Below are 144,179 nucleotides of genomic sequence, written 5' to 3'. Positions count from 1 at the left end.
ACCTGGCAATGTTGTTAGCTGGATTTGCCCCGGCGTCCATGACCCAGTGCGGAGTTGATGAAGTTTTACGCTTTCCTATAACGCGGGGGAAACGCATGAAGGAATGGCAAGTCGGGTCGCTCCGGTATTGACTTACACTCTGCGGGGTTGGCCTAGGAAGACATTCCTACGCGAGTAGGATGAGCGTCATCGTGTGCAAGAAATCAGACACCCTGCACACACGCTCTCGTTCTTGCTCTCTTTCTCTCTCCTTCTGTCTGTCTCTTTCTTCCATTGGGCTGGGTGTGTCGGCGTTGAGGTCAGAGGACACACCACGATAAGTCTGTCGTCAATCGGGCGGAAGAAGATGTGTCGTTCGATATGCGGAAGCCGATGCTTCTTGGTGCTTACACTGCATGAGAGAAAAAGGGACCGAGAGTAAGTGAGAGGGAGTGCAAACTAGGTCAACTAAGTAGGATGCACGATAAGGATATAGTGATGGTTGCATAGTGATGGTAAACCAGTCCCCAATCCATTGTTTTCTTTTGCATTATTGCCTGGATGAGTTGCATTTTGTAGCGCTAAAAAGAAAAAAAAATAAAGTGAAATCCTAGAGGGAACAAACGCAGAGATAAATTTGTAACGCAATCGGTGGAAATTTCAAAATGGTCGGGAAATAAAAACGAGTATCATCCAAAACCAATCCGCTGATCCGTTTAATGGTTCAGGTGATTCGGGAAGGTTCCAATAAAGCAGTTATATATTTCCAAATTGCAACATTCCCCAGCCGAAGTGAATTGAGACGAAAACAAGCATAATCGGTCAGTCGCCACTGCCGTACTGTGGAAAGCAACCTAGTGAAACGTCCTTTCACAGAATGACTTGCCCTATGGAAGCAGTGGTGCGTAAAACGATCAGAAACGCGTTTATGCTATTTGAGCCGTTCTCCAACTCATGATCAGATCATTGAACGTTGGGTTTTTTTTTTTTGACAAGCAAACATCAAGCAGTAAGCAAGCAAGTAAAGATAATAAAAGAAGCAAAGAAACACAAACAGGACAAACAACAAAAAAGCAATCGCCTGAACATTTCTCGGAACCGGTGAGGACAGTGTGCGTGGATTGAATGACCCGTGTGGGTGTTGCGCCCCGTTGATCGAAGTTTTTTGAATATTAGAGCCATTTTTTGAGTAATGAATTTTCGTCTACAACGTATCAGAGACGCTTCGGTTCAAGAAGCGTGGCAAGTGAGGTCTGTGAGGCGAAGACGTTGTGTTTTTGCTTTCTTTTCGTCTCTGCATCTGGCACAGCTTCTCAACATAAAGGATAATGCAGGAAAAAGAGCTCCAAATGCTATTTCGAGTAAGTTTTGGTTTAAGTTGGCATTGAATCAAATGAACATTCGCGTTGTTTCCAACAGTCTTTTGTTTGATTGCCCCACGTGAAGAGGCTGTTAAACTTTGGCTCATGTTTAGCCTCCATAATGAAACGCACTGTTTATATCGCAGACAAAAAAAAAAGGATATTTTCAATGGACAAAACGCATACTTCACTGAATAAAAAGTTTTGAGTTGTTGTTTGCTGCTTTAGTGCGCGATAAGTACTTTCGAGAGCCTCAATATTTTCTCGGAACGTTCGAGTTAATAAAGCATTATGATATTGAAATTGAAAATATCTTTTGCCATCCGAATACTTCAACTGATCTTACTGAAGAAGGCTTTTACGCGAGTTTTTGCAAGCAGTTAGGACGTTCCATTTGAACTATATCGCTATGACAAATTGAGCAGCAGCCACAGAGGCGTACCAGTTTCTGTACCTGCGTACGAGCTCAAATCCTATCGCAATGTCAACAAACAAACGCCAGATACACATTTTCAAAATTTATGATGATTTACTTTTGCTCAAACCCATTCGAAGGTCTCTCACACAGTCACACGGAGACGATTCCTGGGCTGCCGAAAAACTCCGTTGGCCCGCTCATCGTCAACAACCGGCTGTCATTGCGAATTATCGCAATACTCTGTCAGCGTACATGACGTTTTGCTGAAAAAGCTTTGTTGCAGCTTTTCTGTGCTTCCCAAGTGACCCTTCGTCCCCACATCATTTCCAATGATGGGTTGTGGGATTTCGATTTAACGGATCAAAACCAAATCCCCGTTTGATATGCTGTTCCCCACATCAAACATCAAAGCAATCCTTTTCCGAAGGGGAAATATAAAATGAGTTTTCCTAAACGTCTTGTGCGCAATGGTATCCCTGTGCGGGTGTGTTTTTGCATATTTTTTGTTTGGCAGCTCTGTCCTCTACCCCAAAACAATCCAATACTACAGCGCACTTATCTGGCTTTCTCGTTCCTCTCCCACGTCCATCTCCTGAAACAATTTACGGTCTTTCTTGGGGCAATGAAACGCAGAGCTTTCGGTAGGGTTTTCCGGTCGTTTTCCTGTTTTTAATTTGCCCACGAACAAATCATCGACGATGTCTCAAAGGGTCTAATGCGCCACAACAACGACGTTCGCGATGTCGAATGTAAATGCAAGCACACGGCAGCGTGTAATGGTAAATAGATGACCGAGGTTAATGTGTGGTTGATGTTTTTTTTTATGTTGTCCCTTAAGTAACAAGGCGTGTGAGGGATAAGTTGAGGAGGTGGGTAGAGAGCTTTTTGAAGACGACGGTTGCAGTCTTTAGCGGCGCTCCCACGATGAGAAAGCAAAGATAATGGTGGTACCGTTCTGAGGAAATCGTCAATCTTTTCCCAGATTGTTTTTTTTTGTGCGTGTTGTTTTTCCCGTTCAAATGTAGCGGGTACCGTGCGCTTAAGAAAAGATTGCACAACAAACAACAATCAACAATCTGGAACGCTTTCACACGAAAGGCATATGGATGTTTATCGTAATCGGAACAATGAGATTAAGGCGTAGTGCTTCATTGTGCTTGAGTTACGGAAACACTAGAAGCGAAGGTCTAGGAAATGTTAATGTCCTTCAATGAAGAGAAGTTTACTACGAAAATGGAACATCCATCATATTTGAAGCATGAATTTTAGCATTTTAATAGTGAGCACTCATTAGCTTAATGAATGGTGGTTCAAATCCATTGAGTCAAAAATTCATAGGTAAGTCATTAGAATGGAAAATAAGCAGAAGAATCTTGTGGCCTATTTATGTTAATGGATTTCGTATTTCTTTAAAATGTTGTTTCTGCATCACTTGCAGTTTTACCTTGACAACCATACTAGAAAACGAAACCTTCTGAAAATACCTTTTATGTGAGAGAAATTCATAGTATTTCAGCGAGTTAGCTAAAGATATTAACGCAAATAATCTTCAGCTTTTTTTACTTGTAACTCGTATATTTTGTCGAGAAGATTGCTCTTTCTTTGCTCTCCGAACGATATATCGCAATAAATAAGAACGGCCTTTTCAATATTGAATTGTGCAGAAATTGCCCTGAGAGGCTAGCTCATATTTTATTACACGGCACGCTGCCAAGGCTCACACCACTTCCAGTTGTTTAAAAAAAACCCAATTAGAGGCAATAAACCGCTCAAAACGGTATGTTGGCAAATGTGCAGTACATATTGTGGGCTTTCTGATTTATGGTTCGCTGGCTGGACAAGTGAAAATGTAAATACCGAATATATTGAAACCGTGTCCCAGTTAGCGGAGGAAAGCTTATAACTGTCACAGCCAAAAGAAATCATACAAAGACACACATACAGACGAAAAAAAAACTTGCCTCGACGTGAAAACGTTTAACGAACGTTCCTAAAGAGCAAGATGGGGACAAATCACTGTGACTTCCACCAAAACTCAACTATCTGGACCATGCTGATTCGATTGCCAAGTAAATGGTGCGTCGATCGGAGGGTGCCACTTGACGTGTGAATGTGAATGTTGCACGGACACGGGACATGAATATGTTTGGACCGTATGTTACGCCGTAAGGTTGCAATCTGTTAAGTCGTCACCAGTTTTCGGACGCTCACACACACAACATTCCACCCAGTCGATACCAAAGAATCACAAAAAAGGTAAGGTAATCGTTCGGTGGTTGAAAACTTGACACACTCGAGACGGCCATTTTGGGGACCTTTCTTTTCCTTTTTTATTGTTGCTTCTCCTTCGCTTGAGTGTGATACGTGCGTACGAAAGTGGCCCCAGATTCGAAGAAGCTGGCCCTCCTCTACTCTCCCTAGAATCGTAGAGCCTTTGGGGTATATTTCAGCATTCCTTTGAACTGGGTGATATGCATGATTCCATCTAACCGTAACAGGTCTGACGGATAAACGGGGCCAATCTTTCCTCCGTCCGTAGGTACGCATATCGCTTGGTCAAATTGCTATAACGCGCCTCTGGTGTGCTGAATGAAACAAAAAATAACGGCCGCTGAAATCCCAGCCCACCGACAGACCAGCCAACCACCTCGAGAGCCTTTGGTGTGTCGGTTTTGTATCATATTTTTCGACTCGGTTTGTAACTTTGTTGGCCGTTCTCGACCCGTTTGGTAAAAATAACTTTTTTCGATACCTGTTTTCGACCGAGCTGCTGTTTGCCCGGATAATGCTTTTGCCTCTTTTTAGTGACATTTTGTTGTAAGCGAACCCTTCCACGTACTTCAGGTGAAATGTTATTTGCATTCCGCTCTTTTTCAATCCTTAGCAGGCATTCGTTTCTTTGTTATGGCCATGGGTTTCTCGCTACGGGTTGCGATTGAAAGATTGGTTGAAATTCCTTGTTACCTTTAATGATGAATGGCGCTTGCTCTGGCGAGGCCTAAAGGTTATACAACAAACTTGAATTTGTTTTTTAATCCCCAAAGTACTTCTTTTTTTTTGATTGAAACGAAGCATTGTAGCAGATTTACTGCTAACAGTTCAACCAACCTATAGAGCCACCTTAGCAGTTATACAATCGTTACTAATCTAAACCGAACAACATAACATTAAGAGTTGAACCAACTCAAAAAGCCACCTCAACATAATCGTTGCTAACCAAAACCATCCAACTAAAAACATATCCAAATTAGCCAACAATCGAATCAGGTGACAGACAGAAAACCTACCATGCAATAACTGCTTAGCACACACAAACCGTAGGACAGGAAGCGCGAACCGACAACTTATAAAAACATAACGCGACGGTAATATGAAACGCGCCTCGCAACTCAGAACGGCTGCAAAACGATTGCGCAACAATAACACCAAGTGACAAACAAACAACCGGACATTGAATTTATATTTTGATGAACAAACCTCAAACCAGGAAGGTCAGCAACCACATAATTCAAGTATGTCAATATTAGTCGTAAACATAAAATAAGTGTAAAAAGACATTGTGTCATCACTGTTTAAGAATGCATTACAAATAAAGCTTATTCGAAACAGTGAGACAGTTCACTAGTTTCATACACGTAGTTCACTCGTGTTTAGTGTTTCTCCCCATTAGCAGATGCCGCCGAAGGCTCTGCTCAATTGGTAACCACGTTTGGTTATCAGCTGTTCAGTCGGTTGACCGATCAGCAATACCCCTTCTACGGAAGAAGCGCAAGTTTGTACCTTAATCGGTTAATACTCCCGCAGCGTTTTAACGCCGCCTGGGATCCGATCCATCGCGCAAGTAAAGTTCCGTAGTTCCACTCGTCCGTTGCATAAGTGTAACTTGACCATCTCTTCCTAACGAAGTGAACGAATGATACAATTCATTCGCAATTAAACCAACTACGGTACATTCTCGCCTCGATACCCCGCCTCGTTCTGCACTCTTCCTCCATATTCCGCGCATCGACTTACCGCACACGGTTCTGGTAAGCAAAGTGCGCGCCAAACCTACCACAGCATCTTACGCGTTCTTTTCGTTTGCATCTCTACTGCCATCCATTCTGGCACAAAATCCGTTTGCGGTGAATTCTGGCACAAAATCCGTTTGTGAAAACAGAAATTTCGACGACCTCGGTACGGGGACGGGGAGACTGGTTGGCGTTGGCTTCTTATTGCACGCTCAAGCACATTTCAATCGCAATTGATCCCACCACTTAAGAATACGCCCCAGGAAAGCGTGAGCAGGAAAGCATCGAGCAGGGGACGATTTACCGCGATGAATTGTGTGCTGCGTTGTTTTACGTGCTCTACTGCCTTCGCGCCCAGACTCATATCGTTGGAAAAAGCAAGAGCGTCTCCCAGTTCAATTCGCCCTGTCCTTCCTTCCTTCCTTCCTTCGCCCTGTCACTTGGTGGAAAATCGGCAGCGTCGTTAGAACAGGACTCCAGAACAATTGCCAGCGCTCCGGTGGACAGCTAAACGTGACTTTGATTGCGTTGCAAAGATGACGATGCAAGAATGTAAAATCTTGCGTACACCTTCCGATTTATGGTCGAGTGAAAGTGCTGTGATACAGTGTGCTGGGTGTGCTAGCGTGACAGTTACATTTGACAGCGTAAATAACGAGTTAAGGTAGACCGGGAGCGAATGGAAGCGAACGAGTGCGATCGTAAATTCATCATCGTTGGGTTTGGTTGGCATTTTATGCTGATTTATCATTAAGCGACTGCCATTTGTTGTTACGGGTGTTGCTTTAAATTGTATTGTACAAATTGCATGGGAAGGCAAGGTGGAACGGTATAAAGGTGGTTTGTGAATTGGGAAACAATAAAAATAATGCATCTACGCTTTAGACATTCATGGCTGATTTAATCTGCATTTTCTGCTTTAAGTTAACACTATGAAAAATTATAATATGGCTAAAAGTAAACTCCAATAAGAGTATAATAAATTTTAATTTAACACTTTAAGCACCGTGTCATATAAATTCGCATGATGGTTTTGCTCACCGTTCAGCTTTGTATCTGACGCTCTGTGATTCTCTTGATAACGAATGAGGTAGGAAAGAGAGAACGAGAACGACATGTGCTACACCGCTTATCGCAATGAAACAAAAGAGTGATAACAATGCCACGAGAAACTGTCGCTCTCATCGCTCTCTTGCCATGCGCTACCTGCTCACTCAAAAACTGTGACGTCATGCCGGCGGTCAAAGTGTTAATCTTCATTTGGTCAACCTTTGCAAATTAGAAAGTATGATGGTGCATTATGGAGCCGCATGGTACTTTGTTACTGTTGGTGGAGACGCATGGTGCTTTAATATTGTGTTGGTCACGCATGGTGCTTTGTGAGTTTTGTTGAATCAACTTGACAGTGTAGTAAGATCGTTTGCTGAAATAGACAAAACTGATGTGGATACTGTATCGAAGCGGACTTTTGACACTCGACCGTCCAGGGGATGGTAATGCAATTCATAAGCAAATCACAAAATCAAGCTTGAATGTTATGAATAACAAACTAGTAGTGGTTTGCTTATCCTAAGCGTAAAAAATAGTGTAAAATGCTGATTGAACATGTTTGTTCGCAATCTGTATTGGAGTTGTGCACTGCTAAGTGTGTTAACCATTAAACAACAATCACACCATTCAAATTTCCAGCCAGACACTCGTGCCATTCAACGACCACGCATGTCCACATAATTATGGTCCACAACGCCTTGCAACTGCACTGCAAAAACCTTCACGATACATGGTTGCAGTACTGCAGTACGCTTATACTATGAAGTACAAAGTAAATGGAAGCAGTACAAAAAAAAAACAATTTCAAGCGTGACAACATTCTTAACCAGGTTGCTGGTTGTACAGGGAACTGTTGCTACCAGAAATATTCAATTATACACAATCTATTCCTCCCGGTCATGGACCGTTCTTCTTCCTTCATCACATGCAGTGAGAAGACATAAACGTTCCATAATACAGGCTTTAAGCATGTGCTTCCATGATCACATAACGCCGATGCGCCTCTCCTCCCGTAACTTTATCACAAGGCAGCGTTCAGTGTTTACTATGGCTGAGACAGCACGCATCACATGAAACTTGGTTGGAATAGTTTACTTTGCAAGTGGAAAAATATCGTGCAGAAAATGGTTCCCAACCCCGATGCCCAATGTCGGACGATAAAGGGCTCAGCCTGCACGAAGCTGAACAAACTTGGTGTGCCTATACCGGACAGACGTGTATTGCGCAGGAACGATCCCTAGCAATCAGCAGCATACGGTGGTAGGTGATGTAGAGCCAAAACAAACATCCGTAACAAAGAGGTTGTTCAGTGCTTTGGATTAAATTTGCAAATATTCGCTCTCCACCCAGCACCATCAACGATCGAGTTCAACTGTAGGTAAGGGAGAGCTTTCTTTACACCACCAGCACACGCCTGAAGATCCAACACTTTACTAAGTTCATACAGTAAAGCCACAAGAAAATGATTTGTTCGTTCGCAGTGTGTAATCTTTGCCCTCTCCGCGGAATAAACGCTTTTGTGTTGTACTGGCGTGAAATGGTATCACTTGAAATGTGGAAAACTGAATTCAGGGCTTTTTTTTCTACATCCTCTTCTGCCAGCATGGGAAAGCTATACAAAAAGCTTGAGTTGTGTAGTTGGGAACGCTCCACAGGAACAGGATAAGCAATTAAAATACTAATGAATATTACATGCAACTGTGCCAGCCCGGTTGAATGTATTATTCAGCCAGTCAATGAAGCTACAATGATGATAAGGTATTTTGCGTTGTTACAGTGACGGGTCCGAGTTATGCACCCAAGTTATCTAAGGATTTTATGCATCAAAATACCTTGCGTGCTTGTGAACAGCTCTGATCCATTTCGGTATTCCCTTGTGCATAACGTTCTATTTCTAATGATAAAGAATTGAATTAATAGATATCAGTTCGGCCATCACACCTGCTTCACAGCATTCGATGGAACTCGCACTCGATTGTTACTGTATCACCGCTACCGTCAACCATTTCCTACCATCCGACTACGCACGCCGAAACAAAAGGTGCAGGTAGTTCATTGCAGCGCTGCAGCTGGCAGGGTGGAAACAGTTAATTCGAAAGACAACAACAGCACCAGCATGCGGTATACATTCTGCACAGGTGGTATACATTCTGTTGCATAATTGCAGTGTGGTGCAGTACAGAACAAGCGTTGAGACGACGCTGTTTGGCGTACCTCATATCTGCTGACCGGAATGAAAGAGGGTATCCCGAAAGAACTGTGTACGTTCGCTTTGTTCGCTAGGATTGTTCGCTTGTTTCTATCAGTGCAGCAGGAGGTTTGTGTTTTTCCTGACTCGTGAACAAGCCCACCAGTTCCGATCCGGCTGGTGGCGTTTAATTAATGTATTAGCAAATTGTTATTGTTCATGAGTTGAGTCATTAAACTATTTAACCGTTTCAAAAGTATTCAAGAGATCGAAATTTAAACATCGCTTGGGGTTTAAAGCTGTTATTTCAAGCCACCAAAAGTATTTCGTACAGCGGTCGACACCTTCGCTTCGGTGTCGCACATAAACAGCTCATAATCCTATTGCGCTTTCAGTATTCCAACGCCGTAACATTAATAATTCCCCGTGGGCTCGGCCGTACAACCTTCGACCAGAGTTTTTAACAAGCAAAAACGATTTTCATCCACCGGCAGGGTTACACGGCACAATCTTAATCCAACAGGTTTGCCCAGTTTGCCACACGAGCCCTGTTCTGTTTTCTGCTGAACGTGGCTTACGTGTCTTGAATGCTGTATCGGTCTATCGATGGTTGGCCAGCGGGATCACTCGTCGGCTAGAAAGGGACGGCCGCATTAGGAAGCCAATAAATGCGTCTAATGAAAATCGCATCTTTATGATCACTGGCTGGTAGAATCGTTTGGATCGTTTTCGCACCACATTGCTGATTCATATCCGATACACGTTGATGACTCCCCAAGGGACACTTTGCACGAGGTTGAAGCCTGTTGGTGTTTACCGAGTGTGATCCCCATTATCAGGTGTTTCGACATCCATCTCATCATCGCCAAGACAAACAAGGGACAAACTGAGGCAAAAAGAAAGTAAACTTCTCAATAGCAAAAAAAACCTCAAAGCAACACACTGAAGCCTTCTATTTCTTTACGCTTTTGTCCTTCTGCCCAGATTATAGAAGGACGATGGATTCTTCGGCCGACTGTACGGTGGAGGGTAGGATCATCCAGCAAACATCTTACTTCCTGGCCGTCTGCCGGTGGCATTAGGATTAAGAATCACTTCGAAGGTTTCGGCTTACTCCCGGGGCAATAAAATTATAAATTACGGCACTTTGTGTCGCCGGGTCTCGTAGTGTTTGTACGGGCAAAGTACGGACGGAAGCCATTCTGCGCCCGAACTCTTTGTACCGTTTAGCATGGGAACTTTTTTTTGTTGATTTTTGGCCCGCTCTCTTTTCGTTTGCTTGCCTGCTTTTTTGTAAAATCGGACGAAAATGTTTTACTTCGCGTTTTAAGCAAATGGCACATTCAAGCCACCGCATCCTTTCGCGTAATATTCTTTGCTTATGTTTTAGCGTTTGATATTTTTTACTTCTTCTGCTTTTGTTTTCCGCTGCCTGCTGAAGGTGCAAAAAATCTCTCTTATCAGCATAAAATTGGTCTCCGTTTCCGTGGGCTTCCGTTTTAAGATTTGTTTTTCTTTTGGCTGCACGAAACAGTCCGCGCAGTCTGTTGGTGGTTATAGCGAGAGCTTCTTTTTTGTGCCTTGTCTTTCGCTTGAATCAGGTTGAATCAGGGTTTATCCTCAACACTTGCCGGAGCAGCTAAAGCGGAAAACGAAAAGTGCCATTTGAATGTCAGTCACGTGTTTGGCTTATGACGGTTTTACGCCGGAAAAAGGACAACATGATTAAGGCACGGTCGTTTCATGGTGTCAGGCAAGCGTTGCTAAGCATATTTTGCTAACAGAATCGCTGTTATCAGGTCATTGCGCTATTCGTGTTGGTAGTGAGTTTATAGAATTAGTTTACTTTTACCCCTCACGGCAAAGACTTGCGTGGAAAATTATATGTACCTTCTTTAACATTATTCGTAATAACATTTTCCGCACAAATATAATTAAATGATTGCTCCTTCCCCCATAACACCAAAACAGTTTAAATTCGTTCGAGTATTTTCCCGTTCCCAGTAAATGAAAGAGCGTTTCCACCAATAATTGCATAATGTTTCACCCGTACACTGACGCAAACACCGGCCAAAGGTAGCAGCAACCAGCTCACAGCCTTCGAGACCAGTACAGAAAAGCTATGCAAATGAGTTCATTATAGTGGGCATAAGTAATCCTGCGCTCTGGAGTTTCGCGCTAAAAGTTTCCGTAACTTTCACTCCAGGCGATCGACTCGCTCTGGCTCCGTCATTCATAATTCGTTTAACCCATTTCCAAGGCTGATTTATTCGTGAGTGCGCGTTTCGTCCAATCGTGACCGAGGATGTTCGGTGTGGGTGGGTGTGGTGTTTCCCACTTGTTTTCCACTTATCCGTCGTCACGCTAGTGCGACGATAATCGATAATATATTAATGATTTATGATCGCAAATGTTTGTTACGCAAAGTAGCGACGTCACACATCGGGGGACGGAAGGACCGGAAGGGGCCTTGCTGTGTTTTGAGTGTCACCGCACGGTTTGTCACGGGCAAATGAAATTATATTTAAATGAGCATTTATTGATTTTCCTTGCTTGGTTGAGGAGTTTGAAATTCTTCGGAATTCAATGAAGATTGCGCCACTCATTGGTGGTTGGCAGGAGTGGTTCATTAATTTTCAATGATCTGTGCCCTCGGAAACTGGAAGAATAAACAGTAAATACATCAAACAGCAGATTAAAAAAATGATCTGACCTCGTGGCTGTACTTCTGCTTCGAAATTGGCTTCCACTTCGCGTCTATTGTGCTGATGAAGTAGTAGTGGCATCCCGCTTGACACATACCACGCAAGCGATCCAAGATGAAGTGGTGCTCGCTGGCGTGACCGAGTGCTACGTTGACGACTTTCCTCTCATCAAGTGTGGCTGCCAGCGACAGCGAACCGAGACGCATTTAATTAGTTTATCAAAAGCTGTGTACGGATTTCTACCAAGGCAAGTGCACCACCGTGCAACCATTCATGCCCGTTGTCGATTGAAACGTTAGTGTTACTGGCGTTTTGTTTGCTGCTCAATTTGAAGGGATGCGAATCTTAATTGAAAATGTTCTCCTGTACCTGCCTCACGTTGAACCTACCGGCCTTTGTATTATCAGTGCCGTAGATGAATCTGATGCTGATTAAATTAAACCCCGTTCCGGAAAAGGAAGGAGATTGAACGAGGCATGCGCTGCCGACGCGTACTGACGGTTCATGATCATTGGTTTGCACCGTGAATCTGCACACCAAGGATGCGTTTGAGCTGCTAGCAATCGCGGGAGTAAAGCATCTGACTATTTTAAATGATCAAAGTTGTAGCGACCGCAAGTTAATCCAGAAATGCTTGCGACAACGAGTAATTTGTGCTCAACTTGCCCGGGATTAGGAATGACAGCTCAAAATAAATGAATCATTGAGATTGAAAGTTATATTTTTTAATTCATTTTCAAGGAAAACTCCAGGAAGACTTTACCATTAATTCCAATGCTTCGATTTGGTGAAAGCTCTGGAACGAAAATGATGCATAATTTACAACATGAAACGCAATTTAACTCGATTCGAGCTGCCTCCCAATTGATGATTTACGCTTCAATGGAAATCGGTCTGGGATGGTTCAATGATTACTGTAAGTATTTTCATTCGAAATGGACCCGAAAAAATTCAGCACACAGATATGGCTCTGGAGGGCCACGTGCAGCAGCTCTAGGATCAATTGTGCTTGTAAAGAAAATGTTTTTTTTTTGTTTGCTAAATGAAGCGCATTTATTTTCATCTACTATCCATTTGCGAGTAAAAAACGACGTGCAGCACCGTTTCTTTCTTTCAACATATTGTTCTGGTTGGGTGCATTCACACCCAAAAACAGCTCGTCCCGTGGAAACTTCTTCTAACGAGGGGTTCGCCGAATAAAACAGGGACAAGATAAATTAGGCACAATGTAATCAAATTCGAAGGTTTCGCTCCTTTCGATGCTTCTTTTTTGTGCCCGTTACAGACACATCACTGCCAGGCTACAATGGGTCCAAAAGGAGTGGCATAGTGTAAAGAAGGTTAAGTAGTAGACGCTGCACGGATCCCCTAGGTAACGGCAACACACGAGCAAACAAAAAGAGAGAAACAAAATGATAAAGGTGGCATTCAAACTCGTGAAAGTAAACAGAGGTGGGGCTGCGTTACGGGACGACAAAAAGCGAACTAGATCCCATGGACGTAGTGGCAAACGGTGGCAAAAGGAAGGGTCGGAAGGTTGTTTTTTTTCTTATGTTTTTGTGGAACGGGTCGAATCGGAAGGGAGGCCAGCAGGCTGCGAAGGTGCGTTCGAAAGAGACTACAGAAAATTGGTCGAGCAGGTTATTAGTTAAAAGGCCTTCGGGTTGAGAAATGGATGCATTACACATCCATTTTGGGAGGAGCCGGATGCGGTTCGGGAAAACAGATTAGTGAAAAACACAAAGATGACGAGCAATATCGTAAGCAAGTAAAGCGTGAAGTATGACTACTGCGAGGCATCAGCTGCGGAGGGTTCATTTAAGCTTGCTGGTGAGACGGAGCTAAGCGTATAGTGCTTACAATAGGTGTTTGCTGATTGGAAAAAGCTTTCGACAGTGTGGCCGGCTACTGTCAATGGCGGTGGCAAAACTTACCGTAATGGATGGCTCTCAGCCCTGGTAGGGTTGATAAGACGCTAAGCTGTTACTGAGGGCCGACAACGGCTAGCTATGGGGAGTAGGATGATTAGCTCACTATTGTTTATCTGCCAACAGTCTAAGCGAGGATGCATTAGAGATTCTCTTGCTTCATAGCGCACCGGCTAATACAGCGTTTGTTTTCACCAGTCTCTGAGATGTAGAATTTCTGCATCATTACGCCGTAAATTGGAAGGGAGAGGCCCTCTAGGGCTGAGACGAACTTGATGTTCTCGGGACTGATTTTCACTTTTAACTCGACGCTAACACGGACTAACGAACACAACGAACGCAACGACGGAAAGGCACAGATTTAATGGCCACTGGGGAAAATCTGCGTAGAAGCTTCCCAGCCGGAAATTAGGCAGTGGTTGTTTTCTCAGTTCTCGTGATTTACTGGCCTACACAATGCCTCAAGCAGTTTGGGATGTCAAACCGACTGGGAAATGTCAAGACCGGCTGCAAAAACCACAGATTTGCAACTAAGTAAAAGGTCGTAGCAAGTAAAATGTCAAGAGGGAAATGGAACAATCTTTTGTCTCCCGAGGTGGGTGAGAGGATGGACGAGTATTTCCCACGATCACATTGTGCGTTGTTGCCGAGTGGTTGCTTAAGCCGTGGCAAGACAGCACTGTTATTGCACTGGTAATTAAATTAGGGACTTCACACGAAACGATTAATGTCATCCTGGGAAGGTGGGCGACAGAAAAGGTAATTGATTTTCCATAGAGCATCTATTCCATTCTATTCCATTCATTCAGCCCTTGTGTTAATTAGCATCGATTGCCGTTCGCTTCGTGCGTCCTGTTGGCGTATGCGATAAGTCGAAACGCGTCTGATGGCGAACCTCAACAGTTTGTGATTAGTGCCAGCTTGAGGTATGTAATCTAAACCACCACCTCACCAGTGCTCGACAAGAACGAGCGACACACAAGCACCAATGTGTTGCGCCTAATCCATTATTAATTATATGTGTTGGCACGATCACACGATTTAGCTGGCCGAGTTTAGGGCAAACTAGCTACGTTCAGCTCAAGCCGATAAGTAGGGTCAAATAGGGTCAAGCATATCAGCTGATCGAGGACCGGGGCGCTATCGAAAGCAGAAAGGACAGACTAATTTTTAAGCTGTGCCATAAATCCTGCAAAAGCCAGTTCTTAAAAAAGCCTATCAAAGCTACTCAATCATTTATTGTTACAACCGTAACAACAATACGCTTTCGAGCGAAAATGTGCACACTAATGTGATATTCATTTAATCGATACAAATGGTGACGTAGAAAGGGATTTTAGTTTGGGGGCAGCTAGATTTAATTTCAATCGACTTGCTAACTCCCCACAGGGCTAGTTAAACATGTAGGAGAATTTGCTGCTTTCTAAAAAAGGCAAATTAAGTTTTGCCTTCTCGATTTCACCCATTTTGTTTTTTTTTTGACCGGTTTAAATCGATTAGCTGCTCGAACCGCGCTGACTGCCTCATCGTGCTGCTGGGTTACCACTGACACGGGTTATCAATGACATTATGTCGTTGGGTGTGATGATCTGATCCCTACGAAGGCTCTTTTTCGTGAGATTGCCTTAATGCTCTTCCTGCTTTCATTGCTTCCCCATTCGAACGCCCATTTTGATGTCATCGAATCTACTAAAGGATGCGTTTTCTCCCGTACGCCTCAAGCACGTCTGCTGCCTGTCGTCGTGATGGTGCAGGTGAATATTATTCATGAGAAAGCTCTTGACAAGTAAATTGTGCTGAATTCTATTAAAGCTTCCAAGCTACCGAGCTGTCGTATGTCACTCCTTCTGTCGTTCAGCCATGCGGTCTCCTAAGTACACTAGCTAAAGGGCAAGTTGGGCTGGAAATTTCACTTATCGCTGCGTTTATACTTCGAGCACAAATGGAGTGAAGCTAATTTGCATTGCAAATATCCGTCCCTGTTCACCTTCCTATGGTGCTCACTTTCATAGTTGTGTCGTGTTGAATGAGCCGAACGAACAGCAGTAGCCGGCACATGCTCTTAGTGTGCCCTATACCGGCCAGTTGGTGTCTTTCCAAAAACAAAGCCAGGCGAGTGCCAAGCGATAATGAATGAGTTACCCACACTTTAGGAGGGTTTAAATTCTGGCACATTAGCTGAAGCTGGTTACCCCGCTACTTTTGGCATCGGTTTTCTAAAATGGCTCTTTAGTCTTGCGAAGACGTTCGGTGCAACCTTAGTTAGCGCCTGCTGGAGAGGAAGCCATTGCGACCAATGGTTTGAGAGCATAAGTTTAGTGGTAAGCTTGTTTGCTGTTCGCATACATTATGAACCTTGCAGAAAAAGTGTAGGATATCAATGAAGCCATCGCAAAGAGAGCTTTCAATAGTTTGGGAAGAATTTGTACGGATAACGCGTGTGACCAGCTTAGGAAAGATATAACTTTTATTGAATAAAAACAAATATTGTGAAATATATTCACGAAAAGGGGCTGGCTGTGATATTTGGAGGAAATTTGAATAGGAAAGTGTACACCTTTATCGCTGGTCGGTTTGCAACTGTATATTCGTTTGTCCTTTTTTGTATATAATAATTCATGCAGTTCATAGTTCAAGCAGATCGAGCAGTTTCTAACGTCGAGTAGTTTATAACCTAATCTTAGTTTCCTAACGCTTTGTTTTATGCAATTCAAATTTATGTTCGAAAATAATTATTCTAATTCCAACATTCCCGGCCACCAAAGAAGAACTTCTTTAAATTTCATGCAATATATAAATTCAAAACTGAGTTCAAAAAAAGAATTCAAAAAAAGTTCGACTCTTGAACCTGACGCTTATCTCCCCGCTGCGCAAATTCGAGCAGTTTCCAGCGCAGAAAATGCACCAAAATCTGCGCTGGCCAGCGCAGATTTTGGCTCGTCTGACGCGCTGTTCTTCAGCGATTCCAGCGCTGGGTCGCGCAGTTCGGGCAGTTCGGGCGGCAAGTTCGGGCGGCGGCGGAGCAAAAAAAAAAACGGTCAAAAATTTAAAAAAAAAATGGCGCCCATTTTTTCGTCCGCTTCCTCTCCCTCCCTCACCCTGCCTTGCCTTACTTGCGCTTCAGCCCGTGCCTTCCGCCGCCAGCTGATTGGGTGTTGTGGTGTATGCGTTGATACTTATATGTGCATTGCGGTTATGTATTGTTATTGGTGGGTGTTAGCATTTATTAATTTGTGTGTGACCTTGAGACGCTGTGGGAGAAGCTGGATTGGGATTTAAAGTGTTATCGGTGTATTGATGGATTATTTTATTTCGTGCCGCTGCTGATGAGACCATTCGATGCCCCTGCCAATTGAGGGTGAAGAAGCCTATTTAAAACAAGCGTAGGAGAACGTCTAACACTAATCTAATATTTTTTTATTTGAGCATGTTTGATGCTTCAACGACCTTCTATGCATCATGTAGCACAGTGTATAGTGGTAATAATTTTTTTTTATTTGCCGAAATCTGTCTCCAGTTTTTGGGTCTCGACACACACACACACGCACACAGCGCGGGGAAAGTGACCGTTCACTCTATCATGCCGCGATCCCCCACCCCGCCCGGCGCTTTGGATGAGGATGCGATACAAGAAAGCTGAACCAGCCGTTCTACCGATAGGGTAGCCGTAATCGATCATGCGGGGAGGGGGGGGGGGTGGTCTGGTGGGGGGAAGGGGGGGAGTGCGTGCTTGCGTTCGCGCTTTCGTGGGTGCGTGCTTGCGTTTGCGCTTTCGCGGGTGCCTGCCCGCGTACACGCGTACGTGCATGTGTGCGTGCATGCGTGTGTGTGTTTGCGCGCGCGTGTGTGTGTGTGTGTGTGTGTGTGTGTGCGAGCGTGTGGAAACCCCAAAAATATTTGATTCTGATGCGTAAATTTTCATCCACTGCGGCAACAAAGTCCGTGCATTTTCGATCTCGCTACCTGAGAGACAACACAACCATTGGATTGGCACCACCATCTTTGCGATCGGCTCTGCTGTTGGGGGTATTAAAAAGACACACGATCGAAGCAAACGTGCATGTGATATGTAGCACATTTCTTTCCAATTCTGCTATCGGATGCAAGTTGAAGCAACTTTTTGAATTGAATCCATACAAAAAAGGATCCTGGATTTGTTTATTACGGTGCGCGTATGGTGCTGCACCTGTCCGTCCAGAATCTGGTGGCTTGTTGGCTGGGCAAGCCGGTATCATGACGCCGAGCGACCGGCACTGCCTTGGAATGAGTTCGGCTCGGTAGGCTCATGTCCTTTGGTCGAGGGCATTCCGTGCATTTGTCGCGTCAGAGTGGTAGCGCGGCAGCAACAAAGACAAGCTAATCTCTTCTCCGGGTGTGGACTGTTATGCTAAGTTCTTCTTCTTATTATTGTTATTGTTGGCGTAATAGCCTACGCGATCATGCCGGCCATTTCAGGACTTGAGTACCACGTAGCCGGATAGTCAGCGCTTGCTACGGCGGACGGTTCATACGCGGTTAGAACCCATGACGGGCATGCTGTTAAGATGTGCGGAATGATGGTGGTGCCGCGGGACGGCTCCTATCCAGCGGGCAACTTGCATACTGCCACACTGTCTTCTGCCCGATGCATACGCTGCAGGCAGGGGGAAGGATGCTCCTCCACAAAAAAAACACCGCCATGAACCAGCGGCGGATCTAACGGTAGGCGGACTAGGCGGTCGCTGAAGATCTCTAGTCTATAGTATGCCGTATGTCTACAAGTGGACAGAGGCCTCGTAAATAAAACAACAACAACAACAAGTGGACAGAGTATTAGCGACAAGGGCCCCTGGAAAGATGGTCGTTGGGGCCCCGTGGCTGGAAAACCATTTGCACCGCTCTCCCCCTCCCCATGCCGGCAACAATTTTAGGGCTTGTGACCGATGATCGTAGGGGTCCCTTGGCGACCCCCCCCTCCGCGCCGTCGATTTAAGTATAATGTTCAATCTCCCAACAGGTGTGTGCCAGTACCCCCTCCTCCCGGTCATCAGTTACCATTTACATGGACCTCAACTCGTCCTTCCGCCACAGTCATAAACACCTTCCTTTCTTTGACCGATGGATCATAACATTCCGGAAGAAAGCACATTTGGCTAAAGTGCATACACACGCACGTACACACCCATGCGCTGACGGCTCAGCATATCTGTGTAATCTAAACCATACGAAAGCAAAAGCTTAGTGTAAGAAAGTTATGCTTAATGCTTAGCACATTCAGTTCGATGGCAGGCCCCAGGAACTGCCAGTGAACTTTCCAGTATACCGGTTTCACAATCAGCTTGCGTTCTAGATGCCGGCGGAACGGTAAGCTCATGAAAATCAGCGCCGGGATGAACGTGTTAATGCGAATTAGGATTCTGCACGTTGCACAGCAAACCCTCCAACGTGAGCTAGCGATTCCTTGGTCATTTTTACGTGGCAGCGATTGAACTCATTGCGCTTTTTCGGTTTGATTTGTAAAAATGCAACTTTACCGGCGCAATGTTTATTAACGGCTTTTTAAGCGCCACAGCAACTCATGAGCATTGTCCACACGCGAGAAAGAGATAGCGCTATGGAGAGAAAAGGCACGGACGACGGCTGATAGCGATTGGCCGTCTGACGCACCAACACATCGATACCTGTAAGAGCGCTCTCAGGCGAGGGGTATGAGGCGGAGCCAGGGACGGGTAGCTCGACGAGCTGCTCGACAAATTTGCCGTTGGAGAGAAAAGGAAGGCATGATAAAATTCTCAGAACGCCATAACGCCTTCCGTCGCTTTGCGCAGCGGGTCCTATCATACTGCTCGTGTGTGTAGATGTGTGAATGTGTGTTGCGTGTATCTTGTTCTGCCATGAGTGCGAAATGTAAACAATGTCGCGTGGCTTGCAGCTGCGCGTTACTCAGTGCCAGTGGTTTCCTTCTGCTCTAAGTTGCTAATTACGTCCGGATTAGGCAAAACTGCCAGACGATTAGCTGCGCGGACGATTTGCTTCCCTGAAGCAGTGCGCAGTGTAACGACGCGAACAACATCGTCCTTTCCAGGGTGTACTGCAACGATGCGCCCCATCGGCCACGAGGTAGGATGTACATTGTCTTCCTTAATAATCACCAGTGTATTTTCTTTCAGAACCGCTGATTTCCCGTTGCAATATTTGGCTCGAGCTTGTAACTGCTGCAGGTACTCCGGATACCATCGAGCCCAAATGGTTTGCAGATGTTTTTGTACCAACTGGTATTCCCTCAAATAGTTGCTCGGTGTCTCGGTGTAATCGATGATTGGTACCGCTTGCAGATTGCCACCGACGAGGAAGTGTCCCGGTGTCAATGGTTCCAAGTCCGACGGCTCATCGGATAGAGGTGTAATTGGTCGCGAATTCAAACATTGCTCTACCTGGACAAGTAGGGTAAGCATGCTCTCCTGTGTGATGCTTGTTGTTCCTATTGTTCTGACTATATGCTTTTTAGCTGCCTTCACCGCCGCCTCCCATAAACCTCCAAAATGTGGTGCTCTTGGTGGGATAAACTTCCACTTCATATGATTCATCGCGCACCAATCAAATATAGCAGCTCGATCGTGTTCGTCGCTCTTTAGCATCTTGTAGACGCGATTCAGCTCATGTGCCGCTCCCTTAAAGGTGGTTGCATTGTCGGAATGCAGTTCACTGATTTGACCACGACGTGCAATCAAACGACGAAGTGCATTGATAAATGCTGTTGATGTTAAATCGCCAACCAGTTCGATATGTACCGCTCTTGTTGAAAAACATACAAATATGGCGATGTATGCTTTAATCGGACTTCTGTTGCGTATGGTTTGTTTTATATAGATTGGTCCGCAATAGTCTACTCCGCATACTGAGAATGGTCTTGTTGGTGTGACTCGTGATGTTGGCAAATCGGCGATACTTTGCTTAAGAAGTGTGGGTTTGGCCTTAAAACATGCGTGGCAACTGTGGTACACAGACTTGCATAAATTGCGACCGCCAATTATCCAAAAGCTTTGGCGTAGTGTTGTTAAAAGCAGTTGTGGTGCAGCATGCAGCTTACTCAAGTGTATCGAAACAGCTAGTAGTGCGGACAGTGGATGTTTCGATGATAATATTACCGGGTGTTTTTCTGATTCCGACAGATGTGCGTTACTGAGCCGGCCACCAATGCGCAGAATACCTTGCGTATCTATGAAAGGGGAAATCCATTTCAGTTTGGAGTTCTTCGGAATCTCTTTGCCCTTCTGCAGGTGTTGTATCTCCTCGGAAAAGGTGTCTTGTTGCGAAAGATAACACAACTTGAGTTCTGCCGCCTTGAGTTCGTCTACAGTGAGCGGTGGGATATCCTTAGCATGGACCTTGTTTCCTACGCGGCGCTTTGCGTTTTGTATAAAGCGCAAACAATGTGCAACAACTCTTTGCAGTTTGTGGTAGATCGAAAATCGTGAGAACAAACTGTTTCGAAATTCGCAGATTAATGCTGTGCTTGCAACCCGTGACGATAGTTTTTCTTCTTCTGCGCTCTCATCTTCGCTTGGTGATGGTGTGTTCTGTGGCCATTCTTCCGAGTTGCGTGCTAACCAATGTGGCCCGTGCCACCAGCGCTCACACACTAGCAACTTTTCCGGCGTTAAACCTCGCGAAATGTCGTCTGCTGGATTGTCCGAGCCTGGAACATGCTTCCAGCATTGTATTCCAGCCGTGTGCTGAATTTTTGCAACCCTGTTTGCAACGAAGGGCTTCCATCGATTTGGTGCTGAATTCAGCCAGTGAAGGACAGTCATGGAATCGGTCCAACAGATGGTGGTAGCAGAAATTTTCAGTGATTGCTGGACTTTCTCGTAAAGAAGTGTGGCTAGTCGTGCTGCACATAATTCCAATCGAGCTATGGAATGTGAATTGGATAACGCAACGACCTTTGACTTGGCTGTTAGCAGCTGCACGGTGACTCCTTCCATGCTTTCAGCCCGAATGTAGCAACAAGCACCATATGCTAGTTGTGATGCGTCAGCAAAGATATGAATTTGCAGACTTGTTGCCGTGCATTGCGATATGTACCGTGGGACTGTCAAATTGCGTAGTGAAGATAATGTAGAGTGAAATTTCGACCATTCATGCTGTAAGTGCGATGGTAGCTCGCTGTCCCAGTCATATGCCTTTCCATGAATCTTGAGAGCCCATAGTTGCTGCATGAACATCTTTGCGATGATGATCGTTGGGCCCAGTAGCCCGAGGGGATCAAATATCTTGGCGATATATGACAAAATTAACCTTTTCGTCATGCTGGGTGTTGTAGGTGGTATCTCAATACGAAACCGTAGTGTATCAGTTGCCGGTTCCCAAACGATGCCTAGTGTGGATACTTGTTTCGAGCTCTTCCACTCGTGCGAGAGTTGTACCGCCACATCTTCTGAAGGAACGTTCTTCAATGCTTCGGAGCGGTTCGATGCCCATTTCTTCAGCGTGAAACCAGCTGAATTTAGCATGTCTGAGATTTGCCTTTGTATAACGATTGCTTCGGACAAATCATCGGTACCCGTTAGCAAATCATCTACGTAAAAATCGTTCATGACCGCGTTCATTGCCAAAGGATACTCTTCCTTGTGGTCAAGAGCAATCTGTTTGAGGGTCCTGGTTGCCAAAAATGGAGCAGAGGCTGTGCCGTACGTAACCGTCTGTAGCTCAAAGGTCGATATAGGATCTGCAGGATGTTCTCTGTACCGGATGCGTAGATAGTTACGGTCATGAGGGCTATGTAAAATTTGCCGATACATCTTCTCTACGTCTGCAGTGAGAGCAATGGCACGAGAACGAAACCGAAGGATAATCGATAAAAGATCTTCTTGAACGACTGGTCCCACTAAGAGTTTATCGTTCAATGAGTAACCACTCGAAGTCTTACAGGATGCATCGAACACGACACGCACCTTCGTGGTTGTGCTTGACTCTTTAACGACAGCGTGATGTGGGAGGTAGTAATGCTCTACCGAATCGTTTGCAGGACTGGTAAGCCGCTTCATATGCCCCAAATGCTCATATTCTTTCATAAATTTCACATACTCTTCTTTCATTTTAGCATTGGTGTTCAACCGCCGTTCGATAGAACGCAGTCTGCGATCGGCTATTTCCTTCGACTCTCCTAAAACGATATTAGGGTTGGAGTTAAATGGCAAACTAACGACATACCTTCCACTTGAGTTGCGAACAGTTGTTGCTGCGAAATGCTTCTCGCAAGCATTCTCCTCAACCGATAGCACAGGATCCTCGGCTATGGTTTCACTCTCCCAGAACCGCTGCATGGTCTCCTCCAGTGGGGTGTCGTATGCAGATAGATGGCACAGCCGCGAACCGACTGACGAATGATGAGTGTTGCCGGTGACAACCCAACCAAAGTGGGTTTCGACCAGCCACGGTTTGCCTCTACCGATAGAGCACTTGCGACCGGTGTGGAGCTCCCAGAACGTATCGCCTCCGATGACGATGTCGATTTGCCCCGGACTGTTAAAGGTGCTGTCCGCCAATGCCACGTCCGGCATTTTCCATGAAGAGACGTCCGTTGGTGATGTAGGGATGTTTGCGGATGGCGTGTCCAGAACCAAGAAAGTCATCTCCGTTGCGAAGGGTTGTGTCTTGGACTGAACGGTAGCGACGATGGAACCCTTGATCTGCTGTACTGCATTGCCGATGCCCGATACAGCGACGTTGACCCTTTTGCGACTCGTCAGCAGTTTCCGTGCGAACTCCTCAGCGATGAAATTCGACATGGATCCCGAATCCAACAACGCCCTTGCTTCATGGGTGTTCCCGTAGTCATCCTTGATCTGGATGTTTGCCGTCGCCAGAAACACATTGTCTTCATTCGACTGAGCTGACAATGTTACCGTTGCGGGTGGAGCATAGGGTGGTGAATGATGTAGAAGTGTGTGATGACGCTCACGACACGTGCGACACGAATAATCCGACTTGCACGCTCTAACCTGATGATTGCTGCTCAAACAGTTCCAGCACAGCCGCTTCGATGCGACGACGTCCCGTCGCTGTTGGACCTCCTTGGCGATGAACACTGGACAGTTGCGCAGTGTGTGGTCTTCGGAACACTCCAATGGACACTTTGGCTGTTGGGTGTGCGCAGTCGATGCAGCAGGAGCCGAGCGAGATGTAGCTGCATTCGCGATGAATCTCCGTTGCCCTGGTTGACGAATGAGACCGGCCACCTTGATACCACTAGCTGCTTGATCCTTCACGAAGTTGTTGGTCGATTTCAAGATTTGGATACGATCTTGCACGAAGTCGATCACATCCTTATATTTGTCCGTCGTGAAGTGCACGGAATGTTTCTCCCAAGCCAACAATGTCTCTCGATCCAACTTCATCAGCAGCATGTTTGAGAGGGGTGTGTCCCACGAGTCAACCGGTTCGTTCAGCTTTTTCAACCCGTTGACGAAGCGGGTGAATTCATCCACCAGGTGCGTGAGCTTGTCAACGCACACCAATTGCACTCCCGGAAGGTAGTGCAATTTGCGATAGTATTCGCGAATCAAAAGACGAGAATTGTCGTACCGTTTAAGAAGCGCCGCCCAGGTAACCGAATAGTTGTCCGCCGTTAAAGGTGTATGCTCGAAGGGTACCGCCGCGTCCCCCTTCAACGATGACAGTAAGTATTGTAGCTTCGCGATAGATGGAAGCTCGGCTGAAGCGTCGATCATTGCGATGAAGCGATCTCGGAAAGAAAGCCATTTTGTGTGATCTCCGTCAAATGTTGGAAGTTCGATTTTGGGCAAACGTAAATTTGGCGCGTGGGGTCGACCGAATGCAAGCGTTGAGGAAGCCAAGCCCGTTGTATCGTTGAGCGAACCTTCTTCCTTTGGCTGTCTTTCCCGTAGAAATGATTTTAGCTTGCGACAGCGTTCTTCAATGTCGATCCGTTCCATTATGCTGGTTTCGACCGCTTCGTCTTTATCTTCAAGCTCTTCCAGTTTCGAAACTGCGGTGAAAAACTCTTCCTTATGTTTCGCCAGATCTTCTAACACCTCCGGAATCTGCTTGGCATCATCACTCGAATATTTCGCCTGGAACCGTTCCAGCGATTTTATGTTCTCCAGGGCGATCCTCTTTTTCAGTTGCACTGCCTTAATTTTCTTATCCATTGCACAAAGAAAATACTGCGATATCACACGAAAATAACGAACAAAGCGATGGCGCGAAATTCAAAATGATGGCGTGTAACCGACCGTTGCCCTTGATGCGGGGCGATATGCGATGGCGGGAATTGTCACGGAATGACTTGCACACTTGACGACGAATACCGAATTCCACTCTTGATGCAGAATGAAACTTATTTCTTCTCCGTATATCACGATCCGGTTCGAAGGACCAAAAATGTGAAATATATTCACGAAAAGGGGCTGGCTGTGATATTTGGAGGAAATTTGAATAGGAAAGTGTACACCTTTATCGCTGGTCGGTTTGCAACTGTATATTCGTTTGTCCTTTTTTGTATATAATAATTCATGCAGTTCATAGTTCAAGCAGATCGAGCAGTTTCTAACGTCGAGTAGTTTATAACCTAATCTTAGTTTCCTAACGCTTTGTTTTATGCAATTCAAATTTATGTTCGAAAATAATTATTCTAATTCCAACAAATATAAAGAGAGCTTATTTCTTTGAAATGGTTTCTCGCATTCTCTTTCGAACAAACAATAGCTTGGACATGAGCTCCGAACATTTCCAGTTGGCTAAAATTTCCATCAAAACTCAGAGTTAACTTAATAATGGCAAACAATTAATTTATTTAATCGATTAATTTACGACTTACCATGGGGTTCCATTTCGATTGAACGAGCGAGATGCGCGGTCTGAGGAACGGACGAGAAGGGCGGGCTGAGGAAGGAGCGAGAGGTGCGGTGTGAGAAGCAAACAGAAGGCTGTCCGAGTGGCATCTGTTTTGGGGACAATTGTCTGGAACGGCGGCACCCGCAATTGTTGTTCGATCTCATCGACACCGGCCAGAATTCCGCGAAACCCACCGTAGAATCCAAGCGGGCGGCTTGTGTGGTCGGACGGACCAGAGAAGCGAGGCAAGCGAGTTGCTGCTGTTCGCCGGACCACGTTAAGGGGGAAAAGATAGGGAATGAAGAGAAGGAGAGAGTGAGAAAGGGAATTAATAATTTATTTTGTGACCGAGTGAAGTGGTCAGTCTGATGAAAAACGCGAAGGAGTTAAGTAGCAAAAAAAAAAGGTTGTACGTACAGGAATTTACCGTGTTCAGTTCATTGTGTTAGGAATATCCGCTGAGATATCAAACATGGAATGATTTTATTGTTCTCTAGAATGGAGAAAGTTTTGCCTTTAGATTGCCTATACAAATGTGTGATTAAAATGTCTCGAGAGATGCCGGGGCATTTATTCGTTAAAAATCTCGCATTTATCAAATCTAGAAAACCAAAATTGAATAATTGCTTAAATTATACGAAACAATGTTAACACATCCCACTGCCAGCAATGCCGGCTGGTTGGCAACTAGCGGACGCATCCAGCAAGATTCGCCCATAAATCCGCTCTGTTATGTTTGATTCGAAGCCGTAAAGTATCAATTAATATCACCAGCACTGTAACAGGTCTGCAAAGCATTCTTCGAAGGTAAATACGCTTCCACCGTTGAGTAGTAGCACAAATATTTCGTAGACATTCAAAACGCGTAACAATCTTCCATCATTCGGAATGTACAGCGCACACAGGTAGCCAGTTGGCTGCTGCTACTTCAATTAGTTTATCCAATACACCCAATGGTAATGACGTACGTAAACGGCAATCATCTTGAGGGCTTGCATGTGTGGCAAATGGTGTGTACATAGTAAATAAACATCCGCCCGTGTTGCCGTGTACAGCTCATACCAGGGATCCGGCTCAGCTGGTCACCAATACTAATTAACTAGTGGCGTGTATTAGGTTCTCTGTTCTCGGTGCATGGAAAGGGAATAATTACTGCCCTGCTAATGATATCCGTTAGTCTACCGCTGCTCTATGGCCTTTTCGAATTCAGAAGAAAATAGTTTATAGAGGGAGGTATGACAAGCAGGAATAAAAACTCGTGTGAAACCATTTACAGTAATGCGGTAAGTCTTTTAATAGTTTGTTGGGTACGATTTAAATGGAAAATCATCATCAACCGTCTGTAACGCCAACACATGGTGATAGAGAGCATCATGCAAAACCTATAAATTTAAGCTTCTGTAACGCCCCCAGTGTCTGTGTTACAATGCTCCAGTTCCATGTATCTGTCAGGAGTGTGTTGGACGTTGTACAATAAATGACAGGCTGAATGATGCTGAAAGGCCCCATTCTAGCCACATCTTGTAAGAGTAAAATGATTGTTTTTGTTTTACTGTTTAGTAATCACTGTTCATCTCCATCTTCTATGGCACAAAATGATGGAAACAAACAAACCACACATAGAATGCACAAGATTGCATTCTGCGGTTCGGAAATTGAAATATATTTTACTCGATGTATCTTTGCGCTACGCAACCAAGCCACGATCCTCCCATTTTCTCCTCATTCACTTTAAGCGCCGCTGCTGGAAACGACTGTCCTGATGGTTGCGACGTCTCGAGGGGTGGGATTTACGCCAGCCCTTGGTTGGTAACGTTCGATGATAGTGCTCGTTTTCGAACATATATGTATTTTTCCCGGTCTCTTCCACATACCACATGCTGCGCTTCATAAGTCTAAAACGCTCCTGGAGCCGTTACATGCAGGAGCAGCCCGGGAAGGTGTGCATTCGTAAGCTGGGCGATTTATTTCGTAAGAGATTCGTTGTATCATAGTGCAAAGAAGTATTTGTGTGAAATCGAACCCTGATGTCGGTTACCATAGGCAAAAGTGCAAGGTGGATGCTGTTGTGCATGGCACTGCACTCATCGTGTTTGCACTGAACTATTCCCCACTTATCGGTGTTAGCATTCGAATTCGATCGAATCATTCAAGGGCATTGTATGAGGAAAGATGGGTTGTTGCCATTGCATCACACACAACTGGAAGTTGGTGGTTTATGTTGTTCCTTTCATTTCACGCAAGCTTCGAACAAAGGACTACAAGCTGCAAGCTCTTTGCCGCATGCAAGACTATGACCAGAAGAACAGTTTCAGGTATGCTGATGTTTTCCAATGCTCCCTTTGTATGCTTCACTCCTATGTCATCCTTTCTTGTTGTTTTTGGATCGGTCTGTATGGGTTTGGGAAAAATATTTTGTATGGGGTTATGGAAATAATGGCGCATCCTTCCTTCATTGGTCCCAGTGAACCGTTTCCATTTTACGCTAAATTGAAAATCAATCCTTTTAGAACGTTTTATTTTGATGGCTATGTGTCGGTATGAGTGTATAGTCGCGTGTGTGTAGGTTTCTAAAGAGTTTTCAATGCCTAAATACCAAGTTGGACCGAAACCAAAGATTCCATTTTCCACGAGCTCGGAGCGAACAATAGATTACGAGTGTTTTTCAATTGGATGAGTCGTCATTCAGCGGTGTGGGAGCAGCAGGAATCTTGGCACCCGGTACCTCCATGAAGTTACTTTCTTACCTGTCGATTTGATGAAGCTTCAGCATTCCAATACGTATTCGGTGCTGAATCAATGGAACGTATTGACAAGAGGAGCACAACAAAAGAATCTCGCTTTCAATTCCGTGATTCGCACTAGTGCGGGTGGTATCAAACCGGTTTCAAACTTACGTTACGATACGGAGCGTGGCAGAAGCGAGCAATGTTTGTGGAATCCGGTCCTCTTCTTCTTGCAATGTTTTTGCTTCAGGTTTGGTGAACGACTGGTTTGTTTGTTAGAAAGAAGAAGGCAGGATTGCTAGAGTACGATATTGATTGTAGTTTGCTTAGGCCATAGTTGTTGACAGATTGAATCATATCGACACAATCCTGGGAACGTGTAATGAGAGTCACGATTTTGCAGTAGATAATCGCTTTTTTGTAAGGGGTACGAGTTTGAGGAAACATTTTTTAGATAATTCAAAACATTAAGAATCCTAACAACCAAAATAATTTTATGGAAAAATTGAACAGACATGAAATAAAGAGTTGTACATTGGTCTTAAATTTATAACCAAATTCGTTAAAGCTTGAATATAAAGAATATTAAACTGCCAAACAGACCATCATACTTGTTGTAAAATAATTCGGAATATTTTGAAGTGTTTGAAATAATATTTCCTGAATGTCTGCCTGCCCACTGACAGTATTTTATTTCCAATATTAGTTTACTTCCTACACATTTTTCCAAATTGCCTTTCAACCAATAAAAGGTTTGTAGTGTAGGTGGGATTTCTTCCTTAAACAAAATCAAATCCGCCAGAAAGTAAAACCTTTTTTTTATCTCATATAAATCGATGAAGCCTCCTCATGCAAATGCGTGGTGAGGCCAGTTAAAGTGTTGATTTATCATTCCGTTGAATAAATCATCAAACGTTTCTACAGCGAGACAAATTATTGTACATCCACCCATTCCACTCCGTTTGGTACCCAATTCTTGGAAAGCTTAAATCTTCAATAAAATTATGAGCAATTGTTTGAAGGCAATTACGCAAATATTTATCAATCGTACTTCTTGATGTTCATATATTTACTCATTACGACCGAAAAATTAAGTCTCTTTGTTGTATCAATTAAAAATATTTTTACAGATTTTTTGATAAATATCCATCGATTAGATTTTGATAACGGATGTCAAACAAAAGAACAATCATGTGATTGATAGCCGTTTGAGGATGATGTAAATGTTTTTGACATTTTTCAACGTCATCACATTGCGAGCCATTCCAACGAGTGGCAAGCGTTTTAAAAAGAGCAAATTTTGATGGTTGTACCACAACTTTGTGCGAGGCTATGGCGCTAAATCGAATTGAATTTCAAAAACGCTTGCTAGTATTTTCTCTTGTTCACGGAAAACATTATCAGTCTGTAGAAGAAGGCACCAGTAACTTGAATCTTGTGGTAAAAAAAAGTAAAAAAGTGATGAAAATTATACAATCAATTTCAATTTAGTCACTGACGCAGACCATCTATCTCAGAAAATTCTTTTAATTTACGTATTTGGAGGGCTGTATTTGGAGCTTAGCAATGGTAATGATAATATTGAATTTGCGTATCCTAATAATCATTCCAGCAAAAGAGATACATCTATTCAAAACATTGGTTTGAGTTTCTGCTTATGAAAGAATATGAGATCAACATACATTCGGTTTTATCGTGTTTGGGTTTTGATTGATTGCGATATCTTTAACTCATGTGGCAAATCCTACGAACCTTTGTTATATTGCATATCATTTCTATTTTGTGTGGAATATCCAAACGATCTGAGCTAACGGAAAAGAAAACAAAAATGCTTTCTTATACAAATCAATCCCAAGAAGGATACTAGCCGACGCAAATCAAAACGGATGATAAGAATAACAATAAACTGTCACATTGAAACCTGCTCCCTGAGGACCAATGAGGATTACTGGGGATGATGGAGCAATATTTAATCTGGGTTTGGAAGTTATTGACCTATATTGGTTAAATGCATCATATTCTTCCCATAAGCAAACCTGCTACTATTGATAGTAAATATTTTAATAGCTGATTGATTTAACTTTACAACAACTTCAAACGATCAAAACGGACTAAATTTCATGGAAAAAATTATTATAGCGGCTTTTTCCTCCACTAAACTATTTCCACCGGTAGGACGAGTCGATATGCGGAGATTGAACACTAAAGCACCACCTCTATATAACCGCATTATCTGCTTAATCGCTGAGTGTTACATTAAAACGGTCGCAGCCTCGAAAAGATTTTTAGCGAATCGACTCTTTGGGCTCTACCAATGAAGATCTAGATATTAAATGCAGTGCTTTAATTTATGACTGCCCCCTTTTTATTTACGACCCAAAACCAAAGCCTGCGATGGCTGTCTGGCCTTTGCCTGAGGTATCGAGCGGCCGCTACCAATGGGAAAGGATGTGCTCGCTTCCATGGTGATGGCAATCGTGTTTCGGAAGTAACGTAGTTACTGCTCCATAATTAACTATATTAAGTATTGATTAATTAATTTACGCCTGCATGTTCGAGACTAGTCCGGCCCTGGTCCATTGGGTCAACCGGTTGAGCGATGGTGATGACGATGAGGATAATGACGATAATGATGACGATTGTTGTTAGTGATGCGATGTAAAGAACCGAGATGAAAGAATGATGGTGTCTGCGCGTAACCATGCAGGATAGAATTAAGAAATGATAGCTGCCGGGATAGGAGGATAAGTCCACACCCGATGACACGCTGGAAGGGAAAAAATCTTAGGAAACATGTTGGCAGTGTCAATTTTGCAGAACACTTTGCTTCCGTGTACACCTGCATTTCTTCGAAACCTCTTAACCTATCTTCAGCACTTTCCGCAATCAACGAAGCAGTTGACTTATCCACATCTACTATCAGTGAAGATGAAGTCGATGCTGCCATATCGCAACTGAAGCTTTCGTATGCCTCTGGGCCGGACAATATTCCCAGTGCAATTATTATTCATTGTAAGGCTGCTCTTTTGCCTATTCTGACTCAACTTTTCAACAAATCCTTACAGTCGAAATGCTTCCCGCAAATATGGAAATCTTCTTACATGTTTCCTGTCTTTAAAAAAGGAGACAAATCTGATATATGTAATTATCGCGGAATCTCTATGTTATGTGCTTGTAGTAAGCTGTTTGAAAAAGTTATGTTCCGCCACATGTCCTACGCTTTCCTGCCTGTTATATCTGTTATGCAACACGGCTTCATGCCTAAACGTTCGATTGAAACTAACCTGCTTCATTTGCTTCAATTTTGCTACTCCAATATTGACAAGGGCCTCCTGGTTGATGTCATTTATACCGACTTCTGCGCTGCATTTGACAAGGTCAACCACTACTTATTGCTTGCTAAATTATTAAAATATGGTGTACACTCAAATTTTTTAGCATGGTTAGAAAGCTACCTAATGAACCGTTGCATTAATGTAAAAATTGGAAAAACTTTTTCTGACCCTTTCTGTAACTTTTCTGGTGTTCCACAAGGAAACATATTAGGGCCATTATTATTTATTATATTTATTAACGATATTGTGTTTACTGTTCCCAACGTCAATGTTTTACTATATGCAGACGATCTTAAGATGTTCCTTGCTGTTGAAAATTCAAATCACTGCGAAATACTTCAAGATTCCATAAACCGTTTTTTGACGTGGTGCCATGATAACGAAATGTTTGTGAATGTACAAAAATGTAACTGCATTACTTTCTCTAAAAAAATGATTCCAATAACTTTTAATTACAAAATAGGTCAAGACAGTGTGCCGCGGTCATCTGTAGCTCGTGATTTAGGAATAATGTTAGACAATAAACTTATATTATCGTGCCATTTCCACACAATCGTCTCAAAAGCATTAAATATGTTAGGTTTTATTTTACGTGCTTCTTCTGACTTTAAAGATCCTTTCTGTCTTAAATCGTTATACTGTGCCCTAGTCCGTCCTATACTAGAATTTGCTTGCGTTGTTTGGTGTCCAAACCAAGTGACCTATATAGACATGATAGAAAAAGTTCAGAAAAAAGCGACACGCGCTATGTTTTATCGTCTTCCTTGGTCAAACCAAATGCCACGCCCCCCGTACCATGTCAGGTGTCAGTTATTTGGTCTCGAAACTTTAGAACACAGGAGAAAGAATGCTCAATGTATTTTCATGCATAAATTATTAAATGGGCTTATTGATGCACCTGAAATTTTAAATCTGATCAGTTTTTCTGCCCCTACAGGGATCTTAGAAGTAGGTCTTTAATCAGGATCCCATTTCGATCTTCTTCATTTGGCGCTAACGATCCTTTAATTAAAATGTGTGTCAGCTACAATAGACTTGAATCATCTGCAGATTTTCATATCCCTGTTTCTCACCTTCGTCAGTTGTAAAGGGCTAGTGTTATTTATGTTTAAGTTGTTTACTAATTAAGAATTTGTATCAGTTATTTAGGCCTATTGCCCGATAACGTTAATAAAGAAATAAATAAATTCCTTTTTCCAAACGAATTTGCAAGGTTGCAGAGTCATCAGTTTCCTTTTCAAGAAAACAACAGTCATCGTGTCGATCGCGGGGGCTAAACAAACGAAAAAGCTCACAAAAATGCACTCACTCGTACGGGTTCAGCCGAGTCATGTGTATTTAAATTCTCTTTATGGATGTCTTTACTCTAGAGCATAGAAAGCACTTTTTATGAAATGTATAGACTGTTGGCACCACTGCCAGTGTTCGAGAATCGTTTGACGGGCTCGGAAGTGATGACACCACTGCACTCATATAGGATGGCAGGGCATCATTGCTGAGGTATTGAGAGCGAGAAACAGGTGCGGTTAAATTGATGCGACCGAAGGCGATGAATGAAAAACAATAGGGGAAAGAGCCAAGAATCAACGTGTTACCAGCGAGTATAATGCACAAAAAGGGACAAGAAGCACACCTTGTTTGAGCGCTTCGTCTTGGTTCACTAAACTTCGTCGCATGTGAAAAGGAAAAAAATTAATTTACAATAAAGCAGCTACAAAACCGCGCTTGGGTGAAAGCCTTTTTTTTATTATTCTACAATGCAAAAACAATGCTGTTTCTGATAGGAAGGAAAAAGCTCACTTCAAATGATTCGTGTGGAATTAAGAAGAAACATATCGAATGACGGCACATTCTAAGATATGTGATACAAAAGCAGGGTTATGCTTATTTTCATCGTTTCACCTTTTCCATTTGCATTTTCCGTTGCAGAAATTTAAATACCACGACCGGGAGATAGAGACATGCGGCTTCCTCGAAAAGGATAGTCCCTCCTGGGCCGCCTTCCACATCGCGTTCTTCCTTAGCTCGTACGTGGTCCCGCTCATACTGATCAGCGTCCTGTATATGTGGATGCTGTCCCGACTGTGGCGAAGTTCGGTCGGCGGTCGTTCGGCCGAATCGAAGAAGGGCAAAAAGTGCGTTACCCGGCTGGTGGTGATTGTGGTGGCAGCGTTTGCTTCATTATGGTTTCCCATACAGGTAAGTGTGGGCGATTGATGGGAGGGTCAAGAGGGACGTGGAAAGGGGTTTGAATTGTGTGAAGGTTGCCATGGCATTAGAGCATTTGGAGAGGCAGAATGTAGCATGGTGGTGACAGTAGAAACACAAACACGCAGCGTTGGACAATGGAGTTAAAATAGGCAAAGAAAGTGTTTTTTTTTTAGATTTTACTTTAACTGTCACAACCATTCGAGGTATTAAGAAGCGGAAGAAAGAAACATAGCTGTGGAATCGGGTGGCATCGAATTATTACTGTAGGCTGTGGGTGAGTTTCACTCCGAGGTGAAGTTGAATTGGACTGGGCCATTAAGAGTTTGAACATTTTGCTTGCAAACACTTGACAATCCACGATTGCCACTGCCTTCTGCATCGCATTGTTTTCAATTGTGCAGGAAAATTACGTCGCTTTGGAGACTGGAGAAAAATTGAAGGTTTACAGCATTACAATACTTTCACAATGCGGTGTTATATGTTGGTGATAACTTAATGTTGGTGTTTTTTATTTCTATTCGAACTGAATATTAATGAAATAAATAAATTCAAAATATAAAACTCGATCTGCATATGTTTATGTTGTCAAGCGTATATGCTCAAGCATATTATGCATGCAGCATATAGACTTACCAATACACACTTGCCGTGCTGCTGTTTGCCTAGCTGATCATGTGAAACGACAGCATGACATGGTTCTTTTAAATTCATTCTGTGAACCAATTCAAGCACACCAGCTATTCGTATCATCATTTCAATGCCCGTTCCTTTACAACCATAGCCATAAACCAGAACAACCGACTTTGGGTCATCAACATGGTTTCAGCCTAACAAAAATTACCCCATGAAATGGGTGGCATCGTTGCCCGATCGTACAGGATGCCGTAAATTCCACCCCACTACCCAGTGTACCGAATTCCAAGCGAATGGAACGAAACATTTTTGAGTCCGTAGTTTAATGGGCCGCTTTTACAAACATTAACCAAATGTCACCACTACCATCAAAACCATCAGTACCAGCACCACAATGCAATTGCTCAATCGCCTATATCCTTGTGTGTTTGTGTGCCTGTATGGGTCAGTGATGTAGGATAGTAAAACGGTAGGCCGTATCAGGAACCGGTATGTGTTCTACATTCCGTAGCTGACCAGTCGGGTCGGCTCAACCTTTAGGACGTATCGTTTCCCTGTATTTGATACTTGCATACCCTAATCCGTCTCTGATCCTCTGGCCATCGGTCGGTTTTTTCGATACACGTACGCAATGTGTTTAATAAATTGTAACAAATCAAATCAAGGGGACCCTGTACCGTGACGGTGCGAATCAGATCAGAGTGCCGTGATTGATGGATGACCCGAAATGCTGACAGGCGGGCTGTGCTGGCATGCGTATGAACTGACCCCGATTGCATTTGATTGATACTGCTTATTGGGTGATTTAGGCGAACGAACAAAGCGAAAAGGGATTCGAAATTCATAATCTTTCGAGATTCGGTGCATTGTGTAACCGATTGTTTTCTGCATTATTAATGGTTTACAAAGTTATTGTTGTTGAGTTTACGGGCGGCCATTACGGGCAATACAGTGCACTGCATTTAGTATTTAAATATTCCATTCCATGCTATTCCACCAACCAGCCTATTATTGCACTTTAAACTATTTCTGTGCGAGGAACGAATCAATTTAGCTTAGATGAAAAAGGCATTAGTTTTACTTGATGCATAGTTAGAAGGACAAACACTAGTTTTTTGACCAGTTTTTGACAGTCACGACAGAAATCAGGTCATGAACGCTGTAGAATCAAGTGAGTGCAAGATAAACAGATGAAAAAGATCCTTAGAATGTTGTAGAAAGCTTATTAATATTAATTATACTCATTCTGGGTCGAACCCGCTTTAAAATTGCAGCTACCAGCTGCTTTTATGCAACCCATTTAATTTCGTTTGCATACAATAGATTAGCACGACCTTATATGTGTGTCTTGAGTGTGTGTTGTACGTCTGGCAAACCGATCGCCGTTGAGTTCACGTGTCATGTAACATAGTAAGGCGGCAATCCCGGCTCGTCATGAGCAGTGCTCGACATGGGGGACGGCTCTCTACTGTACCAGAGTACAGTGTCCCTATTTCAATTTTATGCTTCGTAGGAACGAGATGCATCGGACACCATGTAAAAAGGGGGTCAACATGTTACTGCACATCACGCTGTAAATTCAATCTCATTAAAATGATAATTGCTTTGCAGTCTCCACTAAGGGCAGTTGAAGTAGTTCGGAGTGTTGTTTTATGGAAGTTGGTTTGCTTTTGATAACGCAACACAACTGCTTGCAGATGGTAATTTGTCCAAAAAGCGGACGTACCGACACCAGACATGGCTGTTCGCTTTAAACAGTTATCGTTTGATGATCAGCATCAGTTGGAAGTGGAAATGAGAAGCTTTAACACAACTTTTACGACACTCCTTATTTCTGTGTAATTTTTGCGTTGTGTCATGTGGGAATGTAGCTTCTCAGTGAAATACAGTTTAGTAAATTTTCTCTCATTCTCTTGATTCCGTTTCATGTTTTCAGGTCATCCTGGTCCTAAAGAGCGTGGACGTCTTTAAACCAGACACGCATTTTAAAATTTCACTACAAATCGTCTCGCACGTGCTGGCATACACGAGCTCCTGTATAAACCCGCTGCTGTACGCGTTCCTGTCCGTGAAAACTTTCGGAAAGCATTTCGTAAGGTAGGTTTACATGTAAGGTACCCTGAGGTTAAAGTGATTATTTTTTGTTAGTTCACGCTATCGATCAGATTTGTTCAGTTGGTTCCCCTTCGCATTAGGCACTGGGCTTAGGGTGGTGTGGTATTTTCATCGTCTGAGTTTTATTTGTCGTGACTAGTCATCTCACCGCGGGGAGCCATTTGTCATTCCATTATGTTTTGTTGGGTAAGATTGCGGTACCAGCTTTGCCGAGTAGTTAGAAATTGTATAGCTTCAGTCTCTCCCCCGTTTGAATGAAACAATGTACTTTTGTACTGTGGTTTATGTTTTGCGGTTGTTCTCATCTTCACTTGCTTGAATCTCATTGGGCGTGGTGTTTTATCCTTTTCTTTTTCCCCACCAAACATGTCACGGTACATGCTATTTTTTCTTTTAAAAAAACAGATCTCAAGATAAGCCAGGACCGTAAACGGTGACAATGTTTTGGGGTATTTTCTTTTCTAAAAAACAAAAGATAATAAAAACATTGTTACTGTGTCAATAGAAGCAATCATGTATATCTTACTTTGCTTTTTTCTCGGAATTTTTGTTGACAGTACATTTGAGCCTTCGTAAAATGTAATCGTATTTTGCAATCGGGTTTTGATATTCGTACTTTGGGGCAAACAATGTCTCAAATGATGTTGTTTAGTAGAGTTGGTTGTATAGCTTCAAAATAAACAATTGTTTGCTTTGAAGTTTGTTTAATGAACACAATATACCTTTACAACGAGGCTTAGCTCATAGATCCTGAGCAATGTTTGGTTTTCGGGAATGTTTGTAAATCAATACATTGAGAAGAGATGTTTCCATGATGGATTACAAATGTACAGACTCTAAATTACTCGCCCTAGGATGTTGGAAGTACCGTCACACGTTACATACCGAAGGTTTTATTCGCTCATTTTAGTTCAACAGAATGTATTTTTAACGGAACAAAATCTTTTTCTTGTGAAAGTCGATCTTTGAGAAGCTCGAGCATGGCACAAATAGATAACAAAATTGAAATTGTTTACGCACACGCATGTTGGTAACAATTACTTATATTTCATTAGGAACTCGAACCAGGAGCCCTATTTATGCTAAAACCTGCACGATTCTCAACCTAAGATGATGTACTAAAATTGGCAAAAAAACATCTTCATCAACCAATGGCATCAAACAATTAAGTAAAATCATTCTTATGGTCCCCTTTTCCTGCCATTAAACCTGTTTCCTTTTCCTAACCAACCACTGTGAGGAATTTAAGGAACCTGGGTAAAGTTTGCTCACGTGTTTTTGCCTTCGTTTGCGACTCCTTCGTGTGATGAGTGTGTTTTCCGGTTGACGTGACCGGAAACAGAATTGATTTTCATCGATACTACTGGACCACCGAGGCTGGGGAGAGGGTCGATCGTTCGGTGTTAATTTGCATTTTGCAGCTTTTGCAGTTGGATGGAGCCTGTGTCAACACATGGCTTACGGGTTGTATTTTATTGGTCAGTCTGCAAAGGGTCGTAAAACATGACGTTTGCCTCAAGGAAAAAGTAATCAACCTGATCTTTGTGACAGGAGTGAAATTTTACATTAGCTTATAAGACAAAAACCGTATCGAATGGAGCTGACAACGCAAACAAGATCGCAATCGATGCTGAACAAAGGGTTTTAAATAACATCTGCAACACGCCGTGCGATGGGTTTTTATGAAAATCTTTATCTTAACTTTAGTAATGAAGAACAAAAATACAAATGCCTAATAGCCGTTGTGCCATTCTTAGCATACATTAAGATTCACCAGAACTTGTGAAAAGATTAAATTTACGACGAATTCCAATCATGTCTTATGCATCCGACACGCTTACCACGAACTGTTGACTGTTGTGTTTGAATATCAAATTGTGGATATTGCAGTTCCTGACAGTTGGCTGACAGAAGAATCGCAACGTATGTCGAATGAAATTATGTATCTTTCGTTCGTCGAAATGTGGACTGTTTTTCCTTGGATGGATTTTCAGAAAAATTGCTAGCTTAGAGCTCCCTTCTGAGAGTGGAACGTGTGAAAATCGTTAGTTTGTTTTATGCAAGAATAGAGTGGATGCATTTGCAGTGTGCTCCCAGGGTCTTGGTGATTTCATTTCCGGTCCTGTTGTGTGAGGTGACATTCTGATTACGTATGCTCATGGAAGTTCGCATCAATCAAAGGCATCTTATCTCAATCATATAATGTTTGGACTTATCCGCACTGGGTTTGCTAGAGAGAAAAAGTGTAAATAGAGTCGTAACATCAAACGATTGCAACCAGACGGTGAAACTTCGTCGAGTCGGTGCCGAGTTGGCAAGGGCTTTGATTTTGATCATCGTTTCTGTCACCATCTCAATTGAGCTATTCAGTATGGCATTTTTGCTTCCATTTCCTTTTATTAGAGCGCTTTGTGCGTAAATGTATGACCTGATCGCATTGTTAGTCACACGTGTTGCTTTCGATTGGCCATAGCAGATAACAGCTACTTACTGTCAACGTACAGAGTTGATATATGATGCTAAATTGCTGGGCGTTGAGGTAGTAAAAGCTTGTCTGGTAAGTTCCTAGAAGACGACAAATAAAAAAGGGGTAAATAATAGATTGATAAACCGAATAGATTGCAGTTCGGTGTAGTTTTGATGGGTAATAGTTTTCCATATAAAGTTCAAAAGTCACAAACCAGTTGCTAGAGTCCTCTATTCAATCCAAAAGGTCACAAAATCGCTGTATCATTAGTTTGGACATCAATATTCTGTCTTACAGCGAGCGTGTGTGTATCTCGGAAACCGCACGCGTCACCACTGCTCGTCGGCAAGATATTTCAACTTCAGAAAAATGTGCAATGTATCTGATGTCATGTGCATTCATGGTTGACGGCCACCCCAAAGCTAAAGAGATTCGCCGGTGTATTCATAATGTTCGCACCAACGGCAGTATGCATCACCATTGGCTTGTTACTTTCGTGTAATCGTTGCCACACGATAATAGTACGATTTTAATTCGTGCTAGGAAAATGGGAAACGATTCAACGAACCAACGATGAAGACCTTTTCACTGCACAAAAGAGTTCGTCCGATCAGGTTAGGCAAAGCATACAGAGGAACTAGGCAAAGCATACAGACGCACATCCAAAGAAAATCCAGGGTCGAGGTGTACCAGCCCGAAGCAAATTGTCGTGCAAGTACTCTGTCTGTTTTGAAATGATTTCCCGAACGATTAAAGGTTAATGCAAACGACGAACAGGATAAAGCGAAGTGTTGACCGCCCACGGTCAGGGATGGTGGTTGTGCGCTGTTTTTATCGCTACTCACAACACCATGGGAGCTCCCAGCCAAGGTCAAAGTCTTTGTGTGTCTGTAAAAAGGCAAATGAGAAATATTCGTATGATGGTAGAAAAGCTGTGAGCAACGACGTGTTGCAAAGCGAAGTGCTCAGTGTTGTGTTCAATGCAGTGAGTAGGCGAAGATCATTCGTTTCATACCGTGCGTGGCTGTTTGCAAGAGGATTTTCAACCTACCCATGAAAGTAGTCGTAAGTAGTAGTAAGTCATGAAAGTAGCAAAAGCTTTGGTGAAGCATAAATAACCCTTTGAAGTTATATATCGATTGTGTTATCAAATTGCTTTCAAAAAAATATCATTCTTTTCATATCTTTCTACCGACTTTCAAATAAATAAAGTGGCAGATTGTGGCCAAAATAATAACCCGTTCAATTATCTGACACATTACCAAACTCCATAGCATGTAAGTGGCAGCCATGTCAACGCAAACGTCCGTGGCAAAGATTATACCACAACTGAAATATACGTTTGATTTTCATACCGATCGTTTCCTATTTGCCGTTTTAATGTCACACTTCTATGTCACGATGTGTTGGAGCTTGATATAACTTGCGTGACAGTTTACGCACCAGGGCGAAGGGAGAGTTTGTTGGCAACGTTCTGAAGTGTATGATCGTCTTCGCAATAAAATGTCAAACAGATGAATGCTACGAAAGGGCACAGAATTTTTGGTGAGTATGTGTTCCGTATGAAAAGCAACATAATTGCAAAACAATGTCACTGAAAAGGTGAACACTTTGAAACTGAAAGATGTGGCTGTGCGAAGTGCATTGTTTCCTAAAATTTTAAAATTATGGGTACAACCAACTGAGTAAAAGTTAAAATTACCCATGAGTACTTTAATAGCTCCTACCAAGGCATGCAATAAAAGATGACACTTTTGTGCTTGTTACACCATATTGTAACTACACCATAGGATGGGAAGTGGGAAAAACAGAACGTGTTCTATATTTTGGCCGTCAAGTGACCCTTGGTCTAACATACTTGAACTTGATTTTACGACCAAGTGACACAGACAAGCATCGCAAGTACTCCACCGGCACGAAGCGATCGCCCGTACGCGATGGTGGTCTTTGAGTGACCTACTTTCCGATAAGCTATTTCCCATTCTCGACAGTCATTACCTTGCGCCGTCATTGTTTCTCCCATTAGTCGGTCTTCTCTGTAGCAGGAGGGACCAGAGTTGATAGGCACAGCAGCGCGCATTGCCTTCGCTTCACCATCCTCACTACCACCAGCACCATCACCATCATTAAGCCGCTGTAAGACACATTTCCAACACTTGCTGGCAGGCCATCTCCGGACCACGGCCTGACCGCCTCCCAGAGCTAACACACCGCTGAACCACACTGATGGGACTCAATGTTTAACCTGATAAATATTTAATACGAGACTCATTTCTGAGCCCATAATGTTAAAACCATGGCGAATGGACTGCCGGAAGTGGCGTTGGCGTGACATTTTGCTGCAGAACGGCAGGCCCCGAGAAAAGGCAGACACGCAAAACGTAGGTTGCAAGTGCCAGTGTGTGTGCAGCCTGCAAACACTCACGGTCCAAAACCACCGTAGAACGGTAGTGACACATTGCCGAAACGAGACCTCACGGTTTGACCGTCGCTTAGGCCGCTCGAGCGTTGTGGGAGGTGGCGATTGTTCGCTAAATCGTTTTCATCGGAATGATTTTATCCTCCGCGCTCGGTCGGAAAACTCGACTAAAGTGCTCCGGCACATTCAGCGGGGAGAGACCACCATCGTTTGGATTATTTACGAGTAGACGATGGCGTGTCAGGGACTGTGGTGGTCTACGTAGTGCAGGAAAGGCTCCAGGGTGCCTACAACCTACCGATAGGTGGTTTCAATTTGGCTTGTTTTGTGATGCAGCCGTAGATCTACCTCGAGATGCCCGCAGTGCTTCAATGTTGAAAAGTTTGCTGCTAGATCATCTTGTGAATTTTTCATTACAGTGACGATGCTTTTATGTCTTTAATACAATTGCTAAGGAAACATGGCATCATGGGTGGATAATCTTGGTCTTCGCCGAAATGTACCAATCATTCAATTTTTGCCAACCGTATGACGCAGTTTTGTAAATCATCCATTCCCCATCGAATGAAGCTGTTGCATGTCTGCTGCCGCCTATTCGAAGCATGAATTTGTATACTTTTCTAAGCGGGTGGGCTTCGCCTACGTCATGAAGCAATGGATCAATGCGATAGGAGCAGCAAATTTTCTAGATTGCCATGACGGAGCGTTTCACGTTTAGGCACGCACGCAAAACGATGCAAACCTCGGCAGGTCATTTGTATATGAGCGTTGATTTCTGTATTGTTTCATTAATACTGTTTGTTTTATTTACCACTATACAGTGTTGTTTCTGTTTGTGATGATTGTAGTATATATACATATGTGTGATTATATCATGTAACTAGGTGTTAGTGAGATCGGTGTTATGGTTCAGGTTAGTGTTCAATAAAAGCACTCATGGTTGAACCACGTAAGAATGATATCCATCCGATTGTGGATGAAATCTAGCTCTGTCCTATTCAATGATTGATTGGAAACATGCGTGTATGAGATTTACTTCTAATAAAACGCAAACTCCATCCGTATCATACGGTATTAAATCGTGTGAAAGCTTGTAAATAATTATAATCTGTTTCAGGTTATGTTTTATATTCCATTCATGATGTCAAATCATTTTTTTTTTGCCAATTTAATGTGGTGTATATTTTATAAAGTGAATGTAACATTTTGTTGTTAGTGGGTCATTTAAAACATTCTGATACGTTGGAACGACAGCTCAATAAAGAAACCACGACCAATATAAAGGGAGCAATCGAAAGACCCTTCTTTATTTTACCATTTGTCATATTTGGTGCGAATTGTCAGCAAACACAACTTGGACAGTTTCATGCCCACCGGGGACAGCGATAGCGTGCTGCTCGATGCGATAAAAGGCAATGTGACAAATGCTGCAAATTCTATTGAATAGCAACTCGTCATTTCGGAGGAACAGCCAGGTATTCAACGGAACTCGTCCTTGTTTCCAACCAGCCAACCAAGCTATCCGGAGAGAGATTTCATCTTCCCTTTGGACCCGGCACCCTTGTCAAAGTTTAACTGTTATAGCTAGGGGTACTATGTCCCTGGTCTGTGGCAAACGATAAAATAAGTTAGATAAAGCAAAAAGACCAAATGAAAACAAAATGATATTTACCAAACAGTATAGAAAACACTAGGGTCCGTTTCTCCCTTCACTGTAATAAACACACAGTGTATGTACAATATGTACTGAGACAAAAGTTGACACAGTTGTAAATGAATCTACGAGTGAATTTAATATCTGTTGTAGTAGTTTGTTACATCGTTCATAATGTTCTTAAGATCGTGGTGATTTATTTTACTATTTTCTTTCTGGTCCGTCTCCCTGTTAACTTTCCACAAACAATGAGAAATCAATTTGGTTTCAACGCTCTTTTACGCCGCTAAGCATACGATGAACCAGATTCCTGTGTACGTGTTCATGCGCAGATGACAAAGTTCATAAAATTGTATCAAACAAGAGCGCTCAGCTTTCTCAGCAAACCTCGTATCGAAAACGCATTGTTCCACATTTACTCTTCCAGCCTGGGCGTTCCGTAGAGTTCATTTTCCACAAACTTGTCGCTTGTTACAAGCTCGCCAAACAGATGGCGAATGAAACTCTTTCAAGAAATATAAAGAAGGATCCAGAGCAAGTTGTTGCGGTGAAGGCATCGGAATGTAAAGCAGACTGATACGCTTGGTGCATGTGCTTTTCATGTTTAGTTTCCTGACTGACTGTTGAGTTGACAAACAAGGTCGCAATTATGGGTTCACATAAAATGAGGTCCGAGGTTTCCTTGCTGCGTCTCTAAAGCGGGACTTGCTGGTTTGTTTTCTTATTTTTAGAGCTTTTCATTCCCTTTTCTTCGTAGCGACGTGAATATGTATCTCAGCACATTCGAACAGCTGGGTGTGCTCTGACTAACTTTACTGTTCGCTCCCCGCGAGAAAATTGTTGCTTAATGCAACTCAACACAATAGACTTCCCCCGTTGGGACATGAGCATATGTATACCGGTCTGATGAGGAGCAGTCGGGTGTGACACAAGGCAAGGGTCACGTTGATGAGAATGTTGGCTCCTGTGCTCCAGTGAACTAATTGCAGCTGCGCTTTCTGCGGCTTCTACTGTACACGTGTGCTGCACGAGCTGCTGGCGTTCCTGGTTGTTGGTTGTGATTGTGTGGTGGCTGCTTTTATACCGAGCTTCACATCTTAACATGCAACTGGCGCACAACAAAAAAAATGTGCACACAGCACTGGTAAAAGGAGTCCTTGTGGTACTGCGAGTGAAAGAAAGCATCGGTGGGAATGGTGGATGGATAGCGACGGAACAGATTGCTGCGGCAGAATGAGTGTGGGATGCTTTGTCTAAATGTTTTTGTTGTATGCTGCACGCGTGCACTGCGGCTACTATTGCGATTTTGAGATCGTACCAGAACATGCCGCAGTAGTCGTGCAGCCAAGGGGAAAAAAATATTTAACATAGTTCCCTCGAGCACTCAGTATGCTGCTAGCTGCTAGCTATTGTATTGGTCCGGTGATGTGTAATTAGCGGTCACGGGTGAGGGGGGATGAGTTGTTGGCAGAGGTTAACGACAATTGGCAAATCGTCTGAAAAGTAAGCATAAACAATTGCGAACTCTATTTGAAACGTTCGTTTTGCTAAGCGCTAAGTGCCTGAACGTACAGTTCATGAAGAGAAAAAGCAATTTAAACAGCAGGAGAAACAAAATAAACAGCTTTCAGGATAACTATAGTAATTGTATAAATTTAAAAGCTTTCAAACGTTTTTTTTTTATATTGAATTTCATTGACCGGCTCGAAGGATCGAACAGGTTTTTCAACAGATATTTTGAAAGTCATGATAGAATGAAACCACATTGGCGATAATTCATCCCTTGCATTAATCAAACACAATGCACAACATCCATCCAGAATCGATTTCAAGCTCACAGTTTCACCGTAAAAAACAGAACAGAGATGAAATTATTTATTGCATCTACCACGCACACCAAGCTTAAATATGACTAATTTGAATGATGAATGTTCAACTCTTAAGAGTAGAATGGAATCAAATTGACGGCATAGGAAGCTTATCTTAGTTTGCCTTCTATACTTCTCTCCAACTGTAAGCAAACGCAGGTGCTGGCCTTGTGCAATGTGGTGTGCGGTATGCGGCCTTGTGCATTGCAGTGCAGTGTTGAAACATTTTACTTTTACACTATCACCACCACCACCAACATCATTCTACGCATGCCCATTCATCAGAGTTAATTGCATACTTGCTCATAAACACCTTGCACCATCATCATTATTCTTCTGCTACAGTATCCTTCTGTGTTGAAGCCGGTGTTGTTTAGGATTTTTGTGGTCCGGAACAACACTCTTGTCGTGAGAATGTAACAATATTTTGCTGCAATTTTTTTTTTATTTGTTGGCTTGATCCGGTTGCATCATGGTGCAACATTGCTCGTACCGACAACCATGTACAAACTTTAATTTACTCTTCAAAAATGATTGTACCAGCTTTGTAACAGATAGTTGGAAAGAGAAGATGTGATTGAAATTCAGCTTGAATTTAACCATTGTATGAATCATTTGTTGCATAACCTAACCCGATGCGAGATTGAAAAGGCTATAGCTGCGTACTATCAATGGTTTGTGCATTGAGCATATTAAATGTCTAAGAATTTACCTTACCTTTACGTAAGCTTTTCCTATTCTTGCTTGAAAGGCAATATTTACAAAGCTTATTGTTTCAACAAACATGCACATCGACATACAAAATTTCCACTCTTAAGCAAATAGTCTCTTCGATTCTTTTCTCTTTGTACGAGTATCGTAATCGAGTTTTCATTCATTTTGTTTCTCAAAAATAAACATACACTTACTAATCTCTTAGTTATACCAACGCACCGTGGTGTATGCCTGGCGAATATGAAAGGCTGGCGGCACATGGGCACGATCTGGCACGCAAGATTATGGATTATTGTTTCGGCAAAGTATTCGCCAATAAACAACCATCACATACCATCCGCCGGGAGCATCACCGCCATCACGTCACCCACCATTGTTGTTGACTGATGGGATCCCTCTCAAGAGTGCAGGAAGGGATCATCCACCATTCGACGAACGGCCGTCTTTTCGTTTGTCTAGCTCTCATGAGAGATTTACTACCATTTCATTGTGTGCGTGTGTTTTTCCTGTCTTTTTTTGTACCATTTTCAGATTGTTTACTGTGGACCGGGGAGCCGCCGCCAGGGCAGCCAGCGACATATGCCACTGCCAACGAAAACGACGCGAATCGGCTGCTGTCCAGACATTTTATAACCGGAAACAATGGAGGAAACGTCCGTCACCTTCGTTTAATACACTCTTTGTTTTCGCACAGTGCAGCCCAGTGTCTCCGTTTTATCATGTCCTCGACAGATCATCAGCACAGCGGCACGAGCTTCTACGAAACGGTAAGCCTCTATGGGTTTTGGCTCATTGCTGGGAACATAATATGTTTGTTTGTTGTTACAGTGTTGGATTATATCAGCATTAAGAGTGTAAAGAAAGGAGCCTTAAAAACGGTTTCAGGCCTGAAACATCATACGAAATTTGACTTCAATTAATGCTGCGTCCATAAACAAAGAACATCAAACGGATCGTCTAATTAATAGTAAGAATTTTGCACATATAATTAGCTATGCAAACCAACAAAAATAAAGATTCCTTCCGAAATTCCGAGCTACATAAAACTGTTGGATTAGCCTAATAGAAAGATGGAATAGAATTACTACAAGCTTAGTCTTCCAATATTTGCAGAGCTGTTGTAGCATAAATGATTTACATGCAAAGTAAGTTGAGTGATACGGAATCCAAAAAATCATCCAACAAAGCGGATCAACTTTGGCATCTTATACCTTTCCACCACTATCGACTGGAGTAAAAATACTGCAACAAATCAGATTGGCTGTGAGGGTGAGTTATGGTTAGGATCAAAATTAGGATAGGCCTGCAGGAAAAAGAAACGAACCCACTTTTCAACCCAAACACGAAAACTCATTATCAACTCGCCCCGAAAAATCATTAATCGGATTTGGCCTAACACGATCCAGCCCACGATTTGCAATTAAGTGTGTGAGTGTTTTTTCTCCTTTCCTGTTGTTGGCATAGTATTGGGGTTTCCCTTCCCGAAAATTGTATATACTTTGGGAGGTAAACTTTAGCAACTCCTAAACCGTTTTTTCATTTTGCTTACCCAGTCGAAATTGGTTACGTCTAAAATGAAGAAAGTTTGACAAATCTAGAACGCCCTCTTACCAACTTACCAACGGACGGTGTGCCAGGGGAAACGTGTGAAGGTTTCAGTCCAGGTCAGGTATCTATTGTACGGTACTCGTAGCAGCCACATGCAAGTCCAAGGTTTGAAGTTACCTGATTTTGCTCTTTCATTACACCTTTCGCGTGACAAAGCCCTCTCGGGAACGCACTGACTGAAATTTTGTTAAGAAATTCAAGCCGTGCTTTGGGACCATTCCCATGGGTGATGGAACTCGGGGTAGAGTTGGTAAAGACTAGAAATGTTTGCACTGCTTTTCTCGTGCCCTGTTGCGTGAGGCAGCAAGCAAGAAATCGGCAAAATTAAATAAACTCTCTATGGTCAAGTGTTGGAAGCACGTTAGGTCCATTCCTTTCGACTCTGGTGAATACTTGAGGTTGTGTAAGATTAGGTTTAAGCTAAGTAAATACAACAATTTCAAAGTTAATTTTTAATGAGGGTTTAAGGCTTGTTTACTGTTGCTTATCTTTGTGTTCTGTTGCTAAGAGTGTGCTGCAAAAGACTGATAACTTTGACATGGATTTTTTTTTATTATTTAATTTATTCTGAACCATGAAATGATTTCTTAAATTATGCAAAATGAAGCAAACGATAAAGCCCTTTGGATAAGCAAGACAAATATCGTACAATTTATCAAGTCAAGCTAGTAAGCTACCCGCGGGCATCACGCTTGAATGCAACAACTTAATGCACAATGCATTTAGTGACACAAGACAAATGACACAGCACTTTCCACTGTCACAGTGCTTTGTGAAACTTAATTGAACTGGTGCACAGGCTGGACCGTCCTTTAATCAAAAGCATTTTCTCATTTCCGGTCATCAACTGGTTTAAAAGAGCTGGCGGGTGGCGGGAACATTTAGTTCCTGGAACAAAATTAACGTTGAACGGTAGCTAGCAAAGCTACTTAAAACAAATAGAAGGCGGACTATGAAGAAAAAGGATTAAGTTTAAAATCTCTTTTTCTTGGTTGCTCATCTCCGGCTCATTCTCGTTGGCAGTAGATGACTGCATGGCCAATGCGGTGGTTTAGTGCACTTGAGAGAAGAAAGCAGAAAAAAAGCAAAACACTATTTGTAAGAAAATTACCCTGAGTTTTCTCTAGAGCTTTCTCTAGAGATATAGGTTTTAGAAAGAATTTTGTTAAGAAAGGGTCATTCTGCAAGCATCTATCCAAACATTCAGCATACGGGTAAGGGACAAAATGCATGTGGAGGTAAAATTAATCAATTTGAATGTTGATCTGTAAAAGGATGTTGAGCTTTTTTGCAAATTTGTTCTAGAGCATTCGAATTTAGCTATAAACTAATAAAACTTATTCTTATTATTTATGGGAGATAAATGTGATTTCTAAAACGTGGTTTCGAGAGTGCAAGTCATACAATCATGGATCACCTCCAAACCTGGTGCTTATTTATGTTTTTGCTTGATATTTCATGAAAACGTGCTTTGTGTGTATAAAATACGTATTATTTTATTAAGTTAGGCAAGTTTTTTTTTATTGTTCATTCCATCGACACGAAAAAAACATAATTCTTTTGACTTCGATTGCTTCATAGGTGGAATGTCATTGTGTTTGTGAAATGAAACTGCACAGTTTGTTCCACTAGACACATCTTCATTAAAATGTTGCCTGCATTGTATTATTATTATTGACGAAAAATTGCTTTTTCAATTCTCATAAATCCCCAGGAGGTGTCTGTTGTATTGTGAGTTCGATATCGATTGCAGAGTCAGAGAGCTATTCGTTTTATTTCGAACATACTGTTGGGCGCGGTTTAATGGTATTTTTGAGATTTTTTCAATGAGATGTGTCGAGCGTACTACGACCAATGAAACTTCAAATTCGATTGATGTGTAAGTGTCGTTAGGTTTAGTGCATGATATTTTTAATTTTAAGGTGACATTTCTAGAAGGCATCAGAAGCGAGAGTCAGTGCAAGCAATTCAAACACGTAAACTTGGAAAGTTATTTTTAATAAAAGTGGTTTTAAGGTAAATTAAGGTATAACACGAGACAAATTAATCAACAATACTCTGAAACGTTGCCACAATGCCCTGTGCTGCTTTGTGATACACCGCAAGCAAGAAATAGACCTCTTGAAATTAAATTGGATTTTTATCCTAGTGCAGCTGCGTATCATTGCACCTGATGGCAGGATAAAGTTTTACTTACACAAACGCACGACTGGTTTCATTTCAGGCCAACATTTTATCTCTATACGGCTAGAGCAATTTCACGCTTTCACAAGCAGAAGCGTAGTCTTGAGAAATGCGGCGACGTAAAGTGAAGAAAGCGTACGGGTAATAAAAAGAAGACTGGATGCTTTTTTCCCTTCCCGTTATGATTGACCATGTTCTTTTTTCTGTTTGGTTTCGGGGCTCGGGACTCTGCTGACGTTCAACTGGTCGGCTGGTGAGTTCCATTTCCGGCTTAGATTAATATGAATGGAAAGCCGCTTTGAGATGAGAGTAAGATTACTGGTTACATGGCACATAAGTGAAATTGTGTGTTCCTTCATCGAAGTTTACTAGCGTTGCTGGCCAGGAACGAACCATAGTCCAATTTTGGTCCGTGATCTGGTTACGCATTTGCTATTGCGGTTTATGGGGCTAAGTAAATATTCATTCGTGCTCGATAGATACGAAGCTCCATCTTCCATTACGTTACGCTGCGTGAGGTTTTTATTTTGCGGGCAGATGAATCACACGCACCATGCAGGAACAACAATGACGTCGATCAAATGGTAGAAGAAAAGAGAAATATTTTTATATATTTTTGTTTTCAACCAACTATATGGTGTATTTTCAGTTTTGACAGCGTTTTGGCAAACAACGCTATTATCTTGGCATAACTCTTAGTTGATATTTGGTCAGAAAGTTTAATCATGGATCCACTGCATCCGTCCATTACTGGAATGTGTGTGGATAACTATCTTCCGTGGTGCACATTAAACTTCCATCATTAAGCAAACACTCTCATACTGGCAAAGAAAGCTTTTCGCTCACTCGTACCTAGATTCCGATAGATCTCCAGACGGAGTTGAAAATTTTCAACACATTTCTAGTTGTATTATGAAAGAGAATTTATTACTTTTTAGTTCAGACGATACTGTTATGTGAAGTAATATCTTCAATCATTCTATGCCGTGGAGTGTGGAGCAAAACAAAGTAAATGCAATATGCCTGGTTGTACGCCTAGTTGGTCTGTATTTTATAAAAGTGACTAGTCTAATTGAATCAACAGAAACTTGTCCTCAAACGAAACGTTCCTCACTGTGAAAGTTGTGTATAAATCAACAACCGGACGGTAAAAGATATTCCTTTCATTTCACTTGCCTGCAAACTCAGGCTACATACACTTGTATTAAACGAACTCAACCGGCGATTCAAAGAGTAATGGTCAATGTTTTCTCAGATACTTAGCAATATCAAACCAGCTGTACAGTTATCTGCTTTATTTGCTTACAGTGTTTCTATGCCAACAAGATTCATCCTCCCGAGTTAAAAACGAACAAAAGGACTGAAAACAATTTAAAAATCAGTAAAGTTTCTGTAACATTGAAACAATCACAACCATACATCGAAAACAACTGATAGTTATTTTGAGTGAATTGAAAACGTTGATTGCTGTATTGGTAGAATGCAATTTGAAATAAGTGCGAGTTGATTTAAGTAACAAAAGATTAGAACGTTTCCTGCTTTTTGCAAAAGGAAAGTATCACGATAGTTTAACTTTCATTTGCAAATTTTTATTGAAAATTACAATAATATGTAATAATCAAAGCGATGTAAGAGCATTATTTTTAAAATTAAATTACCATTCCATTGTTTATGTTGCAAGTAAAGAATATACCATAAAAGTTCAGTAATTTGATGCTGGTCGTCCATCCCAAATCAACAAAGGAGCATTCCCTCCGGTGTTACAAGTAGCAAAAAAGTTTGTCGTTAGCTTTCATCACAATTGTATGACAGCAGCACATCGTAATGGAGGTTGGCTGTACTGACATAATTTGCATGGAGAATAAGTTTTTATGTTTAGGGATATGAACCGTTTGGCGGAGCTTGAGGTTAAAGTTAAAGTAAACAAAAGCGATGATTGGTTGGTGAAAGTTTAAATTTTGACACATTCCACGGAAATTGAAATTAAGTATTTGCGAGTTTTTACTCAGACTATTCCTGTCCATAACACGGAATTGTAGCCGCACTAAACGTGCTGTTGGGAGATTTAAAAGTAAACTTGAAATGCCGCCGGGGTTCCCCTCGATCATCAGACACAGGCTCTAAAATTATTGCTGACGGAGGGGTGGGGGAGGGGGGGGGTTGCAAATGATTCGCCAGCATCGGGGCCCCAACGGCCATCCTTCCGGGGGCCCTTGTTGCTAGTACTCTGTCCATACGGCATACTATAGCATGGCGATCTACGGGGCCCCTAAATCGGCGGGGCCCCAGGCGACCGCCTAGTCCGCCTACCGTTAGATCCGCCACTGGGTTACAGATAAAAGCCACTTCAGATGTCGGTGTTCGAAATGTTTCCTATTGTTAATAACCGTTAAGCAACGAACTGAACATATTCAGTCCTGATACAGGATACATTGGGGTGGGCGAACGATGAGAGCTAAATCGAGCTAGGGCTGTTGTGAGTAGTGTTATCCATTTAGAAGCGCCACTAATAATTAGTAATTACGATTCATTCGACTAACAACCAGAAACGAAATAAAATAAAACATTTCTATGTGTAAATAATTGCAACTAATGCTTGACAAACAATACTGAATGGTATTGGTTGGTACGTGTACAAGGGAACGAAACCAAAACCTAATGTGAAAAAAAACACTGTACGGACTTGTTTCTCGCAGTACAGTACATGAAATACATCAGTATCAGTACATCAAATATGAGTAACTGAACAGAGCGTCGTATATCCGACGAACTGTGTGGTACAATTAAGCTGTGAATGTATAGCGTAACACGCACTGGTGGTTCGTTGCTTGTGGTGTGGCATTGCTTTCAATCGACTGAGGCTGGACAAATGAGCGCGCGATTTCTCGTGTATCATTCGCGTCTGGCACGCTGGGTGACACACCTGTGCTGCTTACACCAAGCTTTGTTTGCACGTGATGGCTACCAAACATCGATTCGGATTTGTTTTGGGTCACCGTTTGAGTTAAGTACGTGACATCAATCAAACGAAGTGTACTAGCGGATCACAACACCATTCCGGTACACGTGTTGGCGCATTGTTCCGTGATAAACGGCTTTGCACAGCCTCGCTGTATGGACAGAGAATTGTGTCTAAACCAACGCCAGCCAAAAGGGGTACCAGATTGTATGCTGATGCTCTCCGCATTCCGCATTTGTGCAAAGTTAATGCTGGAATTTGGCCGGCACCACTTTTAGGTCTCTAAAACGCACCCCGATATGCGCATGCTCGCTAAGCAAAGGCTGCCACAAAGCTATTTTCATCAACATCGCCATCGTCAACATGATCATCATCATCGTCCGCATACTGTTTGCCGTTTGGTTTTGCTGTGCGAGGAATTTTGGGAACTTCGGCGACAGTTTGCTATCAAAGTTCCTTCTCACCATGCGGGCGCACATTGGTTAACGAGCCCATGAAAAGAAAGCCACGGTGGGTGGTGGTGTACGCGTGGTTCAGAGGTACGCGAACGTCATAAATCACTCCTCACTGTACTCAAAAATGCCCATATCAACACATCACCATGTGCATCCCCATAGAAAATGACACCGAAACAGCTTGCAATACGTGGGCCCGTGCTTGTATTTCTGTACTTTCCCATCTTGTGAACTTTCCCATCCATCAGCAAACCAAACAGCGACGTAAATATTTGTCCTCCAATGAACAAAAACCTAGTGAAACAGAGTGAAACGGACATGGAGTATAGAATTCCTCATTAACGTTGCAGGACGCAAAAAAAAATCCAAACAACCTGTCGTTTTGTCATTTGTTTTGCTATCCTCTGATTAGCTGTTGCATGATGGATCCTTTTATAACGAATTCTAATCAGCAAACCATTTCACTACACTTCTTTTCACGGACCATCACTCTTTAAGCCTCCGATTGAAAGCAAAAGCCACACTGAAACCAACGAGGAAGATTCATCAGTACGGTAGTGGATAGTGTTGAAGGTACTAATAAGAGTTTTTGTTATGCTTTACAAATAGAAAGGAAAGCAGAACAAAAAACCTGATGCGGCAAACGATTGTGTACAAAAGTATCAACAGTATCCGAGCCGAATGTCAATGTTAGGTTAGCGCTGTACGTAAATTACACTGCTGTACACGAAGCTACTGATTACAGCGTTCAAGTTTAAAAGCAGCGCGTTCGTGTGGACGGAGTAATAAAACATCAGTAAATACGTTCAGCTAGATATGAAGTGTTTCGTCTCTAATGGTAGAGTGCGAAACAGGATAACTTTTGAGAAAATGTGTCAGAACGAAAATTGTAATTTAAATAATATGAAGTATAGTATAGTGTCTCGAAGGATGCAAAAAGGTAAGGTTGCAGGAAGATAGTAAAATACAAATTTAAAATTAGACTAAAATACGAAGTACCAAATTACAGGGTTTTCCATTCCAATTAACAACTGTCCACAGTCAACTAGCAATCCTCGATTTGAAAAACACGATTGTCTACCACTTACAAACAAGTCAAGCCGTTTTTGGTACACTGTCCATTTCAATTTCACAATTGTCGTCTTCGAAAACACACGTCAGATGCGGCACGGGTTGTTTTGGTTTTGGCTGGAACGTGTATCACTTGTGTATAAGAATTGAACCATGCTGTAAACAGGTCTTGATTGAATATGAGAATATGAAAAAGTTGAGCAATATGGACATGCTAAGCAGTTTTATCATTTGGTTTTAGTTATTATTGGAGCGTTACAGTTTTTAAGTTATTTTGGGACGTTGTAATTTTTTTTTTCATTTGCTACCAGTAAAAGCACTGATTAATGTACAAATTTTTGCATTGTATTAAAAATTAAAATATAGATAAAACTGCCTAACATGTCCATGTTGCTCAGCTTTCCCAACTTCAAGTGATACACGTTCCAGCCAAAACCAAAACAACCCGTGCCGCATCTGACGTGTGTTTTCGAAGACGACAATTGTGAAATTGAAATGGACAGTGTACCAAAAACGGCTTGACTTGTTTGTAAGTGGTAGACAATCGTGTTTTTCAAATCGAGGATTGCTAGTTGACTGTGGACAGTTGTTAATTGGAATGGAAAACCCTGTAAAGTATCATGGAACATCGGTCATGGCTTTCAACAAACAAATGAACGTACGAGAAAGGGTTTTTTTGACATTGGCCATGATTATTGAAGCTGTTTTTACGCACTGGTAGTACGAAAAACAGAAAAAATAAGACCCCGAAAGCTGTTCCCACTTCACGCAATGATTGTAATGATGATGGACGAGCAGAGTCGAGGAATACGGGCGAATGTGTGTATTCAGGCCCAACCCGGTATGCACCCAAGTAGCATGCCCGCTGGTTTGATGCGAGTCAGTAAAGCAAAACTTTATCAATTTATCGTCAGGTTAGCATGTAACATAGCTGGCAGCTATTGGGTTTTGCGGTTGAAGCGCTTCAACGACTATCATACAGGGGGTGAACAGTAAGCGAGGAAACTAAACATCACTTACACTCCGGTGTTATCAAATATACGGCAGCTCCAGTGAATGTGTTTGTATGTGATGTTAAAATTTAACGAACAATACAAAAAAGAAAAACGTTGGAAGGAAACAAAAAAAAACAAACGAAACGACGAATACAAACATCAAAACGCAATCAAATATCCAACCACAGTGCGTAAAAGGGAGAATTCGTTGTGATTTGCTTTAGGTTTTTTTATCTTCTTTTTACTTTACAAAAGTCCGCGTGAATATGCACGCATCATCACCACAACACAAACCATGCAAAACGAACGTATTTGCTGCGGTATGTGTTTCAAAAGTGAAAAATAAAAACAATTTTAAAGCACAATACTTCAGATAGCAAGGCAAAAGCAAACAAAACTTTAAGTCTATCTAACAGTTGAAACAATAAACCTATGCCCGAAAAGCATCACGATCGGTTTTGCTGTTGCAGTTTTATTTCGATGCAATTGAAGCATATCTGCTATACAGAACATATTATGATACACACTATCAGCTATTGACACATTGTAACACATTTTGGAAAGCCAAATCACACCATTGCACAATGGGCAGTTTAGAACAATTTGCGGGATAAAATTATTTTTGCAGAAATTATTAGTTTTTATCGTTTGTAGTAAAGTATTATGATAGTAAATAACATTTTATATGTAGTTCGCATCCATACCACCAGATGGCGCTACTTAAAATAGTGTTTTAAGGGATCTTTGCTTAGTTTTATTCATTTTGTGTGTTTTTTTTCTTGTATTATTTGTTGCTAATAGTATAAACCTTTTTAAAATATACTGTAATGTTCCATAATATATGAACAAAACATAATAATTTTGAATAAGATAATTTTTTCCGCTTTGTATAGGACAATTGTAGCTAATTCTTATCACTTTTACTCACACGTAGTACAAATATTGAAAATTTACATACACAACTTAGGTGGATGGTATTACAAGCTCCTAACGTCTAATTCACATTTCTAAAGAAATGAATAAAGGCATTTAAATAATTATATAGAGCAGGTACATTGAAATAAAGTAGTTTCCAAATTCGTAATGAAAAGCAGCACATATTGTTTGTCTTTGAAGGTCAAAATTTTAAATTGGTTGTTAAAAAAAATAGGGATTGCACATTTTCCTGGGCATTGATATCACAATATTCAATATCATCCAATACTTTTCCAAGTCCTGAACTGCCTGCAGAAGAGATGATAAAAATAAAAATCTGATGTTCTTGGTTTTACAACTATCTGAAAAAATCAAAATTCAACAATAGCTACAAACTAAGTATTTACTTCATTTGTAAAGTTAAACCCTGTCTTTGTTTTAGTGCGTGTAGCTACTGTTATTGAACTGATTAACGAATCAGAGGAATACTGCTCATTATACAAAATGTCCTTCTGGATGCATTTTTTTTCTTGCAAACTATTCTTTGTAGCATACTCCCCTCTATCCTTATATTTAGTTTATCATGACTTTTGGGAGTTTCTTCTCCCAAAATGCCAATAGATGCTAGTGCATTCATAACATTTTCCTGCTATGCATATAATTTTGGAATTATTTTCCTTACAGCCGTCTGTAATCTGGAGTAGGACCAAAAGGTATTTGGTTCTGATTTGCTTCATTATATTTAATAATGAAGTTAGGTTAGAATAGAAATTTACATAATTCCAAATAAATTTCTAATAAAGTAAGTTCATGAGCTGAAACTAAGATACACAGCTTCGTAATTGAAATAAAAGTTGATCAGAAGCTCGTAGAATATATATTTTTGTAGAAAACACGACATACGCTACACTAGGCCCCTATGAAGCCGCCTAGTTACGCATGTGTCTGTTTTTAGAAAAAGTTGATGTGAAAAAACTTGAATAAAATTCGCGTTCGCAAACTTTCGCAGAAAATTTCTTCACAGATTGATAGTATATATATTACACTATTATGTGACATATATGAGACAACGCCACTCTATGCCACTTTCATAACGGCATCAAGTCAAAAATTAAACTAATGAAAATTTTCAGGAGGTTTCTTCAGTTATTATCGTATATTTTTGCATAAAATCAACTTAACTCAAAAAAATTTCATGTGTTTATAAAGCTGACTAAATATCTTTTATAAAATGTCTAAATTTATCAAAATCGGTTCATATTTGAAAAAGTTACAAAGGTTGAAAGTTTTCCAAAAAAGTGAAGATTTTTCTGCGTTTTTTAACAAATCTCGACTTTGAGAGGTCTTTTCTAGAGAACCAGAAAAGATAAAGCGCTCATATTTTTCTTAGTTTAACCCTTAGTATTAAAACCTATTATTTGGAATTGCTCTATTAAAAAGTTGATTTTTTGAATTTCATCCCGGCAAATGCCCATTGTGCATTGCAACACATTCATTATAATACATTCAGCAAATCAATCCACACCATAGCAACACACCCAGACCATACCGTTCATATAAAAACAATTGTTACACACTTATCAGAACCAAACGAAACGTACAACATAAGCGGCAACAGTATATGAGTTAAACCCAAAACAGGAACCTAGTGACAAGAACCATCGTTCTTGTCAACAAAAGACAAACGTAACTAGCTGAGTGAAAACAATTACTTCCCAACATACAACCCGGAACCAAAGGTGCGAAACCCTTAGCTTCATTTGAGTATAAATAAAACCAAATCCGATCATGGCAGGTTAGATTCGTTCGAACTGTCAGGATAGGACTATGTCCATCCAACATATATTAACTTATCATTTAAAGAATTCAGTTATGTCCCCCTGCCCAAGGTAAGGCCTCTAAACTCCAACGTTTCCAGTAAGGGAAACCCTCTAAAGGTTTCTATGATTCTATGAACAATATCCACCTAAGTTCTGCTCCATTCGGCAAACGATGACTTTCCTTAACGATGTTTGAAGGCCACCCTGGCCAACGTGAGTTCAAATTTACTACATGACAAACGTTCCAAAATCGAACATACGTGACTATCTCAAAACATACAGTGGCCGGCAGAATAAAGTGGCCACTACTTACAATTTTACCTTTTTTTTTATTGTTTTCTGTCAAAAATGAAGTTATTGTACTGCTTTATTTTTTGAAACATTAAATTATTTGTCCATAAGGGGCCGTCCATAAATTACGTAACGCTGAAATTGGGATTTTTCGACCACCTCCCCCCCTATCGTAACAAAACGTAACGTTGGAGGAGACCCCGCTTCCAAAATTACGTAACGCATGATCGAACACCCCCCCCCCCCCTTAATTTGGTTTTGCATCAACAAATACAAACTTGCACTTGCACTTGCCTATCTTTCGCTACCACTACTTTCAACACTCGACCCCTTGGCCAGCGGCTCCTCGGAATCAACGCATCAGAAATCAACGTATTCCCTAGCTTCACAAACTGACCTGCAGAACCTCGCGCGACCGTCAAAAAGCGTTTTGAATTTTTTTCCTGCCAGCCAGGACCCTCGGTACATGGCTTTGAAAACGAAACCGTACTAGTCTCTACTGGCTCAAGACTGACTCCTTTTCCTCTATCTCGCCAGCCTATCTTTGGCACTACCGCACCAGGCCCGTACGCTATCCAGCCGAGCCTAGTTTTGGCTGCTATTGGTTCGCCTATTCGTCCATCGGCAACGTTCTGCTCCCGTCCCAGATGGCAGTTGTCCATACCGATCAGTAGCCTTGGTCGTACGTGATCGTACGAAGTAAGCGACAGACCTCGAAGATGATCGTATCTGCTTAGCAAATCCGTAACGCACAAGGATTGCGCAGGAAGCGCAAGGCTCGCGACTGTATGTGCTTTACTGATCTGAAACGTTTTCCCGCCTAAGGCAGATACCTGTAGCGACACCTGCATAGAGTCTGGCTCTTCTCGTCGAGTACCGCCCGTCCATTTAAGACACAAGGGTCGATGCTGCCCTTCCAGTCCAAGCTCGTGAACGAGATCGTGTTCGACAAACGTAGCGGACGATCCGTCGTCAAGGGATGCGAACGTTTGAATCACACTATTTTTTCCGGATGATCGAGGCAGCCGAATTATCCAACTAATCCTGATTGACAGCACCGCACGACTGTTGTTTACCAACAATAATATACAGGTCGATGCGTTTAGCGTAGAATGACATGTAACTGTTTGAATTTTGTTGACGGTAAGATTGAAAACTACAGTCTTTAGCTGAGACACACGGCTCTTAAACCTGTATTATACGGTGGATTTTTTCATGGCAATTTTCTGTCAAACCTCTGTTTTGGTATTTTATAAATGTCAAGTTCGTATTCCCTATCAAAAGATATAAAGAAATAAAAGTGAAAAACTTACCCAGGTGGGCGATCATTTGTCAGTGACCAGTGATAGGAATGTATTACGTTACGTAACAGAATGTGAACCCCCCCTCTCCCCTATGTAACAAACCGTAACGCTACAGGGAACCCCCTCCCACCCCTTTGAGCGTTACGTAATTTATGGACGCCCCCTTTGCTGGTTACAATTTAAACGATTTTTTCATTGCTTTATGCTCACTTTAGCATGATATTTATTGAACATTTTTCGGACTGTTTCCACGTGCATTCTGGCATACTCACACTCTGAACTATTGATGGGCAGGTCGAACCGAACTCATCACACTCATGGGTTGGATTTGATTCCGACATTGATCTAGTACACCCGTTGCATCCACGGATTGGAATTGCTTCCGAAAGGTTTTAACCCTACACCGGGCCGAGTCGTGAAATGAATTGTATGACCCAGACCCAGTCACACGCAGTACACAGCAGGATGTTTTCCAAATGAAGGGGTAATTTTTCGTAACCCTTCCTTCCGCTTTTCTTTTCAACCACCGCCTAAGAATATCGTCGACTAGTGCTGCGTGTTTTCAGCCGGCACATGTCTGGTCTGGTTCCGATGACGTCATCGACTGCGCATCATTAGACGCGCATCATTAGACGCGCATCATTAGACGCGCATCATTAGGCGCGCATCATTAGACGCGTCCGTGGCGTCCTTGAAGTGCGTTCTTCTAAGATTTAGCTGCGTTGAAAGCTGTTGATGAAAATTAAACAATAATTAATCCATACTGTTTATAGAAACTAAACTGAGTTTGGAGTTTTGCAGAGGGTGAGAGAAACTGTTACCTGAATATTGTAAAATCGGACAACGTTTTCCTTCTACTGGTGATTGTGCACTTTGTTGATGAGGCCATCAGGTAGCCGTCGATGAGCCGTAGACGACAAGCTTTTGATGAATGTATCCATTAAATCACTCACGAGAACAACCGTAAAATTTGTTAGGATGAACCATTCCACAATTGAATTAGATGGCCCGCGGCTTCAAGCATGGACGAGGAAAATACGGAAGAAACCACACATAACCTCAGCACATGTATTCACAACGAATGTTCTGGATAAACTGACGATGCACAACAGCCGGATGAGCGGGATAGCAGAAGTTTCAGGGCAGATTGGCGTGTTGTTCGAAAGATATTTCTCCTTCACCCGTCTCCCCACCACCCCTTCACAACCATTTCCGTCTCTTCCTCGTGTGACATGCATGAACCAGTGTCGGTACTGAACGCAGACAGATTGTACCGATTCGTCGCATCCATCAGCATCAGCTTGTAGTTTTCGCTTGCCATTGTGATTGAGTTGTCGGTTAGATTCGATTGTATATCTTCTTTTCACTTAACACTGCACAGCTACAGACGCTTACATAGCCACTCGCACCCACCCATATACACGGGCAATTCACTTAGCTCATCTTAGCTTCAAGTATGGTTCGAGAGTAAGCTGCACAAAATATAAGCGATCACTGTACGAGCTTCAATATTAAATTTAACGTATAACGGAATGAATCACCCAGACCACATCAATCAGCAAGTGCAACATGTCGAAAGTTAAACAAACCTCCCAATGCACCATAAATCACAGATCATAAAATTTTCGCTCCATTTTTTTTTTTCACACATCATATCACACTTTCTGCCTCCATGTTGCAAGTCGTTCGAACGGAGGAACTCAACAAACTGCCACCATAAGGACCGCGGTTGGTGCAAATTACGCTCGCACTAAAAACAACCGCAACCACCAGCAGCAGCGGATGTCAACCATGAACTGAAGCAGTACCGTCGTGGAAAACCACCCTGAACCTGAACAGTGGGTACGCAAGGGAGGAAAAACATCGCCGCCGACTCGGACTCTCCTGGTGAGCGAGGACCGTTGCACGATGAGAGAGCGCTTGGTGGTTCCAGCACGAATGGAAATTCTCATTTTACGCTCCGGAACGGCAACGCGTTTCCACCCTCCAGATCAACTGGTAGCGAATGTGATGCTCTTTTGTTATTGCTTTGACGGCACTGGAACGGTCGTTGTTTTCATGAATGAAACCGTGGGCACGCACACACACATGCTAAATGTACATGTACATAAAGCTTTTTGACGGTGGTGCTCGTGTCTAGTGATCGTAGTGGCGTGTCAATCATCAGGATGTGATGTATCCCTTTGGCTGATGACACCATTCTAGCCTCCAAAAGAGGTATGAAGGTACTTGACTACTCGACTAGGCCCGGACTTTCGCTCTCGATTCTAAAGGTACGGACCTTGGCCTAGAACGTTGCCGACAGCGTCAAAAAATGTGATTGATTGGTTAGATGTTTTAATTGAGTATAACATCAATAAAAAGTGTTTTAAGATTTCGGTGAATTAGATTTTTTTGAACAAATGAATAGAATAATATTCGCGTTACACGAGATTTAGAAAAAAACGGTTCCATATATCTTTACGTGCAAAATAAAAAGTACTAGGCGCCTCCATCATATTATGTTTGAGTTTTATTTCCGCTCACAGACATTCCCAAGAATCGTTTTATAAAATGGATGTTTATTTCGTCAACGTTTTATTAACTTACATTCACCAGAATAACAAGAGGTTAAATTTAAAAATATGTTATTCCTTCAAAACCGCGTGCTCCTGTTATAAACTAACTGTTATAAATAACTATAAAAAAAGATTTCTAAGTGTGCAAAATGAAATGTTTGACAATTTTGAAATAAAAACTTGATGAGTTTTATGAAATATTTTGCCTGATTTTTGATAAAACAACCTTATTTTCAATTGTAATGTTTTTTCCTGTACTGGAGAAGAAAACTAATAGCATATTTGCATTGGATCGCGCTTCGTTAATGGGTTGGCCGAAATTGACTGGCGAAAAAACTATGTAAAAAGGTGTTACATTTCAGTTTTGTTATGTTCGTTTTGTTATGTTATTCGCTCCTGCGATGTTGCATTAACTATATGGAATGTGATAGCCGCAGCAAGTGTCAGTTTAAAAACGTATGTGCTTTAAGACAATTTTGACCAGAAAATGAATTTTGTCGAGCATGGAACATGTTCAATTTGCAATAAACATGATACAGGATCACATAGAGTGTTTGACCGACAGAAGTATGAAGTAGAAAGATACAGACAAGAAAAACTCAATGAATAAAACTTCATAAAGGCATGGATAATAACGAACATCAAAATCTTGGAAATAGTAACAAAATTCATCTAAGTCTATAGGATAACGTTTAAAAACAACTTATTTTTTTCAAATAATCCAACATGAACTACCTTAGAACCCTACCCTTACTCATAAACTCATTAACTTATAAAAAGACCATCAGTCAGAATAACAACACAAGATACAGAAAAAAGAACACAGAGACAAAAATAACGAATCGAAAGTTAAAATCAAACGACAAAAAGAAAAAATAAGAAAAAAAGGACATATAGCCTTAGTAGCTGCTCCTAAATTAAAGAGGTTCGTAGTAAAACGCAACCACGGACGAGTGGTGGAGGGCCCTGGAAGCTGGACTCCGTATACCAAACCGGGATACAACCTCAAAAAGATAAAAAAAGAAGAAGAAGAAAACAATTTCGATTTTTTCGTACGCACACCCGCAGGAGTGATTACCGCTACTTAAATACATACACCTTGGCTGTAAGCAAAGAAGAGGCCATTCAAAACTTACAGCTTGGGCAGCTGTGGGCTGCTCCACACTGTACGTGGCAGATTAAATTGATATTGTTTTCATTCATGACTTGTTTGTTTATATTTCGTTACGAGTGGTGAAAGTGGTGTCTAGGTTTCTCGGTTGATTTTTGTTAAGAATCACTGAACAATTCGGTAAAGTGTCGCAAAACCTGCTATTAGATTTGGTAGATGGAATGGGAAGCGGTTTGATGCACCAATGTTTGACAATTTGCTACCATGGCTCAAAAACTGAACTCTGATTGCGCTGCATAGAATGTGAACATCCGGCTTTTTATTTAAGCCAATGAAACGCGTAATCCTATAACAAATTCTACATAAACTGAAAGCGACTAACTTCAAGTGAAAGCAATATATTCATACTCATTTCCAACATTACTTACGAACCACAAATTTTGTAAGCAACCGCTGGTATGGTATATTGGGGCCCAAATAGTAAAACAAAACAGCTTTTCCTCAGTTGCTCAAATGACACCAATTTGATTCCCGCTATACTGCGTTCCACAACCAACAGATGATACGATGATACGATACGCTGTATGGCGTCATCGAAATAGCGTTGAAAGTGCATTTTGTTCGGTACAGTTCGGGACAGTAAATTTTATTTTCCACTATCGCCAATTTGATCCTTGCTCGCCCGTCAACTGTGTCCATTGCGATGCAGGACCGCTCATCGGTCGTAAATTTAACCATCCAATGCCCCCGACTTCCCTCACGCTCGAACAATATTAAATTTCTAACATTTTATGAAAACTTTGGCGCCAACCAAGATCACTTTTAGTTCCCTTTTACATTGAAAGTGCACAACAAACTTCCGGCACTAGCTCCCGCATGTCATCGGCTGGCGTGTGTCGTTCAATAAAGTTAGACGGATGGACGGGTTTTAGCCGGACGGAAAGCTTTGTTATCGCTCTACCTGGCGTGTTTTCATGGCGACAGTGGACACTTTCTTTATTGTATTTCTTTGTTTTATTGATTGAATTTACGCTAATACAACATGCGATACTGTGCGGACAGGAGGAGTATGTCGGATTTAAATTATGATCAGCTAAGATCAGGGTGTTTAAAACAAATATCAAGTTTTATTAAACTTTCGAACCAAATTAAAGTTTCTTCCTTGTTTGATAAGATTTTCATTTAAAATATATACTACGATGATAAGCTAGTTTAAACTCCTTTATATTGCGAGAGCTGATGTTTATGGTCCATTACATTTTACTTTGCGCAAGCTGACCCAGGAAGCTGATAATTGAGTATTTCCTTCGATACTCTCGGGGCAGCTCTAAATAACTAAACCAATTTGAAGCTAAAAATTACTTAGTTTATAGCTTTTGATGCATCTTTTCCGGTATATACCGCAACCTGATCAAAGGCTCGCAATGCTGCGGCATCCATGAGCGGCGTGAGTGATGAGAGTAAAATTAACTTTAGATCCCATCATTAGTTGCTCGTGGCATCCTTGCTAGTCGGAACATCCGGATGACCAGTAGGAAATGATAGGAAATTCTCTTCCACCAGTCCATTAGTGTATGGTTTGTTCAAAATGGCTCGTTTAGATAATTAATCCCAAACTCGTTGCAACGTGCTTTAAAGGTCTGTTTTTAATAATTTGCTTCTGGCAGTAAACCATTTTCCGGGCATGCCAACCAAGTCGTCTAGTCGATTATCAGTAAATCGGCGTTTTTGTATAAGTTATCAAGGTGATTAGAAAATCTTTAATCTTTTCCAACTGGGGACGTGGTTTCATTCGCCGAGATTGTGTTCTTCCACCATCGTAAGAAAAATCTACGCTTTTTAAACGCAAACGAATAATGTAATAATAAAATGAAACGATTATTATACCGTTTGTACGCACAACCAATTTTCTCCGTCGTCACGGCTGTAGTACAGCGTCGTGTTGTTCAATTTTCTTTTCATGATCAACTTGACACCACAGCGTGGCAATGAAAGTTTAGGTTGTCGTTGATCTGAACGAGATAATGTAAATTACAACGATAAGTGTTGGTAGCCGCTATACATTTAATGTCATACTCAAAGCTTCCTTATGCTTGTTTGTAATTTTGTACTACAATCTTGTGGGAAGTATGTTTTTGTTCAGCAAGAAAAGTTCGTAAAACAAATTATTTCGCCATTTCAAGAACTTTTTTCAATGTTATGCTCCCCTCGTATAACAGCTTGCGCAGCGTAAGATAAGCATTGCCCACAGTGCTTTGGGCCCTTTACCCTAACCGAAACCAAAGCCTCAAAAGGACATGGATACGTGTCCATTTCGTAGATAAACACTACAACTAAACGATTGTACATCGTCGGCAAACTTTATCCCCATCGGCCCATGCCGTAAGAGTTGTCTTTAACGGTGCACATCCACCGTGGCGTACCATTATACCTTCCATCAACAGCTTTCTTCCGCCTTTCGTCAACTTTCTCCATCTTCTTTGCCGGCAAAACAGAAAAACAAATACAAAAAAACCATCAAAAACATATCTTTTGATCCGTTTTACTTGCCACTTCACATGATATAATCCCGATGTGACGAATAGGGATGGAAGAAGACCAACACACAAACACTTAAACCCACGCACGGTTGTTTGTTGTGCTTGTGAATCGTCTACATCCCAGAAGAAATGTTTTGCTTTTTGTCATCGTATAAGTCCCCCCTGCTCGTCGCTCTCCGTTTCGGGCGTTGGCTCCTTGTGCCCTCATACAAGAAATGTACTATTTTTAGTCCAAACGCCACCAGATTTAAGATGGATTGTGCGTCTCTATATACGTGTTTGTATGAGTGTGTGCGTTTTGCACACACAATTTAGTTGCGAAGACTTGCTGTTTATCAGGAATCGCATTCCCGCTCAACACTTTTCTCGATCCCGAGCCGGCCCGAGAAGGGGTTTGTTTCGTTTATCATAACGATAATTACGAAATAAGCATCAAAAGTGGATTGCAAACACGACTGCGTGTTTTGTGGCGTGACGCTGAATCGCTGATGCAGAATCGTGTTTAGGGAAGTTTGCAGGCGTGAAGCTTTAACGCCTCACGTGATGGCATGAAGGCGTTTTACCATGAATTTGAGTAAGTTTCCATCCTGCTTAATAGAAGATTTCCCTTTATAAAATAAATAACTTATTGGTAACGCATGGAGTTTACATTAAATGCTTTTTCGAGAGCACTCATTGCTTTTCTAAAGATGTTTTGATATTTAAATGTTTTCAATTGAAATGAATCATTGAAGAAACTAGTACCAGACTAAATTCAATACATACGAATGAATGTTAATTACACATTTTTTTATTGTAAGGGTCTTAATAGAGCTATCAAGCGGAAATTTCCCCCTATCGTCTCCTTTTTTATTGTTTATACCATTTCAAGACATCAAAATGTTGTTGGCCTATCATTGCCCATGTAACAGACGAATCACAACACCCTGGTCCAAAAGTGTTTTAACAACAAGAAAAGTAATAAAACTTACTGCCAAAAACGAACGCCTCCGCATCAGTTAACATAAAAATCGTGCCAACTGGTTTATAAAACATGTATGGCTTACCGTGCAACCCTTCAAATGTTTAGCAAATTTCTTACCCAGCTGTTTCTCAGTATTTCATACAATGTACTGTGTCAAAGCTCGTTCCGCCAGCATATCGACAATCACATGATATAGACAACTCCTTCTCCTTTTTGCGGTGCCTCCACCGCTCTCTCTCATCGCTTTCTCTCCTCTCTCTCTCTCTCTCTCTCTCTCTCTCTCTCTCTCTCTCCCTCGCTCTTCCCTCTCTCTCTCTCTCTCTCTCTCTCTCTCTCTCTCTCTCTCTCTCTCTTTCTCACTCACTCTTTCTCTTACTCTCTCTTTTTTTTCATACACTCACAAAACTTCCATCCAACCATTATATCGGATGAGGTTTCACTGTTTCGTGGAAAACGTTTTCCAAACACCACTTGCCAGAAGCAAATCGAACGGTACATCCTACATAACACAAACATTAGGAAACACATAAAACTGCTTGTGGATTTTCCCTACCAGCAACCGGATATATATGAATATGCTTCCTTTATTTTTGTATCTGTCGATCGCAAGTGTTGTGAGTGTGTGCATATAAGCGTCCATCCATCGCGTCAAGCACGATCCACTATCGTGCCAAATTAGGAGAGGAATGGTGTGCGGCGACGATTGTGGAGATTTCATCTACGATCCAAACGATGGATTTAACTATTTGATTGGAAATTGATATGCACGGTGCTCTCGGCTTCCACGTTCTTTGAATCTTCGCCAACGAGTGTTGCCATCAAATCAAAGTTTCTGCTCTCCTGCCAACCTAGCAGCAGCAACATCAGTGTGGAGCGCTGATTCGATGTGTTAATTTGAGTGATAAGGGTACACGGGCAGGACAGACCAAAGTCCCTGATCCGTAGCCCCAGACTGTCCAGCCCACTCGGTGGTGGTTTCGCACAATTGGTATCGCATTGAGGCGGTTGGGAAAAAATCCCAGGGTCAAGGGACGCTTTCCAGCCGTCAACGACCGGAGGCACACGGTGAAATCGATATCATTAGGTGACCCTTTTTTCGTTCTGCAGCTGGCACACGGACAGTAGTCGAAAAAATGAAGCACCACAATTATGTAACAGTTTTACGGACAGGCTTTCAACCTTCTTCATTACAAAACTCTTCTCTAAACTCTATATTTTCCTCTAAACTGTAAAGCTAAATGTGTTGGTTGAACTAGTCTGGGAGCTAGTATCCCGTTTGCTATGCTGTTAAAATTAAATTTTAAAATCTATAAAACGACAAAACTATTTAATGAAATATTATATTATATTTTATCTTTCACCCATAAAAACTTCTCAGAAATCCCATGATTTTTGCTTTTCATACTTCATCGAAAACTAACTTCAACCCAAACCAAACTAAATAGAGACCCAACGACATGAAGCGTCCTCAGCCAGCTGGCTGTCTGTGGCGTTATGATTATTTGATTTTTCCAATTTGCTTTCAATGTGCCTGCTCTGCTGGCAGCAAACAGTCCGTTACTGTAAAGCCATTGATTGACCGCGACAAGAAGCGTAGATTGTCTCCGGTAGATAAGTGACGACATAAACGCAAACAGCTGCAGGCAATTTACTGAACTCCCGAAGCAACTAAAGGCGATATACAACTGTGGCAAAGTCAGGGGGTGACATCTTCTTTACGGAAGCAGTCGAGCTTTAAGCGTATCTGCTTTTCCGCGGCAGCTGCAAACCTCTTGGAGTCATTCGTTTGCTGACCTTTGGCTACTACGCCAGCCCCCAGTGAGGGGTTAGACGCGTCAGTGAGTAAGCGGTCTAATTTTTGAAAACGATACGGTCGCCCCGGTGAAAGTTGTACGGGCAAACCTCGTTTCAGGTAGGGAATAGTTACAAAGCAGCGTTACGAACAAGGGTAGGCGAAGTCGACACTTAAGACAAATCCTGCAACGCGATGTATCATTGCCTCCAGGGTCGCATTGCAAGTTTGTGAAGCTACTCCCACATCACTCGAAAAGGAGGCTTCAAGTACGGCCAAGAACGATACGGTCGGATTACGTGCTGGATTTTTGTGATAGCAAAAGTGCGAAAGTTATAGTGGTGTGTGATGTCAATGGGTGAAGATGGGGCAAACGCCACATGGGCAGGGGCGTCAGAACAGAATGTGAACTTGTGAAAGTCAGCCAATTTCAGACGAAGCATAGGATTTCGTTTCGCTCTCTATCGCATGAACCCTTCTTGGGGTGAAAGAGTTTGATTCTCGTTTTCTTTTTTAAGAAGCACAACATTTGCATACCAAATGATGAAAAGCGCGAGCTCGTCACGTATTTCTTTTATCTTGTGTCTATTCTTCCTCTTCTGCTCTGTGTTTATGAAAACTGTATATATATATTTTAAAATATAATTTTATAATATATATTTTTTTATCTGTCAGCCCAGTACACTTTACCTTCAGCAAATATCGCACCAAACACATTTTAACACCAATTACAGTGCCGTGTGCCAGATTCAGAAAATGTATCCTAATGTCCCAATGTTTGGTTGGTAACTATGATCTCCCCCTTCGAAGGTGATGGAGCCACCACCATTCGGTCTGGTAGGCAGCTTAGAGTTTGCTGCTAATTAAACAAATTAATTGTTGTTGTCTTGTTCTGTCAACGATCATCCTCGTTGGCTTCATTGTGTTAACAGATTGCTTCAGCCCATTGAGCCTTAATCAGTTTTTCTACCAAAAGCGTGGGAATAATGTGGGCTCGAAGGAACTCTCCAAAGAAGGGGACCAACTGTGGTAGTGGCGCGCAAAAGCCAACGCTTTTTCAAACCACGGAAGTAAGCAACCAGAGCGGCCGAGGCCATCCTGTGGGGTTGGCATTCAAAGCGAAACCTAATGGAATTATCCATTTGTACGCATCCTCAATACCTCTACACTTCTTTTCTTCTCGCACATCATGGGCAGTCAGGGTTCGGGCGTTATCATCCATTCAGTTCCGAAAGCCATCGCCTCCTTGGCTGAGAGTGTTTGCGTCTGCACGTCTGTCATTTGCAGTCAGTTGCAATGGTTATAAGGGGGTTTGTTTGCATTTGTTCGTGTCATTCTCGATGTCGTCGTTAGCGCTTGGTGCTGATAAGAGATTTAATCAAAACAATACAAGCCAAAAAATGCCAAGCCTACAACTACACTCGTACAGCATGGTTTGGTTGGTTTGTTGGAAGAAAAACTTTCACCTCTTTTATACACACATACACGCAGGTATTGTTGTGCAGATAGTGATTTTGGCAGGGCTGGTTGTACTTTGCTACGGTATTGCAAGATATTGATTTTACGAGTGAATGTTAAAAGTGTTGTGTCCCATATCCAGACGCGTGACTGTCATTGATTATTTTGCTTATGAAGCTGCCATCATTTTCATATATATATATATATAGTTTTTGCCGTTAAATAGGATACATTTTATGCACAGTAAGTCTTTACGCCAGCATAATCGGTCCAACGATAGTAACCACGGAGTAGGTTCCTACGCAAAAGTTTGAACATAGCGCAACATTGCTGTTCCTTATCGTGTTGGGCGACTGCGTTTGAAACAGATGGAACAACGGCCAGGCTAGCATAGGCTTTGAATGGAGGCAATTTTGATCCATGTGCAAACGTAGAAACTTTTTCTTAATGCTTTTTTTCGTAACAAAAAAAAGATCCTATGATTCAGCAGCACAAAATCCAGGAAAATCGGTACAATTTGAATGCAAAAAGCCGGTGCCACATGGAATTGTGCGAATAAATGTGCTACGTTGAACAATTCTCTGAACAGTAAAAGTTACAGTGAACGATTATATACATTCAATCAAATGTAAGGAACGTGCAATTGCTTCTGTTTAACGTAAGGAAAACAACGATAAAGTTTAGTCGAAATTTCTTAACCATTCACTGTTCCTCAGGTTGTAGCCGGCTATGGTGAAGGTGCTCTAACTTTAGCTTTAACTATACTAAAACTGTTTACTAACTGCAGAATCTTCGATTGCTGTCTCTTAACGTTAAAACACGCTTGGCAACATCAACAGCAGCATGTTTCAGTTTCATTCCTTCCACTGTAATGGCAAGTTTTGAACAATAAATTTCAAACCCGCTCGATTTAATAGATGGTTACAGATTTGCAGTAGCTGCAAATACCAGAGTCAGTGTTTTCAGCCCCGTAGTCGTTGAGGTCTACCTTTGAAATTTACTTGCGTTATAAATATTGGGTGTTGCAGAGGAATTTTCCACCTGCAGCATTCCATGGTTTCATGCATAATTCTACGAAAAAAGTTGTCAATTGGATTTTTGGTTGTGCGCATCATATGAAATCGTTTTGTTTTCTGTATGAAATTTAATAAAGTACAAAGTACAATACGCTTCATATCAATCAAAGGCAAACAGGATAAACTAGGAAATTTACAAAAGGGTTTTAAATTTCCATACTTCTAGGATTATTTCGGAAAATCACCATGGAATACAACAGCTTTACAACGCGACCTGGCCAATAGTGTTTAAATTTTCACATAGTGTACATTTCGTTGATGGTTGTACATTAATGTTGGTATTATTGGTTGATTGATATTGCCTATTAATAGGTATTTTGTTAGTTTCACCCTGTAATAAGCTGCTTGCATAGAGGCACCACCATCTTATCACATATTTTTAATGCATTTTTCCAAAGAATAACAAATGATGGTTGCATTGTATCAAACTGTTGTCAGCGTAAAACGCTTCGTAGGTTATTTTATCCGTCGAAAGTTATAACTTTATTATCTATGTGTCACTTTGTAATGTGTTTGAGTAAGTTACCGGTAAAGAAGAACGCGATATTAGCGGAAATCCATGAACCTTTTCTCACCGACGGTCTGACAAAAATCTCACATGAAAAGAATGCTTTCCTAGGTCACCGGTCTGACCTAGGAGGTGGCTCGCCAAACGGTAAAGAAGGGTACCAAATATACATAAACATGAGCAAACCCTCGATCTTTCTTTCGCATGGCTGGTAGTTTGGCTTGCACTGGTTGTAGCTTAGCTTAAGCTACGAGAAGAGGAAGAAAAAACTCCCCGTTTGCTGGCTATAGGTGATATATCATGCACCCCATAGCACGAGGTGGTAAAGCTCATAAATCACCTCCAAACGACGGAACCATGTTGGTGGAGATCTACACGCACACACATACAAACCAGTACGCACACAATTATTTCTCCACAACACAGCAAGATATGAGCTCGAATGTTAATATTTTATTACGATCTACATCGTTTCTATTCGGTAGTGCAGTGGAGCATCCTGCAGCGTGAGGTGAGTGTTTTGAAGTTAATCCTGTTTGTTTGCAACATTGAAATCACTGATTGATTGCTGTTTATTTATGATTACGAATGATAAGTATCTGATTGAATGCTTCGAACGAAATAATTGTAACTCTTCATGTAAACAGCATTTTTTCCTCTTGTTTGATAGTAAAACAATTCTAAAGTGACTTCATGACGCATAAAATGACAAACAATTTCATCTCTCCATTCCATCATTTTACCAATGGAAACACATGCATTTGAACAGAAGAATAGGCAGTACATAGAATAGTATTTTGCTATTGAATTTATTACATCAATGTCTCATCCATAAAGCATCCACTCACGGTACAGCACAGTCAAACTGTGAGATCGTGCGTGTACACCCACAAATTAACCCCCAAAATAGACCAAAGGCATGAAAAACGTTTTCTCTACAGAGGCTGACGATTTTTCCCAACACTTTGACCCAGCCTAGGAAAAAGATCTTCTGGCACTATTCGAATCGTTTTTGTACCCAATGGCTAGAGAAGGTAACTAGACTAAACGCAGCAAACCAAAACACTCCTCCGGAAGGTGCTGAGCCGGTGTGCAAAACGACGCGCCCTCAGTTCTCGTTTGATATATTTGATCCGTTTTAGTATGTAACTTTGGTTTAACTTTTGCGTCCGGATGCTGAAATAAAGAAAGGAAATTGACCTTCGAAAACTTTTCCCCCCGTAGCCAGTTGGTGATACGGAGTGCCCTGAAACATTCGCCACTCTTCGTATAAAGGGGAACGCGTGGTTATGCTCATTAATAATCTTGTGCGACTGGCAGTTCACCTGGGACAGGTGAAGGGTCTGTGGCGAGCTGCGAGTGGCCAAAAATATGATCGAGAGAATTTAACCCTTTTAACTTCACCAACACATTTCCGTTGGATGTACCACGATAGCAACGCTGGCGCAAAACGTTTGCCTTGAGATGTGCGGGATGGAGGCGCCTGGTGTTTGGTGTTGAATTATGGACAAAACTTGTGATATGCAAGTGCGGAAAAAACTGTATCTAGCGAGGAGATGTTTACAGTATCAGATCAAAAGCTTGTCTGGCACGATATCAAATAAAATTAGCACAATATCCAGCACCATACACAAATTGAATATTAACACGTAACATTCGCACTGATTGAGATGAAATGGGTATTTTGTATTAACTTGTTAATGACATGAAATGAAAACAGGTCTATGTCAACAATGGACAGTTCAATCAAAAGGTTTAATTAACGTTTCTCTGGAATAACCAACATAAAGCACTCCCATGTCATTTGTTTCTTTTCCATTATATTTATGTAATTGGATTGTTTGCAAACTGATCATTCGCCGGCAATAATTACCATGAAACCTACAGCGAAAAATAAAGTATCGATGTGGCCGAGGTAGTATTAACGATTGCAAAACAATAATCAAAATAATAATAATAAAAAACAGTTACATATCAATCTTTTAACACTAATGAGTAAAATTTGCATTTTAATTAATGATTTTCCAAATCATTTACCTTTTATTCTCCCCCAATACTTTACCTTGTTTCAAGAAATTGTGTTGTGTTGTATTTCGTTATGCTATGGTACTGCTCATTCTTAAGCATATCACAAATTTATGGCCCATTAGGGGGCGTCCATAAATTACGTAACGCTCAAAGGGGTGGGAGGGGGTTCCCTGTAGCGTTACGGTTTGTTACATAGGGGAGAGGGGGGGTTCACATTCTGTTACGTAACGTAATACATTCCTATCACTGGTCACTGACAAATGATCGCCCACCTGGGTAAGTTTTTCACTTTTATTTCTTTATATCTTTTGATAGGGAATACGAACTTGACATTTATAAAATACCAAAACAGAGGTTTGACAGAAAATTGCCATGAAAAAATCCACCGTATAATACAGGTTTAAGAGCCGTGTGTCTCAGCTAAAGACTGTAGTTTTCAATCTTACCGTCAACAAAATTCAAACAGTTACATGTCATTCTACGCTAAACGCATCGACCTGTATATTATTGTTGGTAAACAACAGTCGTGCGGTGCTGTCAATCAGGATTAGTTGGATAATTCGGCTGCCTCGATCATCCGGAAAAAATAGTGTGATTCAAACGTTCGCATCCCTTGACGACGGATCGTCCGCTACGTTTGTCGAACACGATCTCGTTCACGAGCTTGGACTGGAAGGGCAGCATCGACCCTTGTGTCTTAAATGGACGGGCGGTACTCGACGAGAAGAGCCAGACTCTATGCAGGTGTCGCTACAGGTATCTGCCTTAGGCGGGAAAACGTTTCAGATCAGTAAAGCACATACAGTCGCGAGCCTTGCGCTTCCTGCGCAATCCTTGTGCGTTACGGATTTGCTAAGCAGATACGATCATCTTCGAGGTCTGTCGCTTACTTCGTACGATCACGTACGACCAAGGCTACTGATTGGTATGGACAACTGCCATCTGGGACGGGAGCAGAACGTTGCCGATGGACGAATAGGCGAACCAATAGCAGCCAAAACTAGGCTCGGCTGGATAGCGTACGGGCCTGGTGCGGTAGTGCCAAAGATAGGCTGGCGAGATAGAGGAAAAGGAGTCAGTCTTGAGCCAGTAGAGACTAGTACGGTTTCGTTTTCAAAGCCATGTACCGAGGGTCCTGGCTGGCAGGAAAAAAATTCAAAACGCTTTTTGACGGTCGCGCGAGGTTCTGCAGGTCAGTTTGTGAAGCTAGGGAATACGTTGATTTCTGATGCGTTGATTCCGAGGAGCCGCTGGCCAAGGGGTCGAGTGTTGAAAGTAGTGGTAGCGAAAGATAGGCAAGTGCAAGCGCAAGTTTGTATTTGTTGATGCAAAACCAAATTAAGGGGGGGGGGGGTGGGTGTTCGATCATGCGTTACGTAATTTTGGAAGCGGGGTCTCCTCCAACGTTACGTTTTGTTACGATAGGGGGGGAGGGGATCGAAAAATCCCAATTTCAGCGTTACGTAATTTATGGACGGCCCCAAACCGAAAGCATTGAAGTATTTGAATGTGCGCACCTCGTTCGGCTTCTATTATTTTTACTTTGGTACTGCTAGTGAAAAGGTTAAGATGATGTTTTGAGTAGAAAGATTTTATTCGTATCGTTGGTGCCGTTTGATGCCTGAGAAGATCATACGCACGGAACAAAACACAGTACTGGCGATAACGATCCTCTTGGTGCTGATCATCACCACCGGACTGCCGGTGTCGTTTGCTCACGGAATCAATGTGAGTAGGGTAGGATTCGCCCTCTTATATTCTATCGTCTTTCCGAAACAAATAACAAATCATTACCAAGAGCACAGCCATTTGACCTAGTAGGTATTTGTGCAAAGATGAGTGGCAAGATAGTGCAACAATATTTTAATTGGCCTGTGATTTAATATCAGGATTCCGATACCGCAAGAGGACAAATATGGAAAGGAGACAGTCAAAGCAATCAACAGCCCGATCCGAATTCCATGTAAATCGATACCGTCAGCACCCAAGCGTGAGCAAATCATACCTTTTCTACGTGTGTCTATCTCGGGATGTTTGCTTCCACGGACACTCAACGGCCGTGATATGGGGCCGTGGGGACAGGGTTTCGCTTGGTTTGGTTATTGATGATTCTTGTGTTTTTTTGTTCGTTCATTTTTCTCATTTACTTCGTATGATTGTATCATTGCTATCGCTTCCCATTGGACAGCAAACGCACCAAAACACCTCGGTCCAGCCTGCCGATGGAATGTGATCACCTTTTCATATCGTCGGTAGTTACGTACAGCAGGTTTATTTTGTGTTTTATGTCACTGTCTACCCTCCTACTGCCATCCATTAATTCGCCAGAAAAACAACATCATTCCATCACCGCGTCGTCCGCTGATAACTCCAGAGACGGAAAAGCCGTGAAGCCATCTGGCGCGAATGGCTGGCTGAACGTGTCACAATACTTTTTGCGTGTTTTAGGATGCCATAAACCAGCCATTGATTAGCGATGGGAGCTGGGAAAAGGGGGCGTCAGAGCAGAACGCGTGTTACGTGTTAAACGCGTGTGTTTGTTGCCAATTCTCGGAATGCGGGCATGCATTACGAGTGTTATTGTCCCGGCCGGTTTTTTATCTTATTGACACGGTGCACTAGTACTAGTGAAACAAAATACGACGAAAAGAGATACAATCAAATCACATTACACATATAAAGTGGTGATGGTAAGGCAAATGAAACATTCAGCAGAAACTCAGTAGGACATTTAGATTCAATACACTTTCCAATCTTAGGATTTGGTTCTGTTGATCTAGGAAACAGGAAACTTCATATGTTTTGTTGAGTTATGTCACGAGTTATGAGTTATCTGCTGTGACTTGACGCAGAAGCTTATAGACAATGCCAATCCTGCTAATTGCCCGCACGCACCAGAACAGGTTGAACCGACCAATAATCGGCTTTATTGGTAATTAATGTTGTTTAATTTGTTTGTTCTAACGGTGCGCAACCTGCGTAAAAACCCTTTTTAGTACTACTGCATTAACGAAATGTTTGCATCACATTTGCGCCATTCTTACTTTAGCCTCTGAAGCCGTGTCAGAATTATGAATTGCACTGCCAAGTGCAAAACAACTTCCAGTCTTATTTTACCTGTTTTGATGTGTTTGCTATCTGGTGTGGTCTGGTCGGAGGTATGTTAATTAGCTGTTTAAATATGAATGCAAATTCCTTTTCTGCTCCGACTCGTGTCCGATGAGGTTACGCATAATGAAAACAACAAATTGAGCCGTAGCAGCTATCGGTGTGGGGCGATAGTAGTGTTCGAGTTTTGGTTTCAACCGCCGCTTTTCATTTGCAGGGAGACAGTGACACAATTCAGATCAATTTATTGAAGTCAATCCTCAATTCTGATTAGGTATCAAATGTTATTATTGGTTTATGTTGTGTGGAAGAGAAAAATACGAAAGTTATCGAAAAGGCAAATATTGTTAAAAATGATCGTTAAGGTGATTTAACACTTTGAACGCCGGCCTGACGTCACAGTTTTTGAGTGAGCACGTAGCGCATGACAAGAGAGCGATGAGAGCGATAACTTCTCGTGCGACGGTTATCACTCTTCTGTTTCATTACGATAAGCGGTGTAGCACATGTCGTTCTCGTTCTCTCTTTCCTACCTCATTCGTTCTCAAGAGAATCACTGAGCGGCAGATGCAAAGCCGAACGGTGAGCAAAACCGTCCTGCGAATTTATATGACACGGCGCTTAAAGTGTTAATTAAACCACCATCGCCCCGCCGCCCTTTTGAGAAAATGACAGTAACGTTCAGGGTGCGGAATGGAAAATTCAATTCTACTTAAGAGCGTCCCACAGAAAAGGAGTTGTATTTTTTCTGTTTACTGACTGGTAGATTTCCCGCAGACGAGGGCGAATGAGACAGCCAAAAGAGTAATGGTTGAAAATTTGTGTCTGCAAAAGCTATTGAATCTCCATTCGCCACTTAGCGTGGCGCACAAACACTTTGTTCAATCGATGTGTGCTATAGGATGTGAACACATTCAAGAGGTGTTTTTTTCTCTCTGCTTTGTTTCTCTCCTCTTAGCTTGATACCACGGCCCCCGTACTAATCACACTTTCTTTTGCCGGTGCAGAATCCAATTTCTCGTCGGCTAATGGCATTCGATGCTTGTGTTTTTGATGCGAGTCGAATCAACAACATTTGAATTTTTTTATCGTTGATTTGATGTATTTCGCGATGCTGCTGGCCCTGCTGCTTGCGTCTAATTTTGTTAGACCTAGTAAGCAACAAATTTCTCTGCACGAAGTCGTTGCCTCGCTGTCTTCCCGCCAAAAATAATGTACACACACGTGCCACATTCCAGTTCGAGCTCCAAGATCAAAGACCCCCCTGTTTCCAGCATATGCGTGCTTCGCCAAGGCTAAGGAACTCATGGCTCGAGCGACAGTGTGCAGAGAGCTTTTCCTCCACGGGCGGCAACCCAATTAGTTCTGGCTGGCAAACGCAAAAAGACTGCGTGTACACACTTGCGCACATACAGCATGATGGAGGCACAGATATGACATGACGAAAAGATGTTGTGTGATTTAGGCATCCCTGGAAAGGAGAGCAGCCATGTACACTGTGAGAGTCCTATTTTTAATTCTATTCCGTCGCCTATCGATCTGTGCATTCTATGCCTGATGAGCCATTTGCGCAATTGGTATGCTTCGATGCAGTGCTTCGCTTTCGTTTATCCAGCTCGCGCAAAATGAACTCGTTCGCTACAAAATAATTGAATTTGGTTCAAGCTTCAACGGTGACATTTTTTGGTACGTTTTGACGTGTTAGCGGGCACACTCAAACTCACACTATCAACGAACACCTGAAGCACATGGGAAATGGAATTGTTTCTGAAGAACACACTGGCACCATTAGTCGCTGAGGTGTTAATGGGATTTTATTTTGTCGCTGGAAGCTATGTCACTTGAGAATGGAGGAAACACAGACAACAACAGGACGAGAGTGAGAAATAACTGATCCACTTTGGCTATTTGTACAAGGAAAACAGAACCACAAACACCGGGCGCATCGATGTACGGTTTGTTCGGTTCAATCAGGTCCATCAATGGTGATATCGTGATGGAAATTGCATTTGCTCGATTGTATTCACTTTTTCTCTCGGCTCTTGTATTGCTGCATAGTCTCTTTGTGTGTGTGACTATGTGAAGTATAATTTCCATACTATTCGAGGGAAAACTTGTTCGATTCAAGCACCTTGCACATGCATAGGCATCCTTGGCATGAAGTTTAATAAACAGTCCACGAAAGAGAAGAAGCAGCAGGTGCCGACTGGCCATTTGTTTTGCTGCTGTAGTATCAATAAACGGCATCTTCCCTTGTCCGGACGCACTAAGGAATGAGTAAACAATGCGAATTAAACGTTCTCTGCGCTGCGGATGGACTCGGCTTGCGAAATGCAATTTATCTAATGGCGGGAGAGAGCGACCTTGCACCATCCAGGATGGTGAATATGGAATAGTTGAGGTATTGCATTTAATGCAAATTGTTTGCAAAAACCGACAGTTTGCTGGCGTTTTTGTAAGTCGTTTTGACAGCGTTGAAATTAGTTGTCTGAAGGCGGAACCGGAAGACGTATGGGATGACATGGTCATTTAAGGGAGCGATTTTACTTAAATACAATGCTACAATATCTGGATACGTTTATGATGTTGATCCATACAAGGATAGGATAGGTCCTTGTACGAGGAGCTCGATTCATATAGATTGTGAACCTATGACGAACTTGTTGTGCGAGATGACCACTGTATAACGGAATTGGTATTAAACTATTGAACTAAATAAAACCCATCGGACCGCTGATCCTTAGACGCAGTTTCCCTGGACTCGATCAGAAAAAGTACAACATCTCGTCTCATCGTGTGCTCACGTAACATGAACATAATTTAATTTCCGTTCACCGGCTACACAGCTCATTGAGATTGGTTTGATGAAATTATGTCGACATTCGCCTGTTACCAGTCAATCATAATTATAATAATCCACCTCCTTCCACCGATCGGACTTTGTTCGCAAGCCCATTCAGACAAGAGGAAAATAACACGAAATTTGTCAACACCGGGGCGCCACGATTAGCAACATCAACAGCATACGCTTCCGGCCGGCTCATTGTGTGGCGCAGGTGCGAGAAGCAAGCAAGGAAGATGGACAAACCGGTCCATTCTTAAATCCCTGCCAAGAAACATCAACGACAACAACAAAGCGACCACCCCATCTTACACGAGAAGATCGTTGAAAAATCGTTGACATCCTGCACAGACGCGCGAATGCTAATTAGCTGTTTAATTTGTTGGATGGAGATGGAAATGGCACACTCGCATAACAGAAGAAGTAAAAGAGCACACGAAAAGTGTATCTATTCAAATGGCACTTTGCTCAGCGGTTCATTTTCTTTACCGACAAATGTTAATTACTAGGGAGTTTCGCCGATGGGACCGTGTTCAAGTAAGCGTAGCGGTTATAATCATATTTTAATGGCTTTTTCCGATGGAATCTGCTTCTAGATCAAAGCTAATTGTTCGTACAGTCTTCGTGTGCTCAACGGAAAGGCTTAAACGCAGAAGTGGGCAGATTGTGGGCGGGAAGACCATTCCGTTATCATCCAGCCCCCTAACTAACCGAGACGGCGAAGCGGTCGAATGCAGATCGAAGCAATGTGGAATGATAATTGCGAACGCCGAAAACTGTCAGCACCGCACGTTTGGTCGGGTGTAAAGCAGCCTGAAGAAGCCATTTAGTTTGAATGGTTTTGCAAAATAACTTTTTCAAAGAATTGGGGTGAGGGATTGTTGGCTCTATGACAACGTTGACTCGGTCGAACGCTTAGAACGGTTTACCATCCCCCGTCTTATTAAGCTTCTCTGTAGCATCAAATGAGCTTTCGGGCCATCAAAACCAACGCGCAAAACATTTCTGAATTTTCTGCCGAATTGTTTGCGAAAAGGTTAGAGTCCGACCCTATTCTAGTGCGTCAATGATACCGAATAATTGAGTTAGCATTAGCAGGGTTCCAAATTTTTTTCCCCCAGCAGGGTTCCCAATCAAAAGATTTGTTTTGTTTGGGCAGATACAGTGTTGCACGCCTGATAGTCATGAAAAGGAGATTCATTGAATCCTTAATTTATAATTTAAATTTTAATATTGCATCTAACTGAAACATAGTAATACCTACCTCGCTATTAGTAAGCCACTGCCACAAAATGTTATCGATTAACAAACCAAAAAGAGCATATTGCGTCCCAAATCATCTTAAACGTTTTCTCCAAGATGTACATCATCAAGGTGATATATCAAGGCGACAAGGTATGCCAACCGCTCGCAACCTAAGACTGAACGACTGGGTGAAGCGGTCTTGCAAGACGATTCACCGATTTTAATCGCATTAAAATCCTTCATCGCGCGACCTATCGGAAAGCTTTTTGAACCCTTGGGAAGCAACGAGGCAAGGTTCTACGAAATTAAATTACCCAAAAAAAGAAATGCCAAACTCCCAAAAAAACCTCACCGCCCAGCAAAATGTTGGCGACAGTTTCCCAATTCCGTTCGTTTAACACGAGCCTGGACTCGTTCGATCACTTTGGAGGCTTGCTCTTTTTACATCCACCCAGACCTGGGAATTGTTACAGCCTGCCCCGTATTCATATCATCCACCAACGGACTGTGGAAGCTTGCGCGTAATGCCTAATGTTGCTGAAAGAGAAACAGTGCAAGAAACAAAATGATGATAATAAAACGCTGTACCACTGGTCGACCTTGGGTATGTGCTGGGTAAGTATTTGCTTGGGTGTGTGAATGTTCGTGTGCGTGCTTTTTCTCTTCTTTTCAGTGAGCTTTTGCTGTCCTAATGCCTTCCAGCGTCAGGATGTACCATTTTCTCGGATCGTATCGCCATTTTTTTGTTGTTCGCAGAGATGCAATCCAAAGAGAGTCCTCCTACCCGACCAAAATACATGCCAGACTTGTCAATAGACAAGCACTGTTCTATCGTAAAATGGCCCTTTGAATAGAATCTCGAATAAATAAACAGAACGAAGAAGATAACGAAGAAGACTGGAAAATCCAAACCCCTACCGTCGGATGGTCAAAAATCTTCTATTTGGTGAAAGTTTTCGACACGGAATTGGCGTTCATCCGCCAGTGCCGAAACTTCCAATTATTCTGCTCACAATTTGGTAAATTTACTTCTCACACACACCAGTTGACTCTCGGTGGTAGTCATATTTTTGCTTCCTTACTCTGTTGTGTGGTGGCACGTGATAAAAATGGCGGAAAAGAACGCCGAGCTGCGTGCGTGGATCGGAGGCGTGAGTAAGCAAAGTTTGAATTAATTTACGCCGCTTTCCGCCCGTCACTTGCTCCGTTTGCAAGGTTGTGCGCATGCATGAGTTTGTTTATATTGGTGTGTATTATTAACGTATATGATTTGAACTCGTAGACCATGCTTTGTTATTGTTTTATTTTTCCTCTTCTTCTCTGCTTTGCTTGAATCTATTCTTCCGGAGCAGTTGCGTTCGTGCGGGAGACGATGAAGGACCTCAAAATAAATTACTCGAGCGAAACTTCTGATAACGACCAGTTTCCGGTACACCCAACTCTCTCTCTTTCTCTCACTATCACTCTATAATTTTCTTTCTCCCGGGGTACAATTAATATCGGCCAGCAGAAACTTAAACACTCTCTAAGCAATTCTGGGCAGCATGTTTCCCTTTGCTCGGCCGGAAGCTGAGAAAACTTGTCGAATAATTAGGTTCCTTTTTTTATTCCTATGAATATTTTCTGACTCTCTGTATCTCTCTCTTTCTCTCTCTGTCTCTCTCTCTCTCTTTCTTTATCTCTCTCTCTCTCTCTGCAGGCTTTGCATCATCTTACCATTAGCCGGATGTTTGTCTTTTCGCTTGGGAGGATGGGGAAAGGGGCCGACGGTTGAATTATCTTGGCATCGACAACTAGAGAAACTTCTTCTCCGTCCCACGGGTGGGGAGGAGTCTGCGCTTAAACTCGCCTCCTCTCCATCGGACGAAGCGGTAATCATTATTCTCGGTCTGTTGCCTTTCTCGAGTTGCTTCAGAATCAAGTTTTTTTGTTGGCCGGGCAATTTCCGCTCAGCAAGTGTACCAGGAGAGAAGAAGGGGAGAAAAAGAGCCTGGGTGTATGGCTTAGTAGGATTTGGGCTCAGCCGATCGCGTGAAGCCTTGGGAATGATATAATGAAATAATAATTCTTAATTCGCCCTGACGAACCGGCACTTCTGCTTCGTTTGAGCTGTTTTCAAGGCTCATGTTCGGCCTTCAATGGCATTGTTCATGTTAGTGCGAGTGTTTTGACGAGGCAGCGCTGATGGTTTAGGAATAGCATCCAGACGCCGGTAACCTACGCACGATCGAGTTCGGGTGAAAATGCGCTGCATCATCAGGCCGTTATCTTGGCTGGTGAGCTTGTTAGCTTCTATTAATTTCGGATATGAAATTCGCGAAGTCGCGGAAGGTTAGTTGATCGGTTCAGACAAAAAACTCTGTACACGGGTGCACAGTTAGGCGTCAGAATTGTAAGTGTTTATTCAGATTCAAAATGAATTCTTATATACTAATTTCTTCAAGTTCTATTTTGGGAAGGTTATTTTCTCTTCCTTTTTCGCATATGTTCGTGTCGCTAGCCTTTTCCTTTTTGCCACGCCTACGCATTCTCCTAGGAGGTTTTCTGGTTCTGGTGTGCTGTTTTATGTCAAGCGATCCTGAAGGAAATGTGATCCCTTTTTTTATTGCTTTCTCTGGTGAGAACAAATTGTTGCATTGATTGCAGGCGTTGTGGTTTTCCCTTTTTGGCGTAACTGTACCTAACACTTGACTTCAGTGGTGCATGTTCCGGATGTATCGCATCATTGACAAATACTTGAACTTATTGCCTTTCGAAATCTTATCTGGTTCATGTTATTAACGCAGCTATGTTTGAGAGATTTTTAGGTTTAACGATTTTACGGCCGTGAGAAAAATGGATGTGGAATTTTCCTACGCTTCTCGGAGTTGGTCTAGCTTGGCACACATGCATGCTGTAATCCTAAGTTAATCGTTATAGGTTCGAAACGAATTGAAGTAATTGACTGCTAAAAAATGCAAGTCAAAATACCCAGATGGCCCTACTTGAAGGGTTTAGGATTACATTAAGTTTGTCTCCTTTATGGTACGTCTGTTCTCGAGTATGTTTGAACCATCATATTTTATTCTATTTTATGGTTAGAAAGAAATATAAAAAATCTGGATTGTCGCGTTCGCAACATACCGGCCCTCGTAAAACTACAAGTTTTACAAAATAACGTGACATTTTCTATGATAGAATTTAGGAGATTATAAAGCAGAGATAAAAAAAATATAAAATGTATAAACCTACGATATTTGTGTTACTTGCGTTCGTAATCACCGTCTTGCTGCCCGATGAGCGGTTGCTGTGAAGGCGGTGCGCATGCTGTAGTCATCTCGTGGTCTATTGTTGTTGGGATGTTGTTGTATCGCGGATACAGGAACATTGGTAGAGTACGATGTATTCTTTGCTCTACTACGGGTTATGAGAATGCTGGCGGGTTCTGGTCTGTGTTTGGTTCATCGATAGTGTGGTTTTGATTGTACGCCGGCTGTGGTGCTACATTTTCTTGTTGTCTCCGATGGCCGCGATGAGATAGCAGATTAGTCAAGGAATCCCAAAAGGATGCTAGCAACTGCCATCCTACTCCGTAGATTTCGAATAGAATTCTGCCATGGATTATTGTATCCATAATGAATTTGACTGCTCTGCCAAATACATAGATACCTATGGCTGTAGATGTAATGTTTCCGATCCACGTGGACCATGATACCAGTTTCGACCAATATTTTTGAAATGCATTATGAATTACCTTTTCTGATATGAGTGCGTCAAAGGTAAATCCTTGTAGATTAGGATGTTGACCGGCGATCATCTTGTACAAGACTGAAGATGCTATTTTCTTATCACCTTGTTCGTTCACTAAGTTCTTCATCTTTTGGAGACTTTCGGCATCGTACACTCCACTCTTCATTAGACTTGGTAAGGGAGTGTATGCCCAATTGGTTACGATATCGGTGGTCAGTTGTTGTGGGGCTGTCGTTTCTCTTAAACGATGATCTGTAGTATACCACCTACCACCAATTGTAAATTTCGCTGGTAGTAATGGTGTGCAGTCTATTTGCGTGCCTCTTAGTTGTAGCATTCGTGTAACTGGAGCCATAAACATAGAGCGATTATTGTACTTCACTGGAATTTCTTGATAGCAATCTTCTTTGCTGTCATAAGTGACGTAGACCGGTTTGCATTCCAGAATGTATAGTACTTCGGCTGCTACGACTGCTGTGTAACCAGGACGTTTAACGAGATTCTTGACGAATTCACTTGGATTTAGGCGAGCAAGTGTTAATTTGGTCTCCAAAAGTGCTTTATCTAGTTTGCACATTTCGATCATAACTGTAGTGTACACATCGTTCAACTTTTGACCGAGATAGTTTTCTACTAGCGTGATTTTTGAGTTGAAATAGGTGAACAAGTCGAGATTTTTCCATCGATTGCTCTGCGTTTGAAAGGCGATTGATATCCTTGTAACTCAAGAATGAAAATCTTTGGGTGATCGGTTACGTAGCTATTAAAGCCGCATATTTGAGTAGCATCGAGAGCCCTTATTGAAAACATATGCTCTTTCGATATTAAGGTGTAGACTGCGTTAGCTCGTGTTTTGACGTCAGTATTTTGATCAAAGGTTTTGTTTACAGTACCTTCGTAGATTATTTCAAAGTCGTTGCGCTCGCATTGTCTTGACAAGTCGACACTCCACGTAAGGTAGCCGTATTCCGCATCTAGACACCAACCCGTCGTATATTTGCAGATGATCCCGTTACGCAGCGTTACCTGGTCGTTTTCGATGTCCGCCGTGGCTACGTAATCGTACATTCCGATTTCATATTCGTAATATACCAATGCGCTTTCCCAGGTGTAGCTCGATGTCCGGTAAGTTCCGCCGCTGCATTTGGTTCCCGTGACGCTGCCGACGATGAGTGCTTCCCCTCTGGTGGTGTGATTACGACGCAGTTCCCTGACCTTGGCATTGATGGATATAGAAACTTCTCCTAACGTTTGAGCTAATTTACATTCTACTGGTGTAAATTCCTTTATGATGTACGCGTACCCGTATTCATAATCAGAAGTGTGAGAAAAGGCGCCACAATGTCGAATTGAGCGTTTGATTATTACTTTGCATTGACTAACATGTACTATAGTTTTCGGACTTCTTTGTAGTACTTGAATGCGTATTTCTTTTGTCGTTACATTTTTGGCCGGTGGGATACATGATGCTACGTCCATAAGGGAGTAGCTAGTAATGTTTATGTCATTATTAGCGCAGTCATACGCTATCAAACCCCTTGATGATTCTCCTATTGCTTCAGCTGAAAGAAATAAAATCATTAGTAGAGTAATGACAATATTGTTAAAATTTTTGATGGTATTCCCCGTTAATTTCTTTTCCGATCCCGGCCCTCGTTTAGAGTCTGAAACGCGCGTGTCGTTTGGTGGTAAATCATTATAAGGACGTTTAAAAGATTTAACATCGCGATCGTTTTTCTTGTTTTCATTTACCTGATTATGACAGGTACTTAATGGTTTTTTAGGGTTTCGTTCATGCATGATACCTACAAATTCAGGTGTTTTGGCGGAATTGTCTATTGAAGTCTTAAGATTTTCTTGTTTATAAACGTCAAGGATTGCTACTCCTGTAACTGGACGACAATATATACCTTGTGCTGTTTTTATTTTAACAGATCGTATTTGTCCGTCCTTGCCGGGTTGTAATTCTATTACTCGTCCCTTTAGCCAGGTACCGGGTTTCATCGAATTAGAATCTGTAATTACAACGATATCATCGATTTTAATCGGTTCTGTCAATTTATTCCATTTTGGTCTTTGGGAAATGAGTGGTAAATATTGCTTTACCCATTTGTCCCAAAAAACCTTGCCATAGTAGAGCGCAAGTCTGTAATGTTTACGTTCTAAGCTATGGGTTGGGGTTTCTATCGGTATGGAGTAATTTCCTGCTCTACCGATAAGAATATGAAACGGTGTTAACGGTTCATCGTTTTCTTCATTTAGAGGAATGTTCGTTAAGGAGCGAGAATTTAGAATAAATTCGGCTTGTATTAAGGCACTTCTTAAGACTTCAATGGTCGGTGCTCGATTTTTTCTACAATGTATCATATCCTTCAAATTGGATTTGATTATGCGGATTAATCGTTCCCAAGACCCTCCAAAGTGCGGGGCGCTTGGTGGATTAAAGTGCCACATTATTTGTAGTTTCATTGCCTCTCCCTGTTCCATGCGGGCGTTAATTTGTTTTATCAACGATCGCAGTTCGTTGTCTGCTCCCACAAAGTTTGTTCCATTGTCGCTGTAGACATGAGTCACCATTCCTCGTCTCCCTTGAAAGTTTAGGAAGCACATGATAAAGGAATCGGTATCTAGCTTTTCAGCTAACTCGATATGGCTTGCTCTTGTGGTCATGCATGTGAAGATTACACCCCAGCGTTTTTCTATTGATCTTTTTACTGCTACTTCGAATGGTCCGAAGTAGTCTATACCCGTATGTGTAAATGGATAGACGTACGCTTCCGTTCTACAGGTAGGCAACGGTGCCATTAGCGGTGCTATCGGTTTAGCCTTAGCATTTTTACAGTATTGGCATCTAGCCTTTACGTAACGAAATGCTGTATTCAAACTGGGTATGAAATATTTTTGTTGAATTGCCGATAAAACTATTTTATCTGACTGGTGGTTGTAAACTTCATGATACCATTGTATTATTAGACGAGTGATGTGATGATCTTTTGGTAATATAATTGGCATCCTCGTTGATTTCGGGAGATGCTCGGTGTATTCCAGTCGGCTCTTGAAGCGCATTACGCCGTTTTCGTCCAAAAAGGGCGTTAGCTTCGAGAGAGGTCCAATTGTTGTCAATTGTTTGTTTTTCTTTATATCTTTTATTTCGTCTGGATAGATATCTTTTTGAGCCTTTCGGTACAAAATATTCTCGGCACGAATTCGATCTTTCATCGTGTATGCCTTGGAAAATGACCTTTTTCTCAATCCAAAATCGACTATTTTCATGATGGTCGAAATTCTAAATATGAGTTTCCACCAATTGGAGAATTTTTGTTCTTGAATGTAGTCCTTTTCATCTATATGAATGTTGACGAAATGTTTTTCTTCGTCTGTCTCTACCGCTACATTCCTGGGCCATTCCTTTTTGTCATGCGTTAGGAATGGTGGTCCTTGTAACCATATGGAATTTTTGGTTATGACCTTTGTGGCCTCATCTGCTGGGTTCAGCTCTGATGGTACCCATCTCCATTGGTTCATTGTCGTTGTATCGAGGATTTCTCCGATACGATGGGCTACAAATGGTTTGTATTTACGGTGAGAGGAATTTATCCATGCTAACACCGTTTTTGAATCAGTCCAAAATGTTGTTTCGGATATTTTGATTCTCAGTTCACTTTTGATTGTATCCAACAGCCTAACCCCCAATAATGCTGCTTGTAATTCTAAACGAGGTATTGATAATATTTTAATTGGCGCAACTCTAGCCTTTGCGGTGAGAATTTGGACATATGGTTTCCCATTGTTTATGCTTCTGGCGTAAATAACTGCGGCAAATGCCTTGTCGGAGGCGTCTACAAATGTGTGTAGCTCTATTTCTGAAGTGGGCGTTTTCATAATCCATCTAGGAATACGAACATGTTTGGTTAAGTCAACATATTTTAGCCACGTTGTCCACATTTCAAACAAATTGTCTGAAATTGGTACGTCCCATTCATTTGTTTCTTTTGTCACTTCTTGCATAAGAATTCTCCCTTGTATGGTTATGTTGGATAAGAGACCCAATGGATCGAAGAAACTCATAACAAATGATAATACTTCCCGTTTTGTTGGGTGTCTGAATTTTAGACGAACGTCAGAAGGTATTTTGTCCAGTTTTGCATGAAAGCCAATGTTATCTTTAGTTGTGTTCCAATAAATTCCGAGTATTTTCGATTCCTCGTTTCTACTATCCATTACCTTTATTGTCTGCGTCAATCCTATCTTCTGATATGGTACTGAGCAATTCTTTGTTATTTGAGCAAAACTTGGTAATAAAGAATCCTTCTTCATCATGAGCCTTTATTACCTGTTGTACTGTCTCTATGGCAGTGCTCATTGAATTAAAGCTGTCATTATAATCGTCAACATAATGCTGTTGCACGATTGGAGTTAACGCTAAAGGGTATTTGTCCTTTAGCCTCTCTGCATTGGAATTTTTTGCGGCCTGCGCGCAAGAAGGTGAACATGTTGACCCGAAGGTCATTACTTGCATAACGTAAGTATCTGGCTTACGGTCTTCGCAATCGCGCCAAAGAAATCTTTGGGCATGTTGATCTTCTTTACGAATTCTTACTTGATGAAACATTTCTTTAATGTCACCACAGATTGCGTATTTTCCTTCACGGAACCTAATTAGGATTCCAAATAGTGAAGTGGTGCTGTCCGGACCCGATAGTAAGGCGGAGTTAAGAGATTGTCCTCTAACCTTTGCTGCTGCATCGAACACCAATCGGGGTTTCGGCGGATCCTTGTTTTTGTTTATTACCACGAAGTGTGGAAGATAAAATGTATTTGATGGATGCATTTCTATTTCCCATGGTTCTAGTTTCCTAGCGTAACCTTTTTCTACATAGCTCTTGAAAGTTGTTAACGCCCATTCCTTTAGTTCTGGTTCCTTTTTCAACTTTCTTTCTAAGCCAATGAGCCTTGACATTGCGTTGTCCGAGCTAGCGGGAAATTTATGGTTATCCTTTTTCCATAGCAATCCTACCTCGTAACGTCCTTCTTTGAACTTCAGAGTATTTTTCAGGATTTGCTTTGCCCTTGTTTCTTCCTCAGATTCAGGTAGCGCCTTTACGGGCTTTACACCAAAATCTTCAATGGAAAAATAATTTGACATCATTCGTTGAATTTCCGAATCTTCTTGAATAACCATCGAGAAATTTTGATTTTTGTTTTCCATCCTTTTACCGTGTATAAGCCAGCCAAGTGGGGTTTTTACGGCTATAGGTTCTCCCTGCTTCCCGTAGCGATGCTTTGTACCCATTAATAGTTTGTTATGTCTTATGCCGATCACAATGGTCGGCTGTACGTTTTCAAACTTATCGATTGGTAAATTTTTCAAATAAGGGAACTTGAGACACAATTCATTGTAATCTAATGTTTGTAATGGTAGCATTAGATTTTTAATCGTCCTAACGTCTTTTAGGGCGAAAGTCTTTTTGGTTGTCCCTCTTATCTTTAGATTTACCTTTTGACTTCCTTCATGGTCAGCCTTTGTACCTTGCGTCCAAACTAGTTGAAGAGGAGTTTCTTCTCCCGTTAGCGACAATTGTTTGGCTATTTTTGCATCTAATAGGGTGAGAGATGAGCCTGTATCTAAGAAAGCATACGTTTTCACGGTTTTTTCTTTATTGATTAGTGTTACTGGTAACACTTGGTAATGCGTGGAAGATGCGCTTTGTACCTCGTGGTGATTATTTGCTACTTCTCTTTCAACTGCTGGTGTTGATTCTGTAGAATGAAGCATTTTATGATGTTTAGCTGTACATCCGTTAATACCACACGTTTGCGCACTTCTACAAACGTTTATACCGTGATTGTTAGAATTCAAACATCCGGCACAAAGTCGTTTGTTACGAACTATCTGTTGACGCTCTGTTATAGTTTTGTTTACTAAGGCGTAACATTTAATAGTTTCGTGGGATTTATTGCATATTAAGCATTTTATAGATGATTTGTTTTGATTTGGTTTATTATTGTCCTGCCATTTTGGCTTAGATTTATGTTCAAATTTTTGCTCATGTATGTTTAGATGTCCTTTGTTATTAATCGATTGTGCGGCACTCATGAGACTGGCTCTTTTGGCAAAGGGTTTTAACCATTCACACAATTCATCTAAGGTTTGATTTTCTAAATCTACCTTTTGTGCTATAATATAATCTGTCCTTTTGACTTGGATGTCGTAGGGGAGTTTGGACACTAATTCCAAAACCAGTCTATGATCGTTTAGATAAGACGGTTTATTCATGAGTTTTACCGTGTGCACTAGATTTTCTAATGCATTGGTCAATTCATAAATCATGGTTTTTGACTCTTTTTTAATTTTCTGTAGATTATTTAGGAGTTCAAGATAAACTAAATCATTTCTTCCATATTCCTCTTCTAACCTCGACATAATTTCTTTAACGTTATTGGATTCCATCATTAGCTGTTGAACGTGCTGCAACGCCTTTCCGTTCAAAGCTTGTGTTAAACGGTTTAGATTTTCTAAATCCGTAAAACTGCCCTCTTCGTTTGTTTTATCTAACGTTTGTTTGAATTTCGTCCATTCTTTTGGATCGCCTCCAAACTTGGGCAACTGCATCAAGGATTGCCTTCTGATAAGGGTTTCCACGTGCGATGGTTCCTTTTTATCATCAACTAATATTTTGATGACGTTAAAAATGTCTTTCATCTGATCCTTTTGGCTGATGATAAAATCTTTTATGGAGGTTTCAATGCTTGTTTCTTGTTCCTTTCCCTCCTTGCCCTTGTCGGTTTCCTTTGTCAAGCTTGTAAGACGATTAATTTCGTACTTGATGCTTTGGCATTTCGGACATAACCAATATTCTTCTCGTTTAGGCAGTCGTTGTAATTTAACACACGACAAATGGAACCAACGATCGCATTCATTGCATTGTGTCATCGTTGGTTCGCTCGTGTCCACCCCGGTACACAATCGGCATGCGCCGTTCGGATTGGTAACAAATTTTACAGGCATTTTGGACGATGATTTCCTTGCCTTTTGTTAGTTTTAATAAGGAATTGGCTTACCTGGATAAGTTCCTTTATTTCCTTTTGAAGTGACGCAGGGTGACGTTCTCCTTGTCTGGACCTTGGCTGCGCTGTGATGAATTATTACAAGCACAATTGTTCAGTAATTTGATAAACAAACACTGCTGGTTCAGATTACGAGTTTTTTTTTTGTTTTGTTTAATTAACGAGTTTAACGGACGAGGAGGAAATTGTTCTTTCACAAGAACGGTAAGAAATACGATTTGACGTTACAATTTAACACCCTTTTGTGTAAACTCATTCACTAACTTTTTTTGTTCACTTCGTTCACTGGAGTAGATATAAAAAAATAAAGTTTTGGAGTTTTCCTATTTCTTTACACTACTCCTCTCTGGAGCCACCATTATTAATTTCGGATATGAAATTCGCGAAGTCGCGGAAGGTTAGTTGATCGGTTCAGACAAAAAACTCTGTACACGGGTGCACAGTTAGGCGTCAGAATTGTAAGTGTTTATTCAGATTCAAAATGAATTCTTATATACTAATTTCTTCAAGTTCTATTTTGGGAAGGTTATTTTCTCTTCCTTTTTCGCATATGTTCGTGTCGCTAGCCTTTTCCTTTTTGCCACGCCTACGCATTCTCCTAGGAGGTTTTCTGGTTCTGGTGTGCTGTTTTATGTCAAGCGATCCTGAAGGAAATGTGATCCCTTTTTTTATTGCTTTCTCTGGTGAGAACAAATTGTTGCATTGATTGCAGGCGTTGTGGTTTTCCCTTTTTGGCGTAACTGTACCTAACACTTGACTTCAGTGGTGCATGTTCCGGATGTATCGCATCATTGACAAATACTTGAACTTATTGCCTTTCGAAATCTTATCTGGTTCATGTTATTAACGCAGCTATGTTTGAGAGATTTTTAGGTTTAACGATTTTACGGCCGTGAGAAAAATGGATGTGGAATTTTCCTACGCTTCTCGGAGTTGGTCTAGCTTGGCACACATGCATGCTGTAATCCTAAGTTAATCGTTATAGGTTCGAAACGAATTGAAGTAATTGACTGCTAAAAAATGCAAGTCAAAATACCCAGATGGCCCTACTTGAAGGGTTTAGGATTACATTAAGTTTGTCTCCTTTATGGTACGTCTGTTCTCGAGTATGTTTGAACCATCATATTTTATTCTATTTTATGGTTAGAAAGAAATATAAAAAATCTGGATTGTCGCGTTCGCAACATACCGGCCCTCGTAAAACTACAAGTTTTACAAAATAACGTGACATTTTCTATGATAGAATTTAGGAGATTATAAAGCAGAGATAAAAAAAAATAAAATGTATAAACCTACGATATTTGTGTTACTTGCGTTCGTAATCACCGTCTTGCTGCCCGATGAGCGGTTGCTGTGAAGGCGGTGCGCATGCTGTAGTCATCTCGTGGTCTATTGTTGTTGGGATGTTGTTGTATCGCGGATACAGGAACATTGGTAGAGTACGATGTATTCTTTGCTCTACTACGGGTTATGAGAATGCTGGCGGGTTCTGGTCTGTGTTTGGTTCATCGATAGTGTGGTTTTGATTGTACGCCGGCTGTGGTGCTACATTTTCTTGTTGTCTCCGATGGCCGCGATGAGATAGCAGATTAGTCAAGGAATCCCAAAAGGATGCTAGCAACTGCCATCCTACTCCGTAGATTTCGAATAGAATTCTGCCATGGATTATTGTATCCATAATGAATTTGACTGCTCTGCCAAATACATAGATACCTATGGCTGTAGATGTAATGTTTCCGATCCACGTGGACCATGATACCAGTTTCGACCAATATTTTTGAAATGCATTATGAATTACCTTTTCTGATATGAGTGCGTCAAAGGTAAATCCTTGTAGATTAGGATGTTGACCGGCGATCATCTTGTACAAGACTGAAGATGCTATTTTCTTATCACCTTGTTCGTTCACTAAGTTCTTCATCTTTTGGAGACTTTCGGCATCGTACACTCCACTCTTCATTAGACTTGGTAAGGGAGTGTATGCCCAATTGGTTACGATATCGGTGGTCAGTTGTTGTGGGGCTGTCGTTTCTCTTAAACGATGATCTGTAGTATACCACCTACCACCAATTGTAAATTTCGCTGGTAGTAATGGTGTGCAGTCTATTTGCGTGCCTCTTAGTTGTAGCATTCGTGTAACTGGAGCCATAAACATAGAGCGATTATTGTACTTCACTGGAATTTCTTGATAGCAATCTTCTTTGCTGTCATAAGTGACGTAGACCGGTTTGCATTCCAGAATGTATAGTACTTCGGCTGCTACGACTGCTGTGTAACCAGGACGTTTAACGAGATTCTTGACGAATTCACTTGGATTTAGGCGAGCAAGTGTTAATTTGGTCTCCAAAAGTGCTTTATCTAGTTTGCACATTTCGATCATAACTGTAGTGTACACATCGTTCAACTTTTGACCGAGATAGTTTTCTACTAGCGTGATTTTTGAGTTGAAATAGGTGAACAAGTCGAGATTTTTCCATCGATTGCTCTGCGTTTGAAAGGCGATTGATATCCTTGTAACTCAAGAATGAAAATCTTTGGGTGATCGGTTACGTAGCTATTAAAGCCGCATATTTGAGTAGCATCGAGAGCCCTTATTGAAAACATATGCTCTTTCGATATTAAGGTGTAGACTGCGTTAGCTCGTGTTTTGACGTCAGTATTTTGATCAAAGGTTTTGTTTACAGTACCTTCGTAGATTATTTCAAAGTCGTTGCGCTCGCATTGTCTTGACAAGTCGACACTCCACGTAAGGTAGCCGTATTCCGCATCTAGACACCAACCCGTCGTATATTTGCAGATGATCCCGTTACGCAGCGTTACCTGGTCGTTTTCGATGTCCGCCGTGGCTACGTAATCGTACATTCCGATTTCATATTCGTAATATACCAATGCGCTTTCCCAGGTGTAGCTCGATGTCCGGTAAGTTCCGCCGCTGCATTTGGTTCCCGTGACGCTGCCGACGATGAGTGCTTCCCCTCTGGTGGTGTGATTACGACGCAGTTCCCTGACCTTGGCATTGATGGATATAGAAACTTCTCCTAACGTTTGAGCTAATTTACATTCTACTGGTGTAAATTCCTTTATGATGTACGCGTACCCGTATTCATAATCAGAAGTGTGAGAAAAGGCGCCACAATGTCGAATTGAGCGTTTGATTATTACTTTGCATTGACTAACATGTACTATAGTTTTCGGACTTCTTTGTAGTACTTGAATGCGTATTTCTTTTGTCGTTACATTTTTGGCCGGTGGGATACATGATGCTACGTCCATAAGGGAGTAGCTAGTAATGTTTATGTCATTATTAGCGCAGTCATACGCTATCAAACCCCTTGATGATTCTCCTATTGCTTCAGCTGAAAGAAATAAAATCATTAGTAGAGTAATGACAATATTGTTAAAATTTTTGATGGTATTCCCCGTTAATTTCTTTTCCGATCCCGGCCCTCGTTTAGAGTCTGAAACGCGCGTGTCGTTTGGTGGTAAATCATTATAAGGACGTTTAAAAGATTTAACATCGCGATCGTTTTTCTTGTTTTCATTTACCTGATTATGACAGGTACTTAATGGTTTTTTAGGGTTTCGTTCATGCATGATACCTACAAATTCAGGTGTTTTGGCGGAATTGTCTATTGAAGTCTTAAGATTTTCTTGTTTATAAACGTCAAGGATTGCTACTCCTGTAACTGGACGACAATATATACCTTGTGCTGTTTTTATTTTAACAGATCGTATTTGTCCGTCCTTGCCGGGTTGTAATTCTATTACTCGTCCCTTTAGCCAGGTACCGGGTTTCATCGAATTAGAATCTGTAATTACAACGATATCATCGATTTTAATCGGTTCTGTCAATTTATTCCATTTTGGTCTTTGGGAAATGAGTGGTAAATATTGCTTTACCCATTTGTCCCAAAAAACCTTGCCATAGTAGAGCGCAAGTCTGTAATGTTTACGTTCTAAGCTATGGGTTGGGGTTTCTATCGGTATGGAGTAATTTCCTGCTCTACCGATAAGAATATGAAACGGTGTTAACGGTTCATCGTTTTCTTCATTTAGAGGAATGTTCGTTAAGGAGCGAGAATTTAGAATAAATTCGGCTTGTATTAAGGCACTTCTTAAGACTTCAATGGTCGGTGCTCGATTTTTTCTACAATGTATCATATCCTTCAAATTGGATTTGATTATGCGGATTAATCGTTCCCAAGACCCTCCAAAGTGCGGGGCGCTTGGTGGATTAAAGTGCCACATTATTTGTAGTTTCATTGCCTCTCCCTGTTCCATGCGGGCGTTAATTTGTTTTATCAACGATCGCAGTTCGTTGTCTGCTCCCACAAAGTTTGTTCCATTGTCGCTGTAGACATGAGTCACCATTCCTCGTCTCCCTTGAAAGTTTAGGAAGCACATGATAAAGGAATCGGTATCTAGCTTTTCAGCTAACTCGATATGGCTTGCTCTTGTGGTCATGCATGTGAAGATTACACCCCAGCGTTTTTCTATTGATCTTTTTACTGCTACTTCGAATGGTCCGAAGTAGTCTATACCCGTATGTGTAAATGGATAGACGTACGCTTCCGTTCTACAGGTAGGCAACGGTGCCATTAGCGGTGCTATCGGTTTAGCCTTAGCATTTTTACAGTATTGGCATCTAGCCTTTACGTAACGAAATGCTGTATTCAAACTGGGTATGAAATATTTTTGTTGAATTGCCGATAAAACTATTTTATCTGACTGGTGGTTGTAAACTTCATGATACCATTGTATTATTAGACGAGTGATGTGATGATCTTTTGGTAATATAATTGGCATCCTCGTTGATTTCGGGAGATGCTCGGTGTATTCCAGTCGGCTCTTGAAGCGCATTACGCCGTTTTCGTCCAAAAAGGGCGTTAGCTTCGAGAGAGGTCCAATTGTTGTCAATTGTTTGTTTTTCTTTATATCTTTTATTTCGTCTGGATAGATATCTTTTTGAGCCTTTCGGTACAAAATATTCTCGGCACGAATTCGATCTTTCATCGTGTATGCCTTGGAAAATGACCTTTTTCTCAATCCAAAATCGACTATTTTCATGATGGTCGAAATTCTAAATATGAGTTTCCACCAATTGGAGAATTTTTGTTCTTGAATGTAGTCCTTTTCATCTATATGAATGTTGACGAAATGTTTTTCTTCGTCTGTCTCTACCGCTACATTCCTGGGCCATTCCTTTTTGTCATGCGTTAGGAATGGTGGTCCTTGTAACCATATGGAATTTTTGGTTATGACCTTTGTGGCCTCATCTGCTGGGTTCAGCTCTGATGGTACCCATCTCCATTGGTTCATTGTCGTTGTATCGAGGATTTCTCCGATACGATGGGCTACAAATGGTTTGTATTTACGGTGAGAGGAATTTATCCATGCTAACACCGTTTTTGAATCAGTCCAAAATGTTGTTTCGGATATTTTGATTCTCAGTTCACTTTTGATTGTATCCAACAGCCTAACCCCCAATAATGCTGCTTGTAATTCTAAACGAGGTATTGATAATATTTTAATTGGCGCAACTCTAGCCTTTGCGGTGAGAATTTGGACATATGGTTTCCCATTGTTTATGCTTCTGGCGTAAATAACTGCGGCAAATGCCTTGTCGGAGGCGTCTACAAATGTGTGTAGCTCTATTTCTGAAGTGGGCGTTTTCATAATCCATCTAGGAATACGAACATGTTTGGTTAAGTCAACATATTTTAGCCACGTTGTCCACATTTCAAACAAATTGTCTGAAATTGGTACGTCCCATTCATTTGTTTCTTTTGTCACTTCTTGCATAAGAATTCTCCCTTGTATGGTTATGTTGGATAAGAGACCCAATGGATCGAAGAAACTCATAACAAATGATAATACTTCCCGTTTTGTTGGGTGTCTGAATTTTAGACGAACGTCAGAAGGTATTTTGTCCAGTTTTGCATGAAAGCCAATGTTATCTTTAGTTGTGTTCCAATAAATTCCGAGTATTTTCGATTCCTCGTTTCTACTATCCATTACCTTTATATTGTCTGCGTCAATCCTATCTTCTGATATGGTACTGAGCAATTCTTTGTTATTTGAGCAAAACTTGGTAATAAAGAATCCTTCTTCATCATGAGCCTTTATTACCTGTTGTACTGTCTCTATGGCAGTGCTCATTGAATTAAAGCTGTCATTATAATCGTCAACATAATGCTGTTGCACGATTGGAGTTAACGCTAAAGGGTATTTGTCCTTTAGCCTCTCTGCATTGGAATTTTTTGCGGCCTGCGCGCAAGAAGGTGAACATGTTGACCCGAAGGTCATTACTTGCATAACGTAAGTATCTGGCTTACGGTCTTCGCAATCGCGCCAAAGAAATCTTTGGGCATGTTGATCTTCTTTACGAATTCTTACTTGATGAAACATTTCTTTAATGTCACCACAGATTGCGTATTTTCCTTCACGGAACCTAATTAGGATTCCAAATAGTGAAGTGGTGCTGTCCGGACCCGATAGTAAGGCGGAGTTAAGAGATTGTCCTCTAACCTTTGCTGCTGCATCGAACACCAATCGGGGTTTCGGCGGATCCTTGTTTTTGTTTATTACCACGAAGTGTGGAAGATAAAATGTATTTGATGGATGCATTTCTATTTCCCATGGTTCTAGTTTCCTAGCGTAACCTTTTTCTACATAGCTCTTGAAAGTTGTTAACGCCCATTCCTTTAGTTCTGGTTCCTTTTTCAACTTTCTTTCTAAGCCAATGAGCCTTGACATTGCGTTGTCCGAGCTAGCGGGAAATTTATGGTTATCCTTTTTCCATAGCAATCCTACCTCGTAACGTCCTTCTTTGAACTTCAGAGTATTTTTCAGGATTTGCTTTGCCCTTGTTTCTTCCTCAGATTCAGGTAGCGCCTTTACGGGCTTTACACCAAAATCTTCAATGGAAAAATAATTTGACATCATTCGTTGAATTTCCGAATCTTCTTGAATAACCATCGAGAAATTTTGATTTTTGTTTTCCATCCTTTTACCGTGTATAAGCCAGCCAAGTGGGGTTTTTACGGCTATAGGTTCTCCCTGCTTCCCGTAGCGATGCTTTGTACCCATTAATAGTTTGTTATGTCTTATGCCGATCACAATGGTCGGCTGTACGTTTTCAAACTTATCGATTGGTAAATTTTTCAAATAAGGGAACTTGAGACACAATTCATTGTAATCTAATGTTTGTAATGGTAGCATTAGATTTTTAATCGTCCTAACGTCTTTTAGGGCGAAAGTCTTTTTGGTTGTCCCTCTTATCTTTAGATTTACCTTTTGACTTCCTTCATGGTCAGCCTTTGTACCTTGCGTCCAAACTAGTTGAAGAGGAGTTTCTTCTCCCGTTAGCGACAATTGTTTGGCTATTTTTGCATCTAATAGGGTGAGAGATGAGCCTGTATCTAAGAAAGCATACGTTTTCACGGTTTTTTCTTTATTGATTAGTGTTACTGGTAACACTTGGTAATGCGTGGAAGATGCGCTTTGTACCTCGTGGTGATTATTTGCTACTTCTCTTTCAACTGCTGGTGTTGATTCTGTAGAATGAAGCATTTTATGATGTTTAGCTGTACATCCGTTAATACCACACGTTTGCGCACTTCTACAAACGTTTATACCGTGATTGTTAGAATTCAAACATCCGGCACAAAGTCGTTTGTTACGAACTATCTGTTGACGCTCTGTTATAGTTTTGTTTACTAAGGCGTAACATTTAATAGTTTCGTGGGATTTATTGCATATTAAGCATTTTATAGATGATTTGTTTTGATTTGGTTTATTATTGTCCTGCCATTTTGGCTTAGATTTATGTTCAAATTTTTGCTCATGTATGTTTAGATGTCCTTTGTTATTAATCGATTGTGCGGCACTCATGAGACTGGCTCTTTTGGCAAAGGGTTTTAACCATTCACACAATTCATCTAAGGTTTGATTTTCTAAATCTACCTTTTGTGCTATAATATAATCTGTCCTTTTGACTTGGATGTCGTAGGGGAGTTTGGACACTAATTCCAAAACCAGTCTATGATCGTTTAGATAAGACGGTTTATTCATGAGTTTTACCGTGTGCACTAGATTTTCTAATGCATTGGTCAATTCATAAATCATGGTTTTTGACTCTTTTTTAATTTTCTGTAGATTATTTAGGAGTTCAAGATAAACTAAATCATTTCTTCCATATTCCTCTTCTAACCTCGACATAATTTCTTTAACGTTATTGGATTCCATCATTAGCTGTTGAACGTGCTGCAACGCCTTTCCGTTCAAAGCTTGTGTTAAACGGTTTAGATTTTCTAAATCCGTAAAACTGCCCTCTTCGTTTGTTTTATCTAACGTTTGTTTGAATTTCGTCCATTCTTTTGGATCGCCTCCAAACTTGGGCAACTGCATCAAGGATTGCCTTCTGATAAGGGTTTCCACGTGCGATGGTTCCTTTTTATCATCAACTAATATTTTGATGACGTTAAAAATGTCTTTCATCTGATCCTTTTGGCTGATGATAAAATCTTTTATGGAGGTTTCAATGCTTGTTTCTTGTTCCTTTCCCTCCTTGCCCTTGTCGGTTTCCTTTGTCAAGCTTGTAAGACGATTAATTTCGTACTTGATGCTTTGGCATTTCGGACATAACCAATATTCTTCTCGTTTAGGCAGTCGTTGTAATTTAACACACGACAAATGGAACCAACGATCGCATTCATTGCATTGTGTCATCGTTGGTTCGCTCGTGTCCACCCCGGTACACAATCGGCATGCGCCGTTCGGATTGGTAACAAATTTTACAGGCATTTTGGACGATGATTTCCTTGCCTTTTGTTAGTTTTAATAAGGAATTGGCTTACCTGGATAAGTTCCTTTATTTCCTTTTGAAGTGACGCAGGGTGACGTTCTCCTTGTCTGGACCTTGGCTGCGCTGTGATGAATTATTACAAGCACAATTGTTCAGTAATTTGATAAACAAACACTGCTGGTTCAGATTACGAGTTTTTTTTTTTTGTTTTGTTTAATTAACGAGTTTAACGGACGAGGAGGAAATTGTTCTTTCACAAGAACGGTAAGAAATACGATTTGACGTTACAATTTAACACCCTTTTGTGTAAACTCATTCACTAACTTTTTTTGTTCACTTCGTTCACTGGAGTAGATATAAAAAAATAAAGTTTTGGAGTTTTCCTATTTCTTTACACTACTCCTCTCTGGAGCCACCATTATTAATTTCGGATATGAAATTCGCGAAGTCGCGGAAGGTTAGTTGATCGGTTCAGACAAAAAACTCTGTACACGGGTGCACAGTTAGGCGTCAGAATTGTAAGTGTTTATTCAGATTCAAAATGAATTCTTATATACTAATTTCTTCAAGTTCTATTTTGGGAAGGTTATTTTCTCTTCCTTTTTCGTATATGTTCGTGTCGCTAGCCTTTTCCTTTTTGCCACGCCTACGCATTCTCCTAGGAGGTTTTCTGGTTCTGGTGTGCTGTTTTATGTCAAGCGATCCTGAAGGAAATGTGATCCCTTTTTTTATTGCTTTCTCTGGTGAGAACAAATTGTTGCATTGATTGCAGGCGTTGTGGTTTTCCCTTTTTGGCGTAACTGTACCTAACACTTGACTTCAGTGGTGCATGTTCCGGATGTATCGCATCATTGACAAATACTTGAACTTATTGCCTTTCGAAATCTTATCTGGTTAATGTTATTAACGCATCTGCGTTTGAGTGATTTTAAGGTTTAACAATTTAATGGCCGTGAGAAAAATGGATGTAGAATTTTCCTACGCTTTTCGGAATTGGTCTAGCTTGAGACACGTGCATGCTGTAATCCTAAGTTAACCGTTATGGATTTGAAATAAAAAGAAGTAATTGACTGCTAAAAAATGCAAGTCTAAATACCCAGATGGCCCTACTTGAAGGGTTTAGGATTACATTAAGTTTGTCTCCTTTATGGTACGTCTGTTCTCGAGTATGTTTGAACTATCATATATTATTCTATTTTATGGTTAGAAAGAAATATAAAAAATCTGGATTGTCGCGTTCGCAACAGCTTCTGCTGTTCGTCGACTAGATAGGAAATCGATACACCCGACATACATGGAAATCAGAGCTGACGATGGATCGCTTCACTCTCCGCCACTTCCAAGATGGAACCAATTGCTGTGTTTATTTCCATGAACCGGCTAGCGGCAGATGTGTCTGCCGGATGGCTGTTTTTGGGCTGTTTTCGCCAATTTGTCTATTACGATTTCTTCCTCACTTCCACACACGCTCTCGAACCGATCGATATGTACGGTTAACAGCAAGCAAATTATTTAATCAGCTTGCCCTAGAAGTGCGGGTGTGTCTGGCAGTGCTTTACTTTACTTTCACAACCGGAGTGAGTTATTATTTGCTCAGCATCCATAAATCTCCATTATTGCCGACGCCGGTTGTTTCACTGCAATGGTATCTGGCTGCTAGTTTTCTAATCGGTGTGATTTATTCGCTTCGTCCATTGTATCTGACACGGTTTGTCGGTGTGGCACGTAAGGAGAGTGGAGGCCGCGAGCTGGTACGTAGGCGATACTCTGGAAATTGGGCCATTTGTGAGCGGTGCCGCTATGCGAAGACTGGGAGGTTTTGGCTTTTACTGCGTTTGCTACAGATAAACAAATAAATAACCACCTTCAATCAATCACAAACCAGTGTGCGTGCTTGTCGATGTGTTGTGGTACGAGAAAGAAATTGATAGAAAGGGAAATCTATTAACGTTAAAAGGTTTGAGTGCAGATTTTAATGATTTGTCATGGTGAAATGAGATGTATTGTGTAATAGTACGCAATTTTATGTTACGAAATTTTGATTGGAGCGTTTGTGCGAAAACAACATTATCTTCCACGGAGAGAGCTAGTTTGATTGGGATCTCTTTGATGAAATGGAAGTAGTGTGAATGTTGAAAAGACATGTAAATGTTCTTTGCAACGAAACAATTTGAAAAATGGACTTGAATGCATCGAACGATAGGTAATTGAATATTCCAATTTTGATATCTCAGCGGATATTTCGACTCAGTGGACACGGGTTCTACTGTACGCACAATGTTTATTAATTGCGACTTAACTGCTTCGCGGTTATCATCAGACTGACCCACTCCACTCGGTCACAAAATAAATTTCATAATTCCCTCTCTTCTCTCACTCTCTCCTTATCTCTTCATTCCCTATCTTTTCCCCCTTAACCTGGTCCAGCGAACAGCAGCACACAAGCCGCCCGCTTGCATTCTACGGTGGGTTTCGCAGAATTCTGGCCGGTGTCGATGAGATCGAACAACAATTGCGGGTGCCGCCGTTCCAGACAAATTGCCGCCAAAACAGATGCCACTCGGACAGCCTTCCGTTCGCTCCTCACCTCGCACCTCTCTCTCCTTCCTCAGCCCGCCCTTCTCGCCCGTTGCTTAGACCGCGCATCTCGCTCGTTCCATCGAAATGGAACACCAATCTATAGATATAATTTCCTGAATCAGTTGTTGAATAAAAATCCTCATTTTCCACGGCTGATGAGCGAAGTATCGGAGTCCAGTGGTCGAGGAATTTAATTATATGTATTCTCTGGTTTATATGTAATTTGGTACATAAATCCTATAATTTTAGCATACAAATTTAGATGTATAAAGAACTTATTTTAAATGTAATACATTTCAATTGTTTCTAAATTTTGATAAAAAAAATCTGCTATGTGAACACTGAAGCTGTATTTATGTAAAAAACCTACATAATTAACATCATATGTAAACGGTTTTGTAACTCATACTTCCTGTGCCTGAACGATTTCATTGGATCTAGGCTTACCTTAGGAGCACAATGCATATTGAACTACCGATAAGAGCCTCGAAGCGAAGGCAGCAGTGTAAATTAAGCGCTCCTTGAATATGAGATGTGCAGATAAATAAATCAATAAATAAATAAATATATGTATTCATCACAGCGACTCTTCTTCCATCACAATGGTCTGCTTTAAGAAATTTCAAAGAATTATATTGTCTATGGGTGGAATCTGGTTCACCTGCATGCCGTCTGTGTCGTGTATTAATTACCTTCAAACCTCCTTACTATGACTTCCCATTGTGACTAATGAAGCTGCATAAGTCAACAGACCGTAACTAATCCCCCTGTGGAATAAAATCGCTTTGAAATCATGGTAGCACGGTAGTCGCACCTGTACGGGAATAAATCCTTTTGTTTTTTATTTCATTTGAATTTATTACAAACATCCATTTTAAAACAGATCCTCCTTCTTCTACCCGTACTACGTTTGCTGTTGTTGACTTAAGCAGAAACCTTTTTAGTTTAGTTTTGAGCACGTCTTTTTATGTTGTCGTTACTTTGCTATTTGTTTGCCTGCTCTCTGTTGAACGTTGGTAAAAACGTATCCCTGAGTCCCCGACGTTGTTAATAGTTGACGCGTTTTTTCGGTTTGCTGTTGCTTCGCTTTTAGTTTCCACCATTTCATCCCAGACAGGCGTGCTATGATAGAATATGAAAAAACGGTAGCTGTTACCAAACTTTGCATCGAAGAAATAGAAAGGTCTGAATAACAGGGGGTGCCTCCAATTTTTGGCAAATGACGTAAGGCGGACTGTGGAAAGGAGTCGGTTCAGAAGAGCCATCGGGGCTGTGTTTTTGCCGTAAATGAAGAGATAGAGAGTTTTTTTAATCAAGAGCGGTGTGTGTTCGCTATTCCAGCGGTCATGGGCGCGGTAGGGTGAGTCGTTAAATTAACCTAATTTTTGTGTAGGTTTCCTGGTTTCTGCGGATGTTGTCGAAGGTGGCGGTGGTTGGTTTAGTTCCACTGTTTTGAGCCTCACCTAAAATTGGCCAATTGGGAATCGTAATCGTGCCGTAATCAACATAACGGCCGGTGAACCACCGCTGGTTGCATTGGCCTTGACGGAGGCGTCCCTTCTCCATTGGGAAACAGAGGTGCAGGATTGAAGGCATTGGAGTGTATTATGTTTCCACATGAAGGTGCCTCATCGGTTTGGTTGTATGAGGTTTGAGAACGATGCAGCCAATCAAAATTATTAGGTTGTGTAGTGGCTTGAGGGAGTATCAAAACGGTTGAGTTCAAAAGCAACACGACGTTGTTATTTTATCTTATCGAACAATAACTTGAAATGAAATAAACTCTATTAAAGTCGCTTACAAATCAGGGAAAAAACTCACATTTTCTTTCACTTCAAAGCTTGCATAGACAATGTGAGCCACCTGCTGCCATGTAAATTGCTCCATAGAATAGATGCGATCGCAGCTTCTCGTTGTGCGCGAGAACGCTTTTTGTTGGTTACTCCTTCGTTCGTTCCGCTCGCTAAATCTCCTCGAGCAGGTGCTTCTGCACGAGGCCACAGGTCAGGAGTACAGTAAAATACTATTTGTTTTTCCGATTTTGAGGCCCTTTGTGTTCCGTTGTTTGCTTTAAAGCATCGCGCGCGCATGTTGTTTTTCCTGCCCGCCGTTTGATGTACGCCGCAAGCCTTAGTCAAAGGGAAGGTGCAGTGAACAAGTATAGAAGTAAATTAATTTCGATTACCGGTTACCGGCACACCCATGCTGCTCGAAAAATACTTGTGCAAGCGTGAACGCGCTCATTGTGTCCTCGATTAGAAGGCAAAGCCCAGGCAGGCAAGGTCGGGCCAGGCCAGGTCTGACAGGGTGGTGCGGGCAATAATGGAAATGCCTTTTGGCGTTATTGTTACACAAAATAGAATTCACTTCCAGTGTACTGGCAGCCAGTGGTGGTGGTGATGGTGGTAGTAAAACCAACATCCACATTGCACGGTAGGTGCAAACATATAAAATCGCTATCGACACGAAACCCGCGCTCAAAGAAACCAGTCAGCGACTTTTAAGTGACGGTGGTGGTAGATTGCAGGTGGAGGGACTCATTTTTCATCTTCATACAACCACAGGATTTATTTTTTGTTCTTGCTTACCGCAATATTACTTCCGCGGTATATGGCGTCACCTCGTTCTATACGGTGTGGTTAATAAAGAAGCTCTTATTTTAATTAAACTCCGCGATTGAAAAGAGCCATAAACTTTCGCTATCCCATACATGCCTTTGAAAGTGGCTGCTTATCGTATAATGGCTGCCGTTAAATATTTCATCTTACATCCATACACTTAAGCTAACACATTCTCGTTTAGGTGGATGTATGTGTGGGGAGTCTTTTTTGAAACAAAAATCATATTTTCCACTGGGGGCGTTGAAGGCGGATAGTGTTCAACGGTAAACTTCACAACGAGAGGATGGGTGATTATTCTTTGAGCAGGCTCGTTCGTTTGTTCAGAGGGAGGAGAATGGTTGTCTTTGGATTAAAGAGCTTATTGTTTGTTATCACTCGAGAGTTTCCAGCCCAGCCGACTCTGACTTCCGTCGAATTCGCTCGATTCCGGTCTACTTCGATTCCGAAACACTTTGACCCCGAATTCAACTCCACGTTCGAATGATTTCGATTCCGACTCCAACTTGGACTACAACTTCAGCTCCGACTCCAGCTCGGATTTTGACTACGGACTTCTCCAGATGGCTCTGGAAGAATCTGGAATGTTCGAAATCAGCCTGGAGTCAACTTCGGATTTTTGCCAACTTTATCCATCACTTAGCTAGTCAGTGTGCAGAGTGCGGCCGCTCGGAAAGTTACTCATCGTCAACATATTGCTTAACCACTTTTCAATTTCGACGTCTAGCGACAAACATACACAAGCAAGTATGAATTTGTATGTGTATGTGCCTCCTTCCCAGCGCACCATCTTTTTCTTTTTCCATCGGAAAGCAGCAGCTTGTTGATTTATGAAGTAACACTGTCGAGGCAGAGTGAAGCAGGAACGCCTTTGCCTGCCTGCCAACCTGTCCGCAAACTTCATCAACTGTCCAAACACCTTCCCAGAACGTGATTTCGCCCGGGTTTGTAAAACTTTAAGCGCTGGTGCTTTGTGAAACTGACTGCTCAATGACTGCTTGATGCATTGACGTCACGCTGGCCCCGTATTACCTAGTTCTGCTTATGCAGCAATCTTGTGCAGCAAACAAACTCCCCGGGAAAAGATCAGCCCTGAAAACTTATGCACTTATTTTGGTGCCGGGAGCGCAACAACGTAGAAATCATTTAAATATTTTCTTTCAATAATGCACAAAAAGCGTTGAACCGTCTCCGGTGAGAAGAATAATATTTTATAGTGCTTTTGGTACCGTTTGGTGGGGAGGACGGTTTTTTCTTCCAAACGAAACATTAAACACCGAGCTAATATTAAAAATTGAACACAAAGGGCATCAGTTTGCGAGAACAGGAATTCGAATAGAGAAGTAGGAGTTGGTGCATTATTAATGTATGCGAGAGTAGATACCAGAAAGTTTTAAGCAATCGAGAACCGTGCATTGATCCTTGATGGCTTTCCCCATATATTTATCGACTCACCTTCTGGTAGTTTGTCTATAAGGTTTTTTTGTTCTCTTTCCCTGTCAAAGCATTTTTCCATAATAGAACGGGGCCGAACGGTGATTGGCAAAAAGGTTACCAAGGAAACATTGGCATGATACAGAAGCCATCCGTTTCGATAGCATTAGGAAAAACAAATATTTTTCACAATTTTCCTCGGAATGGGTCAAATTCTGAAAATCGTTTGGCTGTTGAAAATGGATACTGATGGAATGGGAAGTATGTATGTGAGTGTAGGCAAGTTTTAACAAGCTAGAAAAGATGCCGTATGTTGCCAGAGAAAGAGAGAGAGAGAGAGACAGAGAGAGCGAGAGAAAGAGAGAGAGAGAGAGAATGCGAGAGACAGAGAGGGATAGAGATAAATAGTAAGGAAGAGCAAGAGAGTACAGGAAAGCGGAACAAAACATACGCAGCTAATGGTTTCCCATCGATTGGCCATCAATCATTCTAGGTGAAAGGCTAGAGAATTTTTGTTTGGACTCGATACAAAATTACCTGGAAAAGAAAAGAAAAAAGTGAGAAAACCCTGTCTAGCTAGCTCCGGGTAATGAGTTTTCCTATACGATCAACGATACGTGTGAAGCAACCAACCTGAGCTTAATTGATGTAATTAATGTTAGCGAGTTTTGTGGCCACGTAGCGTACATTTATATTTTTTTTTCTTATTCTTTATATGAGTCTTATGTTTCATTTTTCTAAAAATATTATTCAATTCAAAAGTTTGCCTTCAAACAGTTTCACCTACTTTCTCGCATATAATATGAAATCAGTCAAAAACACCATTACCATGCGCTTCCGACAAAAAGTTCCCCGCATAACAGATAAGTTCGGAGCAATGCGTTTCACCTTTTGATGTAACGTACAGGAAAAATGAAATGTTAAAAAATCTAACTAAAGCATGGCGTTCGTCAAGAGCTTGTTAGTCGGGATCATAGCTATAATGCAAAGGCCACGATCCGGAAGATTCTTAGTAACGGAAAAAGTGAGGTTAGGGCACAACTCAGCGGCAACATATGCCATTTTCTGAAGCTTTCTGCACTTTTGATTGTATTTTTTCGTTCTGAGAGCTGACACTGTCGTTAACTGAATTCACTCCGGCGTCCGTGACCCAGTGCAGAGTTGATGAAGTTTTGCATTTTCCTGTGAGGTGCCCCAGGGGAAACGCAGGAAGAAACGACGGTTCGGATCACCTCTGCATTGACTTACCCTCTGCGGGTTAGTCTGGGAAAACATTCCTACACTAGCACGATGAGCGTCATCGTGTGCGAGTAATCAGACACCCTTCACACAAGCTTTCGTTCTCGTTCATGCTCTTTCTGTGTCTCTTTCTTCCATAGGACTGGGTGTGTCGGCGTTGAGGTCATAGGACACACCACGATAAGTCTGTCGTCAATCGAGCGGAAGAATATGTGGCGTTCGATATGCGGAAGCCGATGATCCTTGGTACCTACACTGATTGAGAGAAAAAGAGACCGAGAGTGAGTGAGAGGTAGCAAAAACTAGGTCAACAAAACAGGATACAGGATGCGGATATAGTGATGGTTGCATTTTTCAAAAGCAGACCCCAATCCAATGCTTTCTTTTGGATTATTGCCAAGATAAGTTGCATTTTGAAGCACAGAAAAGCGAAAGAAAGAAGTGAAACCCTTGCTGCAAAAAACCGAAATGAATTTGTTACTCAATCGGTGGAAATTTCAAAATGGTCGTGAACTAAACATGAGTATCATCCAAAACCATTCCGTTGATCCGTTTAATGGTTCAGATGATTCGAAAATGTTCCAATAAAGTTGTTATATATTTCCAATTTGCAACATTCCCCAGCCGAATTGAATTGAGACGAAAACAAGCATAATCGGTCAGTCGCCACTGCCGTGGTTTGGGAAGCAAGCTAGTGAAACGTCCATTTTCCATTGCAAATAAATGATGATTCCCAGAATGACTTGCCCTGTGGAAGCAGTGGTGCGTAAAACGATCAGAAACGTGTTTTTGTAATTGCTTTTTGAGCCATTCTCCTGCTCGTGATCAGATCATTGAACGATGGAAAACTTTTCGTTTTGACCAGCAAGCAGCAAGCAAGCAAAGATAATAAAAAAAGGAAAACACAAACAGGACTAACAACAAAAAAGCAATCGCCTGAACTTTGCTCGGAACCGGTGAGGACAGTGTGCGTGGATTGAATGACCTCTGTGGGTGTTGCGCCCCGTTGGTCGAAGTTTTTTGAATATTAGAGCCATTTTCTGAGTAATGAATTTTTCAGCTACCACGCACCAGGGGCGCACCAAAACAAAACGAAAGGGCTTCGGTTGAGTAAATGTGGCGCTTGAGGTTTTGTGAGGATCAGAGTCTGTGTTTTTGCTCTATCTCCTACACTGCATCTGATACAGCTTCTCGCCAAAAAGGATAACGCAGAAAAATGCTCCAAATGCTGTTTGGGGTAAATTTAGGGTAAAAAAGCATTAAATCGATTAAAAACATTTGTGCTGTTTCTTACTGCGCACACACAACCCATTTGTCCGATTACTGCACTTGAAGCGACTATTAAACTTTGGCAAATGATGTGTACTTCTCAACATGAAACGCACCGTTTTCGTCGCTGACAAAAAAGACGGATGAATATTTTCAATCAACAAAATCATTCCTTGAATAAAAAAAAAGTTTGCCTTTGAGTCGATGCTTGCTGCTTCAGTGCACGATAAGCACATTAGAGAAGTTCAATATTTACTCGGTACATTCAAGATCATAAAGCATTATGATATTGAAATCGAAAAAGTCATTTCTTGTGCTATTCGATGCTTCAATGGATCCTACTGAACTAGGCTTTTAGGCGGGTATTTACGCAAGCTGCGGTGTTCCGGTTCCTATACCTGCGTACGAGCTCAAATCCTATCGCAATGTCAACACACTAACGCCAGATACACATTTTCAAAATTTATGATGATTTCAAACCCAAACCCATTCGAAGGTCTCTCACACAGTCACACACACGGAGACGATTTCCGGGCTGCCAAAAAACCCCGTTGGCCCGCTCATCGTCAACAACCGGCTGTCACTGCGAATTATCGCAATACTCTGTCAGCGTGCATGACGATTTGCTGAAAAAGCCTCGCTGCAGCTTTTCTGTGCTTCCCAAGTGACCCTTCGTCCCCACATCATTCCCAATGGTGGGTTGTGGGATTTCGATTTAACGGATCAAAACCAAATCCCCGTTTGATATGCTGTTCCCCACATCAAACATCAAAGCGATCCTTTTCCGAAAACGGGAAATGTGAAATGAGTTTTCCTAAACGTCTTGTGCTCTTTGCCATCGCTGTGTTTGTGTGTGTTTTGAGTATATTTTCTTTCCAAAGCTCTACCTAACCCCTAAACAATCCAATCCTTCGGCGTGCTTATCTGGCTTTCTCGTTCCTCTCCCATCCCGTCTGCTGAAACATTTTATGGACCATCTTGGGGCAATCAAATGCAGAGCTTTCGGTAGGATTGTTTCGGTCGTTTTCCTGTTTTTAATTTGCTCACGAATAAATCTACGACGATGTCTCAAAGGGTCTAATGCACCACAACAACGACGTTCGCGATGTCGAATGTAAGTGCAAGCTCACGGCAGCTCAGGACAGAAGCTAATGTTTGCTTGCTGTTTTTTTTTCTTATTTTGTCCCTCAAGCAACAAGGCGTGTGAGGGATTAGTTGAGGAGGAGGATGGAGAGCTTTTTGAAGACGCCGGTTGCAGTCTTTAGTGACGCTCCCAAGATGAGAAAGCAAAGATAATGGTGGTACCGTTCTGAGGAAATCGTCAATCTTTTCTCAAATTGTATTTTTGTTGTGCGTGTTGTTTTTTCCTTTCAAGTGTAGCGAGTACCGTGCACCTCAAAAAAGATTGCATAGCAAACAACAATCAACAAACTGGAATTATTTCAAATGAAAGGCACATGGATGTTAATCGTAATCGGAACGGTGAGATTATGGCGTAGCGCTTGATTGTGCTTGAGTTACGCAAATACTAGATGCGAAGGTCTAGGAAATGTAAATGTCCTACAATGAAGAGAATTCTAAAACAAAAAAGAGAACATTAATCATATTTGAAGCATTGATTCTAGACTTTCCACAGTGAGTACTCATTAGTTTAATGAATGGTTGTTCAAATCCATTGAGTCAATAATTAAAAGGTTAGTCATTAAAATGGAAAATATGCAAAATAATTTTGTGGCCTATCTATGTTTATGGAAACATATTTCTTAAAAAATGATGTTTCTGCAGCACTTGCAGCTTTACCTTGATAACCATACTAGAACACGAAACCTTCTGATAATACTTGTTTATATGTGATAGAATTTAAGCGAGTAAGCTAAAGATATTTACGCATATAATCTTCAGCTTTTTGAACTTGTAACTCGTATATTTTGTGGATAAGATTGCACTTTCTTTGCTCTGCGAAAGATTTATCGCAATAAACAAGACCGGCCTTTTGAATATTGAATGGTGCTCCAATTGTCTCGACCCACTAGCGCATATTTTATAACGCATGATGCTAGCAAGGCTCCCGCCACTTCCGGTTGCGTAAAAAATCCAATTGAAATCAATAAACGTACTGGTCGAAATGGTTTGTTGGTGAATGTACGGGACACATATTGTGCGCTTTCTGATTTATGATTCGCTGGCTGGACAAGTGAAAATGTAAATATCAAATATATTGAAACCGTGTTCCAGTTAGCCGAAGAAAGCTTATAGTTGTCACAGCAAAAAGGAAGATTTCATACAATGACACACATACAGACGAAAGAAATGCTTTTTGAAGCGAAAACGTTTAGCGAACGATTATCTGCCCTGGAGGGAAGATGGGGACGAATCACTGTGACTTCCCCCAAAACTCAACCATCTAGACCATGCTGATTCGATTGCCGAGTGAATGGTGAGTCGATCGGTAGATGCCACTTGACGCGTAAATGTGAATGTTGCACGGACACGGGACATGAATATGTTTGGACCGTATGTTACGCCGGAAGGCTGCAATCTGTTAAGTCGTCACCAGTTTTCGGACGCTCACACACACAACATTCCACCCAGTCGATACCAAAGAATCACAAAAAATGGGAAGGTAATCGTTCGGTGGTTGAAAACTTGACACACTCGAGACGGCCATTTTGGGGACCTTTCCTTTCCTTTTTTATTGTTGCTTCTCCTTCGCTTGAGTGTGATGCGTGCGTACGAAAGTGGCCCCAGATTCAAAGAAGCTAGCCTCCAATACTCTCCCTAGAATCGTTCAGCCTTTGGGGCATAATTCAGCATTCCTTTGAACTGGGTGATATGCATGATTCCATCTAACCGTAATAGGTCTGACGGATAAACGGGGCCAATCTTTCCCCCGTCTGAAGGTACGCGTGTCGCTTGGTCAAATTCCCTTACCACGCCTGTGTTAGGCTGAATGAAACAAAAAATAACGGCCACTGAAATCCAAAACCCACCGACAAACCGGCCAACCAACTCGAGAGCCCTTGGTGTGTCGGTTTTGTATCATATTTTTCGACTCGGTTTGTAACCTTGTTTACCGCTCTGGACCCGTTCGGTAAAAATAACTTTTTTCCATACCTGTCCGATCGACCGATCTGCTGTTTGCCCGGATTATGTTTTTGCCCTGTTTAAGTGACATTTTGTTGTAAGCGAACACATGCACGCACTTCAGCTGATATGTTATTTGCATTCCGCTCTTTTTCACTCTTTAGCAGGCATTCGTTGCTTTGTTATGGCCATGGGTGTTTTTCGAGTGGCTACGGGTTGCGATTGAAAGATTGGTTGAAATTCCTGCTTGCGATTGTTTCCTTTAATGATGAATGGCGCTTGCTCTGTATACCCGACAAGTCGGGCGAGGCTTAAAGGTTCTAAAGGTAAGGTTCTTAAAGGTACCCGACAAGTCGGGCGAGGCTTTAAGGTTCTATAACAAACTGTAATTTGGTTTTTAATCCCCAAAGTAGTACATTTTATTTGTTTGTATTTGAAACGAAGCATCTTACGCGTTCTTTTCGTTTTCATCTCTATTGCCATGCATTCTGGCACAAAATCCGTTTGCGGTGAATTCTGGCACAAAATCCGTTTGTCAAAACAGAAATTTTGACGTCCTCGGTACGAACGGGGAGACTGTTTGGCGTTGGCTTCTTATTGCACGCTCGAGCACATTTCAATCGAAATTGATCCCACCACTCAGGAATACGCCCCAGGAAAGCGTAAGCAGGAAAGTATCGACCAGGGGACGGTTTACCGCGACGAATTGTGAGCCAGCTTGTTTTTCGCGCTCTGCTTCCTTCGCGCCCAGACTCATATCTTTGGAAAAAGCCAAAGCGTCTACCGGTTCGATTCACCCGGTCACTTGGTGGAACATTTTCAGCTCGTTAGCACAACCGGCACCGAGCGAGCGCAACGGAAAATTAACCTTCCCTGTTTCCGTTCCAAAATGTATAAAAATATGGTGAGGTGGACAAGAGATAGGCACAGGTCGGAGGACGCAAAACGGAGGGACGCAAAACATTGTGTGCCGAAGCTGTTAATTTTGACAGCTACCGTTGCGCGGCGCTACGGTCATGCCACTTACCACTAATCCTTCCCCCAGGACGCCCTCATCCATACACCCGGCTCGAGCACCCTGGGTCTGTGTATTTGCTAGTGGTAGTCGTTATAGTGGTGGTGTCAGTGGTGATGGAATGATGTTGCAAAATGTGGTCACCGAAATAGCGAAAACAAACAACATCAAATGAATTGTTCGGTTGGGACAGGCAATTCATGTCCCCTCCCCATCCTCGCTCTCTCTCTCTCTCTCTCTCTCTTCTCTCTCTCTCTCTCTCTCTCTCTCTCTCTCTCTCTCTCTCTCTCTTTCTCTCTTTCTTTCTCTCTCTCCCTCTCTATCTCCCTCTCCTTTTCTTTTGACTAAGAACTGTACGTGACCGTGTAGCGATAATTTTGATTCGACCGGAGGAATATTTCGTTGGTGTTGGTGGAACAATAAATGAGCACTGCGTGCCTATGTTTACTTGAATGTAGAAACGAGTGTGCAAAATTGCTTTCAGTTTTACTGCGCCCTAGCACTTCACGGCCAATCTCGGTGTGGTTTCAATGTAGCGTATGATTGGAAGTACGGGGAATGAGGCATCGGAATCAATTTGGTCACCAGACTGGCAGAATAATGATGAATTTTCGCTGAAGCTTCTTGGTCTGCTGCTGATGAAGAGTTCGCTGTGGGTTATTTCAGAACCATGCCCAGACACACTGGCTTCCGTGTGCTTCCTCAACAGATTGTCATCGTTCTTTATCAAGCACAGGAAGAAAGGCAGTATCGTTAAAACAAGACACCGACACAAGGCTTCCAGCGCTGCTCCACTGGACTGGATTGCATTACGAAGATGACGATGCAAGAATGAAGAATCTTCCGTACACCTTCCTATATATGGTCAAGCGAAAGTGCCGTGATGCAGCGAGCTACGTGTGCTAGCGTAAATAACGAGTAAAGGTAGACCACGCGCAAAAGGAATCGAACGAGTGCGATCGTAAATTCATCATCGTTGGGTTTGGTTTGCATTTTATGCTGATTTATCATTCAGCGGCCGGCTTTCATTGTTACGGGTTTTGCTTAACATTGCATTGTATAAATTGCATGGAAAGGAAATATGGGTTGGTAATACGCAGGTTTGAGGGTAGCTAAACTATAGAAATAATGCATTTACACTTTAAACATTCATGGTTGGTCGATTTTACATTTTTCGTTTTAAGTTTGCACTTTGAAGTGAATATAAAGAAATTAGTAAAAACATCTCCAATAAGAATATCAAAAGATTTCATTTTAATCTTATATTTGTCAAACTTTGCAAATTAAAATGTACGATGGTTTATTATGGAGCCGCATGGTGCTCTGTTACTGTTGGTGGAGACGCATGGTGCTTTAATGCTTCTGGTGAATCGACATGACAGTTTTGCGCTTGATTTGTCAAAAATATTAAATATTTGCCATATAAGATATAAATTATGCAGCATTTAATGCAAAATTGCTGATAAAAGCTTCATACAAAGAAGAATCCTTAAGATAAGGAAAAATTAAAATGTTTTGTAAAAAGTTTTTAATATTCAGTTTGATTCAAACGATAAAACTGTGCTAACGTTATGGCATCATGCAATCAATCAGAAAATCCCAAAATTAACCTTGAATGACAAAGATAAAAAACGAGTCGATGGTGGTTTTGCTTATCCTGTTTATCGGTAGTGGCAGCGCAGCACATTGTGTAATATGCTAATTGAGCCCTGTATGCTCGAAGTCGGCATTGAAATTGTGCTCTGCTAAGTGTGTTAACTGATAAAAAAGAAACACACCATGCAAATTTCCCTTCGGAAACTCGTGCAGTTTAACGACCACGCACGTGCACATAATTATGGGTCGCCACTGCACTGCAAAAATCTGCAGGAAACATGGTTGCAGTACGGGTAAATCATGGCAATACGCTAGAACTATGAAGTAAAAAGTTAGTTGGATCAATGCAAAAATAAAATATTTCAAGGGTGACAACATACTTCACCGGGTTTCTGGTTGTACAGGAAACCGTAACTACCAACGAAAATCAATTACAATCAATTTTTTCCAGGCAGTGAGTAGGCATGAACCTGCCATAATACAGGCTTTAAGCATGTGTCTCCATAATCACATCACGCCGATGCGCCTCTCCTCCCGTAACTTTATCACAAGGCAGCGTTCAGTATTAACTGTGGCTGAGACAGCAAACAGCACAAGAAACTTGGATGGAATAATTTACTTTGCAAGTGGAGAAAAATCGTGCAGAAAATTGTTCCCAACCCCGATGCCCAGTGTCGGACGATAAAGGGCTCAACCTGCACAAGGCTAAACAAACGCTTGTACTTATATCGAATGGACATTTATTGCACAGGAACGATCCCTAGCAAGCAGCAGCATACGATGGTAGGCGATGTAAAGCCACAACAAACATCCATAACAAAGAGGTTGTCCAGTGGTTTAGATTAAATTTGCAAAAATTCTCTCCCTATCAACAATCGAGCCCAACTGCAGGTAAGAAAAAGCTTACTTTACACCAGCACACGCCTTGAGCCCCGATATCTTCATACAGTTCATACAGTAAAGCCACAAGGAAATGACCTGTTCGTTCGCAGTGTGCAATGTTTGCCCCTCCGCGGAATAAACGCTTGTGTGTTGTACGGGCGTACGTAAAATGGTATCACTTGAACTGTGTCAATCTTAATTCAGGATTTTTTTTCTTTCTTCCATCCTCGAGTTGTTTAGTTTGGAACGCTCCACAGATACAGGATAAGCAATTAAAATTTTAATGAATATTTCATGCACCCAGGCTGGCACAAAGCTACAATGATGATAAGGTATTTTGCGTTGTTATAGTGGTAGGGACGTTTTACAATCTTTCTGCATCCCAAAAGCAGACGGGTCTGAGTTATGCACCCAAGTTATTTAAGGATTTTATACCTCACTTGATTGTTACCGCATCATCGCTCCGGTAAACCATTCGACCATCCGACTACGCAGAACAACCCTGTGCCCTGATTTTTCGATGCATGTTTGCATTTAACCCAACAAATTGGACCACAGCATTCAACCCTGCTTCCCACATGGGCATGTTGGTGAATGATGACGCCGAAAAAAAAGGTGTAAGCAATTTGTTGCAGCGCTGCAGCTGGCAGGGTGGAAACAGTTAATTCGAAAGACAACAACAGCACCAGCATGCGGGAGCAGACAAACCACACAGGTAGTTTACATTCTGTTGCATAATTGCAGTAAAATGCAGTGCGAGACGACGCTGTTTTTCGCTGACCTCATTTCTGCTGGCCAGAACGAAAGAGGAGTTGTCTGTGTTGTTGAGGAACTGTGTTCGCTTGCTTCGCTTGCTTCGTTCGCTTGTTTTTATCAGTGCAACAGGAGGTTTATGTTTTCTGACTCGTGAACAAGCAGCTCTTTTCCAACCGGCTGGTGGCGATGAATAACGGGTTCACATGCGTTAGGAAATTGTTATTGTTGATATGTGAATTTTTACTATGCAACCATTTGAAAAGTAAACAAGAGACCGAAATTTAAACATTGCTTGGGGATTAAAGCTGTTATTTCAAGCCACCAAAGGTGTGTCGTACGGCAGTCAATACCTTCGCTTCAGTAACACACATAAACAGCTCATAATCCTATTGCGCTTTCAGTATTCCAACGGCGTAACATTAATAATTCCCCGTGGGCTCAGCCGTACAACCTTCGACCAGAGTTTTTAACGAGCAAAAACGATTTTCATCCGCCGGCAGGGTTACACGGCACAATCTTAATCCAACAGGTTTGCCCAGTTTGCCACACGAGCCCTGTTCTGTTTTCTTACGTGTCTAGAATGCCGTATCGATCCATCGATGATTGGCCAGCGGATTCACGCTCCGACTGGATAGCGGCAGCCGCATTAAGAGGCCAATAAATGCGTCTAATGGAAATCGCATCTTTATGATCACTGGCGAATTGCCGGTTTCGATCGTTTTCGCACCACATTGCTGATTCATATCCGATACACGTTGATGACTCCCCGAGGGACACTTTGCACGAGGTTGGAGCGTGTTGGTGTTTACCGAGAAAGATACCCAATGCCCGGTGTTTCGACATTCATCCTACCATCGCCGAGGCAAACAAGGGGAAAACGGAGGCAAAAAGAAAGTGAACTTCTCAATAGCAAAAAAAGCTAAAAACAAAACACTGAAGCCTTCTATTTCTTTACGCTTTTGTCCTTCTGTCCACGTAAAGAAGGGGCAATAGATGCTTCAGTCAACTGTACGGTAGAGGGTGGGATCATCCGGCAAACATCTTACTTCCTAGCCGTCTGCCGGTGGAATTAGGATTAAGAATCGTTTCGAAGGTTTCGGCTTACTCCCGGGGCAATAAAATTATAAATTACGGCACTTTGTGTCGCCGGGTCTCGTAGCCTTCGTACGGGCAAAGTACGGACGGAAGCCTTTCTTCGCCCGAACTCTTTGTACCGTTTAGCGTGGGAACTTTTTTTTGCTCTTTGGTTCACTCTCTTTTCGTTTGCTTGCCTGTTTTTTTTTTTTTTGTAAAATCGGACGAAAATGTTTTACTGAGCGTTTTAAGCAAATGGCACTTTCAAGTCACCGCATTCTTTCGCGTTACATTATTTGCTTTTGTTTTCGCGTTTGGCAATTTTACTTCTTCTGCTTTTTCTTTTTACTGCCTGTTGAAATTGCCGAATACCTCTCTTATCCGTTTCCGTGGGAGCTTCAAGATTTTTTTCTCTTTTGGCTGCACAAAACAGACCACCCAGTCGGTTGGTGGTTGTTGCGAGAGCTCCTTTTTTGTACCTTGTGTTTCGCTTGAATCAGGGTTGTTCCTCAACAATTGCCCGAGCAGCTAAAACGGAAAACGAAAAGCGCCATTTGAATGTCAGTCACGTGTTTGGCTTATGACGGTTTTACGCCGGAAAGAGAACAACATGATTAAGGCACGATCGTTTCATGCTGTCAGACAGGCGTTGCTAAGCATATTTTGCCAACAGAATCGCTGTTATTGGGTCATTGCGCTATTCGTTTTGGTAGTGAGTTTATAGAATTAGTTTACTTTTACCCCTCACGGCAAAGACCTGTGTGGAAAATTATACGTACCTTCTTTTATAACATTTTCCGCACAAATATAATCAAATAGTTGCTCCTTCCTCCGTTGCACCGGAACACTTTAAATCCATTTGAGTATTTTTCCCGTTCCCAGTAAATGAAAGAGTGGTTCCACCAATAATTGCATAATGTTTCGCCCGTTCACCGTACACTGATGCAAGCACCGGCCAAAGGCAGCAGCAACCAGTTCATAGCCTTCGAGACCGGTCCAAAAAAGCCATGCAAATGAGTTCATTATAGCGGGCATAAGTAATCCTGCCCTCTGGAGTTTCGCGCTAAAAGTTTCCGTAACTTTCACTGCAGGCAATCGAAAGGATCTGGCTCCGTCATTCATAATTCGATTAACCCATTTCCGTGGCTGATCTATTCGTGAGTGTGCGTTTCGTCCATTTGTTACCGAGGATGTTCGGTATGGGCGGGAAGAGTGTTTATCGCTCGTTTGCCACTCATCCGTCGTCACTCTAGTGGGACGATAATGGATAATATATAAATGATTTATGATCGCAAATGTTTGTTACGCAAAGTAGCGACGTCAAACACCATGAGACGGAAGGACCGGAGGGGTCTCGGTTAAATTTTGGGTGTCAACGTGCGGTTTGTCATCGCCAGCGGAGCGATTGGATGTTGTTTGGACGGGCAAATGAAATTATATTTGAATGAGCATTTATTGATTTTCCTGGCTGAGTGGGGGAGTTTGAAATTCTTCGGAATTCAATGAAGATTGCGTCACTCATTGATGGTTGGCGGGAGTGATTCATTAATTTTCAATGATCTGTGGCCTTCTAGCAGGACGTACAGTACATATCAAACAGCAGATTGAAAAGAAAGGAGGGAAAAAAGAATAAACTCAAACGAACGATCAAAGACGGAAACGATGGCTCTGAGCTTGTGGCTTCACTTCTGCGTACTTCGAAATTGCTTTCCACTTCGTTACTATTGCGCTGATGAAGTGGTAGTGGTATCCCGCTTAACACATACCAAGCAAGTGATCCAAAATGAAGTGGTGCTCCATGGCGTGAACGAGTGCTACGTTAGCGACATTCCTTGCACTAAGTTCGGCTGCCAGCGACAGCAGCTCCCACGAACTTATGCTGCCGAGCCCATCGTCCGTCTGATTACTGAGACGCATTTAATTAGTTTATCAAAAGCTGTGTACGGATATCTACTAAGGCACCATCGCACTACCATTCGAACCCGCCGTCGATTGAAACATCTGCACCGGGAGTGTTACTGGCGTTTTGTTTGCTGCTCGATTTGAATGGATGCGAATCTTAATTGAAAATATCCTCCTGTACCACTACCTGCCTTTCGCGGAACTTATCGGCCTTTGCACTATCGGTGCAGTAGATGAAAAACTGAAACGCTGATGCTGATTAAATTAAATCCCGTTCCAGAAAAGGAAGGAGATTGAACGAGGCTGGCACTACGGACGCGTAATGGCGGTTCATGCTCATTGATTTGGACCGTGAATCTGCACACCGTGGACGCGTTCGACCTGCTTGAAATTGCAGAAGTAAAGCATCCGATTTTTTAAAATGACAAAAATATCGGTGACCGCAAACCAATCCGAAAATACTAGCGACGAGTAATTTGTGCTCAACCTGCCCGGGAACAGGAATGACAGCGCAAAATGAACAAAATGTTGGAATCAAGTGTTTTTTTTTTATAATTAAATATCATTAGAAAACTCACCCACGGATTAACCATAAATTCCGATGCTTCAATTTGGTGGAAGCTCACGAACGAAAATGGTGTATAATTTACAACATGAAACGCAATTAAACTCGCTTCGATTCGAACTGCCTCTCAATTGGTTGGGTTACGCTTCAATGGAAATCTGTCTGGGATGGTTCAATGATTACGGTAAGTAATTTCATTCGAATTGGACCCAAGAAAACCCAGACAAAGGCATGGCTCTGGAAGGCAACGTGCAGCAGCTGCAGCATCAATAATGCTTGTAAAGAATAAGCCTTTTTTGTTTGCTATTGAAGCACATTTATTTTCATCTACTTAACTACAGGCAAGAAAGGCCGAGTAGAACCGCTTCTTTCTTTCCACCTCCTGGGCTGGATGGGTACATTTACACCCGAACAGGCTCGTCCCGTGGAAAATACTACTAACGAGTGGTTCGTCTAATAAAACAGGGACAAGATAAATTAGGCACAATGTAATCAAATTCGAAGGTTTCGCTCCTTTCGCTGCTGCTTTTTGTGCCCGTTGCAGGCACATTACTCGCAAGCTACAATGGGTCGAAACGCACTGACGTGGTGGTGGTAGAGGTGTTGGGAAGGTTAAGTAGTAGACGCTGGTTAGATCGCCTAGGTAACAGCAACACACGAACACAAAAAGAGGATAAAACAACACGAAAAAGGTGGCATGTAAACTCATGAAAGCAAACAGAGGTGTGGCTGTGTTACGGGACAACAAAAAACGAACTGGATCCCCATGAGCGTAGTGGCAAAAGGTGGCAAATGGAAGGTTCGGAAGGTTTTTTATTCTTATGTTTGCGTGGAACGGGTCGAATCGGAAGGGAGGCCAGCAGGCTGCGAAGGTGCGTACGAAAGAGACTACAGAAAATTGGTCGAGCAGATTATTAGTTAAAAGGCCTTCGGGTTGAGAAATGGGTACATTAAACATCCATTTTGGGAGAAGCGGGATTCGGTTTGGGAAAACAGATTAGTGAAAAACACAAAGATGACGAGTAATATCGTAAGTACGTGTAGAGTAGAGTTTGACGACGACGAGGCATCGGCTGCGGAGGGTTTGTTTAAGCTTGCTGGTGAGCTGGAGCTAAGCGGAAAGTGCTTACAACAGGTGTTTGCTAATTGGAAAAAGCTTTCGACAGTATGGCCGCTTACTGTCAATAGCGGTGGCAAAAGTTACCGTAATGGATGGCTTTCAGCCATGGTAGGGTTGATAAGATGCTGAGCTGTTACTGAGGGCCAATAACGGCTAGCTATGGGAGGTAGGATGATTAGCCAACTATCGTTTATCTGACAACGGTCTAAGCGAGGATGCATTAGAGATTCTCTTGCTTCATACTGCAATGGCTGATGCAGCGTTTGTTTTTTCCATCCTCTGAGATCATTCTGCATCATTACGCCAAAAATTGGAAGGGAGGGACCCTCTAGGGCTGAGACGAACTTGATGTACTCGAGGTTGTTTTTTTCTTCACTTTTAACTCGATGCTAACAAGGACTAACAAACGCAACGACGGAAAGGCACAGTTTTAATGGCCACTGGGGAAGTTCTGCGTAGAAGCATTCTGGCCGGAAATTGGACAGTGAGTGTTTTCTCAGTTCTCGTGATATACTGGCCTATACAATGCCTCAAGCACTGTGGGATGTTAAACTGACAGGAAAATATCAAGACTTGCTGCAAAAGATTTGCCACAGATTTGCAACTAAGTAAACCGTCGTAGCAAGCAAAATGTCAAGAGGGAAATGAAACAATGTGTTGTCTCCAGACGTGGGAGAGAGGATGGACGAGTATTTCCAACGATCACATTGTGCGTTGTTGGCGAGTGGTTGCTTAAGCCGTGGCAAGACAACATCGTTGTTGCCCTGGTAATTAAATTAGAGATTTCACACGAAACGATTCGTCCTGAGAAGGTGGACAACAGAAAAGGTAATTGATTTTGCATCTATCATCCATTCCATTCCATTCCATTCATTCAGCCGTTGTGATAATCAGTATCGATTGCTGTTCCCTTCGTGCGTCGTGTTGGTGTAAGCCGTAAGTCGATAAGTGTATCACCAAAAGACGCCAAGTGACGGTTGACCTCAACAGTTAGTGATTAGTGCCAGCTTGAGGTATGTAATCTAAACCACCACTTCACCTGTGCTCGATCGAAACATGCGACACTCACGCAACAAAGTGTTGCATCTAATACATTATTTATTATACGCTTTTGAGGGAAAGCGTGCACACTAATGTGATATTCATTTAATCGATACAAATGGTGACCAAACTGGGGTTTCAATTCGTGGGGAGTTTGATTTCATTTCGATCGATTTACTAACTCCATAATGGGCTATGATTTGAGCGCACATTTGAGTAGCTCGGTAATGATAGACTTGAGGTTAAACAAGTAGGAGAAACCACTGCCTTCTAGAATCCTACTAGAATGTTATGCCTTTGTTTTTATTTTTTCATATCTTGTGCTGTTATTTGTGCTTTGTGTAGATACAGGTTCGTGAGGTGATGAGAAGTGTAAATCGATAAGCAGCTCGAACCGCGCTGACTGCTTCATCGTGCTGCTGTCAGACGTATAATCAATTCCTTTTTAATTGAACCAGCCCTCCGAATGGTTCACCAACGACATTATTTGTTATTATCTGGTCACTGGTGTGATGATCTGATCGCTTCATGGGCTCTTCAGTGCAAGACTATCTGATTATACTCTTCCCCATTTTATTGCATCCACTTCCGTAGGTCCATGTTGTTATCATCGAATTTACTAAAGGATGCGTTTTCTCCCGTACGGCTCGTTACCGTCTCAAATACTCCTGCTGCCTGTCGTCGTAATGGTGCAGGTGAATATTATTCATGACAAAAGCTCTTGACAAGTAAATTGTGGTGAATTCTATTAAAGCCTCCAAGCTACCGAGCTGTCGCGTGTCACTCCTTGTATTGTTCAGTCATGCGCTCCCCTTAGTACACCAGCTGTAGAGCAAGTTGGGCTGGAAATTTCACTTATCCCTGCGTTTATACTTTGAGCACAAATGGAGTGAAGCTAATCTGCATTGAAAATATCCGAACCCGTTCACCTTCCTATGGTGCTCACTTTCACCGTTGTGCCGTGTTGAATGCGCAGAACGAACAGCAGTAGCCGGCACATACTCTTTGTGTGCCCTATACCGGCTAGTTGGTGTCTTTCGGGAAACAATGCCAAGTTCGGGTGATAATGAAGGAGTTACCCTCACTTGAGAGGGGTATAAATTATGGCATATTAGCTACGGCTGGTTACCCTTTGGCATCGGTTTTCTAATCTAATCGGTTTGGCATCGGTTTGAGTGTGGAAAGAATGTGTACGGATTTCGCGTGTGTCCAGCTCAGGAATCATTTAATTTTTCTTTAATTAAAATAAATATAAGGAGAGCTTATTCCTTCGAAAAGGTTACTCGTATTCACTTTCGATTCAACAAAAAACGGAAACAACAGCTCAGAAAAAAATAATTTGCTTTAATTATATTACAATTTCCACCAAAATTCAAAATTTCTTGCGTTCATCAAATGTATAAATTAATAAATTATAAACCATAATTTGACAGTTGCTCAAATTATACGAAACAATGTGAACACATCCCACTGCCAGCAATGCCGGCTGGTTGGCAACTATCGAACGCAAGGCTGGACCCTATCCAGCAAGATTCGCCAATAAATCCGCTCTGTTATGTTTGATTCGAAGCCGTAAAGTATCAATTAATATGATCAGCGCTCTAACGATCAAACAAGCCTGCAAAGCATCATTCGAAGGTAAATACGCTTCCAACGTTGAGTAGTAGCACAAATATTTCATACACATTCCAACCGCGCAACAATCTGCCATCATTCGGAATGTACAGCGCACACAAGAAGCCAGTTGGTTGCTGCTGGTGCTTCAATTAGTTTATCCAATACACCCAATAGTAATGACGTACGTAAACGGCAATCATCTTGAGGACTTGCATGTGTGGCATGTGGTGTGTACATAGTAAATAAACACCCGCCCGTTTTGCCGTGTACAACTCATACCAGGGATCCGGTTCAGCTGGCCACAAATACTAATTGGCTAGTGGCGTAGATTAGGTTCTCTTTTTTCCGGTGCGTAGAAAGGGGATAATTACTACCCAGCTGATGATATCCGCTAGTCTACCGCTGCTCTATGGCCTTTTCGAATTTCGAGGAATATAGCTCATAGAGGCAGGCATAAAAAGCAGGAATAAAAACTCATGTGAAACCTCTTACAGTAATGCGGTAAGTCTTTTGATAGTTCGTTGGATACAGTTTCTATGAAAAATCATCACCCACCGCCTGTAGCGCCAACACATGGTGATAGAGAGCATCATGCGAAGCGCTATAAATGTAAGCTTCTGCAACGCCTCCAGCGTCCATGTGACAATGCTTCAGTTCCATGGGTCTGTCATGACTGTGTTGGGCGTTATACAATAAATGACAGGCTGAATGATGGTGAGTGGCCCCTTTCTAGCCCCATCTATACAGAGCAAATGGTTATTTTTGTTTTACTGTTTAGCAAACACTGTTCATCTCCATCTTCTATGGCACAAAAAGAGGGAACAAACAAACTGCACATAGAATGCACAAGATTGCATTCAGCGGTTCGGAGATTGAAATATATTTTACTCGATGTATCTTTTCGCTTTGCTATGCGCAACCAAGCAACGATCCTCCCATTTTCTCATCATTCTCTTTAATCGCCGCTGCTGGAAACGTCTGCCCTGATGGTTGCGCCGTGTCAGTAGGATGGTATTTACGCCAGCACCGGATTGGTAACGTTCGGTGATAGTGCTTGTTGTCGAATATGTATGTAGTTTTACGGGTCTCTTTAACGTACCGCACTATGCGCTGGAACGCTCCTGGATATCCAGTTACATGCAGCGAAAGAGCTGGCCGGGTAGGTGCGCGATCGTAAGCTGGACGATTTATTTCGTAAGAGATTCGTTGTATCATACTGCTAAGGAGTATTTGTGTTAAATCGAACCCCGGTGTCGGTTACCATAGGCAAAAGTGCAAGGTGGATGCTGTTGTGCATGGCACTGCACTCATCGTGTTTGCTCTGAACTATTCCCCACTTATCGGTGTTAGCATTCGAATTGGAGCGAATCATTCAAGGGCATTGTATGAGGATAGATAAGTGTTTGCTATTGCATCACACACAACAGAAAGTTTGTGGTTCATGTTGGTTCTTTCATTTCACACAAGCTTCGAAAAAAGGATTACAAGCTGCAAGCTGTTTGCCGCACACAAGACACTGACCAGATGAACTGTTTCAGGTTTGCTGATGTTTCCGAATGCTCCTTTCTGTATGCTTCACAACTATTTCATCCTTTCTTGTTGTTTTTGGATAGGTCTTTATGGGTTCGGGAAGGGTATTTTGTATGGAGTTAAAGAAAAAATGGCGCATCCTTCCTTCATTGGTCCCAATGAACCGTTTCCATTTTACGGGAAATTGAAAATTAATCCTCTTAGAAAGTATTATTTTGATGGCTATGGGTTGGTATGTCAGTATGTTCGTGGCTTTGTGTGTTTTGAAGTGTTTTCAAAGCCTCAATACCAAGCTGGACCGAAACCAAAGATTCCAGTTTTGAAGAGCCCGGTACGTACAATAGATTACGAGTGATTGTTAATTGAATGAGTCGGCATCCTCGGTGGGGGGGCAGCAGGAATCTTGGCACCCTGAACCACCGTGAAGTTATTTTATTACCTGTCGATTTGATAAAATTTCAGCATTTTAATACGTTTTCGGTGTGGAATCGGTGGATCTGGCTGAAAGGAGGAGCACAACAAAAGAATCTCGCTTTCGATTCCGTGATTCGCACTATTGTGGGTGGTATCAAACCGGTTTCAAAATTACGTTACGATACGAAGCGAGGCAGAAGTGAGAAATGTTCGTGGAATTCGCTCCTTTTATATTTGCAATGTTTTTGCTTCAGGTATGGTGAACGGCTGGTTTGTTTGTTAGAAAGAAGAAGGCAGGATTGCTAGAGTACGATATTGATTGTAGTTTGCTTAGGCCATAGTTGTTGACAGATTGAATCATGTCGACACAATCCTGGGAACGTGTAATGAGAGTCATGATTTTGCAATCGATAATCGCTCTTTCTAAGTGGTCACGAGTTTGAGGAAACAATTTAGTGAAAGTTCATAACATTAAGCTGTTTAGATTACTAACCAACCAAATAATTTTATGAAAAATGAAATAGACATAATCGATGGAAAATGAAACAAATAATTTTATCGTTGAAGTTTGCATTTTCAGAACATTAAACAGCAGAACAAACAATACTAGAATAGTTTAAGAATCATTTTCGATCATCATACTTTTAGTCAAACAATTAGGATTATTTTGAAGTTTTTGAAGTAATATTTCCTGAATGTCTGCCTGCCCACTAACAGTATCTTATTTCCAATATAAGTTCACTTCCTACACATTTTACCACATTTCCTTTTAACCAATAGAAGGTTTGTAGTGTAGGTGAGATGTCTTCCCTAAACAAAATCAAATCCGCCAGAAAGTAAAGCCTTTTTTCATTTCATAGAAATCGATGAATCCTCTTCATGAACATGAAAAATGCGTGGTGAGGCCAGTTAAAGTGTTGATGTCATCATTAAATCATTAAATCATCAAACGTTTCTACAGCGAGGCGAATAATTGTACATCCATCCATTCCACTCCGTTTGGTACCCAATTATTGGAAATCTGAAATATGCAATAAAATTATGAGCGATTCTATGAAGGCAAAAGTAAAAACATTTATGAATGTACGTAAATCGTACCCCGTCATTTTCATATATTTACTCATAACGATCGAAAAATAAAGTCTCTTTGTTGTATCAATTGTAAAAGATCTTTACAGTTTTTTTTAAATAAATTTCCATCATTTAGATTTTGATAACGGATGTCAAACAAAAGAAAAATCATGTGATTGATAGCCGATTAGAGGATGAGGTAGATGTTTTTGACATTTTTCAACTTCATCACATTGCGAGTGGGCAGCCAGTGCGAGTAGGCAGCCAGTGCGAGTAGGCAGCCAGTGCGAGTGGGCAGTTTTTGAAAAAGAACGTGTTTTGATGACTTAACCACAACTTTGTGCGAGGCTATGGCGCTAAATAGAATTGAATTTCAAAAATGCCCACTGGTTTCTTCTTTTGTTCACGGAAAACCTTATCAGTCTGTAAGAGAAGGCACCAGTAACATGAAACTTGCGGTAAAAAAGGTAAAAAAGTGATGAAAATTATACAATTATTTTCAATCTAGTCACTGACTCAGATCATCTATCTCAGAAAATGCTTTTAATTTACATGATCAGAGCTGTATTGGAAGCTTAGCAATGGTAATGATAATATTTAGTTTGCGTATCCTAAAAATCATACCTACCCAAGTAATACATATGTTCAAAGCATTAGTTTGAGATTCTGCTTATGAAAGAATGTGAGATCAAAACACCTCCGGCTTTATCGCGTTTGTGTTTGCATGATTGCGATATCTTCAAACCGTGTAGCAAATCCTACGAGCCTTTGCTATATTGCAAATTATTTATATTTTGTTTGGAATATCCAAACGTTCTGGGCTAACGGAAAAGAAAAAAAAATGCGTTCGTATACAAAGAAATCCCAAGAAGGATACTAACCGACGCAAATCAAAACGGATGATAAGAATAACAATAAGCTGTCACATTGAAACCTGCTCCCTGGGGACCAATTAGGATTACTGGGGATAATGGAGCAATATTTAATCTGGGTTTGGGAGTTATTGACCTATATTAGTTAAATGCAGCATATTCTTCCCATAAGCAAACCTGCTACTATTGATAGTAAATATTTTAATAGCTGATTGATTTAACTTTACAATAACTTCTAACGATCAAAACGGACTAAATTTCATGGAAAAAATTATTATAGCGGCTTTTACCTCCACTAAACTATTTCCACCGATAGGACGAGTCGATATGCGAAGATTGAACACTAAAGCACCACCTCTATATAACCGCATTATCTGCTTAATCGCTGAGTGTTACATTAAAACGGTCGCAGCCTCCAAAAGATTTTTAGCGAATCGACTCTTTGGGCTCTACCAATGAAGATCTAGATATTAAATGCAGTGCTTTAATTTATGACTGCCCCCTTTTTATTTACGACCCAAAACCAAAGCCTGCGATGGCTGTCTGGCCTTTGCTATCGAGCGGCCGCTACCAATGGGAAAGGATGTGTTTGCTTCTAAAGTGATGGCGATCGAGTTTCGGAGGTAATGGAGTTACTGCTCGGTAATTAAATATATTAAGTGTTGATTAATTAATTTACACCTGCATGATCTAATGTTCGAGACTAGTCCGGCCCTGGTCCATTCGGTCAACCGGTTGAGCGATGGTGATGACTAGGAAGATTATGACGATAATGATGATGATTGTTGTTAGTGATGCGAGGTAAGGAACCGGGATGAAAGTATGATGGTGTCTGCGCGTAACCATGCAGGATGGAATTAAGAAATGATATCTGACGGGATAGGAAGATAAGTCCACACCCGATGACACGCTGGGAGGGAAGAAAATGGGATGAAACATTGTGAAACAGCCTTGGGCAAACATACACTACACACGTGACTAGAATTTATGCGCTCAAAAAAGTGAGCCACTTCAAATAATAATATTTATTTTGTGCAATACGCCATCAGCAATAATGAAAGCAAAGAAGTAAAGAGTAAACCACAGAAAAAGGTTTAGAGAAAGCGAATACCGAGACATATATGATTACCAAACACAGCTGAGGTCATCCTAGAAAACACGTTGGCAGTGTCAATTCCTTTTTCCAAACGAATTTGCAAGGTTGCAGTTTCATCAGTTTCCTTTTCAAGAAAGTAACAGTCATCGTGTCGATCGAGGGGGCTAAACAAACAAAAAAGCTCACAAAAATGCACTCACTCGTACGGGTTCAGCCGAGTCATGTGTATTTAAATTCTCTTTATGGATGTCTTTACTCTAGAGCATAGAAAGCACTTTTTATGAAATGTATAGACTGTTGGCACCACTGCCAGTGTTTGAGAATCGTTTGACGGGCTCGGGAGTGATGACACCACTGCACTCATATAGGATGGCAGGGCATCATTGCTGAGGTATTGAGAGCGAGAAACAGGTGCGGCTAAATTGATGTGACCGAAAGCGATGAATGAAAAACAATAGGGGAAAGAGCCAAGAATCAACGTCATCAAGAATAACCAGCGAGTATAATGCAGAAAAAGGGACAAGAAGCACACCTTGTTTGAGCGCTTCGTCTTGGTTCACTAAACTTCGTCGCATGTGAAAAGGAAAAAAGTTAATTTGCAATAAAGCAACTACAAAACCGCGCTTGGGTGAAAGCCTTTTTTTTTTCTTATTATTCTACAATGCAAAAACAATGGTGTTTCTGATGGGAAGGAAACTTACTTTAAATTATTCGTTTGAAATTACCAAGAAACTTATAGAAAAATGGAACTTTCTTAGACATGTGATGCAAAACCAGGGTTATGCTTATTTCCATCGTTTCACCTTTTCCATTTGCCGTTTTTCCGTTGCAGAAATTCAAATACCACGACCGGGAGATAGAGACATGCGGCTTCCTCGAAAAAGATAGTCCCTCCTGGGCCGCCTTCCACATCGCGTTCTTCCTTAGCTCGTACGTGGTCTCGCTCATACTGATCAGTGTCCTGTACATGTGGATGCTGTCCCGGTTGTGGCGAAGTTCGGTCGGCGGTCGTTCGGCCGAATCGAAGAAGGGCAAAAAGCGCGTTACCAGGCTGGTGGTGATTGTGGTGGCAGCGTTTGCTTCATTATGGTTTCCCATACAGGGAAGTGTGGGCCGAGACGTGATGGGAGGGCCGAGAGGGACGTGAAGAGCGGTTTATATTGTGTGAAGGTTGTCATAGCATTAGAGCATTTTGGGGTGGAAGGATGTAGCATGGTAGTGGCAGTAGAGACACAGACGCAGCGTTGGAAAATGGAGTTAAAATAGGCAAAGAAAGTGCTTTTGTTTACTTTTTCTTCACTGAAAGAATTCATTTATTTAATTACTTTTCTTTACTGAAAGATTTTACTTGCTAGCAGCTACCACGTTATTGTTTACGAAAATGAAACCACCAGAATGTATTGAATGTGGAGCAGTTAGAAGGTTTATTTTCCATTGTCAAACTGGCTACGTACTTTGTAGAGTAAAATTTCCAACAACTGCTGTCACAAACATTCGAGGTGATAGGAAGCGGAAGAAGGAAACATAGCTGTGGAATCGGGTGGCATCGAATTATTTCTTTAAGTTGTGGGCGAGTTTCCATGCGAAGTAAGGTTGGACTGAACTGGGCCATTAGAAACTTCAACATTTTGCTTGCTAACAATCAACAATTCACGATTGCCACTGCCTTCTGCATCACACTGTTTTAAATTTTGTGGGAAAATTGCGCCGCACTGGAAACTGGAAAAAAATTTACATTTAAGCATTACAAGACAATCACAAAACGATGTGAAACTTTGAAAAATAACTTAATGTTTGCAAGTTTTCTTTGGGACTTTCTATTCCAAATCAATATGTATAAAACTAGAATCTTTAATATGTTCATATTTACCTTAATCTGCATATGTGTCTGCTGTCAAGCGTATATGCTCATGCATATTATGCATGCAGCAAATAGAGCTAACCAATACATACTCGCCGTGTTGCTGTTTGCCTAGCTGATCATGTGGAACGACAGCATGACATGGTCCTTTTAAATTCATTCTAAGAACCAATTCAAGCACGCCAGCAATTTTTATCATCATTCCAATGCCCAGAACCATACCCAGATAAACCAGAACAACCGGCTTTGGGTCATCAACTTGGTTTCAGTCCAACCAAAAATACCCCATAACATGGCTGGCATCGCTGCTCGATCGTACATGACGCCATAAATTCTCCCTCACCCACTACCGAGTGTACCGAATTCCAAGCGAATAGAACGAAACATTTTTGAGCTCCTCGTTTAATGGGTCGTTTTTACAAACATTATCCCAAACGAGGAACGTTACCACTACCATCGAGACCACCAGGACCAGCACCGCAATGCAAACTAATGCTCAGTCGCCTACATCCTTGTGTATTTGTGTGTGTGGGTCAGTAATGAAGGATACTAAAAGGCCGTTGGCCGTATCAGGATCCAGTGTGTATTCCTCTTTCCATAGCTAACCAGTCATAGAAGGCTCAACCTTTGGGACGTACCATTTCTCATTATTTGATGCTTTCCTTCCGAAACGCGTAAGCAATGTGTTTAATAAATTGTAGCAAATCAAATGAAGGGGCCCGTAGCGTGACGGTCCGAATCAGATCAGAGTGCCGTGAATGATGGATGACCCGAAATGTTGACAAGCGGACTCTGCTGGTATGCGTATGAACTGACCCCGATTGCATTTGATTGATACTGATTAGTGGGCGAGATAAGGCGACCGAACAAAGCGAAAAGGGATTCGAAATTCATAATCTTTCGAGGTTCGGTGCATTGTGTAACCGATTGTTTTCTGCATTATTAATGGTTCACAAAGGGATTTACTTGTGTTTAATTGAATGGTTTACTGACCATGGTTGAAGGGTGAATATTTCTGCTTCACAAATAGAAATGCAACTTCAAACGATCATCAATTGCACATGTCGACTTAAACGCGCTTTGATCGTTGAATTAAGGTACATTTCTGTGGAAAACGTATAGATATTTCCAGGAGCACATTTCATTTGAATTCTTGTTAAATCGCTCGGAATAAAACAACGAAGGTGCATTTTGATAAAGGAATCATAAAAGTAGCTTTAAACCGTTGGTAACCGCAACGTTAAGCTAAATCATTACAAATCTGTGCCATGAGCTGCTAAGCTGCACGCAATTGGCCAATGTTCTGCAATAAAATGTTTGGTTATATGAGCATAATTTACACGCTTCCGATTGAAATACTCCTAGAACAGTGATATGTATTTTATGTTCTTTCTCACCACTTGCAAATAGCTTGTAAACAAATTTGATTTCGACTATGCACAATGATTCAGCCACATAATCAAATGGTACGTACTCGGTGGATTCGCTGTACCGAAAGTAAACTAATGGATGAAAACCCGTTGAAACGTATTCTTTTCGATTCTGGTACCATCGCGATGATCACCAAAATCTGACCTGCAGCTCCGAAACGACACCGTGACCTATTGCGTATTATATCATAGCACGATAGAGCAACAGAGCACGATCCATTAACAGCTTTTCAAAATGGGCACAATAATCTGCATACGGTTTTGTGTGTGTGGTTTTGGTTTTTGGGTATAGAGTCGGCTATCAGTGCACTGCATTCAGTATTTATATATTCCATTGCATGCTATTCCACCAGCCAGCCAAATATTGCACTTTGAACTATTTCTGTGCGAGGAACGAATCAATTTAGCTAAGATGAAAAAGGCATCAGTTTTATTTGATGCATAGTTAGAAGGACAAACACTAGTTTTTGACCAGTTTTTGACAGTCACGACTGAAATCAGGTCATGAACGCTAACGAATCAAATGTGTGCAAGAGATACAGGTGAAAAACGATCCCCAGAATATTTTAGAAAGCTTATTAATATTAATTATACACATTATGGATCTAATCCGATCTCAAATTCCAGCTGCTTTTATGCAACCCATTTAATTTCGTTTGCATACTCTAGATTAGCACGACCTTATATGTGTGTCTTGAGTGTGTGTTGTACGTCAGGCAAACCGATTGCCGTTGAGTACACGTGCCATGTTAGATAGTAAGGCGGCAATCCCGGCTCGTCATGAGCAGTGCTCGACATGGGGAACGGCACTCTACCGTACCAGAGTACATTATCCCAATTTCAATTTTATGCTTCGTAGGAACGTGATGCATCGGACACCATGTAAAAAGGGGGTCAACATGTTACTGCACATCACGCTGTAAATTCAATCTCATTAAAATGATAATTGCTTTGCAGCTCCCCCTAGTGGCAGTTGGAGTAGTTCGAAGTGTTATTCTATGGACCTGCTTTTGATAACGCAACACAACTGTTTGCAGATGATAATTTGTCCACAAGGCGGACGTGCCGACACCAGGCATGGCTTTTTGCTTTCAGTTGGTATCGTGTGTTGTTTAGCATCAGTTGGAAGTGGAATTAAGAAGCTTTAACACAACTTAAACGCCACTCCTTATTTCTGTGTAAATTTCAAATTGTGTCATGTGCAAATGTAACTTCTCAGTGAAATACAGTGAAACATTCTTTTAATTAATTTTCTTAATTCTTTCATAATTCTTATTCTTTTCATTCCGTTTCATGTTTTCAGGTCATCCTAGTCCTAAAAAGTGTGGACGTTTTTAAACCAGACACGCATTTTAAAATTTCACTACAAATCGTCTCGCACGTGCTGGCATACACGAGCTCCTGTATAAACCCGCTGTTGTAAGCGTTTCTGCCCGAAAACTTTCGGAAAGCATTCCGTAAGGTAGGTTTACATGTAAGGTACCCTGAGGTTAACGTGGTTATTTTTTGTTAGTTCACGCTATCGATCAGATTTGTTCAGTTGGTTCCCCAGGAGCTGTGGGAGACATAAGGAGCTGTGATGTTTTCATCGTTATATTCATCGTTTGTGGTTTAGTTGTCGTGACTAGTCATCTCACTGCGGGGAGCCATTCGTCATTCCATTATGTTTTGTTCGGTAAGATTGCGGTATCAGCGTTGCCGAGTAATTAGAAATTGTATCGTTTCACTCTCTCCCCCGTTTGAATGAAACAATGTTCTTTAGTACTGTGGTTTATGTTTTGCGGTTGTTCTCATCTTCACTTGCTTGAATCTCATTGGGCGTGGTGTTTTATCCTTTTCTTTTTCCCCACCAAACATGTCACGGTACATGCTATTTTCTCTTTAAAAAAAAACGGATCTCAAGAAGACCGTAAACGGTGACAATGTTTTGGGGTATTTTCTTTTCTAAAAAACAAAAGATAATAAAAAAAATAATAAAAACATTGTTACTGTGTCAATAGAAGCAATCATGTATATCTTATTTTGCTTTTTTCTCGGAATTTTTGTTGACAGTACATTTGAGCCTTCGTAGAATGTAACCGTATTTTGCAATCCGGTTTTGATTTTCGTACTTTGGGGCAAACAATGTCTCAAATGATGTTGTTTAGTAGAGTTGATTGTATAGCTTCAAAATAAATAATTGTTTGCTTTGGAGTTTGTTTTAATGGCCGCAATATACCTTTACGGCGAGAGGAATCTTTAAGATCATGAGCAAATGTTGTATTTTAAGGTTGTCTGTAAATCAATACATTAAGAATGATGGATAACAAATGTACAGATTCTAAATTACTCGCCCTAGGATATTGGTGGCCGTATGGATGTTACACTGTTTCGAATGTTACGTTTATTCACTCTTTTCAGTCCAACAGAATGTATTTTGTCAATAGAAAAGATTCAAATCTTTTCTTGCGTATGTCGATCTTGATGTTTGATGTCGATGAGATGTTTGAGCATGGTACAAATAAATATCAAAGTTGAACATTTTTACGCACAAGATAATATGTAGCAATTGCTTGTATTTCATTTAAAACTCGAACCTGGTGCTCTATTTATGCAAGATCCTGTACCATTCTGAACCTAAGAGATGAACTGCAATTGGCACAAAAACCAATGGCATCAAACAATCAAGTAAAATCATTCCCATGTTCCCCTTTTTCTGCCATTAAACGTGTTTCCTTTTCCTTAGCAACTACTGTGACATTCCAGGAAGATGGGTAGAGTTTGCTCACATGTTTTTGCCTTCGTTTGCGGCTTCTTCGTGTGATGAGTGTGTTTTCCGGTTGACGTGACCGGAAACAGAATTGATTTTCATCGATACAACTTTACCACCGAGGCTGGGAAGAAGGTCGATCGATAGGGGCTAATTTGCATTTTGCAGCTTTTGCATTTGGAGGGAGCCTGTGTCAACACATGGCCTACGGGTTGTATTTTATTGGTCATCCTGCAAAGGGTCGTAAAGCGTGTCGATTGCTTCAAGGAGAAACTAATCAACTTGATCTGTGTGACAGGAGTGAAATGTTACATGTTACTGACAACGCAAATCAATATGAACAATGAATCAACATGAACAAAAGATTTTGAATAGCATCTGCAACACACTAGAGGATGATTTTTTCGTGAAAATCTTTATCTTTACTTCAAAAGGATAGAACAAACATACAAATGCCTAATAGCCGTTGTGCCATTCTTGGCATACGTTCAGATTCACCAGAACTTGTGCAAAAATTAAATTTACTACGAATTCGAATCATGTTTGCATGCGAAACGTGTACCACGAACTGTTGACTGTTGTGTTTGAATGTCAAATTGCGGAAATTGCAGTTCCGCAAAGAAGAACGGCAACGTATGTCGAATGAAATTATGTAGCTTTCCTTCGTAGAAATGTGGACTGATTTTCATTGGATGGCTTGACAGAACAATTGTCAGCTTAGAGCTCCCTGCTGAGAGTGGAACATGTGAAAAGCGGTAGTTTGTTTCATGCACTTGGTGATTTCATTTCCGGTCCTGTTGTGTGAGGTGACATTCTAATTACGTATGCTCATGGCAGTTCACATCGATGAAAGGCATCGCATCTCAATCATATTATGTTTGGACTTATCCGCACTGGATTTGCTCTGCATCATTCATCTCTGCACCGTATGAAGATCAACTCATTCCTATCAACCTTTTGCTCCCCTTCACGGCCTATCTATCTTTTCGAACCGTATTGCACTTTTAAGTTTAGAAACAAAACAAACTAACCTGCCATTGATAGTGTGCAGCAGTGGAGAAGCAATTTTCTTTCGGCTTCATTATTTGGTTCTACTCTCAACGGCTTTCCGTCGGTTCCGATTCAGTTGATCATCAGTTCCCCAATACTATTTTTGGCACGTAATCTAGAACGATTGCCGCATGGCAAAGGGGAAAAGTAAAAAAAAAACCATACGAACGTCGTACACTTACCCGCACGTAGTGGCCCTGCGGTATTTCTGACCTTTGGAAATTGTTTATTTGAAAACTGCTAAACGGCCAGCGGAAGAGGCCGTCTTTGCGAGGTGCGAACTTACGGATGGTTCCCGTGTAATGGACGTTTTGTTTATATGCGCTAGAGAGAGAGAGAGGGTAAATAGAGTCGAAACATCAAACGATTGCAACCAGAAACTTCGTCGAGTCGGTGCCGAGTTTGCAAGGGCTTTGATCATCGTTTCTGTCACCATCTCAATTGAACTATTCAGTATGGCATTTTTGCTTCCATTTCCATTTATCAGAGCGCTTTGTGCGTAAAAGTGTGACCTGATCGCATTGTTAGTCACACGTGTTGCTATCGATTGGCATCAGCAGATAACAGCTACTTCCTGTCAACGTACAGAGTTGATATATGATGCAATTTAGCTGAGCGCAGAGGTAATAAAAGCTTGTTTGGTAAGTGCCTAGAACACGACAAATAAAAATGGGGTAAATAATAGAATGATAAACAGAATAGATTGAAGTTCGGTATAGTTTTGATGGGTCATAGTTCCATATAAAGTTCAAAAGTCACAAACCAGTTGCTAGGGTCCTCTATTCAATCCAAAAGGTCACGCTTTCCTTGTAGCATCACTTTGAACAACAACGTCACCACTGCACGTAGGCAAAATATTTCGACTTCAGAAATATGTGCAATGTATCTGATGTCAAGGGCATTCACGGCTGATGGCCACCCCAAGGCTAAAGAGATTCGCCGGTGTATTCATACTGCTCGCACCGACGACATTATGCAGCAGCATTGACGTGGCATTCAAAACAGCTGCATTCGTGCAATCGTTGCCACACAATGAGAGTATGATTTTCATTTGTGCCAGGAAAATGGGAAACGATTCAACGAACCAACGATAAAGACCTTTTCACTGGTTATCATCCGAGTTTATCCGGTCAGGTGGGAAAAGGCAAAGCACACTGACAAACACTCACAGGAAATCCAGCATCAACGTGTACCAGCCCGAAGCAATTTGTCGTGCAAGCTCTCTGTCTGTTTTGAAACGATTTCCCGAACGATTAAAGGTTAACGGAAACGACGAACAGGATAAAGCGAAGTGTTGACCGCCCACGGCCAGAGATGGTGGTTGTGCGCTGTTTTTATCGTTACTCACAACACCATGGGAGCTCCCAGCCAAGGTCAAAGTCTTTGTGTGCCTGGAAAAAGGTAAATGAGAAATATTCGTATGATGGTAGAAAAGCTGTGAGCAACGACGTGTTGCAAAGCGAAGTGCTCAGTGCTGTGTTCAATGCAGTGAGTAGGCGAAGATCATTCGTTTCGTACCGTGTGTAGCTGTTTGCAAGAGGATTTTCAACCTACCCATGAAAGTAGTCGTAAGTAGTAGTAAGTCATGAAAGTAGCAAAAGCTTTGGTGAAGCATAAATAACCCTTTGAAGTTATATATCGATTGTATTATCAAATTGCTTTCAAAAAAATATCATTCTTTTCATATCTTTCTATCGACTTTCAAATAAATACAGTGGCAGATTGTGGCCAAAATAATAACCCGTTCAATTATCTGACACATTACCAAACTCCAAATTATTTAAGGGGCAGCCATGTCAACGCAAACGTCCGTGGCAAAGATTATACCACAACTAAAATATACCTTTGATTTTCATACCGAACGTTTGCTATTTGCCGTTTTAATGTCACACTTCTATGTCACGATGTGTTGGAGCTTGATATAACTTGCGTGACAGTTTACGCACCAGGGCGAAGAGAGAGTTTGTTGGCAACGTTCTGAAGTGTATAATCGTTTTCGCAATAAAATGTCAAACAGATGAATGCTACGAACGGGCACAGAATTTTTGGTGAGTATGTGTTCCGTATGAAAAGCAACATAATTGCAAAACAATGTCACTGAAAAGGTGAACACTTTGACACTGAAAGATGTGGCTTGGCTTAGTGCATTGTTTCCTAAAATTTTAAAATTATGGGTACAACCAACTAAGTAAAAGTTAAAATTACCCATGAGTACTTTAGTAGCCCTTACCAAGGCATGCAATAAAAGATGACACTTTTGTGCTTGTTACACCACATTGTACCTACACCATAGGATGGGAAGTGGGAAAAACAGAACGTGTTCTATATTTTGGCCGTCAAGTGACCCTTGGTTTAACATACTTGAACTTGATTTTACGATCTAGTGACACAGACAAGCATCGCAAGTACTCCACCGCCACGAAGCGATCGCCCGTACGCGATGGTGGTCTTTGAGTGACCTACTTTCGGATAAGCTATTTCTCATTCTCGAGATTCATTACCTTGCGCCATCATTGTTTCTCCCATTAGTCGGTCGTCTCTGTCGCCGGAGGGCTTAGGGTTGATAGGCACAGTAGCACGCAGGGCCATCTCTTTACCATCCTCACCACCACCACCGTCATCATCATTACGCTGCTGCGAGACACATTTTCGACACTTGCCGACTCCCAGAGCAAGCACACCGCTGAAACACACTGGTGGGACCCGATGTTTAACCTTTAATTTAATACAAGACTCATTTCTGAGCCCATAATGTTAAAACCATGGCGAATGGACTGCCGGATGTGGCAGTTGCGTGACATTTTGCTGCAGAACGCCAGGCCCCGAGAAAAGGCAGACACGCAAAACGTCAGCGTAGGTTGCCAGAGTCAGCGTGTCTGCAGCCTGCAACCACTCACGGTCCAAAACCACCGCAGAACACAATGCCGAAACGAGACCTCACGCTTTGACCGTCGCTTTGGCCGCTTGAGCGTTGTGGGAGGTGGCGATGGTTCGCTAAATCACATCTCTCTCTGGCTTGTTTTGTGATGCAACCGTAGATCTACCTCGAGATGCCCGCAGTGCTTCAATGTTGAAAAGTTTGCTGCTAGATCACCTTGTGAATTTTTCATTACAGTGACGATGCTTTTATGTCTTCAATACAATTGCTAAGGAAACATGGCATCATGGGTGGATAATCTTGGTCTTCGCCGGGATGTATAAATCAGCCAATTTGTGGAAACCATATTACGCAGTTTAGTAAATCATCCATTTCCTATTGAATGAAGCTGTTGCATGTCTGCTGCCGCCCATTCGAAGCATGAATTTGCTTACTTTTCTTTGCGGTTGGGTTTCGCCTACGACATGAAACAATGGATTAATGCGATAGGAGCAGCAACTTTTCTAGATTGCAATGACGGGGCGTTTCAAGATTAGGCACGCACGCAAAACGAACCTCGGCAGGACATTTGTATTTGAGCGTAAATTCCTATGTTGCTTCATAAAATCTGTTGGTTTTTTTACCACCACACAGTACCGTATCAGTTGGTGATGATATCCTTCCGAGTGTGGATTAAATCAAGCTCTGTTTTTTTCAATAATCAGTTGGAAACATGCGTGTATGAGATTTACTTCCAATAAAACTCCGTCCGTATCAAACGGTATGAAAACGTGTGAAAGCTTGTAAATAGTCATACTCTTTTTCAGGCTATGTGTTATATTCTATCCATACTATCAAATCATATAGTTTTGTTGCCGTTTTGTGGTCATATTTTTAAAGTAAATGTAACATTGTTTTGTTAGTGAATCATTAAAAAGCATTCTGATACGATGGTGCGACAACTTCCTAAAGAAACCACGACCAAAAAATGGGAGCAATCGAAAGACCCTTCTTCATTTTATCATTTTTCATATTTGGTGCGAATTGTCAGCAAACACAACTTGTACAGTTTTATACCCACCGGGGACAGCGATAGCGTGCTGCTCGATGCGACAAATGGCATTGTGACAAATGCTGCAAATTCTATTGAATAGCAACTCGTCCTTTCGGAAGAACAGCCAGGTATTCAACGGAACTCGTCCTTGTTTCCAACCAGCCAACCAAGCTATCCGGAGAGAGATTTCATCTTCCCTTTGGACCCGGCACTCTTGTCAAAGTTGAAACATAATAGGGAAAGGTAATTTGTCCCCTATCTGTGGCGTTGTAAACGATAAAATATGTTGGATAAAGCAAAAAGAACAAATAACAAACAAAACGATATTTACTAAACAGTATCGAAAACACTAGGATCCGTTTCTCCCTTCACTGTAATAAACACATAGTGTACACAGTGTATGTACTGAGGCAAAAGTTGACACAGTTGTAAAGGAATCTACGAGTGAAGTTAAAATAGATTGTAGAAGTTTGTTACATGATTCAAGCTGCTCCTGAGATCGCGGTGATTTATTTTTCTATTTTCATTCCGGTCCGTCTTCCTGTTAACTTTCCACAAACAATGAGAAATCAATTTAGCTTCAACGCTCCTTTACGCCGCTAAACATACGATGAGCCATATTCCTGTGTATGTGTTCGTGTTCATTTCGCACGTAAAATGAAAATGTTCATAAAATTGTATCAAACAAGAAGCGCTCAGCTTTCTTAGCAAACCTCGTATCGAAAACGCATTTTTCCACATTTACTCTTCCAGCCTGGGCGTTGCGTGTAGTTCATTTTCCACAAACTCGTTGCTTGTAACAAGATTGCCAAAGAGATGGCGAATGAAACTCTTACATGAAATATAAAGAAGAATCCAAAGCAAGTTGTTGCGGTGTAGGCATCGGAATGTAAGGCAGACTGATACGCTTAGTGCATGTGCTTTTCATGTTAAGTTTCCTGATTGACTGTTGAGTTGACAAAGAAGGTCGCGGTTCACGTAAAATGAGTTCCGGGGTTTCCTAGCTGCGTCTCTATCGCGGGACTTGCTGGTTTGTTTTCTTATTTTTAATGTTTTTCATTTCCTTTTTCTTCTTAGTGACGTAGATATCTCTCTGGCGTATATGTGTCCCCGTTGGGACATGTGTATATGTATACCGGTCTGATGAGGAGCAGTCGGATGTGACAAGGGGAAAGGGTCGCGTTGATGAGAATGTTGGCTCCTTTGCTCCAGTGAACTAATTGCAGCTGCGCTTGCTGCGGCTTCTACTGTACACGTGTGCTGCACGAGCTGCTGGCGTTCCTGGTTGTTGGTTGTGTTTGTGTGCTGGCTGATATTATACTAGTCTTCACGTCTTAACATACAACTGGCGCACAACATGGAATTGTGCACACAGCACTGATACAAGGCGTCCTTGTGGTATAGCGAGTGAAAGAAAGCATCGGTGGGAATGGTGGATGGATAGCGACGGAACAGATTGCTGCGGCAGAATGAGTGTGGGATGCTTTGTCTAAATGTTTTTGTTGTATGCTGCACGCGTGCACTGCGGCTACTATTGTGATTTTGAGATCGTACCAGAACATGCCGCAGTAGTCGTGCAGCCAAGGGGAAAAAATTATTTAACATAGTTCCCTCGAGCACTCAGTATGCTGCTAGCTGCTGGCTATTGTATTGGTCCGGTGATGTGTAATTAGCGGTCACGGGTGAGGGGGGATGAGTTGTTGGCAGAGGTTAAAGACAATTGGCAAATCGCCTGAAAAGTAAGCATAAACAATTGCGAACTCTATTTGAAACGGTCGTTTTGCTAAGCGCTAAGTGCCTGAACGTACAGTTCATGAAGAGAAAAAGCAATTTAAACAGCAGGAGAAACAAAATAAACAGCTTTCAGGATAACTATAGCAATTGTATAAATTTAAAAGCTTTCAAACGTTTTTTTATATTGAATTTCATTGACCGGCTCGAAGGATCGAACAGGTTTTTCAACAGATATTTTGAAAGTCATGATAGAATGAAACCACATTGGCGATAATTCATCCCTTGCATTAATCAAACACAATGCACAACATCCATCCAGAATCGATTTCAAGCTCACAGTTTCACCGTAAAAAACAGAACAGAGATGAAATTATTTATTGCATCTACCACGCACACCAAGCTTAAATATGACTAATTTGAATGATGAATGTTCAACTCTTAAGAGTAGAATGGAATCAAATTGACGGCATAGGAAGCTTATCTTAGTTTGCCTTCTATACTTCTCTCCAACTGTAAGCAAACGCAGGTGCTGGCCTTGTGCAATGTGGTGTGCGGTATGCAGCCTTGTGCATTGCAGTGCAGTATTAAAACGTTTTACTTTTTATACTATTACCACCACCATCATCATCATTCTACGCATGCCCATTTATCATAGTAAATTGCATACTTAACATATAAACATTTTGCACCATCATCATTATTCTTCTGCTACAGTATCCTTCTATGTCAGGGCCGGTGTTGGCAGGGATTTTTGCGGTCTTGCATTCTTGTTTACCAGCGGAATGCCACTAGAGGGCTGTTCACAAACAGTCGATGGAAGAAAATTATCAGAACAACACTCTCGACGTGAGAAAAGTTTTGAAATCAATCTTAACCGAAACAATTGTAAGAATCGGTTCGGTTATAGCTTAAACCAAAACAGATGTGCTCTTCAAAAATCTTTAGCTGCGTACCATCTATCGTTTGAACCTCTTTGCGTAATAAGCAGTTTAAATATCTAAGAGTTCAGTAGCTTACCTTTCTATAAGCTTTATTTATCCTTGATTGTAAGGCCTGGCTTTTCCCTGGCTTAGTATTATAAAGCTTTTCCCTGGCTTAGTTTTTACTAAGCTTATTATTTCAACAAACATGCACATCGACATACAAGTACTAGACTCTTAAGGAAATAGACGCCTCGATTCTTTTCTTTTTGCACGAAAATTAAAATTGAAACCCTTTCTATAACCTATCATACATTTTTTCTTTCAAAAATAAACATTTACTATTCCCTTCACTCTGTTAACGCACCCTGGCGTACGCTCGATCTGCCGCGTAAGATTATGGATTATTGTTTCGGCAAAGTATTCGGCAATAAACAACCATCACGCACCTTCCGCTGGGAGCATCGACACCATCACGACACCCACCATTGTTGTTGACTGATGGGTTCAACGAATCGGACTCTCTCTCTCTCTCTCTCTCTCTCTCTCCCTCTCTCTCTCTCTCTCTCTCTCTCTCTCCCTCTCTCTCTCTCTCTGGGGGGTGAGAAGGGAAGGTCCACCATTTGACGAACGGCCGTCTTTTCGTTTATCTAGCTCTCATGAGAGATTTACTACCATTTAATTGTATGCATGTGTTTCTCCTGTCTTTTTCGTACCATTTCAGATTGTTTACTGTGAAACGGGGAGCCGCCGCCAGGGCAGCCAGCGACACATGCCACTGCCAACGAAAACGACGCGAACCGGCAGCTGTCCAGACATTTTATAACCGGAAACAATGGAGGAAACGTCCGTCACCTTCGTTTAATACACTCTTTGTTTTCGCACAGTGCAGCTCAGTGTCTCCGTTTTATCATGTCCTCGACAGAGCATCAGCACAGCGGCACAAGCTTCTACAATACGATAAGTTTCTATGGGTTTTGGCTCATTGCTGGAACACACAATATATTTGTTTGTTGTTACAGTGTTGGATTATATCTGCTACAAGAGTGTAAAGAAAGGAGCTATAAAAACGGATTTAGGCCTGAAACATCATAGGAAATTTGACTTCGATTAATACTGCGTCCGTAGACACAGAACATCAAACGGATTGTCTGAGTAATAGTAAAAATTTTGTGTATATCATTAGCTATGCGAACCAATGAAAATAAAGATTCCTTCCGAAATTCTGAGCTACATAAAACTGTTTGATAAGCCTAATAGAAAGATCAAATAGAATTACTACAAGCTTAGTCTTCCAATATTTGCAGAGCTGTTGTAGCATAAATGATTTACATGCAAAGTAAGTTGAATGATACGGAATCCAAAAAATCATCCAACAAAGCGGATCAACTTTGGCATCTTAAACCTTTCCACCACTATCGACTGGAGTAAAAATACCGCAACAAATCAGATTGACTGTGAGGGTGAGTAGTGGTTAGGATCAAAATTAGAATAGAGCCGCAGGAAAAAGAAACGAACCCACTTTTCAAACCAAACACGAAAGCTTATTATCAACTCGCCTCGAAAAACCATTAATCGGATTTGGCCTAACACGGTCCAGCCCCCGGTTTGCAATTAAGTGTGTGAGTGTTTTTTCTCCTTTCCTGTTGTTGGCATAGTATTGGGGTTTCCCTTCCCGAAACTTGTAAATAC

At 41.6% G+C, this 144,179-nt stretch overlaps 1 long non-coding RNA gene and 2 pseudogenes across 1 annotated transcript; 2 read left to right on the top strand and 1 right to left on the bottom strand.

The window, feature by feature from the left end:
* The first annotated feature begins 19,433 nt into the window (after nt 1–19,433).
* On the top strand, nt 19,434–46,345 carry LOC121601406 (annotated as a pseudogene).
* Nucleotides 25,307–61,009, bottom strand: LOC121601414. Its single transcript, XR_006006098.1, has 4 exons — nt 60,046–61,009; nt 59,497–59,953; nt 25,464–25,740; nt 25,307–25,383 (listed from the first exon to the last, which is right to left on the bottom strand). It is a non-coding gene; the product is annotated as an uncharacterized LOC121601414 (long non-coding RNA).
* A 13,867-nt stretch (nt 61,010–74,876) lies between these two features.
* LOC121590658 lies at nt 74,877–143,635 on the top strand (annotated as a pseudogene).
* The last annotated feature ends 544 nt before the right edge of the window (nt 143,636–144,179 follow it).

This window comes from Anopheles merus, chromosome 2R (genome assembly GCF_017562075.2).
Source record: "Anopheles merus strain MAF chromosome 2R, AmerM5.1, whole genome shotgun sequence".
NCBI classification, from domain to species: domain Eukaryota; kingdom Metazoa; phylum Arthropoda; class Insecta; order Diptera; family Culicidae; genus Anopheles; species Anopheles merus.
This window is presented reverse-complemented; position numbering and strand designations above follow the sequence as displayed.